Source organism: Anthonomus grandis, chromosome 5 (assembly GCF_022605725.1).
Source record: "Anthonomus grandis grandis chromosome 5, icAntGran1.3, whole genome shotgun sequence".
NCBI classification, from domain to species: domain Eukaryota; kingdom Metazoa; phylum Arthropoda; class Insecta; order Coleoptera; family Curculionidae; genus Anthonomus; species Anthonomus grandis.
Window position 1 is genome coordinate 7,622,330 of NC_065550.1, and position 116,527 is coordinate 7,738,856.

Below are 116,527 nucleotides of genomic sequence, written 5' to 3' on the forward strand. Positions count from 1 at the left end.
TCGCCAATGCTTCAAGGTTCACCCGAAACACCGACATCCAAGAGGACTTTAAGGGTACTCCGCTAAAAAAATGTCTCCGGATGACGGAGGACAAATTCATCAGGAACGCCATCGTTATTTCTTGAGTTCAAAGCTGTTATTTTAAATGTGTCAAATTCAAAATTTACCTCCATACCAAGGACCTCCATTATGAGGGCCCTGGCTGCGTAAATCAGCGGACGCGCGCACCCCAAGGGCGTCGCGGCGCTCGATATCTATTTCTGTCTCGATGACGATCTCCGAAATGTCCCGAGGAAAATGTGTATTTTCATGATTTTCCTCAGTTTTCTTTTTCGCGAGAACGCTTTAAGGTCCGTGATGCGCGGCCTTTCGACCGATTATAGCGTTAAATAATCGGAATTTCGAAATTTGGCCCGATATATTGACGAACAAACGAGTGGAAGCCGCTTTGGAAGCATCGGAGGCTTGAATTTATTATTGTGATAGAGGTTTAGGTGCTTGCTGTATTATACATACATGCCGAGGTGACCAATATTGGCATCGATTTTGGATTTTTTTAATCGATGACTTAACGGCCCGGTTGTGATACTTGTGCCAAAATAAAGTGCTAAATCTAACCAAGTGACTCTATCTTTGGAAAAGTAAGTAATTTTTGGTAAGCAGTGCTCCTTGTCTTTATAGTCTGGTCGATTAAATAATTTATTTATTTCAAATACCAGGTGGCGAAGTATAATATAATAAAGGTTAGGAAAGGTTGTTGTTCTACCCACAATAAAATGAAAAACATCTCTAAACCAATGTATTATCAAAGTCTATATGTATATTTCAACTAAAAATGTATACTTTGGTATTATGAATTTCGGTTATTGTAATAGCCATGATCAGATACTAAAAAAATACAGAAATCATAAATTTCTAATCATAATAAGTTCTAAAAACCTACCAGAACTGTATAAAACAAATCGCAAAAGTCTTAAAATCATGATAAACATTGATTTATGGAATTGACAAAAATAATAAAATATTACAAACAATACATCTAGAAGCATCTAAAAGTACATGCAAAAAGTTAAAACTTTGATACAGGTCAGCCTTAGATATTTGCTATTTATGTAAAATAGAATAAAAAATTATAAGTAACTCTTTTGTACGCGTATTGATAAAAGGAAAATTACTTTTTCATGAAAAGAGACGAAAAATATATTAATTATTATTCATTCAATTACGAAGGCTACTTGAATTAAACAAACGTAAGCTGTCAAAGTTAATCTGTTTATTAACGCAAATAGAGTTAGGAGAATTAACAATAATAATAATAATAATAATAATAATAATAATAATAATAATAATAATAATAATAATAATAATAATAATAATAATAATAATAATATAAAAGACTTTATTTTCACAATTTAACAAGTTAGATTTACAAATAATTTTATCCTAATATAATTATACTAATGTGAAAAGACGCGAAGTCCAGATATAGAAAACCTACACAAAAAGGTTTATCTACCTTGTTGTGTAGGTTTACTTAACCTAAGATATCCATGGTGTACCTTAATTCAAGAAAAAATTTTACAAGAAATAAATATATATGTATTATTAATAGGGCATATAGTTATACAAAAAGTTTGGAAAAATAATGTGAAATTTTGAAAGTGTTATTTTAGGCATATTTTTTTATTCAACTCTCCTGCTGGAAATAATAATCAAAGATTTTATGTATTCGTAGCTCCAAAATCTTAAAACAATCGGGAATAAAGTTAATATAAATCTTTGAAATATTATAGGAAAAACTTCGTTCATAAATCGATGTTCGATGTAAAGGAGGTGTTATCAAACCGTTAAATCTAATATTTCTATTATGTACAGGATGACCGTTTTATTAGGGGCTATACCTCTTCTCAGAATCTACAGGGTTTGCAAAAAAAATTCTTACAGAAGTGTTTTCGTTTTAAGCGCATTTTTTAATTATTTGAGTTTTATCAATACAGGGTGTTCAAAAAGTGCTGCATTGACTTTAATACCAGAATTTTGAATGGGACTGCCCGTATATTTTTATATTCTTAGGTTTCTTGGGAGAAATAAAGGTAACTTTCATAAAAACTACCTATCCGAATGTTGTGTATTTTATACAGAAATGAAGGTTTTGTATTTTTTTTAGCAAATTTATGTTCTCGGCATGCAGTGTTTTGTAATGCTAGTAATTAAGTCTTTTTAATAAAATTCCCACCACGACTTAACAAGCCCTCCTATTGATCGACGGTGTCCGGGCATTCTATATCCTTCTATGTCCTATACCAAAATCTAATAGAAAATATTTAGAATTTTATTGCAGTGATCTAATTTCAACTCTCTACAATAATAACGCTCTTTGAACAAATTTTGCTAATTTAGTATTTCACCGTAGTAGGCTGTGGAATAACAATACTTAATATCCGCGCTTGTCGTATCCATAGCTACAGAATAATACTTTGACAAACTTACATTGTCAGTTTAGTAGTTATTAATATTATTTAAATTAAAATCTCTCTTAAAAAAATTTATACAGTGGAGGAAAAAATAGATACCTATGCATGAATGTTTTTAACAAATTCAAAAAGTCCAGCTTTGGCGCTTAGAGAGTATAGAAGAAAATTTCCGTTACGGCAAATTCCGGAAAAGAAGTTATTTGGAAAAATCGATACAAAATTCAGGGAAGATGGTAGTTTACTCCCAAGACCTAAGAACAGACCACCACAAGGCAAACCGCTTTGGAGTTAAATATCACAAGAAGCGCGGTTCAAGATTGTTTAAAAATTAATAACGGTAAATCATTTAAATTTCATTTAAAAGTTGAAGAACTATTAACTAATAGGTCCTTGTAAAATAAGACGTCCCTTGTTGCTGCTATCAATCACACTTTATTAATACCCCATTATATTACATATATTGTTTAATTCACTTCCTAATTAATTATTCAGCAAAATACATAATGTCATTGGACTGGTATATTATAATATATGGAATAATACCTAATGCTTACTAAGCTATTTAAGGTTAATGTACCCATGGTAACAATACCAGATATTATTTAGATTGCACCATTTCCTATAACTAGAATATAATATAATTTGCTTATAAAATATTTTGAAGGTTATTGATCCTTTACACCTCCCTTTCCTAGAGAATGACCTTCACTATGGCCACTTGTGAAGGGCATTATCTAAAGACAAAAGTGTATACCTGTACTCTATATAAACAAAATAAAATTTAAAAAAAAACTATAAAATTGCTTACCCTAATAGCTACCTAGGTACCAGTTTATATTTTACAATATTATATTATTTAAAATAATTAATGGTATACATGTTAATAATAATTATTATTATTTAACTATACTGCCTTTCAAAATTATTTTAAAGCTTTTCGCATTTGAACTATTTCCGCGCACAAATCACTTTTGTAGAAAAATGCCAAAATACACTGTGTTTGCTTTTATACTTGTTTCACTTTTTTTTCACTGCTTATGCTCAATAACTTAAATTTAAACTTAAAATTATTACAATGAAATTATATTTTACATTTGGTTTACATATTTGTTAAGCCTATTTTTATGAATTATAGACTCTTTGCCTTTATTATCCTTTATAATACAATTTGGACCTTGTACAGCTATGATGGTCGAAGGGCCATCATACCAAGGATCTAGTTTATGACGATCTTCATTCGTGATTAGTACTAAATCTCCTGGTTTAAGTAACAATTGAGTTGAATTCAGGTCAACATATGCTTTACGATTACATTTTGCTTTGTCAAGAAATTCCCTAGCTCTCTTATGAGCCGCTTGTAATCTGAAACGTATTTCTTTATCATACGCATCTAAATTATATAATGGATCTACCTGACCATTGAGAAATTCTGGAAGGTCCGCTTGTTTAGCAAAAATTAATTCATATGGGGTATAATTATGATATGCGCTTGGTGTTGTATTATAGCAGAATGCAAAATATTTAGTCCATATATCCCAATCTAAACGCGTTTCGTTTACATACATTCGCATAAACTCATTAAGAACCCGGTGATTACGTTCGCAACCACCTATTGTTTGGCTATGATAAGGAGTAGACGTTTTATGGGTAATTTTTATTAAATTTGTAAGGTTTTTAAAAAGTTCATTCTTATATTCAGTTCCCATGTCCGTTCTGACTTCTTTCATGGAACCGTATATAAGGATAAAATTCTCAAAAATAGCCTTAGCCACTGTTGACGCTTCTTTATTGGGGATTGGAATTATCACGACATATTTTGTTAGTTCACACTGGATCGTAACAGCATAAGAATTACCCTGATTTGATTTTTGAAAAGGACCAATTGTGTCAATGCAAACAATATCGAAAGCTTTTTGGGGTGTAGGTGTCAATGTTAATGGTTCAATGTGTTTATAACCAGGCTTATTAACTTGACACTTATGACATTTCTTAACATAATGAGCGACATCGCGAGACATATTTTTCCAACGATAAAATGATTTTAACTTCTTTAAGACTCTTCTTTGTCCACAATGACCTCCTAGTAAAGGGTCATTATGAAATCTTTCAATAAGTTTAAGCTGTTCTTTTTTATCGTTTATTTCCTTTGGGGGAGAAAATAGTACAATTTTTAATTTTTCTAATATTTCTTGCCCTTTATATTTAAAATTATTTACGGTGCACCTCGTAAAAATTTTATCACTTATACTTAGTCTCATATTTTTAAAATTGCAGTCATCAGCTATTTTTTCAAGCTTAGACAATAATTGCGCTAACGCAAAATCATCATTAATGACAGGCATATTAACATTTACATTTATTTTATTTCTGAAATAGACTAATATTTTTACATAATTGCGTTCGAGCTCGAATTTTAATAAGGGCATTTTTAATATATCATAATTATTTAATGTCTCGTAAATTTTAGGTTCTGTTATTGAATTTGGGATTTTAGTTGGATTTTTTGCTGCGTCACTAACTAGTTGTTTTGTTCGTGACCTAGTTAAAACAAAAATTTGTGAGCTTGTTTCTGTAATACTCTTTACATTTTCAAAGTCAATTCTTGGCAACGCGTCAGCAGCAACATTTTCACTACCCTTAATATATTCTATCTCAAAGTCAAACTCCTCTAAATCTAAACGCATTCTGGTGAGTTTAGAAGAAGGATCTTTCATTGAGAACAAATAAACCAAGGGTCGATGATCCGATTTAACTAAAAATTTTTGTCCATATAAATAACAACGAAAATATTTAATTGCCCAATGGATTGCCGTTAATTCCTTTAAGATAGTTGGTTTGTGTGATTCTCCTTTAGTAAACGTACGAGAAGCATATGCAATAGGTAGGTCATTACCATTACTGTTTTGCGAGAGAACTGCTCCACACGCGATATTTGATGCGTCAGTCGTAAGAATAAATTGTTTACTAAAATCGGGATACTGTAAAATTTGGGGACTTATTAAGACATTTTTTAGTAAAGAAAAAGAATTTTGACAATCCATTGACCACACAAATTCGGTATTTTTCCTTGTTAATTTATTTAGAGGATGTGTAATTTCAGCAAAATTTGGTATAAATCTGCGGTAGTAATTGCAAAATGCTACAAATCGTTTTACTTCATCACCAGATTTCGGAATGGGATAGTTTTTTATGGTATTATATTTAGATTCATCTGGTAAAATGCCTTTGTCTGTAATTTTATGACCTAGAAAGGTAACTTCTTTTCTAAAAAAATCACATTTTTGTGGATTTAGTTTCAAGTTAAATTTTCTACATGTTTCAAAAACATTTTTTAAATTTCCTAAATGATGTTGTTCTGAACAACCTATAACGATTAAATCATCTATATAGAGAAATGCTTTCTCCGGTGTGATACCCGAAAATGCAAAGGACATCATTCGTTGAAAACTATTAGGGCTGACTGATAACCCAAAAGGTAATCTAGTAAATCTAAAAGACCCTTTCTCGACACTAAATGAGGTTATATCACGAGAAGATTCGTCAAGAGGTATTTGATGAAAACCTGACATGAGGTCGACTACTGAAAACCACTTAGCCCTACCTAATTGATCTAAAATATCATCCATTCGACTAATCGGATATTTATCTGCAATAAGCGATTTATTCACTGCTCGAAAATCAATACATAATCTCCAAGTTTTCTGTCCATTTATGGATTTTTTAGGAACTAATAGTACCGGACTATTATAATTTGAAGTTGATGGTTCTATTATGTTATGATCAAGCATTTTTTCGACTTGTCGATTAATTTCATCTTTTAAAACTCGGGGTGTTCTATAGTTTTTAATATACACTGGTTTAGGGTCACTTAATTTTAATTGTTGAGTGTAAAAATTGTTAACAGATAATTTGTCAGTTTTTAAAGCAAAAATATCGGAAAATTCTTTACATAAATTTAAAACATCTTGCTTTACAAATTGCGGTATATTATTTTGATTAAGTTCGTTTACTAATTGGATTTCACGATTTTTGGGTTCTATGTCAATCTTATATACATTAAAATGACTAAGGTCAGTGACTTCTAATTTAGAAAGGTCTATATCTACGCTTTCAGATGTCGTATTAATTATTCTTACAAGGGGATTTTTCCCATTAATAATAGATCGAGCAACAAAAACACCTGGGTGTAACTCTTTATTTGAAACTACTAAATCCTGTGATAGGTTTTTTAGGCTATCGACTTGTCTTATGACTTCGCACCGAGGGGAAATGTGAACTGTATTTTTCTCTGGACCACTAAATATAGGAACTACATATTTGAAGCCCCGAATCTGCATACTTAGGGTCCAATTTGAATAGTCAATAACTGCCTGATATTTAGCTAAAAAATCACGTCCGAGAATACCATCCCCTGGAATAGGAAAATCGGAATCTACTATATGAAAATTATGAGGTAACCCTTGATCTTCGAGCCAAATTACAGTTTCCGTATCACCCAATGACTTAGTTAACCCGTCTGTTACGCCCTTAATTTTGCTGCTATTAGCTATGTTAATAATCTGATTATTATCAACTTTTGCGCGTTTAAAAATGGAAATATCAGCCCCTGTATCGACTAGCAGTACATTTTTAGATTTAGTCATATCTATATCAAGTAATACGAAATTTGAAAGTGTAAGATCTAGATGAAATATATTAGTTAATTTTCCATTTCCCCCAATCGAACCGGTTGGGGGCTCGATTGGTTTTCCGGAATTTCTGCGCTAGTATATCTTATTGAAGATCTATTGTTATTATAATAGTTTTGCTGGTTATTATTAAAATTTTGTCGGTAATTATTGTCATAGTTACAGTTATAGTTATAGTTACCACGCCCTCTTCGAGAACCCCTGAAATTAAATCTTCCGCGATTATTATTAAAGACTTGTTGATGGTCGCTGTTTCTATATCCATTTTGACCACCTCTACCGCGATAGTTTCGACGATTAGTTTGATGCAAACGAAATACGTTAGATTGGTTAGGGTCAGAGCTAACATTCATAAATTTAGTCAAACAATCATTTATTGTTCTAAAAGTGCCGGCTTGCATAATTAAACGTGTTTTTTCGTTACTTGCATTTTGAGTGAGAGATTTTACCGTAGTTTCTACGGTGTAATTTTGTGCAACTTGTGCTGGAACGCCTTCTGAAATAAAAGATTTTTGCAATTTGTCTGCCAAAGATTCAATTTCGACTGCGTACGAAGTTGCATCCTTGTGATTTTGTTTGTAATTTAAAAGTTTAGCTGTTAATAATCGAGAACTTTCACCCTTAATATTATTTTTAAGTTTATCTATAATTTGGTCAATTGATTGTTCGTTTGTTATTAAGCTACGAGCTTTCCCAGTTAAACGAGTTTTAATGAAAGCTAAAGCATTATTTTCGTGACCTGCTGAATTTGCTTTAAGCAGTTCTAAACAATCTAAAAATGATTGAAAATTTTCAAATGTTCCATCAAATTGAGTGGGAACTAATTTACTTGCAAGATTAAAGAAATCCGTTGCAGTCACCATTGTTAAAATATTAGTCTCAGTTTCCTCGTCGTAGTCGCTTTCGTCTTCACTGTCTAAGACGTTAATATTTATTTTTGAAAAAATTGACTGTGGTATTATAATCCTCAGTTTTAATGCTAGAAAAGATTTTATTATTTTATCCCTAATATAATTAAAATGTTGTCTACAAATATTTTTCTCCAAAAGATCCAAAGACTCCCATGACTCCCTGACTATGCTTGTAAATTGATTATATAGTATTATAAGTTGATCCCTGACTTCAACTCGAACTATTTCACTACTAGGAATATTTTTCTTTAAAACCCTTTTTGATTCTTTAATTACGTCAGCCTTAATTGCTGCTAACTGTAAATTTAAATCTTCGTGTAGCATTTAACGTTAATAATGGCCAAAGTTTTAGGACTACTTGATAGTCAGATTCCATTTAAAGACTAACTCAAATATTTAAATAAAATATAATGACAAATTCCTAAAATTATTAAACTAACAACTAAAGAACATAAGATAGATCTAAATATAAACTTACGTACTTATTTCTAGTGAACATTTCTTTACTGAACCCTTTTGACATTTCACAGCACTTTTAACACCTTTAACACACCTTATTGTTTACTTTTACTGGGACTAACACTGCAAACACTGCCGAAAATGCTATAGGACACAACTGTATCTTTTCTAAACAGCAGCAACGCTCGCTACTGAAGCGGCTAAATCTCTTCGGAGTTGTTTTTTCATGTTTCTTCTGCACGTCTTGTATATCTTCGAAGCAAACACGGCTACCAATATGCACAGGATAAGGTATAACACAACCTTAACATCCTTTGTGATATTATATTCTGCCTCTTGGACTATGAAGTTAGAATTAACTACTCCATTTTCTTCCACTTTTTGATCCGTTGACTGTGAAGTGCCCATTTTACCTTGCTGATTTTCGGTTTTTCACTTTTTAGGCACTTACTATTTAAAACATAAACGTTACTTTTTTAACTAAAAGTTCAATTTTTTTTTGTCTGGCAGGATCGCCATGTAAAATAAGACGTCCCTTGTTGCTGCTATCAATCACACTTTATTAATACCCCATTATATTACATATATTGTTTAATTCACTTCCTAATTAATTATTCAGCAAAATACATAATGTCATTGGACTGGTATATTATAATATATGGAATAATACCTAATGCTTACTAAGCTATTTAAGGTTAATGTACCCATGGTAACAATACCAGATATTATTTAGATTGCACCATTTCCTATAACTAGAATATAATATAATTTGCTTATAAAATATTTTGAAGGTTATTGATCCTTTACATCCTGAACCAAATAACATACTGAGATGAAATTTAGAACATACAAGTCTTTTGAAAAGAAAAATTAAATTTCATATACAGCTTTTGTGTTTTTGGTAGAAGGCACTCGTTGCGTTAGTTTTTACTTTTTTAAATCCCCTAACTTTTTTGCAGCTCCATATATTGGTTTGAAAAGTAACAGAATAATTTTCTTTTTTAATATTACATAAAAAATGTATACCTTATTAAAGTCACTAAGAGCATTTTCGAAATAATCTGACTTTTAGGGTTTCATAATACGTGAATGACTTAAATTTACTAAATTTTTAGCAATGCAATCCTAAATAAAATAAAATAAAATTAATACCTAAGATTATTGATATTTATGTAAAATTAGAATAGTTACTAAATAAAAAAAAATATTACGACTCTTTTGTTAATTCTTATATCATAACCAAAGTAAATGATATGTATTTATTTTTTTTATAGTTTATGTTCAAACAAATATATCAAAAACAATAGAATAAACAAAGAACCATACAAATAACGCTACTATAACAACTGTTCAAAATGCCCTCCATTAACTTAAATGCATTTTGAAATACGTTTATCAAATGACTGCCTTATTTTAAAAAAAAGATCCTCATTATTTTTTAACATATTTACAGAATTTACAATTTTTACATTTAGTTCATTTAGATTATTTTTAGGACTATCAGAAACAACTTATTTCAAATATACCCAAATACAGAAGTCTATGGGGTTTAAGTCTGGACTACGCGCAGGCTAAAGCAAAGGTCCTCCACAATCCAACGTTCGGGATATTGTTCGTCAAGGTAATTGCGTACCTGTCTAGAAAAATGCACTGGCGCGCCCCGCCCCATCTTGCATAAAATACCTGTTCTCCCTAACATTTAATGGTATATCTTCTAAAAGACCTCCAAGTTCATTTCGTAAGAAATTTAAGTACGTCTTCGTTCAAATTAGGTGGTAGTTCATGGGGGCCTATTATATGGTTTCCAATAATACCACACTAAATGTTAACTTAAAATTCATGCTGGAAATGACGACTGACAACTGAATGGGGGTTTTTAGTATCCCACATATGAGCATTTCTAAAGTTAAATACGCCGCGTCTAGTAAATATAGCCTCGTCTGTGAATAACACTCTGCTAATAAGCATTGGATCTGTGTTTTGCATATTTTTAAACTGACGACAAAACTGCATTCTGGTTGGCAAATCTGGTGGGATCAAACACTGAACTGATCTAAAGTGGTATAGATAGAGGCATTCTTTCTGAAGTACTTTACCAACACATGATTTGCTTACACCCGTAGCTGCCGCTATTCGCCTATTACTTAAACCGGGATTTTCTACGCGGACTAAAATTTCTTCTTTCTGTTCTTGGAAAGTATTTGTTGAGCGGCCCAAAACAGGCATTTTTAGCCGAAATGATCCAGTTTCTCCTAGTCGACTATAAAAGGCGATTTAAATAAAGTAGTAAATAAATATTACTTTAAACATTTTTTTGAAAAATGGTGATTTTTTACCCGATATACGGGGCTGAAAACAAGTTAAGGGTTCTAAAAAAGTAAAAACTAACGTTACGAGCGCCCTCTACCGAAAACCCGAAAACTGTATACAAAATTTTATTTCTCATTTTAAAAGACTCGAATGTTTTAAATTTCATGTCAGTATGTCTATTGGTTCAGGACGTATGAGAAAAGAACGATAAATCAAATAATACTTTGACCTGTATTTCAGTTACTATTAAAGTTAGGATGAGGCAAGTCGACCTCAATCAAATTATTTTGACGTAAGGAATCTACTGTTGTTCTATGTCCCATTACTTTCGGGATACCCTGTATATATATGTGGCCCAAATTGTGTTTTTGCTAAATTAAAAAGGTCTTTTTTGTCCCTTTAAAATGATCTTGTTTCGCGAACCATACTATCAGGTCATAATTTTGATCCGAGTCCCAATACAGAGGTCCTTCATGTCTCTCAGAAGGGAAAATCTCTGTAATAATTGTAAATATCTACATCTGACCTAACTTTTTGCATGTACTTAACATAGATGCCTCTAGATGTCAGACATCTTTTCATACCTTAAATAGTGAAAATCGGATTTAATATGCGGTTTTAAACTTATAAAACTGTTAAAAGAGGGGAAGGAAGAGCTATAGCTACCTATAGGAAAAGGTGTACAGATTTGTTTTTTTTCCTGAAAAGTAAAAAATAGATGTTTATTATTTATAGACATCTATTTTTTACTTTTGGTACTTATGGCTAATATAGATTAATCTAAAATGTAATACGCTAGTGAAATAATTGGTTTGTAAATAAAAGAATATTAGATTATTTGAATACATCACTCACCAGGGGTGTAAACCATCTTTAAAGAGTTTAAGAAATCGTAGTAAGTAACAAAACTTTTGTTACAAGACTAAACTTATAAAATACATTGTGTATTTTCTATTGTGTTAATATTAATATGAGTTTCCAATCATATTTTCTTTAGGCGTTACAGAGGTGTAAGCCACCGTAAAAGAGTGAGTTAAAAAAAACCATAGTAACTAATAAAAATTTTGTTACGCCTTCAAACTCGTAGAGTAAAAGAATATATAATTTACAATATATCAATAAACAATAATTAGAGGCACACAGGGTGTGTTAGCTACCCCCAAATAATTTTTAAAATCATAGTAATTGATACAAATTTTGTTATATCTTCCAACTCAGTTCTGATTCCGTAGCTGACTTCTAATAATAATAATAATAATAATAATAATAATAATAATAATAATAATAATAATAATAATAATAATAATAATAATAATAATATAATAATAATAATAATAATAATAATAATAATTATTATTATTAATTTTATTATTATTATTATTAATTATTATTATTATTATTATTATTATTATTATTATTATTATTATGACGTCACAATCGAAAACGATGTCATAAGCATTCTAAAAATTATAGTTTATAATTTATAGACAAAGTCTTGCAAATTATACGCCAATACTGCCAGGCCGACTGAAAGGAGGACGTTCGTTCTCGCATCTGTCGCTTGTCTTAAACACTGTCAACAGTGACAACTCCCTCGTGGGCAACAAAAACACTTGGTTGCTTTTGCGACTGATCTTGATCATTTTTATTATTATGACATTTGATCATTTTTATATTATTATGACAAATACTCCATTATTTATAGTTTTTAGATGTTTTGAAAATCCTGTACCTAATTACTTTCGACTAGATCAACACGTAAACTAACTTAATTTATAGGGTATGTTAGTCCTTTGGAAATAGGGAATCTCAATTTGACAGTTGTTGTCTCATTTATACCGAATTCGTTCATTTTTTTTATCAAAGCAAGGAAGCATGCAATTTTTTTTTCTGATTTCCCTACTGAATTTAGGAATATTGAAAATAAAACTTAAAAGGATTTAAAGATACGTATAGATGAAAAAAAACTTTTCTGGCATATAGTTTTCTGTATTAACAAAAATTTATATGTTTTTGTATAATCCATAGCAGCTAAAACATTTTATAAGCATTTATATGTACATTTTATGTACGTCCGCGAGATGTAAGTAATGTACGTACGAACTACGTATCCAAAAGTACGTACTAAATACGTTATTTTTATAACACGGAACGTATGGACAAAAATATGACATAAAATTTACGTACCTAGGACTTATGATGCTGTTTGGGAATTGGAATTTTGTAGATTTAAAAAACATTTTTCGTAAACTTCGCTTCATCCGTCCAGAGAAAAAAATATTTTCTTGAAATCGGAATTTTGCTCTTCGTGGAAAGTCGGTCTCTTTAAGATGCTGAACGTCGGAAAAGATATATGGACGAAACTTGTATTTTCGCAAAATTCTTATTATTGACGACTGAGATATTCCCAAAATTGCAATTTCCATATTTTCATTATTAACTACGGGCTTATTTTTCTGCGCTCTTGCTCGTACGAATCCAAAATTCTTGTAATTTTATATAATTTTTTATGATTTTTTTGATAAGTTTAACGCTGGCTTCTGTTTTTTCAGAAATCGGGTCGCAAATATCATCGCATATATTCTTCTTGAAATTAAAAAAAATATTACAGTCTCCGTAAATAATAAATTATTCCAAGTAATCTTCGCGAGTGAAATTTATCGTACCGGCATAATTTATTATTGATAATGTAAAATTCCAAAATGCTTAAATATATAGGGTGTTCTTTTTAAAATAACAAAGTCGATACCTAGTGCCGATATAACCGGAAACTCCCCATTTGAAAATATTTTAGCTGAGTTTATTTAAAATTTTCCCATAATCGGTTGATGCGATTCCTGGAGACTGATCTTGTATATTACCGTTTTGAATAATACTCTTTAACCAAAATAATTTTTACCAATATATGTATATAAAATTTTTTTCCTTTTTAAGATATGTCGTATTTTTTATTTTTTTTTTTAATTTTCAATTTTCAAACCTCGCCATAGTCTGACGTAAGGTTCACCTTTTTTCCCACTAAAAACTTCAATGTCGTGAATTTCCACCTCAAATATTGATATGTATACCAATATTTGAGGAGACTGAATTTCAACTCCTTTCTTGATTTTTGACCATAGTAGCTATCCAGCCTCAACTGTTTTTAGTAACATTTTGCCACGTTCCCATATTTTTCAGTCAGATATGATGAAAGAGTATGATTTGGTGTATATTGTTTTCCTCGGTATACTACCCGAAGGGAGTTCCAGAGCGCATGTTATAACTGCCGATTTTATTTTGTTGCTTTTGTTGCAGGTGTAGAAAGAACCGTAATATGAGTTTGACAGAGTAGCACCTCCATTACAGTTAGCAGCTATTGCTTCTCTTAGAGCGATTGAAGATGCGAGTTCTAGTATAGCGTTTTATTTATGATGATTCCAAGATGTTTTGCTTTCAGATGTTTAAAACACGATATAGTTTTACCTTTGTGTAGGACCGGTATGACTAGTTTTTTTTTCATGTAAATGGCACAATTACCGTTTTTTGTGAGTTGATTGGGTAGACATTCTATTTGGGTTTGTTTTTTTGTCGTAGTTTGAGTGGGACATTTAATTATTTTATCTTCATTATCTCCTTTGACAAGCATTATCAAATCATCAGCGTATAATTAAAATTCCAACTCCCATAGTTGAATGAGGGTAAACAGGCCATCGACTAATAGTGACTCCGGAAAAGAAGATTTGTTGAGTTGCTCCTTGTGGGTAGCCCGTGTTCTTCCATCTCTCGTCCCAGGGATATTTATTATTCAATTATTAGTCTCCCAGCATCCCTCTGATCCAATCACAAACGTGTTAATCTATTGCCAGCGCGGATTCTTAGGGAGAGTTGATAGGGAGAGTTGACTGATCCCTCTTTGTTCAGGAATGCTGCAATAGCTACTTACTTGTCCTTCAGCGAAAAATAATATTATTGATAAAAAGGATGTTATGGAACTCAATGAAAATAATTTTAATAATGTAGCTAAAAATTATATTATTTTTATATTTAATAATAATCTCTCTTTTAGTATTTCGACAACAACTCAATGAAGGGCTTTGAAGCAAATAGATAGACACTGTTATTTGAAAACTAAAGTGTAGAAATCTAAGTGAAAATATCCAAGTACTTAGCTGCGATAGAATTTCAAAACAGCCTGTATTATTGTTTCTCTAATATAAGCTTACATTTTGAACATTTGATAAAATAAATTATTTCAACCCGATAAATAATTTATTATTATTTACTGTTTTCTTCAAAAAAAGGAAGGTTTGATTAGTCAAATATTTTATTAATAGTAATGATCTAGTATATCATATGTATATTGAAACTGAAAATAATATATACAAATTTTATAATAAAATGTACATACATACAGTTTAGTACTATGCCTTCTAGTGTTAATAAAATTATATTTTTCACTAAATTCAAAATATATAGTTAATAAAACAAAAATACTAATAATATTATCAAATAAAATTTACAGATTTAAAATGACTGACCGGCTACGCACCTCTAATCCTTATTCACCATTGGACTACCAGCAAGGGAGCCAACCCAGACTGGCGGCCCGACGACCACATTCTTCCGATGGGGAAATTAGCACCAGGAAAACCGTGATAGTTTTCATGATAATTGCAGCATGTTTTGCTCTGCTGTGGCCAAAACTGTTTTATCCTTTGTTGGTCAAAAACGCCAATAATCAGATGAAGCCTGGTCCTGTTGATAAAACTACAGGTATGTTATGCTCTTAGAACATAAAAGCGTTGATTAAGAATATAGGCCTACTGTCTATTTCTTAATCAACGGTTAAAAGCCTTTCAATGTTCTAAGGTTATGCTCGTTATTATTTATTTTACTTTACTGGTTATTTTTCAAATTCAGTTTGTTTCATATGCCCATTTAGTGAGAGGTTATTTCTGATAGTGTACGGTAAATTAATACAGAATATACAATAAGTCAAACAGAAAGTCTATTTTACATGCCATCATGCCAAGATATGATACATTTCGACTGGCTAAGAGCGACAAATCAGAACAGCGATTCTAATGAATTATGTTATATTATTACTCTTACATTTTAGAATGTGTTATCTACTTAGAAGTCTTAGAACATGCAATGCCTAGAATAAGTCTAGCTGCAAACCATAGGCGAGGTTGTTTGAGTTCACCATGTGCCAGACAATATTCCTAACAAAAAATTTAATGAAAAAAAGCAGGTATCCAATATGGATACCAAAATTATGGATTCACAGATATGTCGTCTTTTATGTTATAACCTAGAAGGATGATACCATTCCCATTAGATACGTTTACAACGCGTGTACCAAATATTTCAAACAAATCAAATCAAAAAAGTTTTTATTTTTGTACATAAAAATAAAGAAGAACCCGAAGAGGACAAGCGTAAGCCTTAAAAAAATTATTAGTTTATTTTTATTATTTTTAAACAACAATAACACTTTTAAAGATTTAGAGGTTATGTCAATTCTTCGTCTAAATTGATAAACTCCCACTTCCGCGTCATTCTTCACCCAGTCAACACGTGGTTGTTCTCGACCTTTCCTATCCTACTGATTCCTTTCCTTGACCTCTTCCTAATGCCGTTAATACAACGTGCATTTCAGAATTAAACTTTGTGAAAGTTTCTATCCCACTTCCGCGTTATTCATCATCCCATCAACACGTGCGCGGTAATAGTTCATCCTTTCTATCCTTTAAATCACAGAACACAAATATAGAAAAATATACAGAACAGAACACAAATATAGAAATGTGTTGCCACTGTTGCCCAATGAACAGACAGAAATTCTGTTGACAGCTTTATTGACGTTGTTAACAAAGACCAGGACAAACATCTTGGGTGGCGTGTGGCGGGAAATTTAAGCCTGATCTATTGCCTGATATTTAAATTTGAAGTAATATGCAGAATTACAAAAGTTGATGCGTTAACTGACGAGTGATGAGATATATTTAAATAGAATGTTATTTTATTTTAAAATTAACAATACGCTTATCAGTTTAAAAATACCCACATTTAATTAAAATCGTTAATTTTAAATGTTGAGAAAAAAATAAAAATATCATATATCATATATAAACATCAATAGCATCTCAGACATCCCTCATCACTTTAACCAAGAATTAACACATCAACTAAAATATTATTTAATTTAAATTTGGTTCTCAAGACATTGCTTATTTAGGACATTTAAGATATTTAGCTATAGATACTTACCACGAATTATAAATTGGCACGATAGGTATGGGAGCAAATGTTAAATAAAAAAGAACAAAACTAAATTGTCTTTTAAATATTTTATTTTAAGATGAATTAAAATAAATTTAACAAAAAAGGATTTTAAAATCCATAAAACTATTTACAATATATTCTAAATTAAATACTGTAATTTAGAATATATTGTATAATTTGTTTTACAATGTCATGCTGGTCACAAAAAGAGAAGTCCTTAAAAAAATTTTCATAAACCAACCAAAACTTTTTCTCTAAATTGACTAAATGACCACGGCTACCCATAAATGTGTATAACTTAAGGTGGATTAAGTGGATTAACTGATATCGAGTGCAAACTCAATAGTTGGTGACATTTTTAGTCGGACTTACATGGCAGACAAGATTTTTGTAAGGATGGATTCAATGGAAATAAAAAAATCTATGATTTCTGTGACTATCTGGGCAATTCCTAATATACAAACTAGTGCATAAAGGATATTTGCATGAATATCTTAATGTAGATGAAGACAAGGAAAAGGAAATACTTGATATTTTCCCAGTGAAGGTTCAAGAATTAAAGCTGAATTGTAAAAAAAAAAGTTAAATTGAGAATAGTGACATAGATATGTCCAAAATAGGATTAAATCTATAATTGGAATATATATACCCTGGAAAATGATAATACATCCAAAATGCAACATTATTAGAAAATACTTAGGTATGTCATAATTGAAATTTATCTGTCTACTGCTCTATGTAGTTGCACGATGATTCGAAGTTGGCACGTTTGTAAAATAATTTATCAAACCAGGACTAAAAAAGCTATAAAATTACTTAGAAACTTTTAATTGGAAGAAAATCATGAGGCTTGGCTTGGTTTCCACTCAAAAAGAACTTCCAAAAAAAAGACAACCGTCAAATACGACAGTTAACATGTCATTAACGTCACTATTGTCATATTTGATGTACGTCAAACATTAGTCAATCAGAATCAATCGGCCATCTTGGGTGGCAGACTATTCCGCTCCGCCACATTCAACTTTCATACGGGTGCTTTAAATCCCGTTCCCAGACCCTTCCCTACCCCTTACCTGTGGTAGCTGTTCCTATTCGCGCCGGTAACTATACCGGATGATGCGGGATGCATCGTGGGGGAGGCAAAATCGTGCATTGAAAAGTTTTGATTGTGATTGAGGATTTAATATAGTGAAAGTGTCGATTCGGGGAACAGGGTACATACCCGATAGTTTTCCCGAATCTCCAAATCCTGCTGGCAAATTACCTCGTAGCAGAGCCATCAATTGAACAGAAGAACAACTGATAAACTCCCTTCAACTGATATTTTGATCCTAGAGATAATCCTGCATTAATTTAACCCTTAAAATTAATCCTTGTAAACAAGGATGTACAAAATAAAAATAACCTATTATTTGATCCATGGACCTAATAGATCCGCGCATTGTAAACGTAGCTATTGACACCTAACTCGCCTTGCGATTTGAATTTCCCTTTTCGCAATATATGAGACCCACCTCAGAATTCTTTATCATTTTTCAGCAAAAGGGGAGTTTTTAGTTTTAATATTAATTAAAAAAATCACTGAAACCACTCAAAACATCCTTTTAATACTAATACTGTAATTTAAAAGTAAGCAACGAGCGCAGTTGCCTATATGTATTATATTTACTTAAATACCTTTGGCGAGAATATTTCTGGGCGAATACTACAGCGTTGCCGCTGTGTGTGAAAATATGGTGATTTAAAGAATGCAAATTAAAAATATTAATTATTATTAGTGTTTAGTGTAAATATAGTACAAAATAGTTAGGGTTATTAAACGAATTTCACTTTTTTTTGCTTTATAATAAAGAATACAATTCAGTTTCTGCTAATTATAATAATTTATTATATAACTTTTTTTTGCTCTGTTAAAATTGAGTAAAATGACTGGTAACATGGAATACTGAACTTGTTTATCAACAAAATAACCCCTCTGCCCCATGTGTAGATGTTGCGCTCAATCCAAAGCAGCCAGTGTTTATTCTAGCGTATTCAATGTTCTAAGGTTATCTAAGGTATCCTACGCACGCTTAGACAATATTTACTTTAACTCATTGCTTAAGGATGTATCAAAAATCTGTCTTGGATTTTAGAGTCCACAAATATTTTCACCATTCGAAAATTTTAACTCTTCAAATGAATTCGGCACGCGGTTAATAGATTGTATTCTTGGAATATTCTGGATTACGTTGAAGAAAGCATTCCTAAAGATTATGATCATGTTCTTGTCGTCAATAAAATATACAAGGTAGATCTGTCATTTTCCGTATCAAAAGTTGCAGGGTAATTTGTGTACTTCAAATGGTAAACATTAAAGTGGTGAAGTATACTTTCAGTAGAAGGTGTAGTTTGCTGCTGAGATTCTTAGTATTGTAGAATCGCTAACAGAAATAATATGTGACAAGAAAAGTTAATTTAACTATCAATTAATATCAACATTTTAACTTTTTACAAAATTAGTATTTTCACTTATCAGTCAATCTAAAGTTTGTAGAAAATGAATTGAGTCGAAGCCGTGTCGATGCTGCTTCCAGAGCTATCATGAGTAATTTTGTCAATTATCCATATTGATTACTTCGCTAGTGCTCAGCATATAGGGAGCATCAGTTATCAATTTATTCGCTATTAGGCCTGACCTAAAAATACTGAATCAAAAGTCTTTTTCATAGCATCATTTTAATCAAATATTTCTACTTATAATTAATTTTTTTCACTAATCAGGCTGCTGTGACGTAATCTCTGAAGTAGACCTTGACACTATAAAAATCATGTCGGAACTGTGCGCTACAATTATTGAGAATGCCGAAAACGCCGGGCCAAAAGAAATAGTGTCCCAATGCAGAAAAGCAGTTCTGGAAACCTGCGGTATTGATATATCCGCAGCATTGCAGGACAGGATTTCTTTGGGACACTCTGTAAAACAGATTTTAGAAGAAGTAAGATCTCTTAATGGATCGCTGTGTCTTAAGTATAATTTTGGACTGTCGCCGTGGAAATTGGGAGTGCCGCATAGAGTTAATATCCACCTGGATTCTGGTAAAAATGTGGAGTGTGCTTTTTTACTAACATCATGCTCATTTTGCCTTTGTTTTTATACACTTTTTTAATTTGTTGTAAGTTTGCTAATGAACTGCAATATTTATGAGCTACACTTTGGAAAGATTAATCGTTCTTCCAAACTTTAATCATAAGTTTCTAAGTGTGAGTTGCATGTAGTGATTTTAATTATAAAAAAACTATATACTAATCTAACTTAGTTCATTAAGATTTGGGAAAAGATTGATATTATTTATGGGAGTGAAAATTAACATTATGACATTGAATATTGACTTTATGATCACTGATAATAGCAGGCTATGAATGAAGGACGCTGACGACAATAAATAATTTTGACTATTTTTTTTCTTCGAGTGCTATGCAAATTCTTGTATAGGGGTCCGCCATATGCTTCTGTCAAATGCAGCATTTTGGAGTCTTCCTTCTTCCTATTCCCCTCTTTCCGCATTCGATCTTACCTTGAAGGTTTGAGCGCTGATATTCGTAGCATTCTCCTCTCATAATATATCGTAAGTATGATATTTTTTCCACGTTATTACTTTGAAAACCTCGCTATCTTCTATTTGTGCATTTTTCTCAGACATCACCTCTCGAATTCTTCCATTTTATTTATGGAACTTGCTTTTAATATCCAAGCATCTACACCGTATTGACCAAACGTAATATTTTAGAATTTTTTTATCTTAGCCTTCTTAATATACCTTCTCTGCTGACTGATTCACTCCGTTCCTTGATCATGAGACTTTGATATTGATCTTTAGCATTTCTTGGGTTTTATAGTTCTCCTAATAATTTTATCTAGTTTCCTGAAGTATATAATGTTTTAACATTACATGTAGCTATTTTTGAACTATTATTAGTTTCATCATTTAAGAGCTGCCCGAGACTAAAGGCAATAACATCATGACATGACATCAATGACATTCATAGTCAAGTTCAAGAGAGAACGACAATTCTTCCCCGATTCCCTACTCACGCGCTCAGACTGGAAATGCAACATACCGGATCTTATCAATCCACATTCAATGAACGGACTTATTTGTGTCGGACTTTTAATTAAGGAGCAGGAGTCTATCTTTCTCTTTCTCTTTTTAGCTCGTGACTTATACATTGATTTACGTACCCAAGACCTTTTTAAACTCAAGGTCTTTTAAATTTTGCATGGAGTTTTTTAATACTTATTTTTAAAATATTACGTTTTTCTTTACCGTTATATATTTAAAGACTTAATTTATTTTCAGCTATAAGACAAGAAAGGCCACCTCACTTGCGTCCAGAGTTGGTGCATCCTGCGTTTAAAGAGAGGGGAAGGGCAATTCCAGGAACTGATGCTTTTCCCGAAAAAACAAGAAAAACTGGACCACCTCCACGAATTGTTGATGGGCATGTAAGTGTATACTTTAATTTTTTGTAAAGGTGATTTTATTAAAGTTTCAAAAACTAGAGTAGGACTATACTTTAATGGAAAAAAATAATATATGCTGAGTAAACATTTCTATGATATTAAATAGAATATAAATATAGATTTGAATTCAATATTAAATAACGTCAGGATAGAAAAGTGAACTATCATTAAGCAAATAATCATTAGCAAAGGATTAAGCTTCTAGTGAAAAGATAAATACGCCCAAATGTAATGAAAACCTACACTGCATATTTCTTAAATATAAGTAATTCTAATTCAATTAACTGAAAATCACATATCCTCAATCTCCACTTAATGTCAGCATGTTTAAGTTCGATCACGAATACGGCACTTATTTTATTTATTCATAAATTTTGTATTGCTGTCATACGAATAACAGGAGTTTGATCTTTGCAGAGACAGGTTAGATGATCGTATTTCTTTTTCAATATTTTTAAATATACAACATTCGTTGGTATTAGAGGTAAATCAAAAAAACCCACCTTAGCATTGTAGGATAGTTCTTTTGTATCCAATATTTCCATCATATGCGTCCAGTTTTTTGGGTTTTTTCATCTCTTTAAGCGATTCGTTATTCTTTCGCAAACGATTTTGGATCTAGAGTTCTTTTACTTCATCGGAATCCGAATATACGAATGTAGTACTGGATGAAGTAGAAAAAGTGTGACAATGGTATCAGCATGAGGGCATGACCAAAACACTTTATGTCGCCATACAACAAATCATAACCTTGCCTTATTTTGTCCATGGCTTGTTTCAGGTAACCTAAGGCAAATATATTTCTTCAATTGTTAAGAACTTTCTAATTGCACAGAAGATGGATGCTCTATTCCAGTATATCATCCATTACAGTATATTTATCATTCTTCTGTTTAACTTATTCTTTAAACACATAAAAAATTTATTTCTGCTGAATTGCGTTCTGTCCGTCTGTCTTATTCTAGGCAAGACAAGAACATTCTCCAGCCGCTACGTTATATAAAGTGAACAACTTACGCCGGTATGAGGAAATTACTTTTGGATTTTTGTCGGTTAGGCCATTTGTCAGCATTTAAATTAGGAACAACGATGCGGCGTAACTGTATTACGCCGCTTCGTGCGGTAAGACACAGCTGAAGTGTAATAAATAACTTTCGTAACTATTTTTCTTGTCATTTGTGGGTAGATAAATATAAGTTGTATAAAAAGTAAGTCTACCTTACATTCAACTTAAGCTTATGATTTTCTGCCCAAGCATTTAGGTTTAAAAAGTCCAAATTAAGTTTTTCTTACACTCTATTTATATTTTCGCAGCTCATAGGTCAGAGGTATATATATTTGGGATTCATCAGCATATTGTTGTAATCTGGAGTACTTTATTGTTTCCTGCATGTCTGCCACATATATTGAAAAAAAACAGGGTACAAGTATCGACCTCTGGGATACTCCTTGAATACATGGCATAAATGTGGGGACTTTGTCTTCATAGATCTAAATAACGATCACACAACTCTGTCGATTATGTAGATAATCCTTTAAAAAATTGATCCCTCACGTGAAACACTAAAAAATTTTAATTTTGCTAATAATAGTTTGTGATTTATGGTATCGAAGGCTTTAATTCTAATTCCGTCGTTACATACATGGCAGGGAAGCCCCAAGCATGGATGGTCTATGTTGATCAAAAGTTGGTGTATGAGGCAAATGATGATAAGTTGGCAGCTGGGCTTAAGAGGGGTCTTTCTGTCCTTAGAGAACTATGGAAGTGTATCTCTAATCTCTAATAAGGTTCTCAGATCTCCCTATTTTAATCCTGTTTATAGCAGGCTGACCTATGTTGTCCTAAGAGTTGTGGGAAAACGTGACACTGGTAATGTGCGACTGTGACGTAATCACATTCGAATTAAATCGAACTTGCTGTAAAAAATATGTAATCTTAAAAGAACATAAGACGAAGCTTATTACTTAGAACCCAAATTCTTTTATAAGTTGACAATAAAGTGGAAAATTTTCTTTGAACCAAGATAAAATCTAATTTTCAATGTTCATTTCATTCAGTCTCGCGCTGTACTCTTATACACACCTCAGTTTGTGGTTCCGTCGCTACGTTTTAGAAAATCGGTATTTTAAGTTTAAATAAAAGTTGACTTTTTGTTGTTAAGAATTGAAATTATATTAAGCATTCTATAGGCTATGAAGAACATTCGCGTGTGCGATAAAAGTTCTAAGTGTATTTACGAATTGATAAAGTCATGAAGTGGAGTGAAAATGGGACCAGTGAAGAAGCCTCCGGATTAAAAGTTAAATAAAAGAGACCAGAGCTCCTCAACCTTTAGCGTCCTCTCAAAAAAAACCTTGAAATCCTCAGAAGAACCTTGAATTAGAACTCAGAATTTCAGAAGACTCCAGGCTCAGAATCAAACGAAAATAAAGGAAAATCTCCCAAAAATCTAAATATGATTTCTCTGACACGGACACTGTAGCTTCAGATATTCTAACGTTCAACTATTTATAGAACCTTCTTCAAGGATCCAAGGAACCGATTACCGGAAAACCAAAAAATTCCCAGCTTTTAAAAAAATCATAAAAAATTCCATGTGTTGTGCTAAGAATTACAGATAATTCAAAAAAAGTTATAAAGCGCTATCGAAAAAATATCAAAATCTCTCATGTTGCAAATACACCTGTTATAACTAGCCACGAGGCTCTTACGAAATTTTCTAAGGAACAGAGCCGCGAGTACCATACTTGAGAATACGAAACTTATATACTGTGTTTAGTTTTCGAGGCCTGGACAAGAATATTCCATTGAACGATATTGAGGAGCTATTTGCGCTAGGTTACAATAAGAGTAAGTAGGGTCGCTTAAACCCAACTAATATAATAATAATAATATTCAAGTATCAGTAGAGCACACACTAAATCCCGGTGTCATGGCAAACCACAGTGCTATAATTAACAGCAGTAGGATTACTCACTGCAAAACTGCTTCGCAGTCTCGAGATGCCACGATTATAATAATAATAATAATAATAATAATAATAATAATAAATCATCTTTATTTAACAAACCCTGCAAATTACAGTATTTGCCTGAACAGGCGAAGATTAGCTAAAAGCTACTTTTTATCTCTTAACGTATCCAGTTTAAAAAAAAACTAAAATTAAAATTACTACAAAGTAAAACATATGTTCCATCAGATAAGTAATAAATAAATAAATTAACCGAGAACAACTAATATTTATTTCTTCCAAAAATAAGTTCCAAAAATAGATCTTTATAGAATCTTCGATAACAATAAATGGTAACGTGAAAATTAGGCCTAAAACGATTAAATAGAATCACAGCTTGATAGGTGAAAGAATGTTCAAACATTGACGTAGTGTGATGTGGCATTGAAAGTATATTATACCTTATATTACGACTGTGGAGCTCAGATCTGTAAATTATCTTTTCACACAAAGATACAGGTATGCGTGTTTTAAATAGGCGATACAAAAATACTAATAAATACAACTTAATTATATCTACATTTTTTAGCCATTTGAGTTGAAGTATGGCATGAGATACATGTTCGTATTTCCTAAGATTATAAATAAAACGACAACATGTGTTTTGGATATGCTGCAAGCGATTTTCCGTTATTCTATCTAGACATGGGTAATACACAATTATACAATAATTAATGATAGGCATCACGAAGGATTCAGAAAGCTTTTTTCTTGTTTTGTAATTTAAAATACTTTTATTTAGCATTCGCAAGCGTAAATAACATTTTTGTAATAATATATTGCAGTGATCCCTAAATCTGAGAGATGTGTCAACAATAAGACCCAAAATTTTTACGTGATTTGGAAAAGTGAGAGTAGTATTATTAAGCGTAATATTAAGTGTATTTTCTATATTATGCCGTTGATTGCGACCCGCAAACAATAGAACTTTAGTTTTATAATAGGGTTTATCTGCAAATTATGTCCACCGGAGAAATTCATTATCTGCTCCAAATCAAAATTAATCGAGTCTGTTGCAAGCTGAACATTATGTGGTTTAAATAGGTGGAAAACCTGAGTTGTACAATTTGTTTGTTGTACAACTCAGGTTGTTGTACAATTATTTGAACAATTGTGTCCAAATCGCATATTACTCCGAATGTCCCAAATCTACCAAGTCCTCCCCAATATCTTGCAAGTGTGGTGGAAACTACACTTCGAACTATTTAGGATGCCCCACGCTTTTATGCATTCATGAAACCACGCCCTTCTAAAATCATTTTTGTAACATTCTAAAAATACTCGCTTATACTAATCAAACAAAATTTGGTTAGTTTAAGCGGAAAAACCAATCATATCATAAACAAAACATGTTAAAAAACAATCCTCTCCAAAATGTCTTCTCCTTCCTCCAAGATATGAAGCCCAGTGCCGAATATTTAAGAAGCTCAGAAAGTGTCCCGCAGTACAGCAAGTACACCAACAAGGCACGACGGCGGCGCCAGCTGGAAGCAAAGCACATATACATATATCATTGGGTTTTAGATTTAGTTTCGTGATAATACAGGTTGTGTGTATCTAAAGGTTTTTTGATATTTTAAATTTGAATTTAATATAATTGGGCTCCCATTTGTAAGTAGCGCTGCCTACACGGTTTTATACACTTTTGATGCGTGAAACATTTTTAAGCTTAAATTAGCACTTTAAGGTTAAAAAATAAACAATTATCTATCATTCTCGCATAAAAAAAAGAAGAAGTATTGGTAGAAGTCATTACTAGTCACCACCTTTGAGATATTTGAATTTAAAATAATCAATGCATTAGATTGGATTCGGGATATCATCATCAACTTTCTTATTTTAATTAGAGATCTGGATTCTACATGTTAATATTGAATCCCCCTCAGAAATTAAGTTCAAATATTCCGGCTGTGAGACTAATTGTTTCACAGGACGCGATCATGCGATTCCGTAATTCTTCCACATTCTCTACTGGGGTTAACTGGGGTAGCTACTATAAACTAAATGTTTGAGCAAAAAATCCAAGGAACCACAGTCTGGAGATTTCGGAGGCCAAGGTTCAGTTCCTTCTCGACTGAATAAATAAACCATGTTAAAATATTTAGGTGCAACTAAACTGAAATGAGGTGGAGGACCATCGGGCATGAAGGACATTTTCATTCTCAATTGGTGTGGAATATCATCCACAAGTATCGGTAATTCATTTTAAAGAAAACGACAATTAAGTCCAGTACTCCTCGGTAAAACATTTCGACCCAAAAGTTTAAAAAAGAACGGTGATGATGACAGCCTTTTAAAATTGCATGTTGATTGTCATGTGTCCGTAGATGAGGATTTTCTAAATGATTGTCATGTGTCCATAGCGTCTTTCTGATAACTGTATAAGAGTTTGGTTTAAAGAGTTAAAAACGGGCAAACATCGTAAGATGCGGGATAATGAAGCCAGAAAATTTTTCATCATAAAGACACCTGCTTCGTTGTTATAGAATAACTAGGCCGAAAAAAAAATGCATATCGCTCAATCAACAAAGTTGATAACATCAAAGCAAGACAGGTTCGGTATTACTTATGTACATAGGGGGATTTCTACCTTCTATAATTTATTTTTGCTGCCATCAGAAATGTGTATTAGAAATGTTTTTACAGATTCTTTTTGTAACATCAAAAGTGTAAAAAACTTCGACTAAATCGATAAATTCGAATTCCGCATGTCAAAAAACACCCGGATACCAATTTTGATTAATTTGATTAACAAATATCGGCATAATTTTAAAAATTATTTAGAAAAACTATAAGCAGAATTTGAACACTCTATATCTATTAAACGAAACATTTTTGGACATAGCATACTCCTGAATTTTTTCGCAATATTAATGAAAAACTCTGCATAAATATTTAGGAATGGGTAGATATAGATTTTGAATGTAGTATTATTTTATGGCCTGTATAATATACTAAATTTTTATATAAAAAAACTCGTATTCAATGGACAGGGTGTTGCGATTTCGACTGTTTTAACAGAAAACTCGTATTTTTCGAACAGATAGAAAAAAATTGACTTATATGTCATGAGCTCAAATTTTGTAAAAAATAAATTAAAGTTATCAAAATTTTACTATGTCAAACTGTTTGGTCACTAGGGGGCGTTTCTTGAATTTGGTCGATTTCGGTAATTAGTTATAACTTTTTTGCTATTAAAGGTAATTGACTTCTAAAAACACTTTCTCAAAGTACTTTTTAATGATAAATATTTTTATGTTACATATTTTTATACAGGGTGTTTCATAAAGTTGATATTCCAAAGATTTTTTTTTTCTTATGGAACACATTATTTTTTTATAAATTCTTAAAGCCCTTGATATCCTCTTTTCAAAAATATATTACACCATATATCTCATTTTAGCTGTTTCCGATATTTCCGATATTACATTGTCATTTTTCCATTTTCCAAGTCTGTTAATTTTTATAAAAGTAGGCTATGGATAAATTTACTTCACTTATATTATAAACTTAATATTTTTCGACATATTATAAAAAAATAAAGCAATTAACAATCATTTCTAGGCATATTTACAGAGTTTAATAATAATTATAAACTAATATTACAAACTAGAACCATTTTTTTCTAAGTAGGTGTTTAAACTGAACGAACACCTCCTTCTCGAATACATAACACCTTTTTCTAACTAATTTACAAGCGTTTATAAGCTCAAGAGGTCTAATAGCACGAAAAGCTTGCCTAGTCGCTACTTGCAACTCTTCCCGTGTTTCGATAGTTCTTCCTTTAAAAACTAAATCCTTCAATCTCCCCCATAAAAAAATCTAACGGCGTTAGGTCACAAGACTTAGCAGGCCACAATATAGGTCCCCTAGTACCAATCCAATGATCCCGAAATTCCTGATTTAAAAAATCAGTCGTAATTCGTGCGTTGTGCGAAGGACAACCGTCTTGCTGATAATACGTGTTTCGAACTCTCGCTAATGGTAAATTTTACAAAAATAGTGCAACATATGTTTGTAAAATATTTACATAATCTTGGGCAGTCAACATTTCATTAAAAAAATGAGGACCCAAAAATCTACCTCGAAAAATTCCAACCCATATATTGAAGCCCAGCCGTCCCTGTCTGTTCGCGCGTACTACATGTGGGTTTTCTGTAGTCCAGTAATAGGAATTATACCTATTATATATTCCTGAAGTGTCTATTCGGCTTTCATCTGTCCAAATAATGTTATTATGGAAGTTCTCGTCCAATCTGCACTTATTGACATACCAATCGCAAAATGCAATTCTTCTCTGAAAGTTGCCATCCTGAAGGTGATGAACTTTTCTAACCCTGTTGGGTTTAAATTTGTGCCTTTTAAGCGTTTTTAAAACTCTTGGTTTTCTCAACACCTATTTTCTCTGCTACTGCTCGATGAGACTTGTTAGGATGATCTAAAACCTCACCTATTATATTAAGTTCCTGAGTTTCAGCTTCAACATCAACAGCATAAGTTTTGGGCCTTGGCTTTTTAAAACTTCCGTGCTTCACAAGATTTAATTTTAACACTGGAAATATTCTTTTATCTGGTTGACGACGTTCAGGAAAAGTATTTAAATATAATTCAATGGCTGCCTCGGAATTTTCATTAGACAGAAAATAGCACTTTAACATGTCAACTTTTTCGTAATTCTCATAATTTTTTTTTAAATTCTCTAAATATTTGAGCACTACAGTGAACTCCGGTTATAACGTACCCTCTAGGGTGAATAAAATTAGTACTTTATAACCGGAGGTACGCTATAAAAGAAACCCATAAAAATAAATATGTAAAGATTTATTTGTTTTAATTAAAGGACTAAATTAACAAAAAATACATTCTAAGTATTAAATACAAAAAAAGATATAATGTTAATATGTAACATATAACATTGAAATAGGATACATATATCAGAATAAATCTGTACTATTTATTAGTTACGATTTTTCAAAAAAAATAACGTGTTATATTTGTTTGCTGATTTTTTTTACACAATTTGAAATTCTCGATGTGCTTCTCAACTTTTAACGAGGCTTGTAAAATTGTATCATCAGATCCGTAATCAGTATATTGTAAGAAATTCGTAACAGTTTTAATTGCACAAAGTGCTTCACAATAACTTGGAATGGGTTCGTTCATTGGTCCATCATCATCGCCGCTTTCGTTATCGGGTCTTAAATCATTCGTTGAACAGTTTGATTCTATAACTTCGGCAATAATGTCGCAATCCGTTAAGGTCTCCGTTGCTACCAGATTATCGTCGATGGTCGTAAAATTATCTAGTTCAGGAAGATATTTTTCTACAATAATTACGTCTTGGCAGTGATTTTGCAACCAATAACTTAGCGGAATATCGCAGTCATCATCTGAATCAAACTCCTCGATCGATTTCACTAGACCAGCATGTCAAAAGCAGTTTTGAATCGTTTTTTGTGAAACCTCATTCCAAGATTTCGCAAATTATTTTTATCGAGTCTAGAATTGTTAGATTGAACGTTTTCTCACTATCCAATGCTTGAATTAGGCGATACATAAAATATCTACGGTGTCGCTGCAACAATTATTTCCCGCGTCTAAAGTTAAATTTTTATATTTATGCATTGGCAATACTTGGTTGGCACCTGGATGCGCAGACGACTTAGCAGTCTTGTGATTGAAGCGCCACCAGTCGTCTCTCTCTCCAAGCATATTAAAAAAGTAATTCTCAAAAGGTAGTTCTTCGCAAGTTCTTTTTCGCAAAAGTCCACATTGTTTTTAAGAAAATCTAATCTAAGTGAATGCTTTGAAACAAGCAGAATCCAGTATAGTTCTCCAGAGGAAATCAGGGATCCCTGCGACACTCACATCCAGAAATTCCAAAGGTAAGGTGCCATTCATCACTTTTATTGCCAAAGTATACCCTTTTCTCGTCGAATCTCAACAAAAAAATTGTCTTTTAATAGGAACCACCTTTTCGCGACATACGGTAATAGGTTTTCAGGCATTTTATTATGCCTTGATCCATTGGTTGTATGACAGAAGTGCAATTGGGAGGCAAAAATTCTAATCTGATATTTGCCAGATCTACATTCTTTGGATGAGCTGCACAATTGTCCACTAGAAGCAATATTTTTCTTTTTTGATGTCTTAGTTTTTCATCCCACTCTTTCAAATAATTAATAAAAATGTCTGAAGTCATCCATGCGCGTCTATTCGATTTATAAATAACAGGCAGGTTTTTAATATTTTTCATGCACCTCGGTCGTTCGTATTTACCAATGATAAGAAGTTTACATTTTTCACTACCTGTCATATTTGCACAAACCCAAACGATGTATCTTAGCTTTGATTGTTTGCCTCCCACACACTGTTCTCCTCTAAATTTCAGTGTACGGTCTGGAGTCATCTTGTAAAATAGTCCGGTCTCATCCCCATTAAAAATATCTTCACAGCTGTAATTTTGTGCAATACCTGGCCATTTCTCGGTTAACCAGTTCACCACAGCTTCCCTGCAAACATCTCCTGCTTCACCGGACACTTTGCCGACATTGATGTTGTGACGAACTTTAAAACCCTCGAGCCAACCCGTAGAGCACTTAAAATCTCTACCGTGTAATCCCTTAGATAAATCTTCCGCTTTTGCTTTTAAAAGTGGTCCACTTATAGGAATATTTTCGGTTCTTCTCACCTCAAACCATCGAATAAGAGCTTGATCCACATCTGGGCGTACGGGATTCCTAATTTTCTTAATTCTTTGCGATTTATTTTCACTTGCTTGCTTGACTTTTTCACGATTGCTCCAAATTGTAGAAACTGTTGTTTTTGCCATATTTTCCCTTCTCGCAATTTCCGATTTGTTAATGCTACTTTCAATACTTTTAATGATGTCTATTTTTTCTTTCAAATTTATAGCTCTACGCTTATCCGTCATTTTACCAAAAAAACTACTAAAACTCGCACTCGCACAATAACACGCAATGTCCAATCTAAAACTACCGGTCATCTCATTTTGCATGTTCTATAAAAATTCTCAGAGTCGAGAACTGGAAATCCCCGGTGGCCTCGGTGCTAATGCGTGACGACAGAGAATCTTCTCAGTATCGATTAATGGGAATCCCCGACAGAGGTGGAAAATTACTGTCAATCGGGCAAAAATATTGAACGTTATAGCCGGAGTTAAAATTTTAGTTAGTACGTTATATCCAGTAAAATGACAAGACTATTTGGGCGGGTTCCGAATTATAAGTACGTAATAACCGGAAGTACGTTACATCCCATGTACGTTATAGACGGAGTACACTGTATATAGCTCTAAATACAGCAAATTCAAATATGTTACTGACAGGAGAAATAAACAATTTTCTATCTGGCTGTCACATATGATATGTGCTGTTTTTTACCAAAGCCTACTTCTATAAAAATTAAAAGATTTGGAAAATGGAAAAATGACAATGTAATATCGGAAATATCGGAAACAGCTAAAATGAGGTATATGGTATTATATATTTTTGAAAAGAGGATATCAAGGGCTTTAAGAATTTATAAGAAAATAATATGTGTTCCATAAAAAAAAACTTTTTGGAATATTAACTTTATGAAACACCCTGTATAAAAATATATAACATAAAAATATTTATTATTAAAAAGTATTTCGAGAAAGTGTTTTCAGAAGTCAATTATCTTTAATAGCAAAAAAGTTATGGCTAATTACCGAAATCGACCAAATTCAAGAAACGCCCCCTAGCGGCCAAACAGTTTGACAGTTTGACATGTCAATTTTTTTCTATCTGTTCGGAAAATACGAGTTTTCTGTCAAAACAGTCGAAATCGCACCACCCTGTACACATGCCAAATCTGACGAAACTCGAAGCTTAAATAGCGGATGATGTCCTATTTTTCAAGAGGGCCAAGAGAACATTTCAGTTGGAAATCTTGCTCAGACGTAGCCGAGTGTTTAACAATAAATGATGTATACCCTTTAAAGCATCTATTAGTTAGTACTATCATGAGATGTGTGGTTAAGAGAATCAGAGATAATCAGGGTAAAGGCGGATGATCGCGAGAATAAGTGAATTCTGGTTTTTCAGATAATTATTTATGTACAAAACTACACTTTTACTTACTGCTCTATCCTTCTTTACATAAAGAGTTATTCTCAATTACTTGCAGGAATGCAGGTTGTAAAAATTGGATGTTCTCCAATTTCGATTTATTTTTGAATCAGAAGTTCCTTACATATTATAGACTTTAATAATACACATGCATTGCAAATAAGCTGATTTTAAAATCCTTACGAAATTAAATTAGACCGTATGGGTTTGTTTACCAGTTAGGTAATGTTCTCTACGTTACTACACAGTCAAAATATTACGGGTAAAATTAAAAAAACATGTCACCTTCCAAGAATTATATAATGGCCTTAGAACATAGAATACACTAGAGTAAACATTGGCTGTTTTGGATTGAGCGCAACAGCTACATAGGCAATCATGGCATAGGAAATATTTTGTTGATACACATGTTTAGTATTCCTTGTTGCCAATGATTACTCAATTTTATTAGAAAAAAACTAATAATAATTATAATTTAATTTAGATTCTTTACGTTGCCAAACTTCCACACAGAACGGCAACGCTGTAAATTTGGTCCTGAAATATACTCTCGATAAAGATATTTGGCAACTACGCTCGTTGTTTACCTTTGGATTTTAGATAGTGTACTTTTCATATAGTATTAAAAAGATATGTTAAGCGATTTCACTGCGTGTTTTTACTTAATAATAAAATTAAAAACTTCATTTTTGCTAAGGTCACATATATTGGGAAAAATTGAATTCAAATCGTTCCTTTCACAGGTGTCATCGTTATAGGTTATAAGATTATAAAAGACGATATATTTGTGAAATATCTACTGGTTATTGGATACGAAAATTAAGATTTTTTATTTATTTTAGGAAAATATTAATAAAAGTGTGTTGTTAAGTATATTGTTATAATTAAAATTTTCGCTTATTCGAACCAGCCCAACTAGCAAAATGGAATTCTAAAAGAACCGAATTATTGTATAACAATCGAATAGCGTTGTTTTAGGGACTATTTGTTTTTATTAAGCCTTTTGTTGGGATAATTTTGTTCTATAAATAAAATTGTTGTATTAAATGGTTTTATATTGGCTTTTACGATATATCCTATAACGCAATATACGATAATTTCTTTTAAAATTATATAATACGTTATAAGCAAGTTTTATACAATATCAAAAATATAATTTTATAAGACCTGTATACCTATTGTATAAGAGTTCTATAATATACTATATTAGAGCACAATAAAATAGTTACTTAAGATTGTCTTATAAGAGCTGTATAGTGTTGCATAATAAATATTTTATAGCATTGAATTGCACTGCATAATAAAACACTTTTATACGTGAACTTTAGATACTATACGATATTCTCCTTTATAAATACCTTATAGGATAAAACAGTGTCTGACAGAATAAATTTGTTCTAAGATCTGCGTTATAAGAGTGAAGTGAATGCCGTAACCTCACTTTTGCACTAAAATATTTTATTTTGATGGGTGACAAATTTAATTAAAATAATAATACTTAATAATGAATTCTCAGTGGAAAAAAATTAACAAACGCAGTGGCAATATTAAAAGAGCTTGTAAGAAAAAATATCAATAAATTCTTGCAAGTAATCCAGAGATTGTTTGTTCTCATTTTAATGGAAGTAGGCCTGATACCACAGAGCTTGAGAACATAATTCCTCCGATCCCACAAGACAAACCAGATAATAATAGTAATAGTATGGATATTCCAAATCTGGAATCTGAGGATACTTCTTTTGATAATGTAAATGATGGTCCGATTTCTACCGATGACGAAGAAAATACAAAATTGCTTTCTGAAACTAAGAAAAAAATTGAAATTAGAAAGCGGCTTATTACTTGGGCAACCTCTTATAATATTACACATTCAGCATTAAGGGAGCTTTTTACCATATGGAATGAAGCTATTCCAAATTTCCTACCAAAAGATCCCCGAGTGACAGATAATTGGATATTCCCATTTATTAGAACTGTAGTTTTTGACGTCACGAGGGTTACCGGCATTGTTATCTCCGAGCGATTCACGGCGGCGGCGTTCAATTTAGATAAGCTATCTATTTGCCTTTAGCTATAATAATATTTGATATTACTATGGAGCGCTCTACTATTACTACGCGTTTTCGGAAACACTGATGCGATTAACCCAATCATCAGCTGTCAATCATTATCTTGCATCTTTCTTTAATGAACACTATTGAAAAAAGATATGTGATATCAGCTGATGATTGGGTCAACCGGATCAGTGTTTCCGAGAACGCCTACTATTAAATATTTATCAGATGTTTTAAAAGTTTAAATTTTTATTAGGTACCATATAAGATCTGGCAACCTCTAGTTTTCGTGAATCTCAATATTATTATTACTTACAAAATTTTTTTATTTTTTTTAAATACAAAAACAGTTGTATAGTGCCTATATATTCTTCGTTATAAAACAGTTTTATCGTATACCGTTTTATTTTCAAATGAAACATTCTTTAAGGCAGTTATTCGGGATAAAATTGTTGTATTATAAATCGCCATGTTTAAATAAGGAATTCTTGTATTGCCTATCTCCGCCATTATGAACAATTAAGTTGGAAACATGAGACTAAATTGAAAAAAGTGACTTTATTATTATTTAGAGAATTATATTGTGAAAGGATCGTCACATGCTGTAATGAACCATTAAAATCATTAAAAAAAAGAATTTTAAGAAAAAAAATATTATATTTTTTTAAATGTTTACGTGGTGAAACTTAACCAAAATTAAAGCGCTTCATTTTTTTTTCAAACACATGCCTACAATCTATCAATAAAATTTGCGCCGCATTAAAATTTGTGCAATTCAAACCTTCCAAATGATTTAATAAAATATGCTATATTATAACTGCCCCGCCATATTTTTACGACCGATATCCGCCCAAGTCTCCATTTTTACAACAATGCAATGCATAACCTCTAGATTTTTTCACAATAACATGCTTAAAATATAATTTGGTTCTAATTTTCTGCACTAAAAAATAAAATGCTTTTTAAGCTGCTAAATGATAAAATGTTTTGCATATAATGCATTATACAAACATTTTATAAGACTTTTATAGTGCCGCTTTAATCCCATTTTATAGATGTGACAACGTGACACACTATAAAACCATTTTATAGTAGCTGAAGAAACATACATAAAACAGTCGTATACACTTTTAATAGAACTGTTATACTACCAAACTGTTCTATAAAAATGGGCCCTTTTTGGTTGTATAAGGATCATATAATTGTTGTGTAGCACGTTATAGGAATTTTAGTATCCTAAAAGATATATCTTATAGTTATTTATACAGACCGGTCGATATCCAGCGACCAAAATCGAGAACGCAGTTATAGTCCGCGCCCGCTGTTATTTAATCAATATAAAGCCCGTATCTCGTGGAATTCTCAAGAAATTTTAATAATTTTTGGTACATATAGTAACAATGAATAACTAAATCAATTTATGATGTTTACAAACCTCTACAAACTAAGGTTTTTTTTTAATTAATTTAAAAAATCGAAGAGTTTTTGGGAGTTAGGACCTTTTTCATTTCTTTAACATTTGACTTTTTAATTAATTTTGACACAAAAATCTTAGTTTGTAACCACCATAAATTGATTTAGTTATTCTTTTTTAATAACTGGACAAAAAATTAAAATTCCTTGTTTAATTTAAAAATAATGGCCCATGAAAAACTGTAAAAGCAAACCAGCAAGGTTTACGCTTTAAATGTGAAAATAAAAAAAAACGCTGTGATCTGTGTACTTTTGTTTCCGGGTTTTAAATATCAAATTATTTTCTAAATCTGACCTTGGGAATTTATACATTACATTAAAAAATGTAATCTTATACCCTACTGTTTCTTTATTCGAAGGGAAGCTCTGACCAGGCTTTTCTAAAGTTGAAAAATTTGGAAAAAATCACTTTACTAGGCTACTAGGCGTCTCAAAAAATTGGTAAAATAACCTTCCCAGCCGAGTACTAAATTGTCGTATTTTTCTCAACCCTTGTCATTTATTCCAAGCCATGCTATAAAGCTAGGTGAGACTCGGTGAAAAAAAGTTAGACTAAGAAAACTTACTTTTTGATGTAGACTTATTTTAACCAAACATTGATTCCAATTTCAAGACGAAGTTTTTATAAGAACTATTATTGCCGAGGTATGAGGAATGAATAAGAAATGAAAGGTGATTCATAATAAAATTATATCTATTCAAAATTATATAACAGTCAGCCGTTAGTGGTCTATGATAAAAGCTTACAAACAAAAATGTATATCCTTCCCTCCTTGCCGTTTTTTGGAGAACTCCAAAATGATTGCAGAACTGGGAAGTTGATTTTCTCGCTAAACGGTAAGCGCTAAACCTAATAGGAGAAGTTATTGAACAGAAAAAATAATTATAAGTTCTCTACGATTTACGTTTGGGAGTGAAGCTATATAACCAAGCAAAGTTAAAGGGTGCCAAAGTTATCGAAACACATTTTTTGCATTCATAATGAAACTTTTGTATTTTGTACTATCCCTGCTTTTTAAAGAGAGCACGAACAAACCAAGTATAATTTTTTAACGATTTATTGCTTTCGTAATAAACTGCAGTTATTCCTTGTATCATTTTATATTTGGTCGCTCTCTAAGATTTATATCTCATGTTATTCGGCTAAAAATATTGTATGGTTATCATGGTAAAAAAAAACAAAAACTTTACTGCTTGAATTCTTTATTTTTATCTATGATCAATTGTTTGAATGCGATTGGTTGAGTACGGAGCTACGACGGAATTGTGTACACCATTCACATATGGTGTTATTTTTGGTGCGGTTATGTTTTCCTGGAACTTCTTTTAAATCTGTCAGTTGCACCGATGATAATAGGGATAACTTTGGTACCCATGTTCCACATTCTCTGTATTTCTATTGGTAAACCTTTGTACTTATTAAGTTGTTTTTCTGCCTCTTTCTGCGTTATGTTGTAGTCCGATAGAACTCATATATCGATCAGGAGACATTTTTCATTTTTCTTGTTGTTAATCACTAGGTTTGGTATGTTTGCTGTAATTGTTTTGTTGGTATAAGTATGGGTGTCTTACATGATGATAACTTCACCAGTACCATTTCTCATTTATATCTATGTTGTAGTGTTTTCAGATGTTCCAGTGAACGTGTTTTGCTAATATGTTAAGTCGGTTCAGGCACCGTCTATAGATTACAACAATTACAATTATTTTGTTGTAATCTATACAACAAAATATAGGTGGTTCAGGTATTCTTTTTTGCCACAATAGGGCCCCAAAAATTATATGATGAATGATTTCACTGAGTCTGCATTTTTGTTCACAGCTAGTTTCCATTTTTGCTTACATATATTTTGTTGATATGACAGCGCACTTGTTACTATGAGATGTTTGTTGGCATACTTTATCAGTGCCTCTTTTTATTGTCTCATTTTCTGTCTTTCTTTGCAAATTGGGTTTCAACTTCTCCATTTTTCCATTAGGCCATCTTTTATTTGGTATTTCGGATGTTGTATAAGTTACGGTCTTCTGTTTCTTCATCTCCACTGCTATGGCCAAGATCATCGTTAACGTGGTTTTGCGGGTCTCTGTAGACCATACCTTCATTCTTTTAACATTTAATTATTCTTAATCCGTTCGTTTGTGTTATAGTCCATCATTTTAATCTATCGCAAGGTATAAACGTCGGATTGGTCTAAGAATTCGATCCTGTTCTGTTTAGTATGGTGCTGAGAGGAAACAATGGTACACAAAACAACAAGGAATCTCTTTGGTAGCTGCCACTTTTTATTTGTATGTTTTTGATGCTGATGTTGCCGGAGTTGTTCCTGCTATCGGTTAAAAGTCACTGACTCGTCGTTCACTTATCCCAGATATATCAGATATCAGAAGGATGAAGCTCTGATGAAGTCCTTTCCATGTTATCGCACTCTGTTTTTTACCTTTATTTACAAAAATAAACTTAGACTAAAAGTACATAATGTGTTTTTTAAACTAGTTGATGTCATCTGCGTTTCGAATGAACTTTCTGAAGATTTGAGATGTGGATAATAGCGTCGGCTTCTGCATCAGCTTATAGATGCTTTTCTTGAGGTTGAGCAGTTTCATGTTTTCGATCAGGCTCTTTGGTATTACTCCTGTTGTTGACACAATAATTGGAACTGTCCACACCTCTCTCATTTCCCATTGTCTTAGTATCTGGTGTTCTAGATCCCTGTACGATTTAAATTGAAGTATCTTTTCATTAGGTTTTACTCCTAGGTTGTTATTATTATGGGAATAGCTACATCAATAATGGTTGTCTTTCTATTTTAATTAATTAAAATTTTATCGATTAGTATTAGATTATGTCCTATTGTGACGTACTCGTTGGTCTATGAGTACAGTGCGATCCCAATACAATTTGTGTTGGTCATTTTCAAGAACTGGTTCCGGCTTATAGTTATAATATGGCACCATGGCTGCCGATAAGAAGTTTAGTTTTTCTGAGAACTCTTGATGCAGTATCTTTGGAACTAGATCATGTCGTTCTTTATATTCCGTTGGTGCAAAAGTTTGACATCCACCGGTGACATGCTGAATAGACTCCGTTGTCTCACATCCATACCTGCATCTGTCACTTTGTACGACAAACTTTAAATAATTTCTTGTTGGTATTACTTGATCTTGGATAGCCACAAGAAACCCTTTAGTTTCGGGAAAAAGCTATTCCGAAGACAACCAGTAGGTCGACGCCGCTATGTAGACATACTTTTGTTGAACCTCATCAACATGCGTTTCATTTTCGGACTATATGACAGGTTTGGAGTATTATTGCCTTCTGCATATGTATTATGATGGTCGGTGATAATCCGATATCCTGAATATTCTTAGAGAGCTTTTTGTTGATATTATCCTCTTTGCCGAAATTACCAATGGAATTGTAGAAACTTTGTTCAACTGACAGATTTCGATAATAAGACCAGTTTTCCTATTTTTATTCATAATGACTATATGAGGTCTGTTGTAGTCACCTGTCATATCCGTTATGGGTCGATTCTAGTATAATACCATTGTGGGTATTTCTTGGGAGTCGTATTTATATTATGGTTAGCAGCTTGATTGTGGCGACTTAGATAGGCGTTGTCTGCAAGTTCTCGGTAACCTGCAATGCTTTATTGGCTGCAATGGTTCGGATGTGTTTTATCGACTCACCCACTGTATTATATTTTATGCATCTATTTTCGACTTCGAGTTGAGTATTTTTCGTAATTTAGTGTTCTTACTACTCTATCTTGTATGACCATAAAGAAACCCTTGATATCTGGGTAGAGGTAACCAGCTCTAAGCAATGCTAACGAATACGGTTGGTTAACATTATCCGGCTGTGGGCGCTTTGGAAACTTGTAGAGCAATGTAGAGCTTGCTTCGTCTATGCAGCTAGTTCTTGTTGGGCTGAGCTTATGTTAAATTCTAAATCTCTGTAATAAAGATTTAGAGATGTATATTGTATATACCCTCGGTCTTCCTGAGCTGCCAATCTCATTAATGTATCGTTGAAGTTTTGGTTCTTCTGCCCATAAGGTAATGTAACACCTCTTTTACATTAAGGCACGTTGAGAATGTTGCCTTTAGAGCCTTAAGTATGTTAGGATTTGTCTTAAGAAACTGTAAACTATTTAATAACCCCTCAGCAATTAAAACACTTTTTTATAATTTTGTCACGTCAAGACTTGAGTATGGCTCTTTAATTTGGAATCCCTACTACATTTGCCATGTGAACACTCTGAAAGCCGTTCAAAGGCATTTTTTTTAAATATTTGGTATACCGAGAGAATAGTGTCTACCCAGATAGTATAGGTATATATCATACTTTACTGTTATCAAGATTTGGAGGAGTGCCCTTAGCTGAACGTCGGACGTTACATTCAATCAGTTTCTGTGGAAGGTCCTTCTGGGGAAGGTCATTAACAACAAAATTGATTTCTCCATCCTTCTGGAATAATTATCTTTTCATGTACCCCGGCTGGAAGCAAGGTATAAGCCTGCTTGTGCTCCCGACCAAGCAAGATCGAATATTATGTTGCATGATCTCATTTTCATTATGTCCAAAAATTTTAATCTCATCTCTGATAAGGGTGAAATGAACAATTGTAGCTTATTGTAACTTTTAAATATATGTAGAAATTCCCCTATATTTGTCACATAATTGTTATGTTCTGTGCGCTGGCTGGAGGCTTGAGTAGAATTTGTTTGTTGGTTTGGAAAGTTAAAGCAATTAGCAAGTATGTATGTATTTAGTTTTAATTTTTAGCTATTAAGTTATACTTATTATTATATTTTATCCTGTCTTTTGTAATGTGCTTATTGGTTTAAATTTTATCTTTAAGGGAACTACAAATTTTTTTTTCTATGCAATTGTAAATTGATTTTCCTTTAATTGGACATTAACCTATTGGAAATAAATACTTATTATTATTAGGACATGCCTTGTAAATTTCCAGTACTTTCATTAGTCAGTTATGAGAGACAGAATCAAAAGTCTTCCGATAACATGCGATAAAGTCATGCGATAACAAGAAAGAAGGATATAGAACTTATCGAATACGAGTTGATGGTTATCGTCAATAAGCTGGTCCTGCAGATGATCTGTTTCCTCTGGTTGAACTGCTGGGTCATCTGTTGGTTGGTTTTTACCAATTACTTCATTCATTTTCTCTGGTGTGTGTTTATGACAATTTCCTCTTGGTGTATGATATTACCACTATATTTAGCTCATGGGTCCATTTTATAAGTTCAGTGGTGGCTCTCCAACAAGCAATCGGTGGGCGAGCCAGTAGGAGTTTTGAAACTCTTAAGCCTTTTTGGATTCCAGATTAACTATAGCGAATAATTAATTAGTTCACTAATTGCTGCAATGCTGGCTTCAAACTTTAACTAACCATAAGTATCACTCAAGTTCTTTAGGAGAAAATGTAGAAAATAAGTGAATATGTATCAAGCAATATTGCCATTTGATCAGAAATAAATAATAAAAATAGGCATTAAATTTTGTCCGGGTGCCAAGAATACATTGCGTGACGTAGCCTCCAATTCATTTGAAAAATCCCTTATTAATACTAGAGTATATTCATCTTTGAGAAATTGTATATTTAAATAAACATCATCGTGATCTCAATTTACGTAAATAAAATATAATTTGTGAATCACATTTTTACGAGTATATATCTTTCCAAAGATCTATTTATGCGATTTGCAATGGCAAAAATATCGTGAAAAACCAGATTATTTTTAGAAAATTCAATGTAACGCGTGGTTGGAACATTTGAGCAGCAGGATGTTTATATTTTATCAGTTTAGTACTTTCTAATTATTTTTGTAGGTTTTTAATTTTCACGTTCGATGTAATATGATGCGGTATTGGTTTATTGATTGGCACCCAATCTTTAAGCCAAAAAATAGATTTTTTATAGGTTGTTTTATTTTAGATCAGTTTAAGTCAAGATGTGTTCTAATCGACTGTAGTAAAAGACTATAGCAGAATTGCCTCATACTGTAAGTCGCAAATAATTAATAAAAGGTATTTTTTATAGCCCGGTCCCATCCCTGGTATGCGTCCTACTTTGGGTGGAGCTGGACACGTGGTTCCTCCATCAAAGCACAACAACCATGGAATATCGGGCATTTTGCTGCCTATGTACACTATTGGGTTTGTGATATTTTTCGTTTATAACATTATGAAGGTAAAGCTATTACTGATTTTATTATTTTATTTTTTTTATTGATATTTATTTTAGTTGGTATATAAGAAAAAACAGGAAGATTATGTAGGTGCTCCATTATATCCGCCATGTGAGACTGATGAACAGTTTCATAAAGAAGTGTTTGAGGCCAATAAGCACTATTTTAACCGGCCTAAGGATACTAGCAAAATTGGTAAGTCAACTTAAATTTCATGTTATTTTATGTTTTATCTTCAATTTTATTCTTTATTTATGCTGCAAGGTTGCAAAGAAAAGGATGCTAGTAAGTGGGTTATAGTATAGAAATATTCAAATACAATTCGTACATTATGCAATATCACCTTTTTAATTCATTTGCCCGCTAATAACTATAATAATAACAGCTTATAAAATGTCAATATTTTTATAAATCATTTCATAATTTATAATTTTGTCAATAAAACCAATTTTGCATTAAAGGATCGGCATTTTCTCAACATTTTCCATAAAGAAAAAGGTTTTCATCGAAGAAGTTTGAAAACATTGCATTGAAAATTATTATAATATTTAAAAGTTTCATGTTTTCCCTTTGTCTTACAATTCACAATTCACTTCCTTGCGGTCAATTTAGGAGATTTAGAAGATTCTTGGATCTTTACCAGATTTAAAATTAATTATATTTACTTATACAGATTTTTTCAAAGCCTTTGATCAGGTTAATCATGGAGTCTTTCTGGAAAAACTAAAGGTTTAAGGTAATGTTAATCCTCTTCTTTAGTGAATATCGGAATTTGTTGGAAGGAGAAGCGGTAAATCGCGCAGGCCCGTTATCTGATTAAATATGTATTCCATCAAAGAAACTTCAAAAATACGATTATCGCTTATATTGTTTTGCCTTTTCTTAATTGAATTAGTCAAAAATCTAAAAAATAGCAGTGTTCGAATATTTGCGGCTGATGTCAACCACTTTAGAAGTATTGAGACCCTGAATGATGCTATTCTTCTACAAGAGGATTTTCAATCATTTTTTAAATGATATGATTTATACTTAATGTCACTAATATTAATATAAATGCCATAAAACTTTTTCAAGGCAAAGCTGGAAAGGCCAAAGTACGGATCTAGATGTTTCATTTGGACTAAGGTGAAATTTTTAATCAGTGGTGGAACAAAATAAAGAAAAATCAGTTAAGTGATATTTTTTGACACCGTATCATTGGGAGAGATCTGAGAATGAAGAAATAAATAATGTTTTGAATGCCAAAATTCGTTAATTATTCTTATTTTCTTATATTCTTATTTGATCCTCCAAATTAAAGCTTATTTTTTACTACCCATAATTTTATATATCTAGTACCCATAGTCAAAGACATACACGTATCAGTTAAATAAATAAACAAATAAATATGTCTTGGTATCAGATACACATTACATTACATTTGCCTAAAAAGGCGAAAATTAGCTAAAGCTACTTTTATCTCTTAACCCTTATAATAATAATAATTACAAATGTTTTGACAAAGAGGCAGTAATAGTGATACAAAAATGAACCAAAGAACAAATAGAGAGAAAAAAAAACTAATTAAATACATTTTTAAATTCGCAGAGAAAAAACTAATTGTGCAATTGTTCCTCTAAGAACAAAGGTTTATAATCATTTTTAAAGTGAGATATTGGTATTGAAAAATTACGTCAAAATAGATTATAATTTGTTTCGGCATTGTAAGTATAACTACGTAAGAGCGAGCTACAGTTCGTTAAGGAAGATTCCTTCTTTTAGGAATTCTTAATGCTGGTGGCTACAGCGGAAACGAAGGCGTTTTGCAACTAATACTCTTTAAGGATGCAAAAATGATGAAGATGGATTAAAATCTAGATAGATAAAAACGGCGAATTTTATTTACTTATTAAATAACCTTTCAATTACCTCTAAAATTGAAGACTTGGGCAGTCAAGATGCTTGGTTTCATTCCGATGTCAAGTGTTGACTGTTGTTAACTTTTAGAATGCTTTATTTTTGCTCCATTATTAGGCCAATTTTGGAGTATGGGTCGGTTGTTTGGTTACAATTACATTGAGCAGGTCGAAAAAGTCCAGAATAACTATTTGAGAATTGCTGCATTTATAAGCTTCGCAGCGCCTGCTGAAAGTTTTTTGTTAGTTGATTGGATTGTTACGCCGTCCAGTCGACTTGGCCCTCCAACTCCTCTTAGATAAGGTGGTTCCTTCACAGCTGCTATAAAGGGACAGTAAGCCTCTCTGGTTCCTTGATCATATGCGTACGGGGATGGAGGAACATAGTTCAAGGAAAACGACTTAGTTTGTTTTGATACATGTATTGGGTAACCAGGTGTTTATCTAAGCGGTACAAGGAGGCTTTACCACAATAGCCCGAGGGTAGTGCAGGGTGTAACTTTAACCATTAGTTAACTTTAGTCTTTAGCTGAGGGAGCGCTGCCAACAATGAAAATACCTAAATTAAGAAATCAGGTTCTAAATCCACCCTAAAACTATGCCTCGGGATTCCCCGGAATCTAGCTATTCGAGCGAAGTCTCCCTTCAGATAAGAAAACCGACCGGTAGCTTATGATCAGCCGATTCCCCCAAAGAGCAGAGTTACAGTTAAAGCAGAGTTAGGCTCAACTGGTTTGTACCTGAGTATAGAGAAGCAGCTCGAAATTATTATCAAATAACTGATGCTTTCCTTCGATTTCGGGCTTGTATTTATGCTTAAAAATTATGTCAATAACCCATAATAAAATAAAGATGAATATATGCACAATTGCTAAGGTTGCATTTTGTGCTTCGACATTGGGTTATGAAATTGATTGTTTAAAGATTACACCATTGCCAGTTATTTGTTTTAGATTGAGTGTATTTAATTTGGTTGACAGAATGACTTCCTGTCCCTTCAGTTCCCTCTGGACGAGTCGTATCTTAGACGGGTATGAAGAGCTATGGCTATTGAAAGCACTTTCTGCACCCTCGCCTCTAGTATATATGTATGTGTATATTGAGAGAGGAGTTCTTTTTCTATAATTTTCACGCCTCACTAGGGAGTGAGGTAAGACTATCTCAGTGTCGGGGCACACTAGTCTACTAGGATAGAATAAAGTAGCTACTAAGTTATTTCTCAACGAATTTTTAATATTTTATTTACATGCCTAATAAACAAAGATGTCGTTACTCTCGTCGATCGATTATAATAATAACAAATAAATAAATTCCTGGGTACATAAGAAAAATAAGAAAACCTTAATTAAATTGGTCCAAAATGAATATTAAAAGATCTGGCAAAGTTCCCACGGTCTAGCCGGTGTTTCAAGCTAGTATTAAACGTAAATTAATCGTTGTCCACCTAACCTGTACCATTCAAAGCAAAGGAATTTTAAAATTTAAACTTACCATACTATTAACCATCACTGTATATTGCGGAAGCATTCAACTTTGGTGGCCTTAACATTCTACTTAAAATACTTCAAATGTAAAATTAGCTAAAATTTCAAAATCTACCCTCTACCCCGCAGGGGACGAAGAACTGGACCAACTGCGCAAACGCCTGCACGAAACCGAGTTGGCCATGGAACGTATTGTTAATCATATGGCGCAAGCTCCTTTAATCATGCAGGTGCGCTCCTTTTAACCCCGCTTTTGGAATGTTGAAGAACCAATAAGGTTCGCACGCACCTAAACCATGCCAAGTAGTCTCCGTTATGCACCCCTAACCTAGTTTTGTCACTTCCATAGGAAGTCGCTTATAAAGCTTGCAGGAATAAAGGGGTTTGTGCTTAATTATTTGGCTCCCCCGGCAAGTTTGACAATTTTTGCTGCTTTTCAAGCTTTTCATCGCTTATTTCATAATTTTTCATTATAATAATCATTATAAATAAGGGTTGGGTTACATTTTTTGTTTTGTAAACGAACATCTTATTCCTAGTTGTTAACGCTATAGGAGCCCTACTAGAAGAGTGTGACCAGGAAATTGAGCATCGCACCCAGGCAAAAAGAACAACTGCTACCGAACAGGTCATTTTGTATAGTGTTTGCTTCTTACTGTCTGTGCTACGCTTCAACCATATTTTTTTTTATTTCCATGTTGATCAAAGACATTAAAAGTAATAGACAACGCAATTGATTCATAATTATTGGCGATCAAAAATGCTTTGTTATTGGTTTATGAGAAATAATGAGAGAGTTCCACAGATTTCTAATTATGTTTTGACAATCTTGCATATTATTCGTACGCTAGCTAAAAATTAGAGTGGGCGTATAGAGTAACATCACATATATATTATCACATCACATCATATATATAGAGTAACATCACAATTTGCCGTAAAAATAAAAGTTTCTTATGTATGTTAAAAATAAGTGATACTTATAATTTTATATACGCTGCGATGTCATCGTACTGTGCTAAAGAAACTATTAAGAAACTTATTACCGACAAAAAAAGATAAATCTGAGTTTAAATAATCTATTTTGCCCATTGCGCAGACCTGTGTAGTTAATATGAAGCAACGTAACAATCCTTGATCGAAGTTGTTTCTAAAGATTACGCAATTATGAAGGACTATCTATCTGCTTTCATAATACTACTGTCATTTGCTATCATAAAGATACTTGATGAATCATGATCTAGCTAAACTGAAAATATGAAATAAATGGTATCTTTCGTTGCATAATACATGTCCCAAGTACACCTTTTCTTACCTTTCATCGCGTCGAACAATTCGCGTTCTCTTCCTATCGTTCTCAAAATTTCCTCGTTTGTTTTTCTTGCTATCTATGGGACTTAAGATTTTCCGATAGATCCGCATTTCAAATGCTTCCAGTCTATTCATTGTGCTAACCTTCAATGTCTAGCCTTCCACACCATACAATAGTGCGGACCATATGTAACATTTTGTGAACCTTACTAAAGCTAACCTAACCTCAGATTGAGGTCAAAGTCAATGTTTTTTATGTTGGTGTTAATTTCCATAAATCAGCCATATATTCCAACCATATCCAGGAGCCTTTGGAGGTCATTTATATTACCTGCTATAAGGACTATTTCATCTACATATCGTATATTGTTGATCCATTTACTTTGATGCCTAACTGTTGTTCTTCGAAAGCTTCTTTGAACATGTTCTCAAAATAAATGTTAAATAGAAGTGGGGACCTTTCCTAATTCATAATTATTGGCGATCAAAAATGCTTTGTTATTGGTTCATGGGAAACAATAACAGAGTTTCAGACATATCTAATTGCTTTTTGACCATCTTGCATATTATTCTTATGATAGTTAAAAATTTTTTTTTAGCAATGCCGTCGAGTAACATTATAATTTGCCATATGCCAAGGGTACATCCCTGTCTTACACATCTAAGGATTTTCTGTGCTTTTATAACTTCAAAGTACTTCTTTTTTAACTTTTTCTTTTTAATTTTGTCGTGACTACACAATATTAAATGCATAAAAGATAGAGAGTTAGAGATATTATGAATTTCAAATGCGACCTTAATGATGATCATTTGGACAACTCTCTGAAAAATAAAAATGGTGGTTAAATGACCATCGTGGCTCATATGATGACATATTTTGTTTTTTGAAGGTGGTAGACAATGGTACAGTGAAAACATCTTGTCGGACTTGCATTGTCTTATTTATTTAATGTAACACGACGTTTCGGTTGGTAAGTATCTCCAACCGTTATCAAGTGTAAACGTCAGTTTACACTGTGTAAACGTCAGTTACACAGACGAAATATTTATATGTAGGATAAAATAATTCGAACCGTATTTTTAAGGTTAATTATATTATCTAGTTTTTAGTTTTAGTTATATCTTGAAGCTAAGGAAAATTTTGGTAATGTTTTTTTTTAAACCTCTTCTCTTAAATCATTATTTTTATAAGACTAACCTTAAGGAGTTAATATTTCTTAGATGCTAGTTCTTAATTATAGATTTTATTATAATTTATTGCATTTAGTATTGGCATTAGGATTTTTTAAGTACTCTAAATATTGTTAGCTATAATTCAATAGTTTAGTTTTAAATAAGATGATTAGAGTAGTCCCAGGCCAGACCTCGCCGTCCTTTTATTTATGATTTATGTAAATAATATATTGAGATAAATAAAAAATATTTATTATTATTATTATAAAAACGTCAGTTACACAGACGTTTACACTTGATAACGGTTGGAGATACTGACCAACCGAAACGTCGTGTTACATTAAATAAATAAGACAATGCAAGTCCGACAAGATGTTTTCATGACATATTTTGTTTGTTGAAATGTTCATCTCTGCAGCGTAAATTAGATTATATGCCTATAATTTCGCATTTAATCTTCTACCGGTGGTTATGGTATAGTTTCTCGTGGTGTGAGGGATGTTGAGGGATCTCGTTGCAATAGAATCCTGCCAACACCAGGATTCTATTGCAACCAGAATTATTTAATTTCTATATCTTCCATTTGCCCCCAAAAAAAATCTCTAATCATATTTCAGGAAAGGAGGATGACTCCGGACCAAAACGCCTACCAAATAGTCACCGCTGGAAAATGTATTGTATGTTTTATTAAACTGTCTTGGATTTATTATATCGGTTTGGCAAATTCTCCGCGCAATTTTTTGTTAAAATCTGCTAAGTAGCGACAAATCACTCTTTTTGGATTTTCGAAAACACTTTCATCAACAATACCAGTATTGTATTCCAAACAGCCTCTACCTAGGGGATTATTGAGTACCGATCGAGTTTTTGCTCGAATTTTTATGAACCAACTTTAAATTATTCTGTTAGAACCTTTGCATTAAAATGATAAATACAATTCCCGAAAGAGACTTTTTTTCAGTTATACCCTACACATCTTGAGATGTGTATGTGTATAGTTGACAAACAGTTTGTCATAAACCAACTTAGCGCATGGGATGACTATATTTTATCTTCATCTATTCCATATCATCTTCTGCGAGAGGGCGTCTTCAAGTAAACGAGGAGCGGTCAAAATATGCATATTTTGCTATTTACTTTAATGCATGGTTACTTTAATGCATGATACTTCATCGATAGATCATCGATACACCCCATTTTGCCCAAGACCTAAGGTTGCACTCCTATAAAATTCAATTCGTGCAAGAGTTAAAACCCTAGGATGCCATTCAGAGGCTAGAGTTCATAAACTGAACAATTAAACGCTTACAAAGATCTTATTCTCGGATAAAAGTCATTTCGCATTTCGTCAACACCGTCGCTATTAAGATCTCCGTGTGAAGACTGATATGGGGAGCGGCATCAGGCGTGAAACTTTTAAGAATGGATGTATGTAATATAAGAGGTCTGAACACGAACATAAACGCCGTGCACCAACATCTGCAAATAAACAAATCTCTCATTTCTATTATAGCAGAGTCGAAAGTGAAGTCGGAAACAACCAGACAGGTATGGAGGCTTATATTCTAAACACATTCAAAAAGCTCTTTAGACAGCAATGTGATTCAGTAAAAGTTGCACCAAGTAAGTCAACAGCAAAAGTGCTGCTTATCGCAAATGGCGCCCTGACCTAAGCCCTGCAAATCGTTTCAACTTTGCTGCCTTGAGAAAACCGTGCAAGCAGACGATCGATACCTGCAAAGAAAAATATAATGAGAAAGTGAAGAACCAACTTCTCAATTGCCCAAATGGAGCAAAACCGTTCTAGTCTGTCAAAAATTCCACCATTAACTAGAGTAGATGGTTCCATTGCAATGACCGCAATGCGAAGCAGGCTTGCTGAGTTAGATGTTCGCACAATGCAAAACATCACCAACTTCGCCTAGAAAGGCTTCTTTGATGCCAGAGATAGTCTTCCGTCATCGAGATCTTGAGAAGGTTCTCAAAGGCCGGAACACTAACAAGGCCACTGATGGAATACTGCCCAAATATCTGGAGTTTACCAACATCATTAGCGATCATTAATATGGTTTTCGAAAACACAGGTCTACTGGGGATCAATTGGCCTATATCACACATGCTTGGTCTAAGGCTATGGAGAAATATGGTGAATTCCATGCATTAGCTCTGGATATTTCATGGCGAAAAGGCATTCAATAGCGTCTGGAATGAAAACCTCTTAAACAAACTGTATTCTTATAGTTTGCCACCAACCCTCGTTGCTTGGCTTGGAAGCTTCCTCGGCCAATGGGTTCTCCATCCATCCACGTTGTCGTCGATGGACACACGTCGCACAGGATTCAAATTAACGCTGCTGTCTCTCAGGGATGCATTTTGCCCCTTACCCTCTTCATGTTATATATATATATATAACAACGACCTTCTCCACAAGACTTCGAATGCAATTTACAGCTTCGCTGATGACATTGTTGTCTTCCTTCCAGTCGCCCAACCAGATAACTTCAGCCGTAACCCAGTGTTATAGGCGTCGCCAGGTACACCATAACACCATTTACATGTACGAGTGGGGTGAGTCCAATCTGATTGAGTTTAACGTATCTAAGACTCACGCTGCTGTATTTACAAAGAAAGTACTCTGTCGCCCCAAGCCTTATTATATCCTGGATTACTTTGCCGCAGTCTCTCTTTAACTCTTCAAAACGAAAAGGTTATGTACACCATAACATTTGTTAATGCTTTTTTTAGAAGGCTCAGATTCGTCCATCTCTTGAGTATTGCTCTCTCTTATAGAGCTCTGCATCCAAACACACTTTGAAACTGCTTGATTCCATCCAGAAGAAAGCCATACCATAGAAGAGTCCAAGTCTTATAGAAGATCCAGAAATAACTGACTGCTTAAACAGTTTGGCGCATAGCAGGAAGGTGGCGGATATATCGGGATACCTTTTTATGGAGAAATGCAAGTCTTTGGAAAATTACAACTTGTAGAACGTTAAGAAAAATATCCACAGACACTTTCGTAGCATTGGCGCTACTCATAATACTCGAGTACCATAGGGTTTGCCCTTTTATGTCAGTGTATTCCGTAAAAAAATGCAACCAATGAAGATGAGAGAACACGTACTCATAGAGTGAATTCAGAGCGTTATGTGAGAATGTTAAATTAATTTTTGTTGCCTGAATTGCAGAATTTTTCTGGCTATATGGAATGGATAGAGCAATGTCACACGCGTCCAATGAATCTTTGCCACGAATTCGTGAAACTTTTCCGGGCAAATTAATCTTGAGATGAGGTGACATAAATTGGCCCTGTCGCAGTTCTGATTTGAGTGGACTTTTTCCTGTTAAATCTATCTTAAATCTAAAGTTTACATTAATAAACTAACTTCCCTGGCGCAGTTAAAACAAAATATTCGCCACGTAATAAGAGCTATCACGGAGCCTGCCTGCCAATCTGTCAACCGAAATTTTAATGTTAGAATGTATCGTAAACGTGAGGGAAAACATTTGGACGACCTAATTTTAAAAACTAATAAACATTATAGGGCTCATTTTATTTTTTGTCGATTTTTCAAATATAAAATTTCTTTTGAAACATCTTGTACTATATTATGATTCTGTTCTTATAAGCATAATCTTCTCTAAAGCATAAGGCCAAAATTGACATATCTTAAACACAAATCCATATTAGATCTGGTCGATAGAATATCGAATAAACCAATCAAAGTTGATAACATGAGGCGCATTTAAAAAAAAAATGGTCTACACAATAACATGCTATTTTAAAATTTAAATAATGCAGTATATTAATTTTAATGTCTTTGTTGTTAACGCATCGTTGGAAAATGTTATATAGGGTCGTACAAATACAGGAAAAAGTCTAATAGTATACACCCTGTCTAATACTAGTATACCCCAGAATAAATGTAGTAGCTTAAACCATATAAATAATTTTTATTGATTTTTATATTTTATACGTATTATTTTTATCAGTTTGGCCCGTATGTTACATTACTGTAGGTCACATGCGAGTTTTTTTGCTGGCATTTTCCTGAGCTTGCCGCTTTGATATACTATATTTTATTTTGCTTGAAGCGCCAACAAAATGCTATTTTTAAAATAATTATGCTTAATTTAGCTGGTTTGGATTTTTTGTGGTTGCTTAGACAATTAAAAATCTGTGACTAGTTTTATCTATAATGAACATTGGATACTAAATAAAATAAAAAGTTTCTTTTATGTATGAGTGTTTAATAATGTCCCAATACTTAATTGATTATTCAAATATATGTCAAATTCATATTAGTTCTGTTGTTGAACCTCCAGTAAAAATTATGAGATTAAGGACATTTATTTATTATACGCCGTAATTTCTTCAGTGAAGTGAGTACTTACTTGACCTGATGACTGGTGGCAATTAATTATTAAAAATTGAATTAAAATTAATTTTATCAAATGCTCATCGCTATTTGTTAACAACATTTCAAACCACTTATAACCAATCATTTTAATTACCTACACTTCTGTTTGTAGATATTTGACATAATCTTCAAATAGGTGTTAATTATTTAAAAGTTTCAACTGTATTGTTATTATTTTTTATTTATCAACAGGTTAAGCCCAATAACTCAAGTAACAAAAATCAAAACTAAACAAAAAAAAAAGGATTAGCTAGATAAAGCTCCCAGAAAAGAGTTTAAAGGTTGAAGGAAATCAAGGCTATATAGCTCATTGCTTAGTTTTAATATTTGAGGAATGAATGAATTTTTGGCACAGTTTGTCCTGAAAAAAGATACATGGAAAGTTGGATGGACTAACCTATAGAGAATATTTAAGTATTTTTTATTTCTTCTACCTGATAAGGTTTTAACAACAAGTATCAAGCAGAGAGTCTTACAATGAAATTAAGGATCTTAATGATCAGACTTGATGATTGGAAAGCCTGAAGTGAATGTACCGACAAAATTTACGCTGAACTGGTTTCAGTCTATGACATACTCCAAGCGGGTTTTGCTGAAGTTACTGTGATTAAAATGTATGGTAATACATTTAATGAATCCTAGCAAATTTAGATACTTATTAATAATGTGATTTACATGTGCAGTGAAGTCTAGGTAAAAATCAAGTTTTAGTCCCAAATCTCTTATCTGCTATTCACACTCTAAAGGAAGATTGTTTATAGTATGATAAATAAAGTTACATTATTATTTTGCCTTAGAAAATTTGATAAATTTGCATTTAGAGATGTTAAGATCCAGGCCATTGGCGTTGCAATTAAACTCGTCAGCAAAAAGGAGAAAATGGCTGTGATCAAAACAGAATTTGATATCATTGATCAAAAATCCCTGTAGTACCCCTGAGGAGACTGCTAATGGGAAGATGTGAATCTGTTAACCATAAATTAAATTCTACCAGTAAGGTAGCTCCTTAAGCAGTCCAAAATAGAATCCGATATGCCAAGACCAAAAAGTTTACTGAGCAAGATCTCATGAGTCATCCTGTCAAATGCTTATAAAAATCAGTGTAAATGGAATGCATCTCCTGAATGCCCTCGAAGGCACTTGCCTGTATGTCAGCATAAATGACCCAGTTCACTTCTGCCAATGATTCAGTTTAAAACCATATTTTTCCTGAATAATTTCAATTATTTAAGTTCAGTTAAGAGGAAGTAATGAACTTGTGACTAAATTTTCAAAAACTTTAGGGATGATGTTTAAAATACATATTGACCGATAATTCTTTTCTGAGGTATCACCAGACTTATGGATAGGAATTACATAACTCATTTTCCAGAAATTTTGGAAAGTGACTGATTTTATATAAGATATAAAGCTCTAGATATAAGGATAAAGCAACAAAATTTAAGTAAAATGGGATGTATATTGTCAGCATCAGTTCCTTTATGAGGGTCAAAACTTCCTAAGTCTCTGTAAACATCTAAGATTGAAATAGAAAAGCTGCTTAAGTTGTGGGGACTTAGATTATTTGCAAAAGGTATATTCATGACTTGACTGGTATACACGCAGCGAAAATAGTAAGCAAAAAGTTGAGCAGATCGCGATCCCATTATAGTCTTTCTGTCTTTGAGAAAAGAAATTAGGTGGAAGCTTTCCAGTACTTGGTATAGAATTAGTGAAAGACTATAATTCCCGAGGATTTTGATACAATGCTGCCTCAGTGTCTCTAATATAGTTCTCGCAACAAAGCTTAGCCCAACTTTCATATCGTGAGCACAAATGGCCTGTCTAGATTCTTTGTAAGCAGCAATTTTCTGAATAATTTGTATATAATTATATAAAGAATATCATAAAAAATATTTCACAATTCCTCGCTCGCTTTGCTGGATAAGAGGTTGTTCCAGATACAAGATGTTCATTATTCGTGATGAAGTCAGCTGCTTTGAAGTCATAATAGTAGCCAGTTTCATGTGGATTATTATTGTTGCAGTTGCGCAATGATATCTCAAACTGCAGTGGAGGATGGTTATTATTTATGGGAGCCAAGTACTCGCCAATATCTAATTTGAAGGCACGTCTTTTCGATTAATGCAGGACAAGGTCAAGGATAACTTTGTTTATATTTGGAATATTATTGAACTGAAACCAGTTGTACAACAAACAAGTTTTAGACATGTGCATGATCTTATATATTTCAGCTGGTGGTACATAGTTTTTGACTATTAGATAAGTAGTAAAGCAAAGATCATTAATGGTCCATGTAGCTTTAGGAAGATTGAAGTCATCTAGAATGCAGGGAAATAGCGAAAAAATCTCGCCTAGATTATGACTTTATTTTTCTGCAGGAAGAAAATGCTTTATGCACACCAATTTGTTCCAGCATGGTTTCTGGGTTCGTGTGGGACTCCCTATTCTTAGGTTTACCCACAAACCGCCGGCTTCTAGCGCCAATTTGGACCCGTTTTTCACATTTCCTCAAAATTGACACCGTTTTTTTCTTTTAGTTTATTACTATTTCCATGAAGTTTTTTATGTCTTTCCAAGTCTCTTTCTTTTGTAACATTATCTCCACTATGTATGTTTCCGGGATTTATCATTCAAATGCCTACATTATTACTGAAACTTTCATATTTCTCTAATGGTGAGATGGGTGGTAGATAAATACATCCTAGAAGCATCTGATGCTTCCTGTTCCTATTTTTGAAAAGACCTGTTTAATGTTGCCCTGATATGGTCAGTCTCGGACATAGCAATGACATTAAAACGGGAGGTTAAGACATTGCATTGTAGAGACTACGAACATTCTAATAATACACATTTCGTTTTGATTTTGCTAGTGATGTTCTGAATGAGCTTTACTAGCGTTCAGTAGTTTTTTTTGCACAATCCAAGGTAGTCCCCTTATATACTTCATCATGAAGTCACTCTCCCCACCATTCTTGCGTTTTTTTAATTCCTCCAGCACCGATATTTCTAGCTCTCTTTGTTTTGAGGTTAAATCAAATGTTAAATAATATTTTTTACCTCTAAGGTTATGGCGGTTTCATATTGCATTCTGGACTTCTATATGGAGAGCTCAAACCTATTTTAACAGGGCAAACATTTCTACTGTGTGCGTGATAACCTAGTTATTGTTGGCGCAGCACTCATAACATTCTGAAGAAAATAGCGAACTAGCATATCATCATTCTCGGACTCAAAAAAGAACAATAAAGAGCAAAAGATTGTTGGTTCTGTTCTGTTGATCATCCAGTTCGGTAAGCAATTCAACATCTCAAGAAAAGTGTGGTATATTTTTACTGGATAGATTAGATTCACCTCCGCCTACATGATGGTAAAAGCAGTACCCACTGATTCGCGAATTAGAAATTATTTACGTGATTGAAAGTGAATTGAAAATATTTTCAATAAGTTTAGCTAAGACTATAAATATTATTTATGCTTGTATATGGTGAGAAAAGTAGCACATACAACGAAGTTCGAATAATCTTTAACAATAAATATCCGAACGGAGAACCAGTCAGTTACTTTACAAACAGTAGAATTGAAGCTTACTGGAGAGAGACTGGAACTGTTAACAATTTTGGCAGACCAGGAAGGACTGATGTTCCTAATGATATCCTGGTTTCATCACAGAAAAATCCAAACCTCTCAACTACTCGACTAGCTTTCGATAACATGCTTCATAAAACGGCTAATGAAAATTACTAAAGAAAGAAAAGTTGTGAACAGATTAATAATACTATATTTTTGGAAGTTACTTTGGCGGGATAGAGTTATCTTGACTTTTTAGTAAACGGCTTGATTCCAGCACAGACATGGCAAACCAAGCGTTATGGTCTCAACAAGATAGGGAGCCTCTCCACTATGCTGCGAATATTAGACGAATCCTAGATAATATAAGATAGATAAGCCCCACCAGCTTGATATCGCAATGTGATTAAAGAACGTAATGTAATTAGAAATATTTCTCGAGGTACAGTTGAAAATGCACAGCAAGCATTTTTTGATTGTCTGGGGTACTGCAGAGCTTTTATTGACGAGCACTTTCAGCATTTGATAAAATAAATTTTAAGTATATGGAATTTAATTTATCAATTTATAGTACAATACGTATAAGACATTATATTATATAAAACATGTCCAGAATTTGCCGGAGATTCCATTTAGGAATTTTTTCCTGTCGTACTTTCTTGCAAACCCTGTATATTTATATTTGCTGTCGAAATTTGACCGATCCAAAAATAAAATCGACATGTCCGAGAATAAAAAAAAAACTTTTATTGAATTTATCCGTTATATAGGCATGTTATTTTTTTTTTCACATTACTACCTCAAAATTATAAGGTAATCAAGTAATCTGTCATCGTTTCTATATTTTTAGCATTCTTTTTTATTTGTTCCATTCTTGGAGGTCGCTTAAATCCTCAGATATCCTATGTGGCTATTTATAATAATTTTCTTTAATCTGATTTTCCTTTTTTTTTTGGTCATAATATATTAACAAAAATTATTAAATTCGATGGAGTTTAGTAGTGTTCCATATTTTTAATGGCTGTTCTGACCATATTTCGCCAGATCTAAAGCTTGCCCTTCTCCAGCCCTCCTGGAATCACAGGCACATTCCAGGAGAAGCTCGCAGCTCATGGTTTGTAGATAGTACGAACTAGGATATAAAAAAGGATTTACAAAAGATAATACCAATAACGCTCTTCACAATATTAGTAAACATTAAACCAAGATAATGCATATAAGCTCCTTGTAGCAAGGCATCAATAGCCTAGGAGCATCTCGACAGTGTAAATGATGTCAAAGTAATCTAATAAAATAGACTTAAATCAAAAAAACTTCTTTTTTACTTATTTATTGCACAAAGCCAAGAAGTACATTTTCACGCCGCAGTACCTTTTATGTTGTAAAAACTCTCCTTTTTGAAGGTTACCATAGTTTTCGAAGGCTAAGTGCTGCACTATATGCCACTCATATATTAGGACACCCTAAGAGTTTAAAACTTTCTCAGATATCATTGTCTAAGAACCATCATATTCAAAATCTTTTAAACTTGCACTACTTACACTTTTTGACGACACAAATTATCAAACAGGAAGAACCGTTAAAACCCAATGGCACTCTACCAAAGGATGAAGATCAAGGCTCGGTGACCGTGATGGCAATAGAAGCCACCGCAAGCGCAGAAAGTGGCAAAAAATGGTCACGTCCAGATTCACCAGTTTTACCACATCCTCAGCCTGTTCCTCCTAAGGAACCCACTCCTCCTCCACAGGTAAACCCATTAGAAAGGGAAATTATTCATCAATAACAATAATTTGTGTTATTTTTAGCAAATATTCCTCGAGGGATCACTGCCACCTCAATCTCAGCTCTTGGTAGCTGATTCAGCCACTGAAGCCGAAAAAAGCCCCGAAGATGACTCGCCCGTAGTTTTAGCTGGTAAAATGACTCTAAGTGTTATAAGTCTGGATTCTGGTAAGTACCGACCCAAATAAATATTGTTGCTTAACTATGTTAACGTTGTTGTTTCGAACGTTATTCTAGAATAAATGTATGTAATATTGTTAATCCAGTCCACAAATTGTTACTATGTAATGCTTTTTAGTTTTAAATGTATGTTATTGTACATAATAGCCGACATATTTTATGAAATAAATGTATATTTCAGATAAAAATATATTCTTTAAAGTTTCTCCCCAAGTTTAAAAGAATTTAAAATGGTATCTTCAATAAATCAAAGGTATGTTAAGTTGGTAGCAATAACGAGTGATTTCTTTCCAGTACTTACTTCTATCATATTCTTCAATACTAGGTGGCATCAAATACTTTAAAACATAAATAGACCTTAGACGTTGTGGCACCATCTACCCTACCAATTTGTACATTCTAAATTCCTTTAAAAACTTACTAATCTCGCTTTTATCATCTTTTTTATCTTTTTTATAATATCATCCAAACAAAACCAATAATTATTTATTCTAGAACCACCCCTTGAATTCGAAACAACAACGCTTATTCACAATGAACATTTTCCTTTTTTTATAAAGAAGATTCTTCGGGATCTGGCAAGAAATCGGATTCACCAGAAGAGGGTCGAAGGACTAGTGGAAGCAACACTTCTGACGAGTTTGTCAAAATTGATGCTGATGAACTAGAAGAGCAGATCAACGATATCATTGTGGAAGCCGAGAGAGTGGCTGTGACTGAAGAAAAGAGGTGATTTTTAATTTTTTTTTGTAATATCAGACAGAACAAATAGATAATATTTTTAGAGGTCAAGCAGAAAAAGAAGAAGAAGAAGAAGAAGAACCAGTTAGAAACGTCGAAGTATCGGATCTGCCCATCACCCCTAGCCTTAATGAAAAAGAGAGCGAAACAAATATTTTAGAAGAAATAAAAAATCAGTTTAATTTGGAAGATGACTTAATGCAAATTTTAAAAGACAGAGAACCTGAGGGAAAAGTTAGCCTTCCTGTTACTGATATTATTAAAGAATTTTTGGCTAGTGAGGAAAATGCTTTAGATATGAGTGCAGAAGAAAAAGAGACGGTCCCAGACTCTGCGATTCCAGAAACTGAAGCGAAACAAACAGCAGATTTTGATGAGGAAGAACTACCGATAGTCGAAGAATTGGCTCAAATTGAGAAACCAAAAATTGAAGAGCAACCGGATGTTAAAGAAGAAAAAGAAAGTGAAAAAATTGAAATACACGATTTGCAACAAGTAGAAAAGAGAATCATAGAAGAACAAACCACAGGCCAAGAATTCGAGATTGAGGAAGCCACAGGAAAACTTGACGAAAATGAATCAATATGTAGTAAACAAATCCCCCAAGAAGAAATACATGATAGTGAACAACCTAAACCAACTACTTCAGATCTCTTACTAGAAGGACCTCAGGTTAAAGAAGATACTGATATTGAAACAATTACCACTACAACTGAAGAAGAACCTGACCATACAAATCTCTTACTACAAGGACTTCAGGTTAAAGAAGACACTGATGTTGAAACAATTACGACCACAACCGAAGAAGACCCTGACGATACAAAAGAACCTTTAGATTTTGAAGAAGAAGTCGAGTATGTGGAAGAAAGCGAAGATACCGATGAAAATGATGAAGATGAAGAGCTGAGTGAAGGAGATAATGAAGATTTAAATGCGGGAGGCATCGATGTGTCAACGGGCGGAGGTGTGATTAGTAATATGGTGGCAGATAATGAGATTTCCGATGAGGTAGGTTTACTTATTTAATTATTTAATAATATAGTTTTTTTTAATATTTTGCTATTTTTTGTTATAGTAATGTATTTTTTATAGGATGAAGTAGAAGACGACGAAGAAGAAATAGAAGAAATCATCGAATACGTCGATAATACAGACGAAGAGGGCGAAGAAATCATTGAAATTAATGCAAACGAGGACGATAGGCATCATCACTTACATCAAAATGGTGATGGGCCTTAAATTTACAAATGTTATGGTATTAGGACATTAATCAGAAAAGACGTTAGTTTAAATATGGGTTGTGATAACTAAACGTCAAATAAATCATTTTAAGGATCACATATATTAGAGTTCAAGTTGCAACTTTGGTTTTTATTCATCCATGTTACAGGCAGTAATTTAACCAGAATATAGTATACAATTAGTGAATAGTGAGCTAGTTGGTTTGGGTTTATTTAACTTTTTTTAGAACTATAGTCCTATAATGTTTTACATGTTTAATAATACTGATAGTTATCATTACTGAAAATAAAATGGATACATTAAAAAAGTGTTTATTTTACCTGTATATTTAATCAATTTTTGTCACGTCAAGTTAAATAGTCACTGATCTTAAAAAAAAAAAAAAAAAAAAAAAAAAAGGCATTTATTTCCAACAGGTTTGGTACCCAATTACAGGAAAGAATAAAAGGAAAAAAAAATTTAAAAAAAAAAAATTTACCAAAATGAGTATAAAAATGAAAAATCAAAATGCTTAACATTCTATGCACTTAAACAGACTATCTATATACATACTAGAAAGACTCTGCATCACCTATTTACTTAATACCTTCTATAATGGACATTAAACTGTCAACAAAAATATCGAACCGTTCATGTAAATTATTATTAATATAATTCTGACATATTATATTAATAGGGGATTTAAAAAATTAAAAATGGAGATAACAAAATAAATGATTAAGTTTAAAAAAATCTACGTGAATTATCTATTAAAGTACCTTAAACTTCTTTCTAATTATCGCACTGGCAAGCATGAAAATAAGATTTGCAATATAACAAAGTAAAGTAGAGAAAGCCTGGGATATTGTCAATAAAGAAAGTCCCAATATTATAACTTAATGAGAAATTTGATGTGCCACAAGATTCCTAAAAGTATATGCTAAAAGTTAACAAATATCTTTCAATTTTCAACCATATATTTAACTCTTGTTGATAGGAATATTTTTACCTCATATAAGGCAGCTTTAGATAAAGTGGATGGAGTGGATGATTCTTTACATTTATAAAGTACACGCCAACTATAAACCATACGTCGGCAAATTCTTTCTAGTCAAGTGTAATAGCACTGAATTTAAATTATTCCACTTTTTAGGAACAAACTAGTTGAAATTATTTTGGACTTATTTTGGACGTTTTTAACCGCTCTCAAGGAATATAATTTTCACCACAGAATACAAATATACAGGGTGGCCCATCGAAAACGTATCGCAAGGCATTGCAGGGTGGGAAAAAACTTTTCGGCAAAATCCAAAAATACGTCAAGTATGTTTGTCAGGGGGACAATTTTTGACATAAAAACCATTTCAAAAAACTCAACCCGGTTTCAAAACACTCAACTCAACGGGTTTTAAACTAATTTTTTTCAAATGGGATGGGGGGTCAAGTGGTACCTCTTTAAAAGGGCCTTGTTATTCCCTATACAACGCTGCTTAGTTTTTAAAAATCGAGTCACTCTTTTAAGAAATATGGGCTCTTGAATATTAAACAATAATGTGTGACGAAAAATGCAAAAAGCGATTTAATGCTACCATGTTAATCAAGTAAATGCTCAAAGTGCTATCCGCCAACATTTATACAGTGATACAAATTATCTTCAAACCGTTGCCGAACGTAATGGAGTATTGAAATCTACGGATTTTATGTGTCCCCACAAGAAAAAATCTAGAGGATTTAAGTCGGGTGACCGAGGGGGCCACTCAATTGCGCCCGTTCGTCCTATCCAGCGTCCTGGAAATCTGTCGTTTAAATAGTTGCGTACATTTAGTGAGAAATGTGAAGGAGCTCCGTCTTGTTGGAAAATCAATTTATGTTCATTGTATGCGCGGTCTTCTTCTATGATATTTGTTAGAGCTGGATCGATGACATTTTGTACCAAATCTCACTACATATCGCCTGTTAAATTTCCAGAGTGGAAAAAAGAGCCCACAATGAAATTTCCAAAAATACCAGCCCATACATTTAACTTCTGGGAGTGTTGTTTGTGTGTCTTTGGTAGAAAATCCTTGGATTGCTGTCAGCCCAATTTTGGCGATTTACTAAACCATTTAGGAAGAAAGAACACTCGTTTAAAAAACACACATTAAATATGAAATTATCATTGTTTAACGTTCGCTCACTCATAACCGCAAAACTGCAAGTGACGTTAAAAGTCATCTTCACTCAATTCTTGCACTAAGCGAATTTTATAAGGATGGAACTTGTATTTCTTCAATATCCTTTGGACACTTATTCAAGACACATCCGTTGCAATGGCCAATTATCTTGTACTTAGCGTACTATCCATTGCAACTTTCCCCAATACTGTAATCTCCATAGCTTAATGAAATCCTGCATTTTCAATATTCCTCTTTTTGTTGTGAACTAAACCTGTTTCGCGAAACTTTCAAACTAATTCCCGAACAATTTTCCCAGAGAGATGTTTCTCAGGATGCCATTGATTAAATAAATCCTCGACCCGATTTCCACACTCATTGTTTAAAAAAAAAAAGCTGAATAATCTCTACTCTTTCTGCAATTGAGTACACCATAATTGACAATCAATTTAAAGATTCAACAATTTTTAAACATTTTAACCACAAAAAAGGTATCTAGCAATCTAGTAAAACTACTTGACCTAATTTAAACGTGAAGAAAGAAACCGGATATTTTTATTCACTAAATGTGCCTAAAGAGCCGCAAAAAGTTCATTTAAAAGACAAAAAATTGTTTCTCGCGTTCTTATCATTTGTTTAATTGAAATGATTAAATTAGTGTTTCGACTTAAAGATATGTTCTATGTTCACTCTGGGTTCAGTCTCACTCTCTCAATAAATTTTAATTATATCGTTACACATTATTGTTCAACTTTCAAGGGCTCACATTTCTTGAACAAGTGACTCGATTTTTAAAAACTAAGCATCGTTGTATAGGGAATGGCAAGACCTTTTAGAGGAGGTATCATTTGACCCTCCGTCCCATTTGAAAAAAATTAGGGGATGTCACCCCCGCTTAGTTTTTATGATTATTTCTTTAGTTTTTTGAAATGGTTTTTACGTCAAAAGTTGACGTATTTTTGGATTTTGCCGAAAAGTTTTTTCTCACCTTGTAATGCCTTACGGTACGTTTTCGATGGGTCATCCTGTATATACACGGTGTTCCAAAACTATCGTGCCAAAATGTAAGGCTGAGTAAATCTCGCCAAAACAAAACATTTTTTACTTATTAAACCCATATGCGCATGCGCCTTATTTCGGTACTAATAGGTATCACAAGAAAAGAGTTTAACGTATGTACATACACAAATAATATCGATACTGAGTGCCCAGCTCTACCGATTTTGACGTTCGAGACCAATCGCCGCGCGTCGGACACTCGCACGCGTAGACTGAGAAGGCGGAATTAGTCCTACTCAGATTTTGTCCTACGGTCGATCGGAACGGTTCGGTTTTTCCTCGAAAATCCTGGGTTTGTATTTCGATATAGAAGCAAGGATAGAAGGTATTTATATTTGACAACGCCGTATTTACGAATTTCGGCAGCTAAATAGCGACCGATGCGATGGATTGTCTGTGGTCGCAACTGTTAATAGCTAGATGGCGCACGCGGACGGCAACTGTATTATTAAGTTATATGGAAATTAGGAGTAATCTGTATAGTGTATATGTTACGGTCAATGATAAAAATTCGCACATTAACGATAATGGCCGGGCAATTACGTAATGATCCAAGTAAAATAGGCAATATATGGGGTAAATCGAAGTTTTATGACCAATATTCTCTATTTTCTTAAAATATTCAAAACCTAACCCAACCTTGGGCCAACCCAAGTCACCAGGACGTTGTGTACCCAATTAATTTTAATAATGCTTAAATTGATGTCCAGTCGTTATCATTTGATTAGACAAAGTTAGCGAGTTAGCATATTGGTCATAAAACTTCGATTTTCCTCATAATTATATTGTCTATTTTATAATAATGTGTATAAGTATAAAAACTGATTAATTTTAAATTTAAATTTTATTAAAAGTTTCATACCTTCTGGCTTCATTAATAAATTCTTGATCAAAAAATCTTTGATTACCAAATCCTTCCATCTTTGCAACACACACACACACAACAATAAGTTCTAGGTTGAACGGCCTTATTCGTTGTAGTTGTTGTATGGTTGGTATCACATTCAATTTCACACAGTATCCCCCTCCCTGAACTGAATACTGAATTTCGGTCACATTGCTAAGATATTTTAGAGTTCTGACAACACTGTTTTTAACCGTTCGGCCGGATTCGTAAACGTAGGACAAATTCCGAGTAGGACCAATTCCGATCCCCCCGTAGACTACTCGTTTATTATGGGAAATTTTTAAATGAGCATCAAATATTATGGATGTACAACAAAATGCGGTAACTATTTTAACTAACATGGCAACTGCCAACAGAAGCAGGCACCAAAAAATACACAAAGCTTACAAAAAATCTAAATGAGCTTCTAATTTTCAAAACCAGTTTACCAAAATACCAACTAAACTTCAAAAACTCTAAATGAGCTTCTAATTTTCAAATTCATTTCAACTAAAATATTATATAATCATCAATTTTTTTTCTTAAAAGTTTTTATTTTGCATTCGGCAACAGCTTTCGTTAATGAATTACAAAAAAATCCGGCAACGTGCGTTTATAATGGAGCGACAGTTAACTGCGTTTGGGATTCCCATATATTGTTATGGTGTACTTATATAATATTTCAGTAGTATAAATAGTATGCACCGTTTTATTCGTTTTAAACATTAAATAATCATGGAACTTGATACTGTTTTACCCGGGAATAGTTCTGATGACAATATTCAAATGGAGAATGAAATAGAAATTCCTTCATATCGTTCGGACAGTGATTTGGAGATTGAAGAATTAGAAACAAAAAAAAAAGCGTGGCGAGAGTAAGCAGTGGCTCTTTGTAAGAAAATTTGCATGTGCTAAAGAAGCGGAGGAAGTTGTTCGTGCAGAAAATACTTGGTCTATTTTAATAACACATATGACTGAAGAAGGGAAGAAAAGGTTTTATCGCTGTAACAAAATAAAACGTCGTGGCCCTCAGTGTGCGGCATAAATTTATTTACTGTTTGAAGCTACATCAAATGCTGTTTTGCTCTATCGTGTAGAGGCTGCCCATAACCACGAGTCGATTGGAATTCGTTCTGATTACAGAATAAGTCAGGAAGTTAAGACAGAAATAAACAAACTATTTGATTTACATTTGAAGCCTAAAGCTATTTTAAAAAGTTTTAGTAAGATGGAGGGAGTAAAATTACCATCAATGAAACAATTGAACAATTATCTATCAAGTCGTAGACGTGTTAAATACGGTTCCTCAACTATAATTCTAGGAGAACTGGAGCGATGGATATTAAATCATACAGCAGTTCCTAAGGACATACACCAAGTGTTTGTACTTTCTTATTATATATTCGAGAATGAACCAATGTCCTTTCGCTTTGCATTGTCTACAAAACATTTACTGGAGTTAGCAGAACGTCATGCAAATATTATCCATGCTGATACGACATACAAGTTGATTTGGCAAGGGTTCCCGATATTAGTTGTAGGAACTACAGATAAACATAGAAAATTTCATCCGATATGTCTAGGAGTTTCGACAAACGAGCGTCAGGAAGATTTTACCATGTTATTTAATAGTTTAAAAGAACAGGTTTTGTTTGTATACGGACATTCTCTACAACCGTCGGTATTAGTTTGTGATGCCGCAAAGAGCATCCAAAATGCTTTTACAAAAGTCTTTGGTCCTGAACCCATTGTGAGAATGTGTTGGGCGCATGCAAAAACAAAAATGCAAACCAGGGTTGAACAAACTTGCTCAGACAAAAACGCCCGAAAGAATATATTACAAGACATTGATGCTTTACAGTCCGTTACTTCTCCTGAACATTTTACTGGCGCATCACAGCTTTTTATGAGGAAATGGAAAACCCAAACTAATTTTATTAAATACTTCAAAGAAGAGTGGTTAACTCAAAATCGCAATTGGTACCTAGGTGCTGCCCCAGGATCACCAGCCACAAACAACGCACTGGAATCGTTTAATAGAACCATAAAAGATAGCAATACATTACGCGAAAGATTTCCTTTGTCTCGTTTTCTGGTTATTGCATCGGAGATGGTTAACGAATGGTCCTGCAAAACTACAGAGGAGTCCTTTTCAATTACTCCGCTTATTAAACTTCCTGATTAGACAAAAGCATATTAATGGGCAAAATTAGACAAAAAAATAAAGGTATTAGATGCTGACACGAAGAACAATGTCTATATAGTACCAGGAGGTCAAGTATTGGATGTTCAGGCTGAAAAACCTTGGGAAACTTTTGATAAATTCATAGATTTTTTTTTTCCACTTGGAGAGTAACAATTCCCAAAGAAAAAGATGATTGGATGAATGGTAGCTGCAACTGTCCACAGTTTTTTAAGATGTATATGTGCAAACATCTTCTGGGCCTAGCAATTAGATTAAAATATACAGTTCCGCCTGTAGAGGCAAAAAATATCCATATTGGACAAAAAAGAAAGAAAAAAGAAAGCTGGTGATTCAGTGATGTTTTTAATTTATTGAAGTCTTATTAATAAATTGTTTAATGTTCACTCTTTTTTGTTTTGTGGTTCAAATACTGTTTTAAAAATTGCATTTTTTGTTCTTTTTGTTTTATAAATAGAAGACAATAAAGTATATTTGTGATGCCTAAGATTAAAATATACAGTTCCGCCTGTAGAGGCAAAAAATATCCATATTGGACAAAAAAGAAAGAAAAAAGAAAGCTGGTGATTCAGTGATGTTTTTAATTTATTGAAGTCTTATTAATAAATTGTTTAATGTTCACTCTTTTTTGTTTTGTGGTTCAAATACTGTTTTAAAAATTGCATTTTTTGTTCTTTTTGTTTTATAAATAGAAGACAATAAAGTATATTTGTGATGCCTATTTTTGTTTTATTTTATGCTCACTAGCTTTTGTCATATTATAAAGTATGAAGTTCAAACAGTTTTTAGAAGCTTTATTATTTAAATAGCTATCCAGATTAGTATAAAACAGTTGACTATATTAACTTTATTAGATGCTAAAGATTAGATGCTCAATAAGTATTTTTGTTGCTCCACCCAGTTTTTAAACGTGCTAATAAGTATAAAAACTGATGTTCGATTAAATACTACCCGTTTATTAGTGCGTCGTGGCCAGTGTTGTCAGGTATGGCGCATTTAAATTTGAAATGGCGTTAAAAATATTGGGACATGCGCCGGGCGCCAAAAGGTGGCGCTTTTAATTTGAACTGGTACTTATTAAACTTAGTAAAATATTTTGTTTTTGTACCTATATTTTTTAATTAACTATTTGTATTTAAACACGGTTGTTTTTGTATATGATCAATAACTGATGGGATTTTTCAAAATAGCGAATGTCTAGGTCTTCAAGTTCTACAATAAAACTATGGGTAAAAAAAGACCCATGTGTTTAAAACTTCCATTACATTAGAAGGGCATAAGTCAAGGAATCGCGACCTTAATAAATATACCTGGACTGCTAATTCAATGAAAAGTAAATGACCACTGCTAGGTGGCAGCTATTTTGCGTGATTGTGTCCCTTCGATGTTGGTCACTCTGACAAATTTCAGTTGTGCCAATTGTAGGCAAACAAAACAATTAAAGTTTTTGGGAGGTTATGTTTACAAAAACAAAATAGGAAGTAACATCTAGTTAAGAATTTAAGATTCCGCGTCATCCTTCATCCAGTCAACAAGTGGTAGTTCTTTGCCCTTTCCAATTCCTCGTATCCCTTTCCTACCCCCTGCCGTTGGTGGCAAAATCTATTAATCGTAGGAGAGGCCACAACGTGCAAAAGTTATAAATTTTCCATTGTGAAGAAAGTAATCCTTACCTAAAATTAGACAGTTTCAATTAATTTGAGATAGTGCATGCATCTATGTATTTTAGTATTCTCTATTCTCTTAAATATGTGTGTTATTATTCTTATACTTGAATTTTATAAATCCTAATACCATGAAAATGGTGATCTGCATTTAAATTTTTTCTTGTGCATTTAAATTTTTTTTTGTTTACATATTATTTGGTTCGAATTCGATCGCAACGAGAAGGGTGATTTTAAATTTCAATCGTCGGCTAAACTCGTTTTATTCGATTTGATTTAGGTTTGCTGGGATGTATTTATTTTCCCTATATTTGTTATATTCCATCTGTCACGATAGAAACGTCAATTGTCTTGTCTTATGAACAAAAATAACCTTAAATAAAAATAAATAATCTATTAATCATTTTCATTAATTTTTAATTTTTTTTGTATCTATTTTATGTTTGTTTTTATTTATTATTATGTACATTTTAATTTGAGAAATAAGACTTGGTTTATATTTTATTACGCTTATTAAAAATAACATAAATCCTCTGCACAAAATAAATATAAAATATATTTATATAACAAACAAATTTACATTTTTAGACTTTTACTTTCCTTCTATGTACAGTGTTCCCACATTTATAGGTACAACCATCTACAGGGTGTTCATTTGAAAACTTCCCACCACGAATTTATCGAAAACCACTGTTTAAAAAAAACGCCGAAATACGTCAAAAGGTTTGTCAAGTTTCTAACCTAAAACCACTTCACCCCCTTTCACCCTCTACCCCCAGGGTCATCCCCGTAAAAATTTTCGAAGTCTTTTATTTTGACGTTCGATTTCTTTAAATCGGTCGATTCGTTTTCGAGAAAATTAGAAAAATCTTTGTTTATCTTCGGAAACTACCAACATAAACAGCAATTCCGAAGATTAGACGTGGCAAAACTAAATAACAACCTGAATTTTCTTCCGCATTCTTTTCATCAACACAGATATCCTGGGCTGTATTTATTGTTATACCTGCTTAGTTATTTATAGTTGCTAAGGAAAATAAAGAATTTATTTTGCCGTCAGTTACATTTGTGACAGTCTTGGAATAGTGAAAATTTATTTGTTGAATTGAAGATTTTACTTCCAAAATGGTTTACACACTGAAAGAGTGGAAATTATTCTAATTTATGGTGCCCAAAATCAATTTGCTCGGCAAACTGCCATCACGTTTAACGCCAGACATCCGGAGAAGATAACTTCGCATAGGTATGTTTTGGGCCTTTTTACTAAGTTTACTGAAACTGGATCTGTTGCAAATAAAAAACGTGATCATTGGCGAATTTTAGATGAAGTCCTGTATTTTTATCTTAATCGGCGTGCCTTCAGATTAATCGTGTTTAGATACTATATAATAATAGTAATGATAGCAACTACGTTCTGTGTTAATTTTTTTTAAATTTTAATTCAACAAATACATGAAATAATTACGTGATAAATTAATGGCAAATAACTGGATAATTTTGGGTAGACAGTGTCTACCTTGTCTACTCGTACGCTTCGCCACTGGAAAACCCTATACTTGATGAGGCTGAAATATATTTCCAGCAAGACGGCGCTTCTCCTCACTATGTTTTTCCCGTTCGGCTATGGCTAGACGACGAGTTTCCAGATAAATGGATATGGCGAAGGGGGCCTATAGAATGGCCTGCTAGATCTCCTGATATACCGCTGTTAGACTTTTTTCTATGGGGTCATTTGAAATCTATTGTGTTTACTCCCCAACCTGAAAGTTTGGATGAACTTCGTCAATGCATCATCGACATCTGCCATGATATCCCACAACATGTTTTTGAAAATGTCTGTCAGAAATTTGAACATCGCCTATATCATTGTTTGGCCAAAAACGAGCAACATTTTGAACACTTATTGAAATAAAAATTGATATTTTCATGTTTTTGTTTTCTATCTGAACAAATTAAGATAAACAAATATTTTTCTAATTTTCTCGAAAACGAATCGACCGATTTAAAAAAATCAAACGTCAAAATAAAATACTTCGAAAGACCTTTTAAAAAAGCTATTACTCGATACCCCTTGCCATTTAAAATTTTTAAGGGGATGACCCTGGTGGGCAGAGGGTGAAAGGGGGTGAAGTAATTTTAGGTTAGAAAGTTGTCCTCCTTGACAAACCTTTTGACGTATTTCGGCGTTTTTTTTCGGTTAATTTGTGGTGGGTAGTTTTCAAATGAACACCCTGTATAAAAATCAAAATATAGATGATTTTATGAAGGTTTGTAATTAGCAGGGTTTATACGGTAAAAATGAACAACTCTATTAATCTATTATAAGCAACACAGACAGACAATTCACAATAATTCGGTTTGATAAACAAACAGTGAAACAAATACGTTTAAATAAGGATGCATTATGCACGTATTAAATAAGGAAGAAGCTATATCGTCTGATACATACGATATACCCAAGCGTGTCGTCGACAAATCGTTAAAAAGTGATTCAGCATTTCGAAAGACACTCACGATTGAAAATTTTATTTAGAATCAGTCATATCGAGTAATCGTGTCGAATCTTAATTTTAGAATCATGTTTTAAAAACAATGTCAATAAAAAAAATTAAATTAGTTCGTGACAGATCACATGTCAAACGTCAGCGTCGCGTCGTCAACTTCTATCTATAATCTATATTCTATCTATAATCTTTATTTAACATATTTTTTGTTGGCAACACTAAAAATATTCAGACTGACTAAAATCAAAAGGACACAACCACTATCAAAATGGTGGCCACCAGACAGCGGTCATTTTTGGTTATTATTTGGTTTTGGTTTTTGGCATATATATATTTATTAAGTTCGTGCAAGAAATACATAAAAGTTTTAAAAAATTGATATGTGTGATCTCAGTGGACTAATGATTAATATTTAGTTTTTTTGGTGCCGGGTTTCCTTACGGTTGGATTTATATGTATTTTAACCAAATATCTTTAACTATTATCTTTAATTATACATTTTTCACAAAAAAACAAGTAAGTATAATATAATTAAACACCGGAACATTAGTATAGTCAATAGAGCGTTTGAAAATGTAAAAAATGGTCCCTGGTCTCATACTTTGGTAATCGAAAGTTGTGCAAAAAATTAAAAGAATTAAACTTAAAATTTTCTACAATTTTGGTTTTGTGCAAAAAAAGGTGTAAAACCTACGGGGAGAAAGTTAGAGGGCGCCAAAGTCACCAAAACGCAGTTTTGTGAAAAGTGAAAACTTTTAAGGCGGAAATAAATTATTTTTTACTTTGGGAAGTTTTTTTAAACTAAATACATGCAAAAAACCTACTACTACTACCAAAAAAGAATTTATTTTCTCCGGAACAATGAAAAACTGCAAAAACTGCGTTTCGGTGACATTGGCGCCCTCTAACTTTGTTCCCACAGTTTTTACAGCTTTGCTATATGAAACCAAAATTGTAGAGAATTTAATTCTCCTCTTTTTTGTCCTATAACCTTTTCTGTGACACAAATTTCGAATTTCTGAGTGGCGTTTCTCAAAAACGTATCGGAGGAGAAGGAGATACACATTCGTGAAATTAAGCTTTTTTAATTGACCATAAACAACTTCCAAAGTATGACACCAAGGACTATAATATAGTCTTACTTATAGTCTAGTTTAGACCCTTTTTGATGCTACTAGGTTCGTAGGTTGACTGTACTACTGGCCGAACTCGCCCGAACAACTCGCACTTTGGTGGCGCATTTAACTGTCAAAAATGGTCCTTCAAAATAATAATACCAAATATAATAAAAACAATAATACCTGGCACCACTGGTCGTGGCAATGTGTAAACTGAATCTAAATTGTAGTGTGACCGTTTAAAAGTTTAAAGTGAAAAATTGTATATTCGCTCAATTAGCAGACCTACACCTGGCTTATGGCGCTGCTGGTAGCAATAGAAGGCGCGGGTTGCGGAAATCCGCGTATACCAACGCGTATATACCAAGAGCGTTCGCTTGGTAAATACCAAGAACGCTTTCCGCCGCGGCGCTTAAGTCAGGGACTATTTGCACACTTGCATTCAAGACTGTAAGAGACCGGATCATTACGAATAAGATTTGTTAATAAAATGTTATTCATCCGGATTGTTGTTGGCAACGAATCATTTAATTTGTAGAAGCCTAATAATGTAGGGGGAAGACCACGTACAGTGCGTGTACCAGGCATGGAAGAGAAACTTTTAGCGCAAATTGGCCCCAATCTCCTTATAAGTACCCGAGCTGTAGTGCACTCGTTACCAATAAACCATGTTCGGGTATAGGAGGTTTTACACGAACAACAACTACATCCATTTCATTTTCAAAATGTGCACGCACTTCTGCCTGAGGATTATCCTCGTCCGGTAGAATACGCTCAATAGTTTTTACAAGAAGCGAGGTTCGACGCCGAATTTCCGTCTTTAATGATGTTTACGTATGAAGACGCCTTTACCCGCGAAGGGATTTTCAACAGCTGCAACAGCCACGTTTGGGCTGAAGAGAACCCCGACGCTATGCACCTGCGTGGTTTTCAACAAACATTTATAGTGAATGTTTGGGCAGGACTTGTTCATAATTCTCTGGTTGGTTCATATCTCTTGCCACCACGACTAATTGGCAGAGGCGCATTGTGGTCAATTCATTCAAATTATCAAGAAAATATTAAAGAATCTCGAATAATTAAGCGACGAGAAAAAATGTAGTGGTAGGCTTTAAAATTGTCGCCATGGAAATTTCTGATACAATCATATTAAAACTATTTGTCAGTTTTGAAGTACTTGACTTCAAACTAAAATTTAGACAAACGTTGTTCAATTATTGTTGCAGATATTATCATACAATTTTAAATTACAAATTTAATATAGTAAAGTGTAATAAGTTTTTAAATCTTTTCACAATGGAAGGACCAGTTATACATAAGTATTTAAAAATATTAACTTTTTGCCTTTGACAGAGTTATCTAATATAAATTATCTTGAAAACTAGAGAAGTCAGAAAAATGTATTTAAACTATATATAATTTTATTTTCTTTTTGATAGCAAAAAAAGTTTTACCAGGTTTACCAACTTTAAAATATATTTTAGTTGATAGAAGAATTATTAGAGAACTTTCCATATGTAAAAATTTGCCGTCCAGGTCCGTCTTTATAATTTGCTTAGTTTTTTTAAGGTGCAGACTCAGTAATTAAAATTCTACATACCGGGTGACACAGAAAAAAGAAAACACGTAATAACTATTTTACTTTTCAAGATAAACAAATGTAATTTGGTATATTGATGGAATTGTAATAAGAGCATCTTTTAACATTCAGTTGTTTTCCGTAATTTTTTATAACTTAAATAAAAAATTAAAACTTTTAACGCATTCATGGCATTCGATTTTATTAAAAATTTTGGTATATAGGAGTTTTGAGGATCTGAGTATTATATTATATAAATCTTGAGGTAAGAAGGTATTTAAAAAATAAACAGTTTAATCAGTTCACAGAATTTACTTTATTAAGTGCTCAAAATGTGCTCCGCTATTCGCGAGACAATAATAAAGTCTGTTTTAAAAGTCCTGACGAATATCTACATTCTCATCTACATCTACATTCGCGAGTAATTCGATCCCCTAAATCATTAATATTTTCAGGAGCGTTTCATAAACCTTGCCTTTTAAATACCTCCAAAGGAAAAAATCCAGTGGTGTTAAGTCTGGCGACCATGCGGGCCATTCAATTGCACCACGCCTCCCAATACACATTCCTGGAAACTGTTCATTAAGTCACTCTCGAATTGTTAAAGCGGGAAAGCTCCATCGTGTTGGAAATAAAAATTAATTTTATTTAGTATCCCAACACCATTTTCATCCACTTGATTTTCCAAAGATTGAACGATAAAATATAATTTTCGAGGAGGTCTAAATAATTTGTCCAGTGAAATTTTCGTCCAAGAAAAATGGTCCGATGATTTCGTTACCATAAATTCCTGCCAATACATGATTTTTTTTAGGAAACTGAGTATGATCCTCTCGAAACAGGTGTGGATTTTCATTATGTCAGTATCTATAGCTATACCGGTTTACTAGTCCATTTAGAAAAAAATTTGACTCGTCACTCAAGCAGATGTTCTTTACTACCCCCATTTAGGTCAATTCGCTGGTACATCAGTTCGCAAAATTCAAATCTTCTATCAAAATTGTTAAAGAATTTGAATTTTGTAGGGAAAAACTTTTTTTTTTCACAATTTTGTGTACAGAACCTGTTGCAATATTAATTAACCCTGCGACTTTGGGGATAGATAATGTTGCATCCATTGCGAATTGTCTCAGTACCTCAATTTGGCATGCTTCACTAACAACCCTTTCCTCGGTAGACTTTTAATTGCAAACAGATCCGGTTTCCTTAAACTCCCTTACCAATTCTAGTGCACATTTATGGCCTAGTCCTTGTCTGGATGTCGGTCATTAAAATGCCCTGTCGGTTCTACGAGGGCACCGATCTTCAGCGCCATAAAGAAAAAATATTTCTATTCTTTCAGCTAGCGTATACACCACTTTAAAATATTTGCACTTTGAATGTTTAACTAAGCGTCAGAATGACAATTTTAACAAAAATAATCTGTTCAATTATTTCAACTGGTCTTAAACGTATTAAAAATGTTAGTTACTGCAGTGTTATTTTTGTACCTACACTGCAAAAAATACTAGTAAAATAAATACGCCAAATATTATAAAAATATTTGGGAAGAATTTCACAATACCATTAGTTATTTTCTCGCAAATAATAGATGCATATTTTAAAAATATATTTGGCCTTAATGAACTGTTTACTACCATACATGTTTACTGGTAAATCGCTTCAACTTGCATCAATTTTGTTGACAAAGTAAGATCGAAAATTGTTTGCCATTTACAATAATGTGTGTCACTATAAAGCAACCATTTGACCTACCAAACTTTAAGTTCATAAAATATCTTTTATTACCACACTTTTGTGGTCACTATTCGCTGGTACGTCAACCGATTTAATATTTTTTGGCACTGTTGAATAGACATTTTAATGATGCTTACAATGATGTGTCACACGATGGGGGTTCCCATTTGACATATCAAAGTGAGGTTAGCTGGAGGTGAGCAGGTAATAAACAGAACTTTGTCAAAAATAAAATTAAACGTCTCCCTGTATATCTAAATTGACGTGTTTTTTTATTGTCAGTTATTAAGGGTGGTTTGTTTTTAAATGAAAGCACTGTATTATATGCTTTTTGTTAGGTACCTTTACTCTAATAAAGTACGTTAAAAAAACATAAAAAGTTTATAAGCGGCAATATTGCTTATATTTTAATCATACTCTATAATTAATAAATATTTATCTTAGAACATTGAAAGACTAGAATTAGCATTGCTATGGAACTATGGGCCGTTTGTTTGCTTGCAACATCTCTGATGAAATGATCCCAAATGCTTCTGTAGAAATTACAAAAAAAACACACTTTATAATATCATAACAATTTGTCACTAAAGCCTGGTTCATAAATTCCGTACGGTAAGCAGTAAGAAGCAACAGGCATGACGCAAGGAAAATAAACTACTAATATTCAAATGGATCTATTCATATTTTGCCGTATGCCGCAAGAAGTAAGATGCATGAAATGGTTCAATTTCATTTCTTGCGCCATACTTCTTACGGAATCGTAAGTGATCGTCAATATAACTAATCAAAAGGGGTAGGCTAGTAAAGATTTCAGAGAGGAAAATATTCAGAAAGAGAGACAGGATGAATTTTGCTACGTTTTTTTACTTCTTACTTTTTTATAATATTATGAATTCGCACGATCCTTACTGCATGGAGCTTACTTCTTATGTGTTACTTCTTACTGCATATCGTACGGAATTTATGAACCCACCTTTACTTTTACAGGCGCAAAACCATACTATTCCTCGTTAATAAAATATGAAGCATTTTTTTCATAAAATATGATAAGATATTTTATAAAGAAGTCAACATTCAAAGTTAAATGAATGTAGATAATTAACATCGCAACGCCGCTCGATCTCGTTGTTGATTCCACCGACACAAGTAATCTTTACCAGTGACGTCAAAAAATATTTATATGATAAATATTTATTATTAATAGATTATGCTTTAAATGATAAACTTTTTATGAACTCTATGCGTTTTTTAACGTACTTCATTAGAGTAAGGAATAGAGAAATTTCTTAATAAGTTTTTATTATTTTACGTTTATGACGACGGTTTTTCCTTAATATGATGTTACGACAGTATCGGTATTTACTTGTGAAAAGATGGGCTTAAATCGCGTTGTTCCCATGGTGTGGAACAAACGACGCAGGTTTTTACTACCGTAAATTTAACCAAAAACTAATGAAAAAACACAGAACTTCACAAATGTCGAAAATAAACACAATGCCGTTTGTCAAGATGACATTTCGCAAGCTGTACCTGCGGTGACCAAAGGAGGGAAAAAAGTAAACTCAAAGTCCAAGTCTCATAAATCAGCGTCTATTAAAGGTTACGCGTTTCGCCGCATTAAGGCATCATCAGACCTAAATAAAATTATCAAAATTAAATGATACGGAACAGAACGCTAATTAACAGAAAAGACATACCTATCAACATACAAAAACCACACACTGACATAAATAAAAAAAATATAAAATAAAATAGGTTTACACCATCGCACATAGGAGTATTTCATCAATCTGGGCGGCGAAAAGTCCGTTTTCCGAAATCAGGCCGGAAAAGATTTGATACATGTTTTTAGGTATCCAAGATTATAGTGCATCAAACCAAAGTGTTATTTATTGTTGATGCCTTATCAACGCTCTTAATTGTCACTTTAATGTTAATAGTTTGTGAGGTCTATATCAAAGTGCTTAGAATGAAATAAATTTAATAATTTTTAATTTGAATTGTGTCGTACCTAGATAATTTTAAGAAAAGAAAAGTTAGGGAGTCTAATACAACAGGTAAGTACTTACAAACTGCATTTTTATTTTTTTACATTTATTGTATACTTTCTTTGATATTCCATTTTTAAGATGATAACCTTTTAGTAATAAACTTTTAAAAAATATATATCAAAAATGATTAAGTCAAAGTGCCGGGATTTGCCGGGCATTGATATTAATATTTTTGAATAGCCTACATATTTGTCTTCTATGGTACAAAAAATTAATTTCCACTTTTTCCAACTTTTTGAACTAACGCCTTAAAGGAGGGAGGAGGACATCTTAAAATATCGAAAATTTGAAATGTGACATTTCGTGATTTTTTCATGTTTTAGCTCCATCTGACTTTCGAAATATGACACGTAGGATGCTATTTACATTTGTCAGGGAGTCAGAGGGTGTTAATATAACAGAAAAATGCAAAAATCTGGAAGGATATATCCTTAACTTTGGACCATTTTCTGATGAGGATGAAATAAAAGTAAAACAAGAAATTCGTCGGTTGAAGTCTGAAATTGTATCAAAATGGAAAAAGTCACATGCTATATGGGATAAATTCTAAAAGAATAACAAAGGATGGCTGAATGAAATCATTTCACTTCCTAAACCTCTGAGCTCGTCCTCTCAAAGAGTTGGCCGTCCAAAAACAAAATTCTATGATTCGAGTGAAAGAACCAAGAGAAGAAAAACGGAAACTTTGAGAAGAGACAATCGAAAGAGACCTGGAAGAACTTACTTTTGCAACTCAAGTAAAATTAGGTCAGTGAGTAAACAAAATAAATTACTTTTAGACGATTCAATGCTAAAGACCGGAAATGGCAGCAAATTTATCTTTTAATGTTTTTTTTGCTAATCAAATTTATCATCTAAAAAATACAAAGATCATAATAATAACCAACTTAAAGAAAGTACCGTTCAGATTTAAAAAAAAATACACAGATACCTATTTATCATAATTTTATATTATTAAAATAAAAAAGGAATTAGGTTCCTATTCTTAATTTATAAAAGTTTAATTTAGCGCATCGTCTGCAGACCTAGTTATTCTTTGAAGGAAACTTAAAATCTCCTGCCGCAACCTGCTTCGGTCCAGCTCTGGCATTGGCACCTCCTGATCCTGCATGCCGTAAATAAGCGTCATTAATGAACCGCGACTCATTTTCCTCAAAGCGGGTCTGACATGCCTGTCAAATGTTATCATCATCTGCTGTTCGGTAACCCAATATATACAGACCAGGTTTTTCTTTGTAGGACACTTAAAATTTCCTGCTGCAACCTACTTTGGTCCCACTCTAGCATTGGCACCTCCTGATCCTGCATTCCGTAAATAAATGCAATTTAAGTATCGCGACTTATTTCCCTCAAAACGGGTCTTAAATGCCTATCAAATATATTCACCATGTGCTGTTCGGTGCTGCTCCTTTCAGATGTAACGTATCGGCTATTATCATTTGCAGCCATTTTCAAAATTATATTTTCGGATTGAAATATTTATAATCACGGGTATATGACAACTAACTTTGTTTTTGACATATTTGTCAATATCGCAGAATACTTGATTTAATAACACATATTTGCTTTAAGTGGATGGTAAAGTCCAGTGCAACGATATATTAGAATGGTCACCCGTCAAAACACCAGCATTTTACTTCTCAAACAATGTAAATAGAAGGTGGATGACATTGTTTGGCAGGTGGAATGCTGGTGTTTTGACGGGTGACCATTCTAATATATCGTTGCACTGGACTTTAGATACATAGGGTTTTAAACCCAATTATTAACCGTTTTGTTACTTTTCTTTTCTAGCTAATGAAGGGAAACGTGATGCTTCTCTCGTGTTGAAAGAAATCACTTCTACACCCAAACGAGCCACTGCCTATAAAAAAGCGTTCAGTGCAAGTAAATCCAAAGAGAAGGTACAACTAACACCGCAATAAGCGTTATCAATGTTCATCGAAGCAGACTTATCAAAGAGGCAGTACGAAATCATAAGAAGTTATAATCCATCTATGTATCCATGCTACAGTAAGATCCAAGAAGTCAAAAAAGAGTGTTACCCCGACAAAGAATCTATTACTGTCACCGAAACTTCAGCATATATTAAGGTTCAGAATTTGATGGATCACACTATATCCAGATTACTGACAGATCTTTTCGAAGTAGTTAAAACCCTTGACGAAGAAGAAATAAATGCCTTGGAACTCATATGTAAATGGGGATGCGATGGAGCGCAACAAGCGCAATTCAAACAAAAATTTGTATATGACTCCCACACGGACGCTAACTTGTTCCAAAGCTCGCTTGTCCCTTTACGGCTTATTTGTTCCTTAAATGGAAAAATACTATGGCAGAACCCCACTCCTTCATCTCCTCGTTATTGCCGCCCAGGCTGAGATTTATAAAAGAAACCGCAGATGTGACAAGAGAAGAAATATCATATTTCAAAGATGCTTCAAAAAATTTGAACAAAACGAAAGTCCAAATGAAAGAAAATATTGCTTGCGAGGTAGCGCATACAATGATGTTGACCATGGTCGATGGAATGGTGAGTAAAAAAAACAAAAATTGAAAATGTTTATTACTATTTTAAGAATCGAACCCGAAACATGATTATTAGGTTTTATTGTTGTAGTTCTATCTAATAATTAAAAAAAAACATTCCAGGTGTGCAACTCTGACAAGCACATCATCTACAATGAGGTGCTACATATGTGGCTTAACTTCAAAGGATTTTAACTGTATCCAAAAAAAGGGGGACAGTTAATGTGGAAACTTTTAAGTTTGGTTTATCTATTCTTCATGCCCGAATACGATTTTTTGAAGCTGTTTTACATTTGGCCTATAAACTACCAGTACAAAAGTGGCAGCTCAGAAGCGATGAAGAAAAAGCGAAGAGAAGCGAATTTACGTCAAAGATGGTTCTCATTGTAGATGTCCCAAAGGCAAATTTCGGCAACACGAATGACGGCCATACCAGTAGACGATTTTTTGCAAACCACGAACTGTCTGCAGAAATTACTGGTATAGACGCGACATTTATCTATCGCCTGAAAATTATTCTGGAATTTCGTGTTTGTGACCCAATATCTTCAATATTGCGGAAACGTCGACATTTAGGTAAACAGGTTTCTGTTTTATTTTTGACCCCACCCAACAACCCTCCGCAATATTATTCTGGAAGTTTTGTCGAGTGAGCATGAGGTGAATACGAAAAAATTTTCGGTTTTCGCTACAGAAACGGCAGAACTTTATATCCAGCTGTATCCTTGGCATCCGATGACCCCCACGCTCCACAAAATACTTATCCAGGGGCCTCAAGTGATAAGACATGCTTTGCTGCCTATCGGACAACTGTCTGAGGAGGCTGCTGAAGCCAGGAACAAATACATACGCCTCTATCGAATTATTTTTATTTAGTACTAATAATAACTGTTATGTACCGTCTTTTTTTACAGACTTTTTCTAAACTCGGATCCTGTAATGACGGGAATGAGACTGAGAAGAAGAAAGTTGTCGGAACCTTTCTCAAAAGACACCATATCAATGCTACACTCGACTGTATTTAATTAGTATTTACTGTAGTTGGTATTAATTAATATTGTAGTTAGTATTAATTATTATTGTTGTAGTTGTCGAAACCTTCCTCAAAAGACATATTATTGCTACAGTGGACTGTAGTTAATTATTATTGACTGTAGTATTATTTTGCAGTATTTACTGTAGGTAGTATTGACTGTATTAGTTGTTATCATGTTAGAAACATGATTACAAACCAAAAATAATTTAGGCCGCCCAGATTGATGAAATACTCCTATGTGCATCGTGTATCGTTATTGACTAAAATATGGAATTTAAAACGCCAAATATCATATCCAGTACATATTATCTTAAAAGGAATGAAAACAAATATAATTATTAAAGGACAAAAAAATATAAAAAAAAAGATTTTTTCAAAAAATGTTTTGATTTAATAGTTATCGAACCAGAGACCATTGGATCGGACTTCGATTGGAGAGAACTTTGATTGGATTGGATCGGACTTCGGATATGTAAATATGGCGTATGGCGGTAGGGATTTTAAGGATTTAAGGGGGTTGCGGTGAGCCTCTTGTATCACAGATTTAATTTTAATCATTAATTTAATTTAATTTAATCATTATTGATTAATTTAATCCAGTAATACTTCATTTAAATTGATTTTGACTATTATTTTGTAAATTCATAGAGAAATGAATATTAAATTAATACTTTTTAATTACTCTATGGTAAATTGCAGTGTTACTTTGTGTTTTGTGGCTTTACTTACGGGTATAGATGAAAATATTGAATTTTTTTTTAAAACAAAAATGTGCTGTTTTGACCCAAACGAAGGCAGTAACAACAGAGGTGCAATATCATTGATAAACGTAACGAAAGATAAACCCTATTTTTTTTGCAATAATAATAAAGTATTTTGTTTGTACGATGTTCCTCATCTTTTCAAAAGCATTCGGAATAACTGGCTAAATGGAACATTTCAACTCTTTAAAAAAAATTTCTTTTGATGTTGTAAAAGAAACTTACAATATCGATAAATCATCCCAGTTAGCGCGAGTTTTGCCAAAAATTACTGACAAATACATAAGTCCGAATGCTTTTGAAAAGATGTCATGCAAATTGGCTTTGCAGATTTTTTCTCAAACTATGGCTGCTGCCCTAAGGACATGTGTAACAAAACGTTTGATTAATGATGAAATGGGTACTAATACTACAGATTTTATTGAAAACATGAACAATTTATTTGATTCTTTGAATAGTAAACGACTCTATTCTAAAAATCCCTTTAACTGCGGTATTAGTACGCAAAACATGCAGGTTTTAAGTACATTGCAAAGGGGCAAATACCTTTTTGAAGCGTTAGAAAAATTGAGTATAGTGAAAAATAAAAAAACAAAACAAAAAAAAAATGGTTAGTAATAGGCCACCTTGTTTCGATGGACTGGTTCCAGTGTTGCCAGTTTGATTTTGCAAGGGGTAATAGAATGTCCAATGAAAAGGTAACAGATTTGAAAAAAGGTAATAAATTTTCAAAAAAGTTGTGATTGTTGGGTTAGGCATATTCTGGGCTCGAATCTATATTTAGTGTAAAAAATAAATAAATTTTAACTGTTTAACGGATGCCGATATGAAACGGAAACATTAAACCATCATGCGCGAAGAAAAAGACGCCTATTATGAAGTGTACTACCATTTAGTTTTTGCAGTTAAGTATCTCATATATCAAATTGTTTGGTTCGAGGAGTAGTGTAATATGTTTCTTTATCCCTACTTCATGGCTTGGTGTTTGTTTAATCCGAGGTTATCTACATTTTCAAAGAATTCTTCTAACGTCTCAAAAAGTTAACAACTAGATACTGAATTAAAATATTGTAAAAGTAATATATATAAAAGTCTCAATATTTAGATAAACGTTTTAGAGATTTTATTAGATAAAAATATTTTATGACATTAATATGATGTATTTATCTATTATCTCTCACGTTATTAGACAAAGATAGAAATAAAATCAGCTTTTTAGAAGTTCAGGTGTCGACCAAATATGAAAGGGGCCGAATTTAATGGTTTTCTTTTCTTTTATAAGTCAAATGTTTGAAAAAAAAATTAGTAGTATTAGTAGGGAGTACGTGTTAGGTAGTAAGCCATTTTTACACCCAGTACAAAAAAACAAGATTAAATAAGGCTCGTTGGTAATTCAAATACATATTATGTTATTCTTTAAAAAAAAAAACTTAACAAAAACTACAACAAAACAAGATATGAAAAACAAAAAATGTATTAACAACAAAAAAAAACTTAAACAAAATATTGATTTTTGGTTTATAACCATATGAAATAACTAACACTAATAAAGATTCAATTTTTTTAAAGTATTTCTAAGAACTAACAAACAACTCCTATAACTAATCTATCACTCAATCAAGGAAACTAATAAACTTAGCTTTAATCATAGAATTCGTTTTAGAAATATATTTGTTAATTAGCACTAAATATGAAATCAGTCAAAGTAACATTTACTTTGGTCCTAAAGTTGCTTTTTTATTTTATTAGTATATTTTATGAGTCGGTAGTAACGCAAAGCGTGGCGGCGCGTCGCCACGATCGTTGGCTCGCGTGCGAATTTCAAATAATCAGGAGTCGAAATATGAACTCAATTCATTATGTAGGTAGAGCGCTTTTATTTTCTTTTTAAAAGGTAATAGGTAATAGATTTTAGCAAATGGTAACAAGGTAATAAAAGTTTTGAAAAAGTAATAGTTCTATTACAATTGTAATAGACTGGCAACCCTGACTGGTTCAAACCATTAACGCAATATTAGGTTTATATGAAGACCAAAAAAACCAAAATAATGCATTTTTACTGACAAATCGGTTAAACCAAGATTTCCTTGAAATTTTTTTTTCCATGGCTCGACAGCGTGAACCTAAACCCAACAGCAAGGTCGTTTCGTTTATTTTTCCGTATTAAAACAATTAGTGATTTACTAACTCCTTCAAAAAGGTCAAATTGTGAAGTTGACGATATGGATGAATAATTTCTTCTTGACGATAGAAGAAAAAAAGAAACAGAGCTTGTAACAGAGGTAGGTCAAATCCAAGAGAAAGTTGTCGAAACAGGTGGCACAGGTGCTGAAAATCTTGAAGATTCACCCGAAATTTAAAATACGGCGGCGACCTCTCATACTCTATTATTCAATCCCTTGGAGGATTGTGCAAATACTTATTATGTCGGGTATTTAAGCAAAAAAGTATTGGACAAATATAAGTGTGCCACTTCCCACAGGTCAACTGGCCATTTAAATGAGCCTACCCAACTATTTCTTTTAAATAAAAACTACCGTGGAAATGAAAATACTTACTTAGTTTGTCCAAAAGTAATGCCGTTTCTGACGTGGTAGCAAAATCCATGAAAATATTTAGTAAGGAATTAAAAAGATAAAATATCACGAATTTTTAGGAACAAAAATTAAAAATAAAATTTTGTCTAAAAATTTAGTTTGGTTAGGATCAAATAGCGATGAGTGTTATGAGCACAAATATTTTTATTTTTATTTTTATTAAGTTTTGTAAGTGGTATCGCAAAAGATCTGTAAAACCTAAACAAAAAATTAAAAACTTGAAACATAAATGAAACAATAAACAAAATTTTGATTTTTAAACTACAAATCAATAATATTATACATATATTAATGAAACTATACATATACTATACATAAAAAAAATCTTTTATAAAATACCCTAATTTAATCAAACCATATCAATCATAACTCAATAAAAATAGTCCAATAACTCAATAATATGCCATTTAAAAAAATTTAAAAATCCAGACGGTTCTGATGATAATCGAAAAAAAAAACGAAATTTTGAAAGATTTAAGTATGTATATTAAATTTTTTTCTAAACTTATTTTTGCTCCGATTTTATAATAATTCACACTTTTGCATTGCCACTTTTTCCGTGTTACATGGTGGTATTTTTAGATTTTCAATATGACTTTGGTCGACCATCATTAACTTTGCGTTTTTAAAAAGTACTTTTTAATACATTTTCATTGATGTATCGTACCTGCATATCAGACTGATGATACCAAGTACCCAAATCGCATATTCAATAATATGTAAGTGTGATACACTTATAAAATGGTAATAAAAAGTAGGTATGTACTTTTTAAAAATTCAAAAATCCAATATGGCGTCCCTACGAAAAAACAAAGTTGATGATGGTCAGCAAAAGACGAAACGTCGTATTGAAAATCTAAAACTACCACCATGTAGCACGGAAAAAAATGGGCAATGCAAAACTGTAAATTATTTTAAAATCGAATAAAAATAGGCTCAGAAAAATGTAAAATAGATTTTTCAAAGATTCTTTCAAGAAAGTTTTTTTCGATTATCCTCACAATCGTTCGAATTTTTAAAAAATTTTAAATGGCATGTTATTGAGCTAAAAATTGCGCAATTTTTTCCCCGATTTTGTCTCTCTCTCTGTCTCTTTTTCCCTCCGTTTAGAAAGTTCTCCGTTGGTGAATGGTGAGCAATGTCCAATGGTGAGCATGTCTGATGCCCTACACTCAATTTACTTTCTAACGTATCAAAAATATAATGCAAAATTTTTCTATAGCAAAAATCATATAACTTTTGATGTACGTTATCAATAACACCGTGCATATTTTAATGGTATTTGCTGGTAACAGTGTTATTTCGTACAACAAAAGTTTTATTGTTTCCTATACAGTGTGTCTCACGACAACGTTAACAGCGTAGAACTTGGACATTTTTGAAGAAAAAAACCCAAAATGCGGTTTTTATGGGAGACAATGCTATTTCTAAAAATGTATTCAAACTACCCCTGCGTATTTCACCCCCGAGAAACTAACCCTATTTTTTATTTCAAATGGCACCCTCAATTTTTTTTAAATATTTTGACAGCATTTTTCTTTCGAGTACAATGAAAAAAAAATTCATTAAAAAAATGAAGGAAAAAGCACATTTTCATTATATTTTTGAATTAAATTTTTATTTATTTGGGCACTTATTTGATAATAATTAAAAATAACTTATTAAAAAAAAATTGTCAAAAAATTTTAAAATTGGACAAAAATTTTGAAGAAAATCTTGAACAAAAAGTCTTTTGTTTCTCATGCAATTTGTTTTTTGTTACGCTTTTCGAATTCTCCGAGCTAAAATACATCGATTAGCTATTTTGATTTTTTTCAGAAATACCTACTGGGGGCAGGGGGAATCAAATAACACCATTTTTCCTCTTCGTTGAAAGATCTTGTATAATGATAATAGTAGTTGTAAAATTAAATGTTATTATAGCTATATATTTGTGTTGGAACAGTTTTATAAGAATTTTCAATTTTATAATATTATCGACCACAAATTTATTATTTAGGATTAGGTATGTACATATACGATATTCTAAAAATTTTTATTTATTTTATAATAGGTGTACGTAGCCATCAATTATTATAATGTAACTGCTTGCAAAAATATAAGCTTTAAGTTACATTTTGGTACGGCGTTTTAATTTGTATTTTAACAATGAAATTAAGATAAGAAATAACATAAAAAATAACCATCATCCTTTAGTTTCAGCCATTGCCATCCTCTCCTGAATATAAAAATTTGCTACATAAGGTAAAAACTTAAAATTACCATTGACTTGTTTTGCCGTTTTTTAAAATAGCGAATACTTTTTGAAATAAAAACTAATTACGAAAATTAAATAATTGAGGCGTTTATTTTAAAAACAACATAAGTCCAAAATTTTCGAAAACGCGATTATGGGCTCATCATATAAAAGACACTGAACTCTATCACCCCAAATATTCATTCCTCCTAAAAACATTACTGTTATATGTGTCCCAATATTTAGTACTAAAATATTTTTTTCCCGAGAGCATTTTTTTCGTTTTCTACAAAAACAACATTTTGCACTTTATTTTAAGTATATAGTTTAAAGATTATCTTACCTCAGTCTAATAATTTCTTTTATTAACTATTAAAAAAAAAAGTACTACTATCTATATAGGTATATAATGTATCAATCTATACAGGGTGGCCAAATAAGAATGCGAGGTACTGTATCTGGGAAACTATTCATCGTAGAAGCTTGCGATAAAAAAATTTATTACTAAAATGGCCAAGAAAATGACCTGGAAAATATTTTCAAGTTTCTAAAATGGCCGCTAGGGGGCGCAACTGCAATCTTGAATCTAGAAACTGATGTTTCTGTAAATTTTTCTGAATTAACGTAACAAAAAAATAGCTGATTATTAAAGTAGAGACTAATCCGAACCTTTTTTATTTGAATAGTTTTGCTGTATCTCTAAAAATAAAGTGGTGGGGGGTGTTCAAAAGTTGGCTTAAAACACACCCTGTATACTAAAAACGCCTTAGCCGATTTTATCAAACTTGGGCTAGTTGAAAAGAGCTCTTATTAAGCTACTAAAATTATTATATTTCATGTTTTTTTAGTTTTACATCTTGTCGCTAGAGGGCTTTTTTCGGCTTTCTGACACAAATGACTAATTTTCTCAAAAAACTTAAATGCAATGGTATAAATTTTCTTATACAAAAAAATAGCTTAATGACGCCTAAATATGCTTGCGAAAACCGCATCTTAATATCTTCATCCTAACCTAAAATTTAGGCCAAAGAAAATTTTATATGGAAATCCCTTAATATTTATAAAAACTACAAAATAATTTATTTCGAATTTCTTTTATAATGTTAAGTTGTGGCCCTATAAAGGACCGATTTTAAAAAGAAAGGGTTTTAATGCCCCCGTAAATGCTCGAAATGCTGACCATCACGCTCTATGCATTGCTGAAGCCTCTCATGGGTAGATAGAACTGCAGCTTCAATTTCGGCTCTCGGTATGGTATGTATTGCATTACGAATGCGGTTTTTCATATCTTCTCTAGTCGTAGGCTGAGTCTGAAATAAAATGTCCTTTAACCGCCCCCATAAATAGAAATCAAGACAGGTTAAGTCTGGGGATCGCGGAGGCCATGGAAACAGGCTTCCTCTTCCAATCCACCGCTGTTGAAAAATGTTATTAATATGCTCTCGCACATTCCTAGCAAAATGTGCTGGACAACCATCCAACTGCAAAAACAAATTTTGCCGGACTTCCAGTGGCACATCTTCCAGCAACAACGGTAATTGATTTACCAAAAAGTCGAAAAAAACATTGCCATTTAGAGATTGCTCAAAAAAATATGGTCCAATAATGTTGCCTCCAAGTATACCACACCACACATTTAAACTCCAGCGCCCTTGGTGCTGAACTTCACGCAACCAATGCGGATTTTCTGCAGACCAATAATGCATGTTATGCAGGTTGACTCTACCGTCACTATTAAATGTGGCTTCATCGGTCTAAAGAATTTTAAATAAAAAATCTCTGTTCTCGCGTATCATGCCTAATATCCAATGGCAATAGTCCAACCTACGGTCAAAGTCTGCTTCTTCCAATGCCTGATGTAAATTAACATGATATGGGTGCATTCTATAAATATATTAAAAAAAAAGCTGAACTTAAATAAATCCATATATGGCGATGGCTATTAGAATTTACCTATTGTCCTTCAAAATATTTTGAATCGTTATTCTTGATATGCCTAATTCAAGGGATAATGCTCTTGTGCTAACATGAGGATTTCCTTCAATATATCCCAGTACGCTGTTAATATTGTCCACATTTCTTCTAATTCTTAGCCGTTGAAACCTAGGCCGAAAACTACCATTGGCTAGTCGCCAAGTTCGCCACTAATCGGGGAAAAAATCTAATATCGCAAGTTCGAGCTTCACGAGCTTCACTATCGCATCACTTCGATTTGGATATCGAGCAGCATAAACTCTTTTTGCTACTGCAGCATTTTGAAGACATTCAAAATAAACCGCAAGCATATCAACAGCTTCATCGTTCGTAAAACGCATTTTGCAAAAACAAAAAATGCTCAAGTAACGTAAAACTTTTGAACTTACTATTGACAATTTGAGGAATGTTTATAATTTGAGTAGACATTTGTTTTGTTGCATTCCATGGCCTGCTTTCTAATAATTATTTTTTTCGTATTATATCCATAGTGAATATATAACATAAAATAGGTCTGATTTTTGATATAAGCATTATTAATACTTACCTTTTAGTGATATTAGGTAATATTTTCAAAAATGGTAAATTTTGTTTTCAAAAGTAGTGAATTTTAAAAAATTCCAAAATAATTAGTAAAAAAAGAAAATAAAATTTAAGGGTATAAAATATTCTTTGGCCTATATTTTAGGTTAGGAACAAGATATCGAGTTGCGGTTTTCGCAAGATTATTTAGACATCATTTAGCCATTTTTCTATTAAAAAAAAAACATATCAACGCATTTAAGTTTTTTGAGAAAATTAGTCATTTGTGTCAGAAAGCCGAAAAAAGCCCTCTAGCGGCGAGATGTAAAACTAAAAAAACATGAAATATAATAATATTCGTAGCTTAATAATTAACTAGCCCAAGTTTGATAAAATCGGCTAAGGCGTTTTTAGTATACAGGGTGTGTTTTAAGCCAACTTTTGAACACCCCCCACCACTTTATTTTTAGAGATACAGCAAAACTATTCAAATAAAAAAGGTTCGGATTAGTCTCTACTTTAATAATCAGCTATTTTTTTGTTAGGTTAATTCAGCAAAATTTACAGAAACATCAGTTTCTAGATTCAAGATTGCAGTTGCGCCCCCTAGCGGCCATTTTAGAAACTTAAAAATATTTTCCAGGTCATTCTCTTGGCCATTTTAGTAATAATTTTTTTTATCGCAAGCTTCTACGATGAATAGTTTCTCAGATACAGTACCTCGCATTCTTATTTGGCCACCCTGTACATCTTATCAACCTATAGATTAAAAACAAAAACGAAAAAATTTTCTTTATTATTTTCGAATTTATCGTTTAAAAATCTTTAATTATCTTTAATATACCATAAAACTTACATTATTATAGTTTAAATTTTTCGGATATATCCTTTATTGTTTACATAAAAAAAATTTCTTACATAAAAAAAAATCTTTTTATTAATTATACAGTAAAGAAGCAAAAAAATAAAAGAACAGCTTTTTCGCTCGTTTTTATACTTTCATTTAATTTTTTTTATATTTGTTGCAAAATATAAAACTATCAAATAAAAAAATCGCAAAAAAAATTTTCAAGTAAAACAAACCTCTTTAAAAATTCATCAATTATTATTGTCACAGTACCACAGATTTAAAATGTAAAATCTGTGACAGTACCTACTTAGTCAATGAAATTAACCCCGTCGCGTCGGCGTCGCATCGAGGAAAAAAAAGTGCGTCAGTGGCCGACGAAAGCGATGCTACGATGCGATGATTGAAGCGAAGACCCGGAAGCATACCTACCGACAAAAATTAAGATTTGCAACGCAGAGCCACAATCGGAGCGAAATATCCGTTTTCGGCTGAATCGCGAGCAAGCGGCTGCTTTCTCAGTGGGGACAAATGAAATACATTGGAGTGGTTATCTGGAGCGTAGCTAGTTAAATCTGTGTCCATAGGTAAGGAAATTCAAAATGTCAATGAATATTGTAAAATGATAAAAAAAAGAAATACTCCAAAAACATACTAATACAAATTATATTACATTAATTTTGTTTTATCACGATAAAATAATAATATTAACAAATTCAAATACAAACCAAAGAAAATGTAACTTTTTAAACACGGGCGGTACTATGCCCACTAGAAACGGCAGGCATCTGAGGAGTCGCCCCTTCGCCTTGTTCCCTAGGAGGGCTTTGGACCTGTAGCCTACTTCGCAGCACTGCGGCTCTCAGGACCAACATTCTAGCCCTTCGAAATTGCTCTTTACCAACTGCGAGGCCTCTTTCGAAGGTCGCACCTCTTTGGTCTGCATCTCTTGCAAATAAGACCTGAAACAAACAAAAATTCAAATTCCGCTGTAGCCGGTGCGAAAGTGAGAAACGAGGAGGGTGAAAGGGCTAACTTTAGACCTTGGGGTACTGACTGATGTCGATAGGAGAGTAGCACAAGAAACAACAGGATAGCACAAGAAATACACAGCAAATCTTATCTTAGAATGAGAAGGGTGAGGGCGAGTCTCCAGCACCCAAAAACGAGGAACTACAGAAATCTTCCCGATCCACCAGGATTCGAGGTGTATTGGTGGGCCTGCTTTCCATAACACGGAAAAACTGTATAATGCAAAAAATCGTAGAAAGAAAACGCTAGAAAAAGCTAAAAGGACATGACTTAGTAGTAGTAGGCGCATATGCATCTTCTGAAAATGAGAAAAAGACGGGGAAAAGGAAACGTTTTAGTACGATTTGACAGACTTTGTAGGGCGTATTGGACTAGGAAGGTAATAATTCTACGATGTGATCTAAATGCTAAAACTGAAAGGGAAGTAAATAGCAAAATGATCGTCGGTTCGTTTGAATAAGAAAAAGTAAATAAAAACGTAAAAGATTAATTAGTTTTGCGCTCATATGAATATAAAGATACTGAACGGATACTATCAACACAAGGATATCCATAAATTCACGTGGATCCACCCAACCAGAAAGTTAAATTCAATAATCAATTAGTGTATGCAGGGAAAACTCCAAAATACAGGTTAATAACGTTAGGGTCACTACTATTTAAATTTAAAGGTAGTCAAAACGAAATAAAGATGAAAGTGCAATGACACTGCAAGGCATCCAATTTAGGAGGTAAGATCTACAAAGCTTTGAAAATAAATCTACCTAATTTCTATATCGAAGGAGGCTGAACGATTCACGTCGCAACACACCTCCACCCACAGCAAACAGGTGTCAAATTGGTTTAGGAGCACCAACGTGCAGACTGGAAGTTATAGGGACACTGTGGCGGATATGAAAATGTCGGTAACAGACCATAGGTACCCGGAAACAGGGTAGGCTGAAGAACAGTTTGGAAGGGGTTGAGCTTCAAGCTATTGAAGCCAAGGACCTTGCCAAAATACCAAAGGTCATCGGCTGGTTCTCCGACCATGCCGAAGAAGAAAGGGTCAGAATCCGCCTCAAAGGACAGAACCCGGACTTGAAGACCGAAGACTGGCACCTCCTGAGCCACAAGACAGAGGAGAAACGGTAAACCCTGGCCTACTCACTGGATGCAGCATCATTCAAGGCCCTGGGAAAGGAGGCTTCAGAGTCTGCTACCAAGTCTGCGAAGGGTGACCATCAAACAACTAAACCCAGGAAAGCCAAAGAATGAGGGTCGTACAAATCAACCTGCACCGCAGTAGGGCAGCATTTGCTGCACTCTGTAGGGCAATGTAGTAGCTTAACATTGCTAATTCAAGAGTCCCGGACCAACAAGCAGGTAATAAGAGGTCTTGGGATTGTCGACGTCGGAACGCTTATGCCGCTTATTACGCTTATCCCGAAGGACTTTATAATCGGATCGGCATACCTTCCCTATGATGAGCCAAGGCCTCCACCAACAGAGGCGGTAGAGAAACTAGTTAGAAGCTGCAGACTATCAGGAACTGAGCTGACTCATGTGATGCAAATGCACATCATCACATTTGGGGAAGCACCAATAAAAACCCCAGAGGTGAGTCACTATTTCAATTTAGAATGGCAAACAACTTAGATATTGTAAACAAAGGTAATCACTTCACTTTTGTAACAAGACAAAGAAGTGAGATTATAGACTTAACGGTATGTACAAATTACATAAATAATTCTATTAAAAACTGGCATGTATCCATGGAGGAGAGTTGCTCGAACCATAGATACATTTGTTTTCAAATTACGGGGTCCGGGAAATAACAACTTATCGAAATCCGAAAAGAACCGATTGGGGTAACTTTAAAGTAGATCTCGATCGCGAGCTAGAGCGGATTAGTGTAAAGATAAGTGACACAAACAAGCTAAATGAAAACGTGGAGAAACTGAGTGACACAATCGTTAAGCGCTACGAAAATAACAGTCCGGAAATCAAAAGGATTGCATCTAGAAAAACCGTGTGGTGGAGCAAAGACCTTAAAAAGATGAGGAGGACTGTTAGAAAATAATTTAACAAAGACAATTACAGCGGAGAATGGAAAACGTATAGGACATCTCTAACTGACTACAATAAGCGGCTAAGGCAGGCAAAAAAGGACTCTTGGAGAAAGTAATTCGAAGGATTGGGAAAGCGTTCCAGACTGTGCTAGACTCTAAAAGGTTCTTTCCAAGGAGCAAGGCTGCACGATTAGCTTCTACGCAATGGCGATGGTGAATATACAATCACAGGAAAAGAGACACTGACCGAACAGGAACGGCGTCAATATAAAGCACGTAGAGAGGACTGGGAAGCTGCCAAAAAATTTGTGACATTTGAGAAGATCAAATGAGCCAGCTCGAACTGAAACAACTGTATGAATGAATGAAACTCATTTGAGCCCTACAAATCTGCTGGCCCAGATGCAATGCAAGAAGGGCCAGAAGTATTTATAAATAAACTGACTGAGATCTTAAGGGCCAGTCTAGCTTATGGATATATCCCTTTGAGATGGAGGCCGGAACGGGTTGCTTTTAGACCCAAGCCTGGAAATACTGACTACTCTCAAGCCAAATCTTTCAGACCGATAAGTCTTATGGCTTCTGAAGACACTAGAAAAACTGTTCGACAAACACATTACAACTCTCGCTCGACAATCACACATTAGGGATGGAGCATTGGTTGAAAACCCTCTGCTGCAAGACCAATGTGCTTCGTAACTAAAGGCTTGTAACTATGGCAGAGAAGACTCTGGAAACCAAAAAGGTGTTACTAGCTGCCTTCCTGGACGTCGAAGAAGCTTTTGACAATACACCATTCGAGTTTATTACAAGGACCGCAGGAGAACCAGAGACTGCATGCTTAGAAGCAGAACAATAAGATGCAAACTGCTGAATGAAACTCTGAAAGCCTTTGTAACTCGTGGATGTCCACAGGGAGGTGTTCTGTCGCCTATCCTGTGGTGTATGGTGATGAACGGGCTGCTATTAAAACTAAGGGAAAAAATGCTTTAGAACTTTGGGATATACAGATGACTTGGTGATACCACTCCAAGGAAAATTCAATACAACTGTGAGAGAAAGAATGTAAACTGCTCTGAACACCGTGAAAAACTGGACAGAGAGGGAAGGTCTTAAGATCAGTCTCCTTAAATCCGCAATTATACCATTTACCAAAAGACGAAAGATTGAGGACCTTGGGCCACTATTCTTGCATGGTAAAGAAATTCCTATGCTGGGAGAGATAAAATATCTGGATGTTATTTTCGACTCCAAATTAAGCTGGAACCAACATCTCGACAAAATAACTACTATAACTTATCCTGCACTAACGTGGTGGCCAAAATCCCTACAGTAAGAGCAAGGCATAAGTTAAGCAAAATACAAAGGCTCGCATGTCTAAGCATAACAGGAGCCGTGAAATATACACCAACCGCATACATAGAAGTCCTTCGTAATCTCCCACCATTACAATTGGTGATTCAAGGGGAAGCAAAGCTGGGACTGGAGCGAATGCGAAAATTGAGCGAATGCGAAATTAAAGTTTAATATCCAACAAGAAAACAATAGAATGACAGTAACCGCCGACCAGACGTAGATCTTATTTGGTACACAGATGGATCCAAGACCGACAAGGGAACGGGAGCTCGAATTTTTTGAAAAAAAACCTAAGCACGAAACGTCCCATCCACTTGGAAGACATGCCATAGTTTTTCAGACAGAAATATTTGCGATACTAGAATATGGTAGGGAAAACATTAGGAGAGCATACACTATCCGCCTAAGAGCCTTATTGAATCCTAGGATGTAACTTTCCAAAGAAACTGAAAACCTTAGGAGACCGCAATTAAATTAGGCTTATATGGGTTCCGGGTTATACAGGTATTTCAGGAAATGAAAAAGCCGATGAACTTGCAAGAAAAGGCTCTACGGCACCTTACATCGGATCAGAACCTGCACCGGGAGTGCCAAGAAGTACACACGGCAGTGAGATCAGGGACTGGGTGAAAAGAAAACATGATGGATGTTCACTGGACAGAATTGAGACAGGTGAAGAGAGAAAACATGTTTATGAATTTTATAATAGACGGAAACGTGACTAGAGATCTTCTTACATTTGGGAGGAACAAACTCAGAACCTTTATAGGTATCAGAACTTCTAAGATTAAAAGTTCAACAAATTCCTCGTGAGTCATAAAATTAAATTAATATAATATAATAAAATTAATTAAACAAAACGGATGTTCCAGCTTCTCCGTCGTACAATTGTACTTTGAACCGCCTCCTTTACATACACAAACCACTGGTGGAGGCGCTGGGCATCGAGAGAGTCTAGATTATGATGATTTTATCACCTGTTTGTCGCTCGACACTCTTCTGGAAGAACGGTCGTTTTTTGTGGCGCTTGCAAGCAAAAAATAGGGAAAAACAACTACAGAATAGCTTGTAATGGACAATGTGAAAGATGATTTCACGTTTCCTGTGCATTATTAAGTAGGGGAAGTAAAAAAACAAAAAGCGAAAAGAATTTGTTTGCTACTATAAGGACTGCAAGAGTAAGGCTAAGAAACCTCTTTCTTGCTTCCAAAATATAGAAAGTCTACTTTTGACGTCTACTGAAGATGAAGAAAGAGCATCGTTTTGTAAGCAAACCAGTCAACGCAAAACTATGTATGAAGATCAAACTAAACAAAAGTGCAGTGCTATAGCCCAGAGGAAAAACAAAAATATTTCAAAATCGAGATCTTAGGTGCATAAACTAAAAGACCTGCCTCAATAAAGAAGTCTGTGGAGCTTCGCAATAAATTGACTGAAGTTCTAAAAAATACTCTGAAAAAACAAAATTAAACAAAACAAGAAAATTAGAAAGCATTATAAACTAAAGAAGGTTGTTATAATGGAAAATTAAATGTTATTTATAATTGTTACCTTTAATTCTTCAAAATTAAGAGATCTAGCTATTGAATATAGGGGAAAAGGTTAAAGAATGTAAACTCTTCTAACTATTGGGTATGGTCAATATGTATATGGGTATACCCAATAGTTGGCTGGTATGCTTTGACCACAGCATAAAGAAACCAGCAGTCTCACTCCGCTCGAAAATGTAAGCGAACTAATAGCATCCTTAGCCATGCCGCAGCCATGTTCTCCGGATGCCGAGCTCACTGTTTATCGAACTGTGTTCATAGGTGTATCGCCTAGTTCAGCGCCGTACTTAGTGACTATTTTAATAGCATTTTTACAAAGCGTAGCGTTTTTTATCAAAACTTTTGTATTAAAAGAGGGGTATGTCAAAAATTATTAATGAAGCAAAATAATTGACTTTGCCAAAGTTTTTAATAGCTGCAAATTTGGCTGTATGGCATAATTAAGCATCAATTAAAGTTGCAGCAATGTAATATTTTTTTTTTGGATTTTTAAGGACATTATTTATATTTCTGCCATTTTAACAGTGTTGCCATATTTAAAAGAGTTGCAAAATTGTATACTTTTACTTTAGTTGGTACTTAATAATATAACAAAAATTCGCAGATGTTAGAATTGTTTTGAATTTTTGCCAACTATTTGTCTTTATTTATTGGCCTAAGAGTGTCTATTTGTTTTGAAATATTTGAAAAAAATATGAAAAAAGTATTATTTTCAATAAAAACTTAAATACAGTTAAGCACAAAAAAGTTATGACCTTATGAAAGAGAAAAGGATGTCGCAGACAGCGCCCCCTGCATTGTACACTCAATTTGTTAAAAAAATAAATTTCTCGACCTAAAAAACCCCTAACTACAAATTTTTGTGAAAAAAAGTACAAACACAAACCAAAAACTTTTGTTAAAGTTATTGGGGAAAAACAAAAAAAAAGTTTTAAGTTTAACACCCTGTATCTCAGTTAATATCAACTTTTGGATATAGGTAAATATAGTTAAATCGTAATATTTTTACATCAGGAGTCTGTGGTTTTTCCATGTACCATAATTAGCGGACACCCTGTATATGACGTATAGGACAATTTAAACAAGATTTTACTCACTTTACACACTTCCCAGGGTGTGTAAAGGTTCACTTTTTAAGCACTAGTGCGTAAAAAAACTTTTTTAGGCAGACTTAATTTGGCGTTTATTTGATATTTAATTTATAATTTGTCAAAAAATGTTTTGACGTTTTTCTTACTGTAATGTCGTTTAAGTGCGTAAAGTAATTTGGTATTTTAGACTTTTTTATGTTTTCTTCAGTAGGAGAAAAAAGTTAGCATGTTAATAGGAATTGACAAATTTCCCATTCATAAAAAAGGATCATTTTACAACTTGTTACATAAATAACTATTTTTTTTTAGATAAAAGTTAGAATATACTTTATATTTGAAAAACGGTTTCAACGTTACGGTCCCAGATAACATTTGTCTAGAGCATTTTTCGGTTCGCAACGTCTTTTCCAAGTTAAAACCTATTAAGACCTGTTCGCGAACTTGACTTCTGAACACCCTTTTGAGAAAAACAATTATGAATCTGACACCAATACACTTATTAACTGGTTTTAAAAAATTTAAGAAGTTCCTTACTTTATTATGTGAATCAATCCTGGCCTGAATCTGGCCATCCAAAATCAGTCTCATAAGTTCATCTTCTAAAGCTGGAACACTCCTGCCAAACGCCTGAGCCATTCTTCGTAAATCAGCTGACATATAGGGGCTAAAAGTTTTAAATAATAAAAATAAAACATAAAAAATATAAATAAAAAAACAAAACCTGAAATACTGAACTAAAGCCCTGCTTCTAATCTGAGCATATAAAGCCGGAACATGTGGTGCAAGATAAAGATCCAGTAGAAGAGCATCCTTCATTTCATCTAATAATTTTAAGCAAGCTGCATATCTAGATTCATAGAATTTGAATATGGCATCTCTGAGAGCAGGCTCCAGCTCCAAAAATGGCTTAAAACCTGAAGAAGTGAATTATTAAAAGGCACTGATTCGGTAAAAATATTTGTTCCTACTTCCATTGTTAACGACATTTTTTTGTAATTCAGGCCTATCAAACGTTGCTAGGGCGCAAAGACCTCCATAAACTGCAACATTATTTGGAGATAGCAGCTCTGGGAAGTCACAGTGGTCCAAACTAGCCTAAAAAATTATAGTAGCAGTTTTCATACATCTAACGAGAAGAGTTTTTTATGTTCAGACTTAATAAAATGGCGATACGAAATAAAATTTGAGAAAAAAATTATTATAAAAGAATGCGATCATATTAAATACCTTGGAATACAGGAATAGAGTTTAATCGCAATTTAAAGGGTACTACGATATCAATACATTAATAAAAGGCCTAAGAAAGCTCCTCTTCATGTAAAGAAACGGCCAGTATCTCAACGAAAAACAGTTAAAATCTTCATATTTTGCTTTTGATCAGTAAACACTTTTAACAATTAAAAAACATCAGCATATAAAAATAAATTCTGATGTTCATTAATCATAATCATAACAAAAGACTTATAAAAGAAGGGAAAATTTGGAAACCACTAATGGTTTAAAGTTTTATAATACTCAAGTTAGCGGGGGGTTTTTAAATAAGGGGCAAAAACCCTTATTTATGACGTACTCAGTCAGCAGGTATCAAAAAAATTAATAAGATCCAGTTTAAACAAAATTAATGGGTTGTACATACAGTAGTTTCATTTAAAAAACACCTTTAACAAGTTTGTTTTAATACGGATCATATAAATAAATAAGTCATTCTCATCAATGCGGATGAAACTCAAATTTATTTATCATTTCCTGCTTTAGATATAATGCACCCCGCGGCGAGCATCAATTCTGATTTTTTAGTAATTTCATAAATATCTACACATCAATCATCTTGTTTAAAAAATTCAAAATATAAGTTTCTGTTGATTGCATCACAGCCCCCTAAGAGTTTTGAAGTTAAATTTGAGGACATAATTTTAGCTCTTTCTGCATATAAAAAAAGGTGTTGGGATTGACAATAAATTGATCTTTGAAAATGATGTGTCTCATTTACTTTAAAATGTTTACCTACTTGAAAGTAGGACTATTATAAAGGGTGTTTTTTTAGAGGCGGAGAACTTTAAATTGAAATTAAACACAAAATATTTTATTGATATGGACGAATTTGCTTTCATATTAAATAATTTTTTTGACATTAATATTTAAAAATTATTTCGGGCATGTGACCCCCACGGCTGGCGCGTACGTGGCGTAATCTAGAGGTCCAATTTTCACACACTCTTTCCAGTACTGCAGGCTGTATTGCGGCAATCACGCGTCGTATGTTGGCTTTCAAGTACTCAAGTGTTTCGGGTTTATCAGCGTAGACATGCGACTTAACATAGCCCCAAAGAAAATAATCTAATGGCGTCAGTCGCACGAACGAGCTGGCCAGTTTACAGGTCCATTCCTTGAAATTATTCGTTGCTCGAATGTCTCTTGCAGTAAATTAATTGTTTGGCGCGCTGTATGGCACGTGGCACCGTCCTGCTGAAACCACATTTCTGTATCGCTCACCGTTTACTGTAACGTTCTGACCATCAGCATTTCTGAAGACATAAGGACCAATGATTCCACCGGCCCATAAAGCGCACCAAACGGTTAGTTTTTCTGGATGTAACGGTTTTTCGCTAATAGCTCGTGGATTCTCATTCCCCCCAAATTCGGCAATTCTGCTTGTTTACATAGCCATTTAACCAAAAGTGTGCTTCATCACTGAACAAATTTTTCATATGAAATCGTGAATCAACAGCAATCTTTCCTTCCGCCCATTCAGCTAATGTACGGCGCAAAAGATGATCCTGGGGTTTCAACTCCTGGACAAGTTGAATTTTATATGCTCGCAATCCGAGATCTTTGCGCAAAATTTTCCATAAAGTGGATGGACATAAGTTCACTTGTTGAGAACTACGACGAATTGACACATTTGGATCATTATCAATACTATGCTGCACAGCAGCTATCGCTTGTTGCGTGGGCACTGTATGGCGTCTTACGGGATGCGTATTGTCGACTAGAATAAAAGTATTGCGAAAACGATCAACAGTTTCTCGAATTAATCTCTCTGAAGGACGATTATGAGCACCATAAAACTCACGTCGATATTCGAGAAACGCCCGATGTGTTTCTCGAATAGAACCATGTCTTTCAAAATAAATTTGAACAATTTGGAAACGTTGCTCCGGCGTGAGTATGTTCATAATGAATTGCCAAACCAAACTAATCTAAAAATAACCCAGAACTGTCAGGTCGGCTGTCATAAAAAACAGTGTTGCCAAATGAAAGTTCTCCGCCTCTAAAAAAAACACCCTTTATATGCACAAAGATAACCTTTCTACCAATGTTAAGTTAAAATTAGGAGATTTATAAGTTTTAGCTAGTTTTTATTATTGCAATGTATTCAAAACACATCAAAAGAAAACAGTTTGCAAAAAGTTCGCTGTGCCAAAAATGATAACGCCTTTACTTAAAGCATTCAAGTGGTTAAATCTTAAAGAAATGTAACTAATGCACCTCTCTACTCTTACTTACAAAATTGTATTATCACGTAACTCTCGCATAACTTTTTATTAAATTTGTGTGCACACTAGACTGGTCCACATACGTGTAACTGCAATAGCCTTGTCATTTCTAAACATAAGACTGCTAAGTTTATCTAAATACAAGCATGGGTTTCTTTGAAATAAATCTACATTAGCTATTTAATAACAATTGTCCAGTTTGTTCAAAAAGTTCATATTTTTTTAATTAGAAAAAACAGGTTGATGTAATATATACAGACATGGAATCAGGGAAGCCAGATCTGATGTTATTAGTTCCTGTGGAGTCCCCAAACGATCCAATTTAGGAACTGTTTTAGCTTTAATTCGTATTAATGGTATGTGGTCGGTTACTGGAATATCGCAGTTGTTTTAAAATATACAGTCTAATTTTTACTACAGATGATTGCGTTTGTTTACAAAATAATTTGAGTACTATGACACAAATTGCTTAACTTTCAATATTAAAAAGTGTTGTGCAATGTCTCTTACTCTGAATAGAAATGTTACATCATATACCTAAGCATTGATGGTAAACAGTTTGTGAGTTCAGAAAAATAGAGAGATTTGAGACTGATAATGGACAGTAATAGTAGTAATACACAGTATAAGTAATATATTTCATAAAAATTTCTTATTACCACCGCAAAATCAATCATCTTCAAAAATTTGTATATTACCACCGCTTACTTTTGAAGGAATTTGAGACATGATCCTTCGAAAACCGGCGAATAAAAACTTATCTTGTTTATATGTAAGTGTTCCCAAATAAAATCAATTTTCCAGAATTTCTCCCTTTCTTTGTAAATAATGGAAATACAAGGCAAAAAAAAACCTTTCCACCTGGAATTTCCTAAAACGAATAATTATAAGAATTGACCAATTTATAAAATATTTTGATACTTTTGCTAGTGACTTTTGGAAATGACTAGTTTAAAAACCTTCAAAAAAATTGAGGATAGACTTTTTACTTCCCAGAATCAGATCCAATAGGCAGTGGAATTAGTGTATATTTGACCCTCATTCGTTTATGTAATTGTTTAGGAATCCTTCATCGTCTAGTTATGGTTTAAATAACTATAATTTTAAGTAAAACGTTTTTCATCAATCATTTTGAAATTCTTATATTCAATTTTTATTAATTTCTATGTCTTATAATATTAAATTATGCAAACTAATCTTTTGCCTTTTGTCGCAACCATTATACAGCGCCGTCTTGTATAATTGTTAAACTATTTATATACAAATCGTGTTCAAGCGAAGTATACACGCAGTACCGAAATATCACTCTTTCTGTACTCATCTAATACGATACCGCCCGCGTCCTTCCGGATTCGAGACACGTTGTTATTTTCAAAACTTACTCCAGAACTACGAGCTGTATAGGTTACCTTTCCGAGAATTAAGTGAATAGACTTGATAGACTCTTTATAGTTACGATTTTAAAATATTAAAATAGCGTCCTACGGGATTTTTATAGTTCCTAAAATTATATACCGGGTGACACAGAAAAAAGGGAACACTTAATAACTTTTTTATTTTTCAACATATTAAACAAATGAAATTTGGTATGTCGATAGAATAGTTATAAGAGCATCTTTTGACATATTCTGAAAAGTGAAAATGGTGTTATAAATGGTTGAAAGGATACTAAATGAAAATATTTTGCATTTTCAGTAAAATGGAGTGCCTCACTTTTGCAGTTCGAGAGTAGCTCAAAGAATGCTTTCCAGGGACGTGGATTGGAAGACGCGGTCAATTGAATTGGCAGAATTGAATGGCTAAACCTAACTCCATTGAATTTTTCATTTTAAAAACAACGTTTATTAAACTTACACCTCGAAATGCATGAAAACCATGAAAATATTCATGATTTTAAAGATCGAATTGCTTGGACATTTAAAGGTTTTAGCGAAGAAGAGGAAAGAAGAAGAAATTCTGTGCCGAAATTCGCGAAAATAATGTGTCGCACGTTGGGGAATCCCATTTTACATATCAAAATTAGCTAGAGGTGATTAGCTGATTGACAAAACCTTATTAAATGCAAAATTAAACTTTCTCCAGTATATATAAATGTTGGTTCATTTTAAAATGAAAGCACCGTATAATCTTCTATGAAAACGTTCTCGCTGTTTATTTTTTTGATTCTTTTTCTCTATACTTACAAATTTTTACTTCTCTATCTGTTAATTCTTTCATTGAAATTTTTGGCCTAAATAAGAAAATTAATATAGGAAATAACGAATTTTTAGGAAAAAATATTTCAAGTTTTAAAATATTAATGTATAGTCAGTGTTTTTATTCTTACTTGAAGGAGCAATTAAGGAACCGCAAACAATATAGGATTTTTTCAACGACCAAAATTAATGCTTTTAATTTGGTTTTTTTTATTGTAATAGTTTACTTGACTAATTAAACTGCTTTGAACTGGTTGAATTTTTTTTTTATAAAAAAAAACTTATTGGTTATAACAGATTGCGAATTGATATTGAATTATTAATTTGTAACTGTAATGTTTTTTCGAAATCCGTATTCATTCCAATTCCAAAAAAATAACGATCAAATCGATGGAGTGAGTATAGACTAAGTTGTGCCTGTTAAAATTATTTACGGGAGGATAAGATCCAAATGTCAGGCAGATTTGAATGAAACTTAATTAAGATTTAGAAACACTTTGGGAATTAGAGAGGCACTGTTTACTCTGAATATATTACTAAAAAAATATTGTGTCCAGCACAAAGACATCTTTGTGTGTTTTGTTGATTACAAGAAGTCCTTCGGCAGAGTAAAACACAGACAGCTTATTCATTCACTTATTCAGACATCTTAAAGAACATTTACACTAGAGACAGAAAACAGCAGTATGACTGAACGGAAAGCTTACAGAAAAAATCCTAATTCTATGAGGTGTTAGACAGGACTGCATACTATTACCACTACTTTTTAACATATATTCAGACAAAATCTTTAAATGGGCTACTAAAAAACAAGAAATAGGAGTATAAATTAATGTAGAATATCTAAATTCCATACGATATGCCGACGACACTGTCATCCTAACTGACAAGCTAGAAGACCTGCATCATCTTCTAAACTCTGTAAACAAATAACAAGAAATGGGGCTCAACATAAATATCAATAAGACAAAATTTATGATCTTCAGTTTACATCAATCACCACATCCTAATGATGCAATATACAGGGTGTCCGGAAAAAGGAGACCAAAATAATGCGACTTTCGTTATGCCATTTTTTATTTGGGCGCTCGGTATTCAATATACAGGGCGTCAAAATGAGAAATATAAAATCGTTTTTTTTTAAGTAAGTCGAGTGTTTCATAAGATATTAAATTAAAATTTGGTGTGAGGGGGTTTTTTGCAACGAGTAATTGAAATCCGTTCACGGATTCGCTATACCTTGCAGAGGGCGCCACCTGCGGTATATTGCATGTGTTAAAAATACCAAAACTTTTTGTACCCCTGTATAATAAAGTTCTAGTAAATAATTCTAATTATCCAATCTTTTCTTGTAAAAAAAAGAATTCTTAGTAAATGTCGGCCTGAGAATCCGTTTATTACATATCTTAATTTTAAAATCTAGATACATTTTAACAAGTTAACAAAATAAACGTAAATTATTTTTTCTAAATTACTTATTATAATAAAACATAGAATAATGACCCTAAATTATTTGCTCTATATGACCTCCATTCATTGGTATACAGTGCATTTTTTTTATCTCGGGTCATAGGGTTTTACGTGTAATATTTTCAACCCCATGTCACAACCTGTTCTATTTAATCGATAGGATTGAAACTTGGAACAAGTGAAGTTTAAGTTAACAGACTTTAAAAAATCCCATTATTTTGCAAAAAAAAATTTGGGAGAAACCTATTTAAAATACGTTTTTCTGATGAAAAAGTTTGCTTTTTCTGCACCTCGTAACCTTCATTACCTTTACACTTCAAAGCAGATAGACAAATATCTGACAGTGACACAAAATAATTTCCTCAAAATCTCAAAAATATATTTTCAAAAATCAACAAAAAACAAATAAAACCTTTCAAATAAATTGTTCAAAGTGACCTCCAAATTGAGCCAAACAAAAGCCCAGACAGTTGTAGAAATATCTTTAACATTTAGGAGCTGCCGGGGAGTAATGGTACGCGAAGCCTCGATAATTCTATTACGAAGTTCTTCGATATTGTTGGGTCTGCCTCTAACAATATCAAACACTATCGATGATAGACAGCCCCAATAAAAGTTATCAAAAGGCGAAAGATCGGGCCTTCGCGCCGGCCATTTAAATGGCCCAAAACGTCCAATCCAGGGTCCTGGGAACGTGGCATTCAAAAACTCGGTAACAGTCGCTGCACTATGAGCGGGGGCTCCATCATGTTGAAAAAATATCCTGCCATTTTGAACAGCGTTTCCTAATGCGTGAATGACCTGCACCTGAAGTAATTCTAAATATTTTGCAGTATTCAGGCTACCCTCTATGAAAAATGGAGCTTATACGCTTGACGCCCATATTCGAGTTTTGTTTGTTGACTGTACCGTTTGTACAGAAAGTACTTCGTCTCGAACGTACTCGTCTGAAAATAGTATTTTGTTTGTAATTGTGGGGTCGTTGTTAATTCGTTCCATCCACTGTTCACAAAACTGCATTCTAAGAAAATAATCATTAGGCAAGAGTTCTTGAACATTTCTAACTTTAAAAGATTTGTATTTTTCTTTTCTGATTGCCTTATAGCAACTACTCCTACTTTTTCCGGTAACTTCAGCAAACTAGTAAGACTTATTTGTTGGATTTTCGTCAACGGCCAAGCATACCTCCATTTTAAATTCTTCGTCTACTACAGTTTCGGTTCTTTTTCGTTTTAAGTGAGAACTGGCGATGCATCCAATCGTAATAAATTTTTCATGAAACCGTTTTACAGTTGATCTAGACGGGACGGTTAGGATAAGACACGGCAAAATTATCTACCACTTCTTGCGCCGACATTCCTCTAATGTAGTTTGAAACCATCTCAATACGTTCCTCCGTAGTGTAAATCGACATTTTAAAGAGTTTTTGAACAATTTCAATGGAGCAATTTAAAAATTATTTTATGTCACTGTCAGATATTTGTCTACCTGCTTTGAAGTGTAAAGGTAATCAAGGTTACGAGGTGCAGAAAAAGCAAACTTTTTCATCAGAAAAACGTATTTTAAATAGGTTTAAATTTTTCTGTTAACTTAAACTTCACTTGTTCCAAGTTTCAATCCTATCGATTAAATAGAACAGGTTCTAACATGGGGTTGAAAATATTACACATAATACCCTATGACCCGACATAAAAAAAATGCACTGTATACATACGAGCCCTATTTATTAAAGAAAATCTAAGGCTTTGAAAAATATTTGGTTACAACCTGAAATGCTCTTCAGCTGGAATAATTATTTCCCTTAAATGATCCTCGTTTACACTCGGAACCATATACACTAAGTCTTTTATACATTTCCAGACTGAAAAACCCAAAGGTGTAAGGTCGGGCGAATGGGGTGGCCACGGAACAGGACCATTTCGACCCCGACCAATCCAGCGATTAGGAAATACTTGATGTAAATAGTTCCTAACATGTATAGCAAAATGAGTCGGAGCACCATCGAGTTGAAACCAAAGATTTTGTCTTAAATTTAGAGACAAATCATTAAGCAAATCAGGTAGTATTTCTTGTAGAAACAACAGAAATGAATCACCAGTTAAATTACCTGAAATTAAAATTTATTTGATGATGTGTCTCAACTATGGCCGTAGGATTCTCATCAGCCCATATGTGTGCGTTATGGATATGTGTCATGCCGTTTCCCGTGAACGTGGCTTCGTCAGTAAACAGAATCGTCCTTATAAAATCCACATTTCTATTATTCATTTCACATAACCATCTACAAAAAGCAAATCATGCTTTGGGACCGTCAGATCGCCAAATATTTTTCAAAGCCTTAGATTTTCTTTAATAAATAGGGCTCGTATGTATATACCAATGAATGGAGGTCACGTAGAGCAAATAATTTAGGATCATTATTCTATGTTTTATTATAATAAGTAATTTAGAAAAAATAATTTACGTTTATTTTGTTAACTTGTTAAAATGTATCTAGATTTTAAAATTAAGATATCTAATAAACGGATTCTCATGCCGACATTTACTAACAATACTTTTTTTACAAGAAAAGATTGGATAATTAGAATTATTTACTAGAACTTTATTATACAGGGGTACAAAAAGTTTTGGTATTTTTAACACATGCAATATACCACAGGTGGCGCCCTCTGCAAGGTATAGCGAATCCGTGGATTTCAATTTCTCGTTCCGAAAAACCCCCTCACACCAAATTAAAATTTAATATCATATGAAACACTCGACTTACTTTAACAAAAAGAGTTTATATTTCTCATTTTGATGCCCTGTATATTCAATACCGAGCGCCCAATTAAAAAATGGCATAACGAAAGTCGCATTATTTTGGTCCATCCTATATATGGACGGAACATTGATCTCCTTTTTCCGGACACCCTGTAGATTATGTCACCAAACATTTAGTGATAGAGAAATTATGGGTAGAAGAGACACACTTCAAACAACATTCCAAACGTTGAAACCATTATTCTGCAATGATAATCTGAACATAAAAGTACGCCAGAGAATGGTAAAATCTTGCATATAGTCAGTTAATTAATGCCGTTACATATATATGCATATAGTCAGTTAATTAATAACAGTTAATCGGTTAGAAGCGTTCCAGAGTTAATTATCCCGGCTAATGCTGAGACAGCTATGGAGACCAATGAAATGGTACTAAACAGGACCGACGCAACACAGGAAAATCTCATATCTCGGACATGTCTTTAGAGGAGAGCGATCCTACAATGATGATCCTACACTGATCATTATGGGAAAAGTGGACAACATGTAGAGGAGTTGGAATAAAGCAGGCGTCCTGGTTGAGGAACATCCGTAGCATATACCGGTATACGCAGAGGAACTATTCCGATTGGCGCAGAATTGAGAAAGACTTGCCCAAATAATGGCCAACGTCAGGGAGACCTGATAGGGCACTTGAAGAAAAATAGTATTTCTTTTGTTTAAAGATAGTCTATTATTATAGACTCGATTCTATGGCTATCACAAAAAATATTCACAATGACAGTTCAATTCTTTGGCGTCTTGAACGTTCAATTGTATCCCGAGTTGGTACAGCCACATTTAAAATCAGCTGCCTAAAATTACACAATATAGTAAATGATGCAGAGTGTCTGTATACAACGCCCAACTCATCTTTTTGGTTGATCTCTGTAGGCTTAGTGCCTTTTAAAAATAAATTTGAAGTAACACAAAAAAAAACATTGACTCACTCATATGATTGTTAAACAATATTATGTACTGTACAACTGGATGTAAATGGGTGAAATTTTGGTGGATACTTGTCAAATACTATTTACTAGAGAGAGTTCCAGATAATCCATTTAAATTCGTTGAAGAAAAACACCAAAGTCAGTAATTTGTTTGTTGTTAATGTTGAATGTATTTAGTGAGCTCACTGTGAACGGTCTGATGGACCTGAAAACGAAGACCGCAATGAAGAATCCTTGAATAGGCTACTGAAAGGCAAGGGTTATATGGACTTCTTATACCATTGCTGTAAGTGCTATATGTCATAACAGTCAAGCCGTTAAGAAATCCCAACTTTTAGAGCCTGAGTAACTAAACAAGGCTTTAACTGTTAATAATAAAAATAATTGCAAATGTGCCTTAAATAGAAGGATGCCTCAGCCGTAGCTGTTTTTAAATATTTAGTATCCTGGTAGTAGACACGTCGTCCAAGTAATGTTTTACATATTCATGTTATGCAAGCCTTTCTATTTTGAATTTATATTTCGGCATGTAAGCAAATTATTTCCTTTTAAAAATAATGTAGACATTTTGTCGATTAACTTTAAATATAATTCTTACTATGAGACCTCAGCACAGAATATAAATGTTCTTATCTGAGCTTTGATAGTCATACCTGAATTCTCACCGTAATCATGACGGCAGTTTAATGGGATATGACAGCAGATATACAAGAATAGCAGCACACAATTTTAAAGGTATTCCAGAATATTACTGTAGAAATGTTCAAAAGCATTGCTGTCAATAAATTACCAGACCCAGAAAATGTGTTGGAATGAATTCATTTTAAACAGAGTTTTGTAAATGATGCCAATGTTTCCATTGTCTCATTTGAGAAAGTAAAAACAAACATTATAAGAAAATAATGTGACCTTGACATTTTGTTAATTAAACTAAAATATTTCACATTTTTGCCCGCTAATGACTGCATTTTTTTGTTACAAAAGCAAAAAGTTAGTATTCTCTTTATTCTAGGCCATATAATGGAAAATTTTGTCTTATTATCTGTCATCTAAATTGATAAATTAATAATGAATACCGTATAATGTTTATTGAAATATATCAATAAAATTAAAACTTAACTAGTATTTACCTGCAAAAAATGTTTAGCAGCCTGCTTGTACTTTCTTGTAGCTAATTCTGCCAAACCAGCAGCACACCTCAGCTTAGAAAAAATTATTGGATTGCTGTCCTTAGCTTGAGATTCTGAAAAATCCGGTGTCCCCTCCGCCTTAGCAACATAGCTGAGCACATGCGACCAGTTTTGCAAATAAACGGACACCTTAATGACATTAAGACACATATTGACCACATGTTTGCCACTAGTACAGTAATCCCTTGCTCTAGAATAGCATTTCAGGGCATTAGATAAATCTCCACAATCTAAGTAATGGTCTCCCAAGTCATCATGACCACGCCTAATGCTTTCTTTAATTGAATTGCTTTTGTAGTTTTTTAAGTCATTGTCGAGTTTTTCAAGTTTTAGGGCAGCTTTTTTTAGTCGGGTTTCGATCCACATATTGTCTATAACAGGTATGTCTTGAGAAGCAGATGGCGCTGCTACGTCAGGGACGTTTAAGGTGCTGGTAAGTTCTCCTAGTCTTTGATGCAATCCCTAATTAAAAAAATTTTAATAAAAATTTGCCCTTAAAATGATTGGGGTGCTTTAAAAAACAAAAGTTACATTTACAATACTCCTTGTTTCTCAAAAGTTTTAAAGTGTAGTATAACTATTGAAATTGATAATGATCAGGATTTAAATCAAATATAGAAAAGTGAAATCAGTCATTGTCCTTAAAGCTAACATGCCTTTATTTCTAAATGAAATTCTACTAAAAATACTAAACACAATGCTATATATAATAAATTGCTTAATATCGGAAATTGTTAAAGAAGATTTAAGACATAGAAAAAAAAATGTCTAAAACAATCAAACTTACATACTAATCCCAGTCTTAAATTGAGGCACCAATCATTGATGTAGCAAAAGTGACAGGTTGGATTAAACACAGTGTGCATTGCATGGTATAAGGGTGCCTTATAATATGTAACAATAAATTATACCAAGATAATGGAAAACAATGGATTGAGCTGTATTGCATTTAATCTAGCAACAAAAAAGACTGTAAAGGAGAACAGCCATAATATATACAAATTTAATAAGAATTTTAGATCCAATCAATATACATTGAGACTTAAAGTGGCCCACTTGTTAGAGATGACCTAATTACCCCAACAGAGGGAAGCATAAAGTACCAATACACCTGGAACCCAAATACTTTACAACCTGCTCTCAACAGAATCAGCCAGATCAATGTGACACTCCTAAAGTGTATTGATACAAAGAAATATGATCTGTCTTAAAAATGACAGGAAGTAACCATGGAAAACAAGGTGGTTAACTTGTTAGAGAAATACCTTTATACAACATGAATCACAAAATCATTGATCTACTAGGTTCCTACCTAAACTCAAAAGATCTTTTTAGAAAAATAACACCAGCCAGAAAGACACTGGAGTTCAAGAGTCTATATTGGGTTCCCTATTTTTTTAATATATCTTTAAACAATATTCCCCTAGTTAAGGAAAATGAACAATATATTTTGTTTGCTGAAAATATATCTTTGATAATTATAATTATCTTTTGCCTTTGTGTCAGTATTTAGATAACAAAGGTTAGTTTGGGCTCAGGTTTACCTTGATTTCTGAAAAGCTTTTGACCAAATTGACTTTGTTAACCTTTTTTATAAGCTAAAATCTTTTGGTTTTCGAAGGATAGAGTTACTTTACAAATGTTAATTACAAAGTCATCAACAATGCGTAAAATATGAAGACTTTAAGTCTCATGTATATAAAATTTGTAAAGGAATAGTAGCAAGGCGCTATTGGCACCTCTTCATTTTTTTTATTATTATTATTTTCCCAAAATCTGTTTCAACTGCAGCAAAATTAATTCTGCTGCAAAAATAGATAGTGTGATACTGATAATGCCTGCCAGTAACTCTTGGAAATTGGTGCAATGTCAATAAGCTTTATTTAACTATTAATAATTGCTCTAGTCTATCATTTTCTAGGAAATACATATGGTCAAAATTAGAATGTGGGGTTCTAATTTGATATGCGATTTATAACTGCCAAACTGATGATGTTGAGTGCATTTGGAGGAAGTTTATGTATCTCTGGTTTAGGACAGCGCCTTTCTGCCAAGACTTTATTATATCCTTAGAAAATAGGAGAGGAATTACTTCAGTAAAAAATTCTTATATAACCTAATTCATAATAAAGTTGATTGTCACAGCCTTTTTGGTTATAATAAATTTTTGACTTAAATTTCAACATAAAATGGATATGCATTTTTTAGCACATCATTCATCACTCAGTGGGTAATTAACAGATTTAATAAAGAAAAAGAAACAATTAAAATCATTGCTTGGGTCTGACAGTTATTATGTTATTATGATAGAATTATTGATGAGCTGAAAAGACATAACTCTACCACATTTCAAAGTGATAAAAATAATTGAACTGTTGCCACAATACCATATAATCCTACCTTCACAAAAGGCTTTGATAGAGTTTTTAGACACTACTTTAAGACTTAGGTGTAAGAATGGTGTATTAAAGTTTGGCCAAGATAAGAAAATTCTAGGAAACCCAAAATATCAAATGAAAACAGACTTTTCATTAATGAAAAATCTAGGTTCTATGAGATCAATTGTAATAATTGTGATAAGAACTACATATGGTAAACAAGAAGATCAATTAAAGTCAAGATTTATAGAACATGTAACTCATGAAATATGAAAGAGTTGAAAAGACAAGTTTAAAATTAGTAAAACCAATTAATGGCAATCAAAAATTAGATGCATATTAAAGTTTAGCAATATTCAGAAAACAAAAAACTATTCTCAATAGGCCTTTATAGTCAATTGTATGATTTAGTTAAATTCTCAGACAAGCTTCATTGCATTTTTCACTTTATTAGTTACATCTTTAGTATATAAGGCCACTTAAGTTGTTTTTATTTTTTCTTGAAGATACTAAAACATTAGCAGAATATATGTTGAAAATAAAATAGTTATGATTAGTGAGAAAACTGTTTGGTGATTTTTTGAATTTGAATTTTTCAATGCTCACATGCTGCCAACCCAATCTCTGGCATACAGGGACCAAGAACATTCATCCCAAAGCCAAACAAAAGTGGGCCTTACCTTAAGTAATTATGAAATGAAATTTTTATTTGAAATAGAATACTCACTAGAATCAATCATGGTATATAGAAAGGATAATTTATAATATTAATCATTAAGTAATATTAGACTCATGTATCTGATGAGTTTAATTCATTTGTTAAACTTGAATTTGTATTAAAACTAAATTCTTGTACTTTAATGGACTGTATTATTAATATATGAATATTAACAATATAAGTTTTAAAAATATCCAATAAATCTGATATAAAATAACACTTATTATGACATGAAAAATTCTTAAGCAGTATTACAATTTTTGTAACTGAAAAATGGTTTGTTTTTTTTTAAGCATAGAAATGTTACCTGAGTTGAAATCTGGATTCATCAATTATATAGTTTAAAAAATTTGAAGCAGTTCTATGATTAACAAAATTATCAATATCATAATACCTTACCTGATACAAATTTACATTATAAGTAGACATCACATATGCAATGGCAATCTTCAAAGCTTCCAAACGAAGAGAGGGGCAATGATCTACAATAAATACAAGGCGGTGAATCTTCGCTAGCCCAGTGTAACTGTTGGCATATGCCTCAAGATCTATACTTGGGTTTTCCACAACATAAAAAGCTTCTTCATTATTATCATTGTCTTCCAAAGGAGCGTCTACTTGCATGGGTTCAACTGCATTCTTTAGAATAGAAATGTTTTCAGGTTTTTTTTTATGTATTTTTGAGGTTTTGTAGGTATACCGTTAAGATTGAAAATATTCCAACTTACCTGAGCCATAGCCATGAATTGAAGGGGCATATTTATCTTACAATGAAAAAGGCACTTTTCATGCAAAATTGTTGATTGCGAATTCGATTTACGATATTATTTATTTACGAATGATTTGTTCCTAATTTTGACCGGTAAACAAAGTCAAATTACAGGCTGTGAACGGTCAGCGGCCATTTTGAAATTTTAGACGTTTTAAGGGCCATACCACACGTTCCGAATTGGCCGCGTAACCGGCGTAATCAATCAAAATGCAGTTTTATAAGTTCATGATTTATTCTGCAATTATTACTTAGAGCGTGAAAAGGCACAGGAAAAAAAATATGAGAAATCTCTTTTTTTTTGTGTATCAGCAGCGGTCTTGTGTGATCTGTCCAAGGCCTTTGATTGTGTCGGTCACGGAATACTGCTGTCGAAGATGGAAAAGTGTAGTTACCTTATCTTACCTGGAGCGTCGCTGTCAATCTGTTGTGCACTCAGGTAAGCAATAATCGGTTATCAGGATTAATTACGGAACTCCTCAAGTCTGTGCTTGGGATGATATTGTTTTTGCTTCATATCATCAATCTTGTTACAAATTAATATCCATGGAGAATTCATATTCTTCGCGGATGACACATCAATCCTGTGGAAAAGTAGGAAAATTCTGGGGCTACATAAAACCATAGCAAATAACCTCAAGATCATTGAAGACTGATTTGCCTGTAATTGTCTTTGCTTAGATTCACATAGTCGAATTTAAATGTAAATGGTCAACTCCTAAAAGGTGATCAGAGATCTCTCATCACTTTTGATGAGACCGTGACTTTGTGTTCTTACCTTTGTTTTGCAACATCTAAGTTTCTAGGTATTCTAATCGAGCAAGAATTGCGTTTTGAGAATCATATACTAATTGTAAAAAGTTTTCATTTCAGATGAACTTCAAACACATATTAGGCAAATAATTGGATCAATAGATGGAAGATCAATTTTAAAAGCTATAAGTGTGCTCAGAAGTGTATTGAACAAGATGGCGATATTTTTGCTAATTTATTGTAAATTAAATAAAATTACTAAACTTGATGTTACTTTTAATCTATCAATCAATATAAGCTTTATTGTCATAAGAAATCTTGTTGATAAAGCTGTAAAAAAAAACAAAAAAATTATCAAACAATAATATAGGAAGAATACAGTAAAACTAGATTTAACATATAATACAAATTAACATATTTAAAATTCAAACTTAAATTTACATATATATCGATAAAATATTAAAACTTAACATTAAAGCATGTTAAAAAAGGACATAGTACATTTAAAATCTCTCTGCTAAAAAGTCTCCTATTTCATAGTAGCCTTTTGCAACAAGCAATCGAAAAGATTATACAGTTTATACAGCTTTTTACCATCGAAAATTTTCGAATCAAAAAAAGTTTTTTTTTATATGTATAGTATTTATGATGTACTGTTGAGTATAGGTAAAGTTACATCATTGGCCCTTCTAGTGCTATATTCATGTCTTTCTATTACATTGCTGTGGATTTTTTATGAATAAGACAAACGGATTCCAAAATAAATAAAGCAGGCAGAGTTAACAGTTTGTGTAAAATGAAAAGGTCTTTGCATGAATCCCTCGCTCCAATTTTGCAGATGTATCTGATAGCCCTTTTTTGCAACACAAAGACACTTTTGAAAAGTTGGTCACATTGGGATTTGATTCAATTAATGCAAAATAAGTATTTTTGGCAACACTAAACTCAACCTCCTGGGACACCACCTTAAGAGCATAACAATTTGATGCTAGTTTATTGCTTAGTAGCCTAATATGGCTTTCAAACTTTATTTTATTGTCTGTGCTTATTCCCAAAAATTTATTTTTACTCAAATTTTTTTACAAAGTACTTGTACCCAAGGATACTTTACTTTTAAACTGCATTTCAAATTTATAATACTGGTTTTGGCAAAATTTAGAGTTAATTTATTACAGTCACACCATTTTTTATCACAGCAATATCCCTATTTATTATTTCATTTAAATTTGCAGCACTAAGTTTATGCCACAGCAGTTTTGCATCATCTGCAAAATACCTGTGATCTTTAGACTTGCCATGTCATTTATGTACAGTAAAAACAAAATCGAACCCAACACTGATCCCTGGGAGACACCATGTGTGACAAATTGCTCCCTTGACAATACACCATTTACAGTTACAGTCTGTCGCCTATTTCTTAAATATGAACCAAACCATTGAAGAGACAACCCTCTAAATCCGTACCGCTCAGGCTTCCACAGCAGCACTCCATAATAAACACAATCAAATGCCTTGGTCAAATCACAGAATATTGCTGCAGCAAGCTCCCCATTGTTGAATCCTAGATATAAAGACTTTAAAAATGAAAAAATGGCATCCAATGTTCCTTTATTCTCCTGAAACCCAAACTGCTTACTCAGAATTATATTTTTTGCGTCAGATATGATACCATGCGGCTTTTTACTAATTTTTCAATAATTTTGGATAGGGTTGAAAGCAATGCTATCGGTCTGTAATTAGAGGGAGTTTCAGGATCACCACGCAAGGGAATTACTCTTGCTACCTTAAAACATTCTGCAAATATGCCTCTAGAAAAAGACTAATTTTTGGCACTAACCAAAGTATCTAATGCAGCATCAGAAATATTTAAGAAGTGCTGCCCAGTTATATTCATAACCAGAAGATTTTTTTTAATTTCTCTTAAAGTTGATTTCTACATGATCAACAAGTAAGAAAAAAAATGAATTTGACTCAGCTTGGTAATCAAAGTATTGATGAAAATCACAGAAACTTGGAATTTTACTTGCTAAGTTCCTACCAAGAGTGCAGTAAAATTCATTCAATTGATAGGTTCTATATTGGATCCTAGGGATGAAACATTCCTTTGCTTTCCTCTCAGTTCATTGACCACTTTCCAAGCTTCTCTCTGAATATTGCCTGAATTAGGAATCCATTTTCGTACTTTTATAAAATTATGTGGAATTTGATACGGTTAAGTGAGAATAGCAAAATTTGCTAGTCTTCGCCTATCAAGGGCATACGAATATTATTTTATGTTATTTATCTTATCAATATTTTGTTTTTTGTTATTTCTTAAATAATAAAAGTCGTTTATTAATATTATATTATTAATATTATTACTTAATAACGTAATAATATAAGCAGATACAAAAAAGTTGATATTATCTTTCAAAATAGTAAAATGCCATGAAAATACTATATACATAAAAGAAACTATAATAATATAGGTATACAGGGTGTAAATAAATAGATGCGAAAAAATTCAGGGGTTGATTCTTGGGTAAATTTTAAGAAAAAAACTGCATATGAACGTATGTCCTAAAAGGCGTAACTTTTGAAATCCTGGTGGTAAAGGTTGAAGAAAAATATGTGTTTTTTTTTATAATGCCTGTAAAAACCCTGTAGATATTTTAATAAAATTTGGTATGCATTTCCTAGGCGTTAAAAGACATTTTCTGAGGCTCACTAATTTTTTCTAATTTGTACCAGTGACATTCGTGTAAGGTTTAAACTAAATATTTTTGATGAAAAATATAGTACGCCACTTTTTTTAATTTTTTTTTGTAATTTTCATTTATTTCTGAGCAAATTTGATCTCTTTACATTCTTTTGTTCGAAGTTGCATATTCGATTAAAAAAATTAAATCCATATACCTAAATGTATTACGTGTTTATTATTAATGTTTAGATGTGATTCTAATTTTTGTTTTAAACCAAATGAAAGAAAAATAAATTAAATTATCATAAAAAATGTTGAAAATGACCA

General features: G+C 33.0%; 2 protein-coding genes across 10 annotated transcripts; one reads left to right on the forward strand and one right to left on the reverse strand.

Moving 5' to 3' along the window:
- Positions 1-311: 311 nt before the first annotated feature.
- On the forward strand, positions 312-60,396 carry LOC126736793 (titin). Of its 9 annotated transcripts, none has more exons than XM_050441335.1 (13): positions 312-655; positions 15,344-15,594; positions 19,873-20,187; positions 21,450-21,595; positions 42,334-42,483; positions 42,538-42,676; positions 42,746-42,766; positions 45,990-46,090; positions 57,906-58,085; positions 58,144-58,288; positions 58,861-59,029; positions 59,086-60,049; positions 60,134-60,396. In XM_050441335.1, exons 2-13 carry the CDS (start codon positions 15,351-15,353, stop codon positions 60,278-60,280), a joined length of 2,721 nt encoding a protein of 906 aa, XP_050297292.1. In that variant the 5' UTR covers positions 312-655; positions 15,344-15,350; the 3' UTR covers positions 60,281-60,396. The 9 variants fall into 9 exon arrangements, with proteins under 9 accessions (XP_050297292.1, XP_050297291.1, XP_050297294.1 ...); XM_050441334.1 differs by having other exon boundaries at positions 312-641; XM_050441337.1 differs by lacking the exon at positions 45,990-46,090 and adding an exon at positions 46,400-46,488 and having other exon boundaries at positions 312-641.
- Positions 60,397-90,362: 29,966 nt separating this feature from the next.
- Positions 90,363-112,901, reverse strand: LOC126736797 (COP9 signalosome complex subunit 1). Its single transcript, XM_050441355.1, has 7 exons — positions 112,727-112,901; positions 112,398-112,637; positions 108,843-109,364; positions 97,767-97,893; positions 97,520-97,712; positions 97,333-97,462; positions 90,363-90,680 (listed from the first exon to the last, which is right to left on the reverse strand). Exons 1-7 carry the CDS (start codon positions 112,754-112,756, stop codon positions 90,465-90,467), a joined length of 1,458 nt encoding a protein of 485 aa, XP_050297312.1. The 5' UTR covers positions 112,757-112,901; the 3' UTR covers positions 90,363-90,464.
- Positions 112,902-116,527: the final 3,626 nt, after the last annotated feature.

Bases quoted from the DNA above. Each gene is read 5' to 3' on its own strand.
- LOC126736797 (XM_050441355.1), bottom strand. From the start codon at position 112,756: ATGCCCCTTCAATTCATGGCTATGGCTCAG. The intron at 112,638-112,726 runs GTAAGTTGGAAT...TCTATTCTAAAG, and splicing joins AATTCATGGCTATGGCTCAG to AATGCAGTTGAACCCATGCA. The intron at 109,365-112,397 runs GTAAGGTATTAT...TTTTTTAATTAG, and splicing joins ATAATGTAAATTTGTATCAG to GGATTGCATCAAAGACTAGG.
- LOC126736793 (XM_050441335.1), top strand. From the start codon at position 15,351: ATGACTGACCGGCTACGCACCTCTAATCCTTATTCACCATTGGACTAC. The intron at 20,188-21,449 runs GTAAAAATGTGG...ATTTATTTTCAG, and splicing joins TAATATCCACCTGGATTCTG to CTATAAGACAAGAAAGGCCA. The intron at 21,596-42,333 runs GTAAGTGTATAC...TATTTTTTATAG, and splicing joins CACGAATTGTTGATGGGCAT to CCCGGTCCCATCCCTGGTAT.